Source organism: Indicator indicator, chromosome Z, assembly GCF_027791375.1.
Source record: "Indicator indicator isolate 239-I01 chromosome Z, UM_Iind_1.1, whole genome shotgun sequence".
NCBI classification, from domain to species: Eukaryota; Metazoa; Chordata; class Aves; order Piciformes; family Indicatoridae; genus Indicator; species Indicator indicator.
The window spans coordinates 20,867,209-21,011,387 of NC_072053.1; the positions used below are offsets into that span (position 1 = coordinate 20,867,209).

The following is a 144,179-nucleotide window of genomic DNA, read 5'->3' on the forward strand; positions in this document are numbered from 1 at the left end:
CTGTCTCAGCATCAATGCAGGCAGTCCCCTGAGGATAGACACTCCCTAATCCACCTTCAGGAGGCCAGAAGGATTAAATAATAGATGTAAGATTTATTTACAGGTAATTGGGATGTTGCAGTGTTACATTTCTGTGCCAAGTGGTTCAAAAGGTCTTACAAAACACCAGATGATAAGCCTGGTAATGAAAGGAGGTAATTTAAGTAATTTATCTAAAAAGGAAGAGATCTGGGGGGGGGGGGGGCGGGGGGTGGTGTGAGGGGCTAGTCACAGTTTCTGCAAAATCGGAGACCAGCTATTCACTCTGGTAAGGTAACTTTGGTTGTTTGTCAAGGTAGTTCTAGCGTGCCTTTACAGATTAAGCAAGTACAATTTCAGTTCGTATTTTATTACTTAGAATTTTCACCCTGCTTTGGTGAATGAATACACACACTATTTCTTTAGACCACAAGTCTTGCTTTGCCCACTAAGGACGTTTTTGAGGAAAAGAAAGAGTTCATTTTATGAACAGAATTCTTACACACAAATATTTCTCTTCAACTGTACTCATAACACTACAACAGGCACAGTAAGTCTCTGTGATGAAAAGAACTGAGTAGTGTCTTTCATTTATGACCACTGCTGGAGACAAGAGTTTGATGGATACTTTTAATGTGGCACAGAATGGTCATTCTCATATACTGAGATCCTGTTCAGGATCAAAGAAGGATGTGATAAGGTGCAGTTCAGCAGATGTAAACTGGATTGCAATACACTAATCTTAGATTTGGCTCAAGGCAGTTGATGATAAATAACACTACTCTTAAGTTCTGGCCTACAAAAATGTAGCTTATATACTTGGGAGACTGAAATACGTTCATGACATTATAAAAAAAAAGAGGTTCAACTAGCAGATGCTTCTACTGTAATTCCATCTGTCAAACCTAACTTGCTTTGGGAACATGAGTTTATGTCTGTCTATGTAACTCAGAACTAAAAAAGTTTGTACTGTACAAAAGAGTGTTGATTTATCTTATCTGCTCTTTCCAGTGTCATTTTAACAACATACCTTTGCTGCACATCTGAGCATAAGGTAGAAAAATAGTTGTAACTGCAGAAGGAAGCATTGTAAATTAATCCTAAGTAAAAAGAGCTGAAATGTTCATGGACACATGGTTTACATACCAGCTTTTTCTTAAAGTGACTTCTGAGATACTGACGTGGTCATGGGAAAAAAAAAAATTAAATGCATCTGTAGACATACAAAGTTATCTACATTAACAAATTAAACCCTGACTGGATGTTACAGTCAGCCTCAAACTGCCACACTGGATCAGAGATAATTTTGTAAGTTTAGTAATTTTATAAATTTAATAAAAGTAAACTATAATTGCAATACTGGCAACAAGACCATCGAAAACTTTAGAAAATTTAAGTATTGTGAAAGGACTATAGTCACTAAGCTTGGGTTACTGGTGGGTTCATCTCCTCACTGGCATGCCTGAAACTTCCAGAACACAATCAGTAAGAGGAAGTGTCTGAAGAGTCCTACAACAGCACAGGTTCTCAGTCCTCGTCTGTCTTGCATCACTAGTGGGAGACTTTTGTCATTTGTTTGAATGACATATCTAATTTGGTTTGTTCCAGAACATTTCCTGACCCCAGGAGTTGACAGCTTAGTTCTCAAGGTGCTGTGTGCTTTCTTGAAAGATGTTTCTTATGTGCAGTATCGCATGTTTCTGTGGTTGCTATGGTAATGCAAGTACTTGTCTAACAAAATTGCAAAAAGTAGGGATATAACACACACAGACTAAAGAGCAGAGCTTTAAGTTAATTTCCAAAGGGGTTTTGACTAATTTGGTAATAGATACATCAGTGAATGGTATTTTCTGTTCAATATTAACAGGAAACTGGAGTAACAGAATACAGAATAACCCCTTTATCTAGACAATAGAATTTCTGCCTGTTTGCACAAAGGCATACTTGAATCTGTACATTTGTCAAAAATTGTCAATATCAATAAAGTATCTCATTATTTCTGGAGAAATGGACCTGCAGCCCATATCACATTCTTTATCCATGCCATTGAACAGCCAATTCTAGACATCCATCAATTCCCTCTGTGAACTCCATTTCACAAAACACATCAAAAAACTGCCACAGAAAGGAGATTTTCTCAATGATTGTGCTTTTTCTCTTCCCTTCTGTGGTATGGTTACATCCTCCTTCCACTTCATGTTGAAACTCCCACTTGTTGGACCCCTTGAATGGGCAATTTATTCTCCTAATGTTGCTTAAAACAAACTATATAGAAGAAGCTGTGTAGGTTTTATGCATATTGTAGTGCATTAAGGCAGCTAAGAATAGCATTATCGATGTCAAGGAAAGGAACTGGATAATGAACCTGAGGCAAGAAGGGGAAAAGGGAGGAGCAGGAAGGGAGTGAGGATAAAGAGATGACACACATGATCTGCATCTTGATTTGCTCACTCTTGTAAGAGGCTGCATCCTAAATCTCGTTTGTATCTGTCTACTTCAGCATTTTTCAGCCTCATTTCTTACCAGTTCCCTGTCCACAATGTTATGGCACGTATGTGTTCCAAACCCTACCTCCACACCTGCAATGACTTGCTAAACTGAACAAATTTCACCCAAGATTACTTTTTCAGGTGACACTTTATTTTCTACCTTTTCTCCACCTCTAACTATTTGTCCACTTATGTTTTAAGTTTTGGTCTTCAAGTTGATTTATTGTGATTATTTGAAAATTTATGGATGTAAATGAATTCTATTTGGGAAAATGTTAAGCAGTAAATTATTCTGCAGCTTTAAGAATTTTGTTCACCTGCAAGCAACGATAAATGTATTAGATGCAGTCCAAAACAGCAAAAGAAAACAAGAAAATCCCCAAATTACTGTCAAAACTTTTGTTATATTTATTACATTGGTTCTGCATAACTATGAATAAATGTATGATGAATGAAGAAAGCTAGCAAAGATCAATAGCAGCAGTCACTGTATGGCTGAACTAGACCTTTTTTTTTTTTTTTTGGTGGCAAAAAGCCAGTAACCTAAGCTAGGTCTATCTTTTTCCTGTGAAACTGACATAACTGTCACTGTGCACTACATTCCATTAAAAAAGAAATACTGTTATCCATTTTGGCCAGAGTATAAACATTGTCTGGATTCTTTTGAACTCCTATTTAAAAAAAAATAACAGCAAACCAAACACTATGGAATGAGACACTACAAATGTTGCTGGGGTTTTTGACTTTTCAAACAGTATTTATAAGATGTTTCACTTTGTTGAGTGTGGTTAAAATCAAACTACATGAAGCAATTCCTTGGTCACAGGTCCAAGATTGTCTTTCCAGACAGCTGCTAGCTTACATCACAGTACCTGTATGTGTCAACCATCCTTCTGCTCTTTAGTTACTTTAAATACATACACGTACCTTTATCCTCACCTTCTCCTTCATAGATATTGTACAAGATATAGCCAGTACCCCAAATCTCAGACAGTGATCTACAAACAACTTGGCCTTTAGATATTAAAAGGGTGTTTAGTTACCATCTTTCATCTGCTCATTAAATAGCATATATAGCAAAGCTTAGCATCACTTTAAAAAAAAAAAAACAAACAAACAAGAGAAGCTGGACTTCATATCACATGCTAGCAGCTTTTATGCTTCAGAGATTTCTGGTAAACTTTTATCTCCTAATTGGGGAAACCAGAATGGCCTTGTTTACAAATTAATCCAAACCATTCCCCAGGTTTTGGATGACGTCTCACTCTATTTTAGCCATCACTTACAAATAAATAAATGTACTTGTTTCCACATTTCAACTTAGTGAAGTCTGAAACTTCCCTAGATACACTGGCTAGGAACCATTCAACATCTAGCATAACATACTATATTTTTCACTTATCAGCTACAAGCAAAATCTCATCTGCATATGTGACTGTATTGGAAAAGACGAGAGCCACAGGAAATAGCTGACAGGACTGCGGATTCAAGGTGATCTAAGTAATTAAATTGCTTGCCCAGCAAGCACCTTGCTGTGAGACATGGACAACCACTCAGGCACAGAACATCTAGGCAAAAAATGAATGACCACTGAAACAGAAACACCAGCCTGTTTCAGACTGTTTGGGATCCAGCTGACGTTTGAGACTGAATTGACATCATGGAAACTAAATAGGATCAGATAACACAGCACGTTCAAACACAGACATGTTGTTGAATGTTAGCAAGTGCCACAGCTTGGTGGATGGAAAGTGGAACGTAAGCCAGCAATGTGTGCTTGCAGCCCAATAGATCCATCATTCCATGGGTTTCATCAAAAGAGTGTGGCCAGCAGATCAAAGGAGTTGATTCTGCCACTCTACTCCACTTTGGTGAGACCTCACTTGGAGTACTGTGCCCAGTTCTGGAGTTTTCACTACAGAAAAGACATGGACCTTTTGGAGTGGGTCCAGAGGAGGGCCACGCAAGTGATCAGGGCTGAACCACCTCTTATATGAAGAAAGGGAGAGACAGTTGAGGTTGTTCAGCATGGAGAAGGGAAAGGTCTGGGAGACCTTAGTTTGACCTTTCAGTACTGAACGAGGACCTGTAAGAAACACGGGGACAGGATTTTTAGCAAGGTCTGTTGTGACAGTACAAGGGGTAATGGTTTTCAACTTGAAGAGGGGAGATTTAGACTAGATATAAGGAAGAAATTTTTTATAGTGAGGGTGGTAAAACACAGGCACATGTTTCACCCATGGTAGATGCCCCAATATTGGCAACATTACAGATCAGCCTGGACGGGACTCAGAGAAACCTGATCTAGTTGAAGATGTCCCTGTCTACTGCAAGGGAGTTGAAGTAGGTGACCTTTACATTTCGGTTCCAACCAAACCCATTCTATGATTCTATGAACTCGTCCGTTGCAGTAGTCATAGTGCAGCCTGGGAGAGATGCCTGTATGGTCAGCATAATGGTTTCTCATATGAGAAAATTGGGCAGAATTTGATCCATAAGAAAAATCCAGACAGGCCAGTGTCGTGGTCCCAGCTGGCAAACAAAGGGGATAGGATTGCAGTGTCCCCCTGCCACTGTTAGCCCCCATGCACTCCAGGAGCCTTCAACAATCTCTGCTGAGGTGAACCACAGATGTGATAGAGAATGCCTGTTTCTGATTGGTTCAGACTCTCACATTGCCTGCTTATTGCCTGTTGCCATTCTCTTAGCCTGCCCTTTTGGAAGGTTCTCTATCTGTTGGCAAGGTCTTAGCTGAAGGGAGCCTAGTCAGAGGGGGCAATCAGAGACCGCAGGGTACTGCAGTCTGTGTGTTTTGCTCACAGGCTCCATTTAAAGAGTGTGGCCCTACTGTGATACAGAGGGTACGTTTGTGGGCTTGAGGTATCTTAGTAAATTACTACCCATTGTCAGATCCATGGTGACTGACCACTATGTTCAAGTTATTTTATAACTTATTTAGTAATATTTTCTACAATTTGAAATTAGATTTAAACCAGAATAACTGCAACATATTATAGACGAGGTGGCCTGAAATCCACCTGAACGCTCATACTGAACTTTTTTTTCCATAGTTGAGTCATATTCAACAATGCTGTTACACTTCTTAGATAATATTCAGTATTTAATATATATTACAAACACCCTTATTTTAAGCTGTAGGAACAGAGAATCTGAACTTTTTCCATGCTTTTCAATTGCTGCATTACTGTACAATGTATGAAAATCTTTCAAATCAAGCTACAAAATAACGGGGCAAAAATTGCAGTTCCTGCCATAGGAAGGTGAACAGAAAACTCTAGGACCAAAACTCAATGCCAGACACTGTACTTCCTGTCTTTTAGATCTTCTAACATGTAAATCGACCGTTACAAAGAGGATTAACTACTAGAAGTGTATGACTGAAGCCCAACATTCAGCCCTGCTCTTTATTCACCATCAGAGCAGACCAGTTGTCCAGAATCCTAATGCTCGGCTCTGCAGTTGGGGATTATATGATCTGCATACTAAGCACAAGTCACCATTGTTTTCTGGCTTTAATGTATTGGTGGCCTTAACAACTGTCTATTTTACTGCTAATTGTACTTCAAATTGCTAGTACAAAATCAAACAGCAGTTGGGACTCAAAACACGTACTTTCACAAAGTATGGTTATTTTCTTTAACCTGTTTATTTTATCGGAGAATTTGATTCACGCTCAGAGCCTTCGGGCTTTTTCACACACACACAAAAAAAAAGACCTTGTGGTATTTTAGTTATGTTAATGTCTTAAGTATATCATTATTTTCTTTGAAAAGCTTTATAGTGAGTACTAGAAATGGGGTGGTGGTGAAAGAAAATGTGAAAACTTGCAATAATTTAATCACAGTTATATCTCTGTCTTTGCCAAATGACACCTAGAGCATTTGATAATTTCCTCTCTTAGCACCTCTTGCAGAAACAAATCCAAGTACTCCAAGAAATTCCATTTTGTAAAACCATTATTATTTACCAAAAGTTATTTACCAGCTTCAATTTGTAGCGTGAAGTATATTTTGTCCTGGAAGCTGGGATCAGAGCTGAGGGCTGGCAGAGAACACGGAGTCCACTATGCCTGACTGCAGACCTGAATGTTATTCTGGTACAATCTAGTCCTTATCTTCTAAGAAGTAATTTCCACGGCTTGCCAAATATTTCAGGATCCATGTTACTGAAAGCCACTATGAAATAATAATAGCTAGCTTCTCTTCATGGAGCCCAGAACAATTTACTGATCTAGAAAGCCCTTTTTTCTAGATTAAAAAGCCCTCAGGTTTAAAGATTGTAACTCATCCTGGTTCACACTAAGAACTCCTTGCAAAGCTAGAGGTGGACACTCAATCTCTCATTTTTATCCTGTGCTCAAAGACAAAGACCATCATTTTTCAGTAAAACCTGAGGATCACCTTGACCTACACAAAATATTTGGGTTGGCACATAACTCAGAAAAGATCCACTTTACAGAGTACAAGACTGCATGCCTACTCTTCCATGGCTGATCTCCGCCTTTCCACTTCAAAATACTGTCCAGGCTGAGTTGTTGAGGGGTTTCTATTTTTCTATGTTTACCAGACATGCAGTTGCCCATGATAAATTTGTAATTTCTAATGTTATGAGACAGAAAAACAAAGAAAGAATTATGGCAGCCATAGAGTTAACTCTTGGCTATGTGTGAGTCGTTACTTGGGTTGCTCTGTGCTCAATCTGGCCAAGCAAGCTTAAGTCCTTCCCCCTATTAGAACATCAAACAGTTGTGTTTCCATCCTGTGAAATACAGTCCTCATGTTGCCAGTCACAGAATAGCCTGCAATGCTTCTAGCAGCAATAAAGTAGTTTAAAGTGCTTGGAATAAAAGAATGAAGAAAATAAAAATGCAAGCATAAAAATACAGGCACCAGTACAGGTTAGGAGCTGCCCTGCTGGGAAGCAGCTCCGCAGAGAAAGACCTTGGAGTGCTGGTGGAGAGCAAGTTCTCCATGGAACAACAATGTGCTCTTGTGACTAATGGGATCCTGGGATGCATCAAGAAAGGTGTGTCCAGCAGGTCTGGGGAAGTTCTTCTACCTCTCTACTCTGCCCTGGTGAGGCCACACCTGGAACACTGTGTCCAGTTTTGGGCTCCCCAGTTCAAGAGAGACAGAGACCTGCTGGAGAGAATCCAATGGAGAACCACAAGAATGATTATGAGCATCTCCCCTACAAAGAGAGACTGAGATCCCTGGGGCTATTTAGTCTTGAGAAGAGAAGACTGAGAGGGGATGTGATCAATGTCTATAAATATCTGAGGGGTGGGTGTCAAGTGGAGAGGGCCAGGCTCTTTTCAGTGGTTCACAGTGATGAGACAAGGAACAATGGGTTCAAATTTGAATATAGAAGATTTCACCTCAACATGAGGAGAAACTTCTTCACAGTGAGGGTGACAGAGCACTGGAACAGGCTCCCCAGGGGGATTGTGGAGTCTCCTTCTCTGGAGTCTTTCAAAACCCACCTGGATGCATTCCTGTGTGGACTACCCTAAGTGATCCTGCTCTGGCGGGGGGGTTGGACCTGATGATCTGTTGAGGTGCCTTTCCAACCTCTGATATACTGTGATACTGTGAAATTTCTGCTGAGAAAAAAAAATTCTAAACCAAAAATGCATCTCAAACTAACATCACAAAAGTAAAATGCTGGTTGCTTGTGCCACTTGTAGGACTATAAATGCTTTACAAAAGACTTTAGAAGGATATTTTAATTACATTCTTGAAAACATTAAGAGGTAGGTGATTCTCCTGTCCAGCTTCACTCTGGAGAGACCCCAGTTGGAATACTGTGACCAGTACTGCAATCCTCAGGATATGGACAAGCTTGAGAGAGTTGGTGTTGTTCTGCCTGGAAAAGAAAATGTTCCAGGGAGACCTTATTGTATCCTTTCATTACTGAACAGGGACAATTTTTCATCAGGGCCTGTTATGACAAGGAAAGAGATAATGGTTTCAAACTAAAAGAAGTATGATTTAGACTGGATATAAGGAAGAAATCTTTTTACAATGAGGGTGGTAAAACACTGGTACAAGTTGCCCAGAGAGGTGGTAGATGCCCCATTCCTGGAAACATTACAGGTCAGGTTGGATGGGGCTCTGAGCACAGAATTACAGAATGTTAGGGATTGGAAGGGACCTCAAAAGATCACCTAGGATCTTCCAGAGTAGGTCACACAGAAATGCATCCAGGTGGGTTTTGAATGTCTTCAGAGAAAGAGACTCCACCTCTCTGGGCAGCCCGTTCCAGTGTTCTGTCATCCTCAAAGTGAAAATTTTTGCCTTATGTTTACCTGAAACTTCCTATGCTCCAGCCTGCGTCCACTGCCCCCTGTTCTATCATTGCACGTCACTGAGGAGAGCCTGGCTTCATCCTCCTGACATTTTCCATATGCACATTTATAAACATTAATGAGATCACCCCTCAGTCTCCTGCTCTCCAAGCTAAAAAGACCAACTTCCCCCAGCCTTTCCTCAAAAGGAAGGTGTTCTACTCCTTGAATCGTCTTTGTGGCTCTACACTAGACTTTCTTACACAGCGACCTGATCCAGTTTACTGCAAGGGAATCGGAGTGTGTGACCTTTAAAGGTCTGTTCCAACCCAAACCATTTGATGATTCTATGATTAAACTTGGGTTGAAATCTGTAAATCTTCAATGTGCTTTAATATGTAATAAATAGTAAATTTAAAATTCTCTCAGGAACATATAAACTCAATATACTCTGCTTTTTACCTCCCAGAACTGAAATCCTTTCCAACTACATTGGAATCTCTGTAATTTACTTGAATGAAAGAACCTGCTGCTGCAGTGCAGGCCTTCTCCCTCAGCATCCTCACCCTGTGAAGAGATAGGCAGAAGTTCCTTTATGCTATGCAGGAACTCAGTGAAGAGAGAGAAGGAATTGTAGTGTTCCTTGAACAGAGAATAACCAGGCTGGATCATCTTCTCCTTTTCTCCTTTTAACCTTGGAGAAGACACCAAGGTAAATAACCCTACTTTTAAGAATAGCGCTCAATTCAGATGAGGACAACAAGTGTTTTGCACTTCATTCAAGTGGTATAGCAGCAGCTATTGTACTGTAACATTGCAGAGACAGTAAGATAATACCTAGTACCAAGAAAATACTATGCTGAAACGGTAAAGTGGTAGCAACAGCAGCAACACTTACTCCAGGCTGTGACATCCAAATAAGGAACTCATCAGTTCTTACTTCTGAACAAGTTGAGTGAAGGGACTTTTCATGAAGAGCTGTTTAGTTTAAGTCAAACTAACAGAAAGTATATTTTTTTGAAACTATAAGTGAAGGTCTACTTCTTACCAGAATTTTGCTAAAGGATAATCTTTCAGATCTCCTTTTTCAAGCCCAGTAACAAAGCGGAGTCTATGAGTATGATAAATTTAACAACACTTGAAAGGTCTGAAACAACTTTAACAACAAAGCATCTGGCTCCTATTTATGTTAGCAAGACCCATGTGCATGCAGCTTCAGTCAAAATATGTCCCAGGTGATTTATGTGGTTGGGGTTGCCCCCTATCTCTTGGGAAGAAATTTTTTTAAATTCCCTCTGAGTAAAATAATTTACAATGGAAAGTTTACTTTCTAGTTTACCCAGCAAACACTAATAGGTTTCAGTGGAAATCACAGGTTCATCCAGACACAGAAGAGGAAGTAATAGAGAAAAAACACCAGAAAAATTGCAAGAATTATATTAGATCCATCTAAATAGAACTCTAGAGAGAGACTACTGAGATGAAATCTATGTTTATTAGAGTCATTTTGGATACTAAGCTATATAATTATTTGCCTTCTAGATATCACTTCTATTTCAGAACAAACTAAGCTGCTTATAGGCATGCAAGCACATTACAGACACGCAAGAATTTATCCTTTTAAAACTACGAAATACTCCGTTTCTCCTACTGAAAATCCTGTATGGGTGTCTTTACTCAGGGGAGGGACATCCATTCCAAAAGGTCCACCAGGTTCTAGTTTACAACAGCTGCAGGGGCTAAAAACACCAGGGATATCTAGTCCCTTCTGTATCTAGGTGGTTCTGTGAGTGTTTTGTTTAAATGGCTGCACCTCAAGCAAAGCAGCTTTATTCAATAGAAATTTAAAATTTAATTTTAGTTAGGCAACATATTCAAAATCTTTGCTGTCATGGAATACGTTCATTATTAGTCCAGAGATCCCCAAAATGTCTGCAGTACAACTCAAATAAGTACAATTTACAAGGACACTGACTTAGCAGTGACTTTCTTAACAAGTTTTAAGCAGCTGGCTTACTGTGAAGGTATGCTGCCTCAGGATCCCATCTGAAACCAAAATATAAATCAACATATTGTAATTCATTCACTAGGTTTCTTCAGTAATATCTCTTTAAAGATGTCAAAACTATTACCCTTGCTTTAAGCATTTTTTGGTACCATTCTAGATATTTGTTGAACATACTTTTGTCTGAATGTGCATAAACTGTTCTTTGCAAATTAAATGAGAAACTATAAACAACTTATACCTCATCCCAGATTCAGGTTTAATTGCAGATTCGGATTGCAGTTAAATTTAGATTTATTTCATTGAATGCTTTTGATTAATGTAACAGTTCATGATTTTCTCTTTCTGAAGAACAGAACAAATTCCTTCCCTTTGAAAATCCTAGAAGAAAAAAACCCTCATAATGCAATTCAAATGTTCCCTGCTAAGAATTAGCTGTAAATGATAAGTTATTCACAGATTTGTTTGTTTTATATTTGTATGTTTTATATTAGGTGATCCATTATTCATAAAACTACGGATTCTAAAATTATTTTTTACATGCTTCTGCTATTTCTTCGCTGGAAAGCGTTCGGTTATTGGTTGGTATCACACTGAATACTTGATGGATAGATACCTGTTCTGTGCTATTCTTTTAGCACACTTTGTTAATATTATGGAGATATATTGGGGAAAAGTTAAACTGATACAAATCTTCTCATCAGTGTGTTTTTAAAAGAAATTTTCTAATGAATAAAGTAAAAATATGTTTCATGTGCCTGTCCAAGTAAGTAATATTTCATGACAGATACAACAAACTACCCTGAATGTATAGTCTTCTGCATAGTATATGTTTCATGCTAAGCTTCACAGAAACACAGCACTTCCTTGCCATCTAGTTTAGTAGTAGACTATACTAGCAAAATTCTGGAAACAAACCTAAACAGAGCACAGCAACCCACTGTCCAAAGCTGCCCTGTGGCAGACCAACAGATATTTACCTAACTACTGCAGGAGTTCAACAAATGCAGTGGGCTTGCCTGCAGCTTCTAAACACGACTGAAAAACCATAAAAGGTAGACAGAATTAAAGAGGAAAATTAGGCAGGTATGCAACTTTCTTAGGTTCTCTGAAGTAAAAATACCAGCAGAAGGGTCGGGATAATGTCTTCCTTTAAACTTTGCTGCACTAACATTTAAGTAAATGCACAATAGTGACAAGTCCATCTAATCAGTAATTTACACCTGTTGGCTATTGGTTATCCAAGTAGTCAAGAGTTTCTACTTTTATGAGTTATATTAAATGTAAATAAATAGCACATGTGGGTGTTTTGGACACATCTGTGTTGGGAGAGGTCTAAATCATTTCATATTCTTGTAGGAGACCTTGAAATCATGGATATAAATGGATGCAAAAAAGGGAAAGCAGGAGATATACATAGATGATAGATAGATAGAGAGATAGATAGATAGATAGATAGATACACACAGACACATATATATATATATATCACAGCACCACAATATATTAGAGGTTTGAAGGAACCTCAAGAATTCACCAGGTCCAACCCCCCCCGCCAAAGCAGGCTCACTTAGGGTATTCCGCACAGGAATGCATCCAGGTGGGTCTGGGAAAGTCTCCAGAGAAGGAGACTCCACAACCTCCCTGGGCAGCCCGTTCCAGTGCTCCATCACCCTCACTGTAAAGAAGTTTCTCCTACATATATACCTATATATGTGTGTGTGGAAATGGATCCTTATTAGACTAACTGATAAAGTCAGTAAAAAACAGACAAAAGTTATCTTTTGTCACTTTGTGTTTAGAAATACTGAATTTTATTACATTCCTCTTGCAGTTTCTCTTTTAAATAATCCCGCTTTCTTCTGAGATATTTTCAAAATTATGTTCACAGGACAAGATTCCATATGGATGAATTAATGTGTCTAGTTTACACATCTCTTGAATGTCTATCCAAACAGAGCATCTAAAAAGCTCTTCCAGCCCCAGAAAGTCAGGAAGATGAGGGAGGAAGCATTGTGCCTGAGTATTTTCAGATGCAGTAGTAATCCCTTGCAGTGGATTTGGCTTTTTATCAGATTCTACCAAGCTTTCCTTGTTTCATACTGAAGGCTATTACACCACACTGCATCTTTGATATAATAAAAGTCTGGGTGTGAAATGCAGTTACATTACCAATAAAATTCAAGGCCTGTTTAGTTATTGCATTGTTAAAAATTGTAACTTCTGAATAAAATGTTGAAGCAGGCTCTAATAACTATTATTTTTTATCTGAGCATTGGTACATTACGAACAGGCTTGAACAGTAATTTCAGGGATATACAATAGCCTAAAAGAGTGACTGTTTTGTACAATGACTGAAGCTTTGACTATACTGCATACAGTGAAACTTATCACCTCTAACTGAATCCCGTTAAAAACAATGTCCCAGGGAACCTCTTGTCATTTTTATGTGCCCCTAAAGGATGGTGAATGCTCCATTTTTTAAAATAATACTTCCTTCACTCTCCAGTAGTGACAGGAGCTGCCCACAGGGCTGCTCTTTGTGTGCTCCACCACTTCCAACTTTCAATCACAGAAGTTGTTTGTTTACAATTACTATGGTAATGATGGCTGCTATGACAACTCTTAAAAATAGGAAAGGAAATGAGGAAGGAAAGGCAAAAAAGGAAAAAGGAAAGGAGAAAGGAAAGGCAAAAGGGAAGAAGGGAAGGGAAGGGAAGGGAAGGGAAGGGAAGGGAAGGGAAGGGAAGGGAAGGGAAGGGAAGGGAAGGGAAGGGAAGGGAAGGGAAGGGAAGGGAAGGGAAGGGAAGGGAAGGGAAGGGAAGGGAAGGGAAGGGAAGGGAAGGGAAGGGAAGGGAAAGGAAGGGAAGGGAAGGGAAGGGAAGGGAAGGGAAGGGAAGGGAAGGGAAGGGAAGGGAAGGGAAGGGAAGGGAAGGGAAGGGAAGGGAAGGGAAGGGAAGGGAAGGGAAGGGTTAATGCATTAATTAAATGCATTAATTTAGAGTCCAGAAATGCTGTATAAGAGGCATCATGGTATCTTGAATCCTAAGCTAAAAGCCATGGAATTAAAATCTATTACAGGAATACTTCATCATAACTGTCCCAGAAGGCTTAAAACAACCTGTGTTGTAAACCCTCACAAAAAGGGTCAACAACATTATTACCTTATGTTCACAGAAATCCCAAGAAAAGGATGCAGATTAAGTTTGAGTAAAAAGGCAGCTTGAAGACAAGATAATACATGCTTATGAGCTTTGAAAACTGGAAGGCTGGACCATTCTGAGAATACCCAGTATCTCAGTTAAAATCTCAACAGTGCCCAGGGGATAACAGGATACTCCAGCTACTTGCATGAACAAGTCTGGAGGCAGCAATATTTGAAAGGGAGATCTTTAGGTGAGTAGACTAGATGTTCTTTAACATCAGTGTTACAGCATACAAAGTACCTAAACTCTGAAAGTCTACCCAGGGTATTTGAGATGTAGGATCTTTCTTGGGTACAAAACCGGTGATGTTTTTAATCTGAGAGCCAGAAAACCAAGAGATGGACACTCTTTTATTATCTCATAACCATTTTCAAGACATCTTTATCGGGCTCTCAGTACAAGCAGCACAGGAGTATCACACAAGCCTATTTCTAGAAGTAGCATATGCAATTATTAAGTGTTTCGTTATGGCATTATTTAGTGGGTCTTAGTCATCAATCTTGGAAAGAAGATACAATTATAAACTGAAGAAAGAAAGCAATTTTGCAGCTCACAACCACAATTAACAATAATCATCATAGAACTGCAAAATACAAGGAGTCACAGATGTGCCTGCAAATGCAGTACTCTGAGTTACTCAGTATTTTTCCAGGATGTGAAATCACACTGCCCAAACAGACATTTGTTGATTATTTACTGTATGTAGAGGAGTTTGTTTGAGCAAGAATACGACCATACAGAAGTCGAAAGGGAAAATCCATCTGTTTATACACACATTTTCGTAGTGATTCATTCACATACAATACAGGTGCAAGTTAATTAATTACATAAAATTAACTTCTCTCTTTTTTTTTCTTGAAACATCATGATTAAAAGAGTAATTTGTATCTTTGTAAACAGAAGTCTGAACTTTTATGTGCAACCATTTTCACATAAAATGGTCAGGGAAACCATTTATTCCACATACATTTATAATACGCTGTTAGCAAACAAGAGAGAAAGTAATGTATTCACTAAGGAAAATCAGACGTGTAGTTTTACATTATATATAATTATTTAGTATATCAGATGCTACATACTGGTATCATTTAGCATTGTTCCCAAACAGATTTATTTCAAAAACTATTCTCTGAAAATAATTTTTAAGTGACATCAGATCCAAGTTGGCACGATACAAACTACTTGAACTTCTTTACAGACAGAAGTAAGAAGTAATAACACAGAAATATTCCATTCCTTTTCCCCAGGTTCCTACTCCTACAAAATGAATCACCAAAGCGTTAATATTTTCTGAGCTGTCCTCTAATCTTATTCATTGGATGAGATCCAAAAAAATAAGTTTGGTATTGAGCTAAAAGTATAAATCCAAGTTGCTGGTAAATTCCAAATACAGTGACTGGAAGGGAGTTCTACATTTAGACAGCAGCCAGTGTGAAGAGAAGGCAATGCCTAATCCAGATGGTCTGGAATGTTGTCCCTTGACTGTCTGAAAGCTGCAGTTGCGAAACTTCAGAGCTCAGAGCCCTTGGACACGTGTTACTGCCAACACTTATTCATCTACCCTGGGACTCACTTCCAAATCAAGGAGATGACTGAGCTGAAAACTTGCAATTTTATTATTGATGTCACAAAGTTAATTGTCAGCCAGATCAGTCCCAAATGTGGCCAAAAGTTTAGGTTGGCCAGAACTCATTCTCTCACTTAAGACTTTGGGCACCGGCTTCGGCAAAGGTTTAAAGAAGTGAAAAAAATATGCAATTTAAGAATACGGTGTAATGAGATAGCTAAGTGCATCTAATAGCTGAATACTGCTAAATGGTAGAACAGCTCTTCCTGTGGTTCTTGGAGGTATGTTTCTACTCCTTCCCTTGCATTAGTGTGGTGGTTCTTTGAGGAGGAAAGTTAAACTGACTTAAACTAACATTGATGGGCGATGTTGCATTCCCATCAGATCTCACCACTGTTCTCCACATCCACTTAGATAATATGCAAAACACTGAAGAGTGTGATGGGGATCAGAGAAATGAAATGAGGGCAGGACACACAGAGAACAAAACAGAGACAGCTTGGACTAACTGCTAGAGCTGTCAGAACTGTTTGGTGTAGATTTTGGATCACTCCAGATGTTAACAGCAAAAAAGGAGCCACGTGTTTCAGTTTCAGTTCAGTTCAGTTTTCTTTTAACAAAGTAAAAGCATGTAGTTTTACCTTTACCATTGCATCAGTGATTTGACCATTTTCCTTGTAATTAGAAAATACTTAATGACTGAGATTTTCAGTGATTGCAGAGTTTTTTTATTTTGTTCTTACATCGCATGAAAGACCAAAGTGAAACAAGAGCCCATAAAATGTTTATTTTGGAGTATCTTGATCAGTAAAAATCTGACTAAAGTAGTCTACTATTCATCAGAAGGTAAATGAGGTAGCTATAGAGCCATGTGGGAACCTGAAATGAGATTCTTTTAAATGTATATGCAATTAATGTTTGGGTTTTTTTCTGTCTAAAAGTACAGTTTATATCAATACAAGTAAAGATACATTTAAACAGGTTTGTTTTTCTTTTCATGCAGTACAACTATGACCTTATCTTCCTGTTGTTTGGTCTCTTGCTTTAGTATGAATACACCTATCCCTGAATAGTGGGTACAAAATAGCTTTTTTTTTCCATTTTCCCTCAATTTTGCAACTTAATATGCAATGTTAGTTAAAAAAAAAAGGTTTAGACAGGTTTTAAGGCATTTAGTCCATTGCTTGCTCATTGTTAGGAGTCTTTATAGACATCCAATTGCAAACAAATACAAAATAAAAGAATCTGGTTTTCATGTTGCCAGAGGAAAACTTCAGTCCAAAGGAAAAGATGGAAAAGAAATATTTATTCAAGATTCTCTAAACTTCATTGAGAACTTGAGTTATAGTAGTTGAGTTGTAGTAATGGAATTTTCTGTATTTTCACATGCATCACTCAAGTGAAAACATTTATGACCAAGTAAAACTATAGTGTGTAGTCTATACTAATGCTTGAGTGATTTTATCCAGATACCAATGTCACAGTTTCAATTATTTCTCACTTTAGCCCTTTGGAAGAAGAGGCAGAGTAGGATTATATGTCAAACATTCATTAAATAAACCTGGTTTTCTTTTTTGCATTTCTCATTTCTTTAAGTGTGGTTGCAGGAGAATTACAGCCTTAACAATGTTGGAGAGAGCTATATAAATATATTTAAACCTTGTCCCATTTTAGTTTCCATCTTCTGCAAAATCAAAAATGTAATTTAGACACCCAAAATGTAATTTGTGCAGAATTTAAATCTTGTATTTGTGACAAAAACATCTGCAGTCTGCAGTATCAGATGTTTTAAGACTAAACTGTTACCCATCTAAACTTGACATACTTTGCATTCCAGGTGCACTGTCAGCTATCCAGCTCTTACCTGAGGCCACCTGGATCCCACAGCAAGACATCCCTGTGTCTGTGTCCTCAGAAAGAAAAAAAATAAGAAAGAAAGGAAAAAAATGTGCTCTGCAGTAGAGAGAATGATGCTAATATTTGCTCTGAGATGGAAATTCTGAGTGAAGGGAAGAATTTGTCCTTAGGGTTTATGCAGCACAGAAGTAGGTGTAAATTATCTCATTCTTATCTTCTCAAAATTTGCCCTAGTAATCTGAATTCCTTCTAGACTACTGAATTAAGATATCTTAGCACTAAATTACTTCTGTAGCTGGCATAACTAGTTTCCTAGCCTTTTTTACTCACAAGATCAACCTTTTCTTAAGGTATTCCGTGATAAAATACATTTACAAAAATATGAAGACAGAACATTCTCTCTAATTCCATCTCCTAAAGATCTTCCAGAAACTTTAAAGGAAATACAGTGGCAAAAGTTTTCTAATTAAACGCTGTTAAAACTTCACATGTTCGTATCATCAGTTTGGTACACATTTCGATCTCTCTCTGTACAAGCTTTTAAATTTAGTTTCTATAAATTATGCAATCACAGTACTGATGTTTATGAATTATGTGTACTACTCCAAACCTTCGTGATCAAATGGCTGAAAAGACCCCATTCACCTAGCATGTTGTTCTTCAGATTAATTTTGTAGAAGCTTTCATTGAGTAAAACTTTTCCTGGCCAGATTAAATCTATGCAACTGGGATAAACAGTAGAGGCAGGTTTTACTGGATATATTATATCTCTAAGTATTTTTTGTCGTCTTGAACTAAACTGAATCCCTTTTTTATCTTCATCACATACTTGCATTGGTTTAAGTGTATTAGCACTGTGAAGAGATAGAGTGAATAGAGATACAGATATATTGATGGAGAAAATAACATCTGGAATGCGAGAAGAGAAACAACAGAACTGCAAGATCTGAGTAATTTTTTGTCCCTGTGTTAATAATGAAGGCTTTGTTTTGTGTATTTCTTTTAAGTCACTCTTTATGTTTTACAAAAAGACTGTGGCAATCCAGCACAAATTCATCCCTTGTGGGCTACACCCTGATGCCTCAGTCTGCCCCACTGGAATTCAGGAACAAGGCAATGTAAGGAAACTTTGAGCCTGTAATGCCAGTGCACATCCTGGGCCAAGTTTAAATAAGATTACATTAACTTCAGTAAAATATACATAAAGTCAGTACCTCAAAGCAGTTTAGATTCCTGTTACTCTTTTGAGTTGGCTTGTGGTCTTTATCTGTAGTATGCTGCTGCCCAAATTACATCTTACCATTTCTTCCAGGCTAATGCCTTCAACATAATGACACTGTACAAGGTCAATAATACACCAACAGAATGACAGACTTTTGTGCTTTAAAGCCCCACTACTCAGGGCCCTATCCAGCTGGATTTTGAATATCTCCACTGAAGGAGAGTCCACAACCTCTCTGGTACCCTGTTCCAAAGCCTTTTACCTTTGTGGTATAAAAACGAGGAAAAAAATATGAAGGAAAAAAACCCCACACAAACGGAACCCCACCAAAAAATCTCATATGAAGTCAGAATTCACCTTGTTTCAGCTTGTGTCCATATGCCCGTTTTGCCTTCCACTGTGCCCCTCTGAGAAGAGTCTGCATCCATCTTCTTTATAAACATTCCATATTCTAAATATTTGAAGACAGCAGTAGCAACTGACTCCTTTTTAGTTCTATTTTAAAGGCAAAACCAATCTCAGTTCTCTCCTATCATATGCTCCAACCCCATTACAAGCTTCACAGCTCTCTGCTGAACCTGCTCCAGTGTGTTAACTTCCTGGTACTGGGAAGTCCAAGATGTGATGCAGTAGCCTGAGTGAGGTATCACTAGTCACAAGTAAAGGGGAAAAAAGGTTTTCCTTGACCTACCAACTAGAACCTGAAAGTCATCTTGCTAAAGTGGTTGGCCTTCTCCAAGGGTACACTAACATATCCATGAAAACATGTTACAAACTTACCTACTTACAGTTTTGTGTCACCAGCAAACTTGCTGAGAATATGCTCTATCCCTTCATCCATTAATATGCACTGATTAACATACTGAGTATTCCATTGATAAATATATTGAACAGGACTGGGCCTAGCACTGTCGCCTTGGGGACACCACTTGTTACAGACCTTCACCTAGATTCATCCAGTTACATCCTCGTATCAGATGAGTCAGATATGATTTCTCTTTGGTGAAACCATGCTGACTACTTCTGATAATCCTCTTTTCCTCCACATGCTTTGAGATAATGCCCAGAGTAAGATGGTCCTCCAGGAATGGAGGTAAGGCTGACTGGCCTGTAGTTTTCTGAATCTTCCTTCTTGCCCCTTTTGATGATTGGAGTGATGCTGGCTTCCCTCCAGTCCCAGACACCTTGGCTGTTCTCCAGGGCCTTTCAAAGATGATGAAGTGTAGCCCAGCAATGAGATCTGCCAGCTCCCTCAACCAAAACAAAGTCTTCCTTGCTCCTGGCTTTTTCTGTTTCCTCCAAAGTCTGGGACACCTAAGCCCGGCCTGAGAAGTACAGACTGAAGCAAAGGTGGCATTCAGTAATTCTCCCTTCTCTACATCCTCCATCACCACAGCACTCTCCTTATTTAACAGCAGGCCTACATTCCCTCTAGTTTTCCTTTTGCCTCTAACATACTTGAAGAAACCTTTCCTGCTGACCTTGAGATCCCTTTCCAGGTTTAATTCCAAGAAGGCCTTGGCTTTCCACTTTTCATCTCTTTGTACTCTGGCAGCATTCTTGTATTCTTCCCAATCCCTTTCTCCACAAACTGTAAATTTTCTTCTTCCACTTCAGGATTTTAGAACCTCTCTGTTCAACCATGAAGGTCTCCTGCTTTCCTTGTCTGACTTCTTCTCTTAGGGATACACTAATCCTGAGCTTGAATGAAGTAGTACTTGAATATCAACCAACGCTCTTGAGCCCTAATCCATGGGATTTCTCTAAGCAGTTTCTTGAAGGGGTCAAAGTTAGACCTCCTGAAATCCAAGGTTACAATCCTACTTGTTTTGTGCCTGCTATCCATGATCCTAATCTTCTCATGATCACTACAGCCAAGGCTGCCCCATCCTGATCAGAAGGTCAATAATAAATACACATAGTGTCTCTCATGTTGACCTGCCCCTTAATCCTTACCCACAAGCGTGCAACTCTTCATCCACACCCAGGGAGAGCTTGATACATTCCAGTTACAAGGCCAGTAAAAACAAAGGTTCTGTTTTGATTGTACTCTTACATGTATCACTAGGGCTTTCTTATTCAAATTTCAAACAAAACAGTTATGCATCTCTTATACTTCACTGTCTCTCTTAGAAGACATTCTACATTCCAAATGACAACTTACTCCTTATCCCCTGAGGGAAAAATAATACATATGGTATTTGATCCCAGTGACTAAAGAGTGCAATAGGAAGAAATGGTTCAAAGGGAGAGATGTAATGAGAAGCAGCAAGGAGGAGTAATGGCACGGGAAGAAAGGAAGAGGGACTAATGAAAGGGTAAAATGGGAAAAGGTAAGGGAAAGCGCAAGAGAATTATTGTAGAGGTAAAAGGTAAGAAATAGTCTTTACAAGCATCTAGAAAGTCTTACAATGCTAGGAAAGGCCTCTTCTCAAGCACTACAGCCTACTGCAAAAACAAACCCTGCTGACCTCCTCTTTCAGTCTCTTTTAAAGTTTTAACCACTATAAAATCTCTCCTAGTGTTTCACATAAACTCAGTGACTGCTTTCAGCGTGTGAATCTTTGATCAGTCTTTTGGCTCTGCATAATCAACTTTCCACAGTACACTGAGACTCTGGCATGGCTTCTCAGCAGCCAGTGCCAGCAGCAACCTGAGTTTCAACCATTTTGAATTTGGAAGGATTAAGAATTTAAAACTAAATCCAGTGACTTGTTTGGCCTAAAAGTTTATTTTATATTTCAATTTCATTTTTCAATGAAAGCAAGTCAACAAGTCCAGTGGTTGTCCCTAGACCAGAGATTTTCTGTCAATTTCACTTTTCAGCTTTCAAACTTTGTGTTCACACTAGCCCTCCTATTTTTTAGCCATTTGCCCCAACAGGATCAAACAGGGCATTTTTGTGTAATGAACTCCTTTCTCCATGACCACAGCTTTCACTGTGGACAGCAAGAACGTTGCAAATAGGGCTTTATTTATTTATTATATTTGTTATATAACACCCATCCCCATGTATCTGGCTGCCCTACAAAAGTTAAAGACAAGTCTAAATAAAATAAGGCTATACCCAGTGGCCAGAGAGAAGCAGCTGTTCTGCCAAGAGAAGAGTCAAGAAAAAAACAGCTCAGAGAAAGAGACCTGTTGAAAAAAAAACAAGATAAAATGATCAAATATGCACTGCCTAGAAAGATCACCAGAGTTTATTATCAAGGCTTTTTGCATGCCCTATCTAGCAGATTGCCATATATAAGCATTTTACATCCAGTCCTGGAGGAGTCCTGTGAAAATCTATCAATGGAACCAAAAAGTGTTCCTCTACTCTCTGAGAGTCATGGCTGTGTGAAAAAGGAAGGAATTGTGACACTCGGTAGTAACCTTTTAACAAAGATGAGGGTGGTTTACATTGATTTTTTAGAGCCACCACCATAAACTGTCATGCAAACGTTGCTGTCATTGTACAGCAGTAACCAAACAAAAGAAAACTGTGTTATTTTTACCACTAAAAACAGAAGGCATTAGCAAAAATACTGCAGAAAGACAAGTGTTCCATAATACAAAAAAGACATCTAGAGAATTCTAGAAAATTTAAAAAATATTAACACTCCATTTATCTTTGACTCTGTTAAGTCTCTTATATAGACATTATTAAACTGTGTTTGAAATACATTACTCCACAAAACGGTGGGGAACGTTCATTATTATATTTATTTAACATCAGAATCCAAAAATCAGATTAACTTTGAAATCCAGCAGTACAGCAACACAATCGTAAGTTCTTGGACAGCACAAGCGCCAGCCAGATTCTTCTAGATTTTTACTCAGTATGACTATTTGAAAATGTTAAGCCCCTTCTGGAAGGTGTACAGACAGGGTCAGTTTGAGAATAATTATGTCATTCATACTACTGGGCAGGCAATGAGACTGTATTGGTCTTTCACTGTTCCTTTTTCCTCATATTCCTTGCTGACTTGGCACTTGCCAGCAGAGATACCTACTCATACAGCAGCAGTATATGAATATTCTAGGGCATATTTAAGGTATGCATCTTTTCTGGCTGTGACTGTGTCAGCTCAGCTACAACTGCTGTTCCTTCCTGGCTACTCACTCACTGGTGCACCTCTTAACAGTGTTTACCACGTTTTCTGTCTTGCCAGTAGAGTTTCTCTGCAAGCACCTCCCACTCCCTTTCAGTCAAACTGATTCAAATTCACAGGATTCAGTGTGACTCTGACATGTATGTCTAGTTCCTAAATAAATCCTACCAGTTCAAAGCAGCATTAGTCTAGGCTAATGTATAGAAAGTAAAATACACAAAGTCATGACACTGTAAATAATACCAGTTTTTGTAAAGATATTACACTCTCTTCTTTTTCCTTTTTGTCACCAAAATCCTAAGCAAGATTAAAATTTCTTCTGTCATGATATCATGGTTTGGAAAAACTTCCTCTTAAAATTCCCACAAATAATTGGAAATTACTTTATCTTCCACCAAATCCCTCTGTAAGGCCTCAAGCTCCTGGCAAATTTCCAGATGTAAGGATTTTGTGGCTGTTTTCCATCTTTATATTCCTTTTAATGCTACTTCCTCCTCAGTTTCAAGACTCAGAAAGAAAGCAAAAGAAATAGAGGGCATTCCATGCAACTCTTGACAGCAGGGCCAATTCCCCAACAAACTGATTTATTTGATACAATCTACCTTAATTCAGTGTCTCCAGACAGAAAGCCCTTCAGGGCACAGACTGTCTCTTTTCTGTGCTTCAAGGACACAAAAGACCCAACCCTCTGTGGGAACCTGGATGCTATCTGGATTTTAACAGATGCTTTGATCTCTCTCCATTATCAGACCATTCCTACAAGACGTTGGGATCAGACTGCTGATATCCTTCTACTTTTGTGACCAGACATTAAATCCATATACAAATGAAAGTAGATTTCTTTTTCTTTTAAAAAGACTCCTTCTCCCTTATTCTCCCTGTATGCCAGCCTAAGCACAACGAATCCATCCCTTACCATTTACTGCACTCAAGACCCAGTAGCTGCATGCAACTTAATATGAACTGGCCCAATATTCAGAAACCAAACCTCCTAATACACATAATCAAGTATGGATTTTTGAACACTCAAAAATTTCAGATACAATAGTAATAGTTCTAAGTACATGGAACACAAATCCCTGTAAGCTTTTTGACTCCACTATCCATATGGAATTACAAAATTACTATGCAAATATAGAGGGTGTTTTCTAAAATGCTCATGATACTAGGCCCAAACTGAACAAGTGCAGAGACTGACTTCTTCATGAGGAAAATATTGGTTTGATCACAGGGTTGAGATTTGTGACAGGGTAGTAGGGAGCTCCCAATGTGGCTGCTTGTATCACACAAAAGGGTATATGTCTACAGGGCAAACATGAGATCCCCACTGTGCCAATATATCAACCTTTGTAAGTGAAAATATGGAATGAGAAATAAGAAGCAGCAAGATTGTATCATGCCAGTGGTACAGGCTGTATTTATTATTCTAGTGCATATGTTTTGAATAAAAAGATCTTTCCTGGGGTTCCACTGCCATTCTGTTTCAAAATTAGACGTTCCTAAATTCACAACAGCCGATAAGAATAGTTTTCAAGTTAAAAAGGATCTTATGTGGAAAAATCTAGTTTACAAATGTCTGTTTTTCTTACTGCCTTTTTGGTTTGTTTGGTTTTGTTGTTGTGGTTTGGTTTGGGTTTTTTGGTTGGGTGATTGTTTGGGTGGTTGTTTTTGGGGTTTTTTGTTTGTTTGTTTTTTTCACTATGCTGTATCACAAGTCACTGTCAGTTGTTCAAGTGTATACAAAAGCTACCCTTGTAATGCAGGGTAAGAGCAACAGGTCTCCCAGACTTTTCAGTCACCAATTCCCTGCTGTTTAGTGGGTTATGGATAAGGTACATACCATAGGAATAGAATTTCACATTAACCATCTGTGACAAAATAAATTTTCATTATTTCTATTGCTTTTTTTTCATAGTTAAAATTTAATTAAAAAATTAATTTGAAAGAGATCTGTGGGAAAGAAACAGTTGTCTAAAGTTGCTTTCATTGTTCATTTAAAAAATGTTGACAGAAGATATAATGATGGGAAATAAGGGGATAACCCTTTCAATCTAGTTTCGGTCTTTCAGTTAACTTCCATCTAATTTCTACAAGAAATTTCTTCACAGTATCCCTGTGAAGGAGTTCATAGCTCTTACTGTAAGCTATGTTAAATGTCTTTTTTTATATTATCCTGAGTTTGCCCATAGAGTGCATGTTTTTATGAAAACAAAACAGTAAATGTCTATAGTTCATCTGACTCACAACTCTCTCATTCTCACGTGTTTCGAGACTTTACTTTTTGCTCTTCATTCACAAAGAATGCACAGGCACCACTAAAACAAGAGCTGTGCAGGGATAAGGCAGCTTCAAGATCAAAGTGCAGACTTATCAAGAAAACAATGAAGAACAGGAAATCAAAACACGTTAACTATACAAAATCAGTGTACATGGTACAAGTTGTACCAAGAGGATTTCTGTCATTACCACACTTGTGAACAAAAACGAAAGGCAGTCATGAAGGAAAAACGAGAATGACATTAATGAGGTTCAAAAAGGTTTGGGAGATTTGGCCCTCAAGTTTCGTATGTGTGTAGTATAATCAGTGATGGATTAACATGTTTAAATTAAGAGGTTTGGAAGCTCTTCTAAACCCAGAAGAATGTCTGTTTTAAAAGTAGTGCTGTAGCTATTTGTAGCAGTTTCTCCTGATATTTTGTGACAAAAATACTGCATTATTAAACTCCAGGTTCTTCACCAGCTTTGTTGCCCTCCTCCACACTCACTCCAGCACCTCAATTTCTCTCTTGTACTGAGGTGCCTCAAAGTGAACACAATACTTGAAGTGTGGCCTCACCAGAGCTGAGTACAAGGGGACAACCACCTCCCTACTCACAGAATCACAGAATTAACCAGGTAGAAAAGATCTTTGAGATCATCTAGTCCAACCTATTACCTAATACCTAACACCTCATGACAACTAAACCATGGCTTCAAGTGCCACATCCAAACTTTTTTGAACACCTCCAGGGACAGTGACTCCACCACTTCCCTGGGCAGCCAATTCCAATGGCAAATTACTCTATCTGTGAAGAACTTTCTCCTCACCTTGAGCCTAAACTTCCCCTGGAGCAGCTTGAGACTGTGTCCTCTTATTCTGTCACTAGTTGTCTGGGAGAAGAGACCAACCCCCACCTGGATACATCCTCCTTTCAGGCAGTTGTAGAGAGCAATAAGGTCTTCTTTAAGCCTCCTCTTCTCCAGGCCAAACAACCCCAGCTTCCTCAACCTCTCACAGGGCTTGTGCTCCAGACCTCCCACCAGCCTCATTGCCCTTCTCTGGACACGTTCAAGTATCTCAATGTCCTTCTTAAATTGAGGGGCCCAGAACTGGATACAGTACTCAAGGTGTGGTCTAACCAGCGCTGAGTCCAGGGGCACAATGACTTCCCAGCTCCTGCTGGCACTTGGACTTGTTGAATGCCATCATGTTGGACTCTGCCCATCTGTCCAGCCTCCTACCTTCTAACAGATTGACACTTGCCCCCAACTTGGTGTCATCTGCAAACTTACTAATGGTGATCATCAATAAATATATTAAACAGGATGGGGCCCAATACTAGTGACTGGCTGCCAGCTGGCAGTGGCACCATTCACCACCACTCTCTGGGCACTGCCCTCCAGCCAGTTCCTAACCCAGCACAGAGTGCTCCTGTCCAAGCCGTGGGCTGCCAGCTTGGCCAGGAGCTTGCCATGGGGGTCCCTGTCAAAGGCCTTGCTGAAGTCCAGGTAGACTACATCCACAGCCTGCCCCACATCCAACAGGCAGGTCACCTGGTCATAGAAGGAGATCACGTTGGTCAGGCAGGACCTGCCCCTCTGAAATCCATGTTGGCTGGGCCTGATTCCTTGGCCATCCTGTAGGTGCACTGTGATTGTACTCAAAATGATCTGCTCCATAATCTTGCCTGGCACTGAGGTCAGGCTGACAGGTCTGTAGTTTCCAGGTTCATCCATCCAGCCCTTCTTGTGGATGGGCATCACACTGGCCAGCTTCCAGTCATCTGGGACCTCACCAGTGAGCCAGGACTTGTGGTAAATGATGGAGAGAGGCTTGGTGAGCTCATCTGTCAGTTCTCTCAGTACCCTAGGATGGATCCCATCTGGTCCCATGGACTTGTGAGTATCCAAGTGGCTCAGCAAGTCTCTAACTGCTTCCTTATGGATTACAGGGGGACTATACTGCTTCCTGACCCCATCTGCCGGTTCAGGAGGCCGGATGTCCTGAAGCCTTCCTATCTTACTTTTGAAAATTGAGGCGAAGAAGGCATTTAGTACCTCTACCTTTTCCTCATCTTTAGTTACAATATTGCCCTCCAAGTCCAAAAAAAGAGTGGAGGTTCTTCTTGCCACTCTTTTTAGCATTAATATATTTATAAAAATGCTTTTTATTGTCTTTCACAGAAGTGGCCAGTTTAAGTCCTAACTGGGCTTTTGCCTCTCCAATTTTCCTCCTACATGATCTAACGACATCCTTAAATGTATCTCAGGTTACCTCCCCCCTTTCCAAAGGTGATATACTCTCTTTTTTTCCCTTAATTCCTTCAGAAGATGCTTGCCCATCCAGGCCAGTCACCTTCCCCATCAGCTCATCTTTTGGCACATTGCACAGCTTGTTCCTGTGCCTGCAAGAGTTCTTGTTTGTAGGGCCAGCCATCCTGGACCCATTTGTTCTTAAGGGCTCCTTTCCAAGGTACTCTCTGGGTTAGTTGCTTAAATAAGCTGAAGTCTGCCCTCTGGAAGTCCAAAGTAAGGGTTGTTGTTGTTGTTGCTTCTCCTTGTTTTCCTGCATATTGAAAACTCCACTATCTCATGGCTGCTGCACCCTAGTCAGCCTCCTACCATCACATCCCTCACCAGCCCTTCTTTGTTTGAGAACAGCAGGTCAAGCAGGGCCTCACCCCTGGTAGGCTCACATAACAGCTGTGTCAAGAAGCCATCCTCCATACACTCTAGGAACCTTCTGAACTGCTCCTCTCTGCCATGTTAAGTTGGGTTGTTGTGACCCATGTGCAGAACCTGATACTTGGCCTGGCTCATTGATGCAACCTATCCATGTCCCTCTGTAGAGCCTCCCCACCCTCGTGTAGATCAGCACTTCCACCTAACTTGGTGTCATGTGCAAACTTACTGGTGATACGCTCTATGTCTTCATCAAGATCATCAATAAAGATGTAAAACAGAAGTGTTCCCAACACTGAGCCCTGAGGAACACCACTTGTGACTGAGTACCAGCTGGATTTAACTCCATTGCCCAGCTCTCTTTGGGTCTGTTTGCACAGCCAGTGCTTTATCCAGCAGAGTGTGTGCTCATCCAAGCCATGAGCAGACAGTTTGTTCACAAGAATTCTGTGGAGAGCAGTGTCAAAGGCTTTTTGAAAATCTAGGTAGACAATGTCCACAGCCTTTCTCTCATCCAAAAGTCGGGTCATCCTGTCATAGAAGGAGGTCAGGTTGGTCAGGCAGGACCTGCCCTTCATAACCCATACTGACTGGGCCTGATGGTTATTTCCAAGGCATGTAATGGCGCTTGAGATGATCTGATACATGACCTTCCCTGGTACTGAGGTCAGACTGACAAGGCTATAGTTTCCTGGATCTTCCTTTCTTCATTTCTTGTAGATGGGTGTTATATCTGCTGCCATTTGCTAATCCATTGGAATAGCAAGGTAGGCAGGATGCAAGCTGCTTGGGTCTGGCTGGCCTCATTAACTCCAAGTAAAACCATGTCTACATTCTCTACACTGTGATAGATCTAACATTCCTGTCTAGATGCATGAGAATCATTTTATATTAAGTCACATAGCTTATTTAAATGTTCAAGCCTAGTTTTAGAATCATGCTTGTACTCTGTGGCAGCATCTGCATTTCAGTGAGGGTTTCTCTAACGTGAGCTCTGTGATCTGTTGATAAAGAAGGGCAAGTTGATACATTAATCTAACAATGTACTTACTGATTCCTACACTACGCTGTCACTTATGAGGATTTAAGGCCAGGCTGGATGAGGCTCTGGCCAGCCTGATGTAGTGTGAGGTGTCCCTGCCCATGGCAAGGGGGTTGGAACTAGATGATCCTTGAGGTCCCTTCCAACCCTGACTGATTCTATGATTCTATGATTCTATGATTCTATGATTTGAGATCATCTTACTAAACATATCTATTCCTAATGTAATCCAAGGAAAGTTCTGTGGTAGGCAGAGTTGCTCTTGATAGTTCACTGCTCCCACACCTTACAGAGCAGTGAATCATTTCTAGAAGGCGGGTCTTTTGTTAGGGGTGGTTCCTGGGATTTCTAGTAATGGAAATGGAATATATTAAGAATTATGCTTTCCAAATATTTAAAGAATAATTTTGTAGTACCTTGTGAATGTGTAAAAACCCAGCCTCATATCAAAATATTTACAGAATAAAACTATAAGCACTCTCATCAGTGGAATTACTGGAAAGTGAAGTTAGTAGCATTTTATGTTCATTTGCACTGCATTTAGAGAACCTTCAGCTGTCAGAGGAAAAAAAGGAAAAATATGCTCACACTAGTAAAATGGAGGAAATACAAAATAAATTATTAATCTTATGAGGCAAAACATATTTCATTTTCACATCAAATCAAAATATATTTTCTACAGTTCAAACAATATTTCAACTTTTCTAATTACATACTGTATGCAAACAGGAATTTTGAGTGTCATTTGTTACTGAATCATTGTAGGCTTCAATACCTTATGATTGTATGAAGTTTCTTTACCTCATTTTAAGCTGTTTGAAACAGCAGGATAAAAGCAGCTGAGTGTGATGATCTCGTTTCATTAATCTCTCATTTTATTCTCTTCTTTTGAGTCACTAAATCACTGGAATTCTATCTGTAATAACTTATCAGGAATCTGATCAAAGACTTAAATGCTTTCATATTCCTGGTCTCAAGAATAGCAAACAGTTTTCAAGAAGTGTTCAGATCTCAGAGAAAATACTGCTTTAGAAAGTACAGACACATTCTCATAGATGATGTGGTTTTAATGTTTAGGCTAAAGCAAATTTTTTGTCTAATTCTAAAAAGAATTTGGTACTGATTTTACAGAATTAATGAATCATCAGGAAATTAATATCAAAACACAGCTGACTGGGTTCCTATTCATCACTTCTGAATAAAACTGCTCATTGAGCAAAGCAATCATTTGACAATGAGGGTTTAGCCTGAGCAAAATGTGAGTCAGGAGACCTGGACTGCCATTGTCTTCACTGGAGTTTTGCCTGCATATGAAGTGAGATGGGACTTCTAGTGAATGGGAGCCATTCACAAAGCAGCTAAGTAAAACACCCAATACATTACCATTTTGCAGTTAACACTAGGTGGTAGACATAACTGGAAGAAATACAGACATTTTTTGGAGCCATGTGAAAGACTTGCATAAAGCAGTTCTTCAAAAGCATTGTCTGTTATTCCCCTTCTGTTTTGAAAGGTTCTCTTCAACATTCCCCTTGAATTAACAAATTAATTAAAATATTGTCCTTTTCTGAATGCAGTCTGAAGCCAGAAATGATATCCCTGTTTGGAGGGGAAGAGTTGACATGCTTGCAGATGAAAACGGAGATCTGTTCCATACCATTTTTATTGTTTCATGTTTTTTCATGGAGGAGAGAGATCTAACTAACCAGTTTTCAGCATGCTGCTATGTAAGTCCATACCCACTCACCCATACAGACACCCTCAGTCATACATTTGTGATACAAACTCTTCCACAAACATGTCAGTATGAATGAGACCTTCAATCCCACTTTCCAACCCAACTGAGAGATGAAATAAGCAGAAATGAGGGAAAAGCTTAAAGCAAAAAAGGATATAAAGTAAAGGAAATGGACAAAACAGCAGGACAAGAAATGCTACAGAAAAAAAAGAGAACAAGAGGAACAAAGAAAAATATTACCAACTACACACAGAAGGAGCAAAAAATAAGGAATCTTTCGGAAGAGATGTCTAAGAACTAACTAAGGTGAAGATCTAAGCTTGCCTTAAAACTTGGATTCACTGATTCGGGTGAAAACAAGACCTGACATTAAACATTTTTCTCTTACTCAAAGGAAAGCAGCAGTGGCTTAAGGACTAAAAAGGGAGATAAAAACAATGGAAATTAAGGAAGAAGAGGAGCAGTAAACCTGGAAAACCAAGAGGACTAATGCTCTACCAAGAAAAAGAGGACTACTAGGAAATCCAACACTCTCTTGGGGTAGAAGTTCAAAAGGGAGCAGAAGGAATGGGTAAAGTGACTGCGTGAAAAAGCAAACCTGACACATAGTGAATCTGTAAATGAATGATAGGACACTGTACTATGACTGAAATAGTTTATTTCGCCTTTTCTTTTAATGGTTTTTGGTCTGAGTGAAAAGACTACTGCTTGTATTCTTTCTACAAATGCATTTATAGTGTATGTCAGAAAAGGTTTCATTGTATACCAAGTAAATCTAAATAGAAACAATGTACAGTGTATCAACACTTTGTTTCATTACAGAGAAGACGCTTTTAAAATGAGGACTCAACATGCTTTTTAAATTTACCTTTCTTAATATTTAATTACAGATTTCTGAATTTCTTTTGTATACCAGTAATATTTATACACTCAGATACTGACTGAAGAACTTATCCCTTCTGCATAACACAAACTGGGCTAATACATCACATCAGTGACATACTTTCTTTCCTTTGAAACATATTTGTTCATCCTGCTATCTAATGATTCATTTTTCCATAGATCTAATGACAGACAATTGATTACACTTCAAGAAAAACAGTGAGTAATAAATATTAAAAGACTCTTCCCACTTTATTTTAAGTAAATTGCAGATTACCGATGAGTCCTGCGGGCTCTGGATCTCAACAAATAATGGAATTTTAGAACAAAAATTAAACAAAACAAAACACCCAACAAAACAAACAAAAAAACCCCGAACAAACAAAACAAACCACCACAACAACAGAAAGCAAACACAACGAATAAGTGAATGCTGACCACCACAGAGCCTGGGTGTCTGGATGCCAGCAGCATTATGATATTTAGAGATCTTCCATGGAGTATTAGACAGAGGTCAACCAGAAGCATCTAATGACTGTATCTCAGTTTATATGGACGAGACAGATAGAAGTAGAGATGACTTTTTACCATTCTGTTTTCCAAACCTGATGCTGCTTTTTCCTTTGCTGAAAATTTGCATATTTTCTCAGAGCCTGTTTCTTTCTCACAATAAACAATGCAAAGCCCTCCTGCCAAAAAAATGTCCCAATGCTAAACAGTTGCTATTATAGTCATTATTCTAACAGCAACTTTGAGTTGTGCCCTTTTAAATTACAATTTTTACAAAAGATTTTTATGTGTCTTGATTGCAGTAGCTATGATCCCATAGCAGGAAATTTGTATTTAAAAAGTCATGTTAGTTTACTGCTAAGCTTAAATGGACTTCATACAAACGAGTGGTTTTCTCTGTATTTATCTTTCTTGTTACACGAAAAACACACTAGGATCTATTAAGCAGACAATAAATCACTCTTTCCTTATAACTACTGACAAAGACATCAAATGAAAAACATTTTATATGAAATATTTCATGCAGATAATAACAGATTATACTGCAGAAATGCACATTTCTGTTTAGTCTTGTTTCCCACCTATCTGCCATTGCTATTTTTAAGGAGATTATGTCAGGAAAATAATGTGAGGGGGAAAGGGCATGTAAGACTACGTCTGTACAGGCAGACACATGTAGTAGCAATAGATCTGTACCCTGTGTAAAGAACATCCAGTATAAGAGTATCAGAGGATCCAAGAAATGGTCTTCTTCAAAAACCAGTCTGGTAGGGAACAAAGATAGAAAACAATTCAGCCAGAGGAACACCCACATATGGTGCTATTATCCCAAAAAAGGGGATCTTTGCTCTGTTGCTACTGTGGCTAGCAGGGATTGGAACTCACAATCGAGTACCCATGACAGTCTGTACTTCCAGCATGGGCTTTCCAGGGGACTTTCAATAGCTCAGCCAATTCACAAGCTACTGAAATTTACAGCTGATCAGAGGAAATGTTTAAAAGAAACAGAAGTCAGGAAGGGGAAATAGAGAAGGACCTGTGAGAAACAGGGTAGGAAGTAGGATGTTTCTGGGTCCAGTGCCACACTAATTTGCAAATAACCACAATGCTCTATGAACTTGTCAAATGAGCCTGTCTTTCCTTCAGCATCCGAGTGGCAACCACTAGCTGTGGGAAAGCCGATGAAACCATGCTATACAGAAGTTTGGGTCTGAAATGCTATCAGCTATAGCTATAGATATGATTTCATTAGATTTCTTACAGTAAAATCCCGTCCTATCTTCCATCCTTCCAAGATGACATTGCCTATTCTTTGGCTAGACTTGCTCCACTGTAAATACAGACATTCACATTCTTGGTAAAACAGTGAGGGGAAAAGTTCATGAGCCACATCCTCTACTGTTATAACTTCATCTCCTTTCCCCCTCCTCCCAAGATCGAGTGGGTGATCTGACTCCCTGTGTTGAAAGGAAACAAGATTGTCTATTCAGCTGTAGTCAGACATACAGAATGTGTTAAGGCCCAGACAGCCCATGATGCTGAATGGAGATACTAGAGGTTCATGTTTCTCTGCTGGGAATTTTCACAGAGCAGAAATGCCGTGTTTTTGTTGTGCAACTTCGGACTGACAATTGACAGAGCTTGAAGCATACAATCACAATTATTCTCGTGGCATAAGACCTCAAAATGTAGGCAAAAAAAAAAGAAAAGAAAAGAAAAAAAAAAAGTCCAGAAGGATTTCTTGGCCAGCTGGAGTAACCAGTGTTAAGATGAGATTGGAACAGTAAATAGAAATGAAGAAATGGATCACCGAAAATCTGAGTCCTGATAATTATATTGGACATTGTCACTTACTGTTCTGCCTAATCTCAGGCAAAACACTTCACTTTTAAAATGATCTATAATGGTGGAATCATAGTATTTTGTAACAGCCATCCAATCTTGCCAATCAAGAGAGTATTTTACAATATGATTTTTATTGATAGCTGATCTTGATCAGCAATTTTGAATGTAATAAAGATAAATTCAGCACAATCAGCAGAGGAAGTTTCATAATAAAAATTGACTACCTGCTTCGATTCATATCTTGGAGTAGTCTTAGAAGGTGTGAACTAGATTCCCTAAAGAGAAATAAAACCAGATCATTCAGTCCAAGCACTAATGGGTGTTTGGACCACATCGAGGTTAGGACTAATCCAAAATAACCCTCCTGTACTGCATACACTGTAAATATCATGTCCTCAATGGATCCACAGATCTTCTACTGCAGCTTTGCATATTTGCTAAAAGAACTTAGTTATTTTGTATGTGTTGAGCACATGGAAATATATATATGTAAGTATAGGTATGTGTAAATACACATTACAGCACACTACCTCTTCTTCCTGTCTTCAATAAAGTAACATGATGACTTCCATTGCATCAGATCTGAATAAAAATAGAGTATATTTTTTTCACATTTGCCTGAACAAAATTGAGGTAATTGTCAAATCCCACTCTGATAAACCAATCTGAAAAGAAACAAACATGAAACCTCAATTTCTCATACTAATTTTAGCATACTCTAGGAAGTAAGAGCCAACACGTACTGTGGTCCTGTGGAAATATTCAGGAGCCTAAGGACATATCTTAGTTGTGGCAACTATTTAGTAAACTATGTATTAAATCTGACCTCTTAAAGATTCCATTTCTTCATTGGTATAACATGGTATAACATTGGTATAACATGGTATAACATTGGTATAACATGGTATAATGGTAATTCACAGTTCTATCCCTGACTGGAACTAGCAAGGGAGTCATATATATATATTCATATTTGCCCAACTTAATTGAAGACTGGCATACAGTTTACCATGAATAGACACTTAATTTCAAAAGAATTTTATTCCATTTTTTATTCCATTTCCAGTTTTGCCATTGTAGTTTTCAGCAATACTTTACTGAGCTTCTCCTTAAAACTCTAAAACTTCAATGATTCCATCAGTATTAATTTATAAAGCTGATTTATTAAAGTGAAGACTGGGGTACTTTGCATGTTGAAAATATTACTTCAACTGGGATTCATGCACTCTCATATGAGATTTATTACTACCTGGGAAGTGAAAGGGTTGTATAGTTCATTGCTTCATTTCCATTTCTTGTATTTGCTACAACTGACTTCCCTGGTTTGTATTTGATAGGTTTAGTCAGCTGAAAATAACACTACTTCATATTTGATCATCAGCTTCCACCCTAATGCCTTTCCTGACACCAATATGTAAAGTACATTTAATAACTGATTTTGTTAGCCACAACCAAACAGGGCATGAGTTTACCACAACATGTGATTTTGACTGGCTGAATCTATGCTGCCTGTGAGGATAAGGTTCAAGTTAAAGCCAGTCCTTACCCTATGCTTCCACTTTCCTGCTTTGCAAGCTACCTCGTGCACTGTCAAGGAAGGCTGAAACTGAAGCCCAAAGCACAAATTAGAGTGCTAAACCAATCAGACAACACAGACAGGCTCTTCAAGTCATTAGGTCATTCCTTGTGAGGTTTTCTTGTGTGTTTTGTGGGGGGGTTGTGTGGTGGTGGTGGTGGCTGGTTGTTTTGGGGTTTTTGTTTGTTTTGTGGGGTTTGGTTTTGGTTTTGTTTAAACCTGAAGAATGTAAAGCTTATTTTGTTCATGTAACATTGATAGTAACACTAATGACTGATGTTCTCTGCTACTCTACAAAACATACCAAAAATATTTCTACTAACTGTTCTAAATTATTCTTCCTACAAAATTTATGTTACTGAAAATTACAGATAGAAGCACTTATCTAGTAACATTTCAGTATTAAACACTACTACTAAATCTGTTAAATCTATTGTATATGTAAAAATAATTTCCACTCCATTGTAATTTCACATCTTTCAGACTAACACCATATTATGAACTACGATTTATTTATTGTTATCCAGGATATCTAAAATGCATGTTTATTGTAATATAAAGCATAAACCTCTTTAAATAAAATATCTTCCTTATTTTACTATCAGAGTTAAAATCAGTGAAAGAAATGGGTGTCAGGAAATTTGGGAAAGGGGAAAAAAGACGGAAAGAAAAATTTGAACAATGACATTTTGCCAAAAAGCTATTAATATTCCATTTTTCTAAGCATTGTGTAATAATATCTGTTGCTCACTGATAGCTAATAAAAGTATCACTGCTTTAGTTAAGCGAAGCTATATGACTGCCTATTGTCTGTTTTCTTTCTACCTTTTTTGTTTGCTTGTTTTCACTGAATAACTAATTCTCTCACAGGATAAGCCTAATTTCTCATAGACTCCATCATTATGAAAGCATTAAATGATGACATACTTTTGGATCACCTCATTTAGGGGCCTGACCCCTGTCCCATTAAGGCAACTGAAGCATTACTATTCATATGAACAGAGGGCAGAATGAAGTCCTTATCTGGGAGATTTTACAGAAAGCATGCCATACTCCAAAAAAGAAAGATCAAACAAGCAGATCACTAATGGCCAAAGGTCAGTGAAGGGGTCAGTTTCCATCTCCAGGCAAAATGATGAAAATATTTTAAAACTGCACCATGAAAAGTCAGAATAAGAGATACTTAAGCTGCTAGGTATAAGAAAATAGAGAATGTCCTTCTAGCTTTACAACACAAGCTGATGACCTTTTTTTCTTACTTTTAAAGTCAATTATTAATTTTTATGCTTATTTTCGTTCTGTATATACCTAAAAAATAAGATTCCATGGTACACGCTTCAATCTCAAACCTACATTAATCATAAGCAAATGTGCATTACACTATTTTTTTTTCTTTACATCATTATTTCAAACACATTTAAATTAGAAAACACTTTAGCAAAACCATTACTGCGATTTTGTGGAAGCAACATTTCTCTTTTACTTCGTACCTAACTTTTTTTTGCATGTGCCTAGTACATAAGATAGTTTCTCTATACTTAAAATTACTTTCCAGGGAAAACAAAACCAAACCAAACTATAATAATAATAATATAAAAACAACAACAAAACAAAAAACCCTAACAAAAAAAAACCACACAAAAAAAAACAAACAAAAAAACCCCACACACCCCCCCCAAGAAAAAACCCAACCAAACATTAAAAGACACATTGTCTATAAATAAACTTAAACACAGTGTTTGTTCAGCTTAGAAGCAATACACCTAAAAAATTCATGAAAGAGGGACTGAAATATAATTATTGAATATTTTAAACTGACTACCAATATTTAAAATGAAAATGTTCCTATGTTCCTTTTAAAAATGAAAGATCTTTGGGACTTCCCCTGATTCTCCTCTCCAGATACCTTTTTAATAGTACAAACTTTTAAAGGCTAAAAAACATGAAGGTGCACTATTCCTGGGATTTCTTTTTTTTTCTTCTTTTCAATTGAAACAGGCTGAATAGGGCTTAGTACCAGTGAGTTTAAATTGCTAAACCGGAGGTAAGTCTCACCATATGTTTTGAATATCTACATGAAACATACCAAAAAAATATAGTTGATGGTGGGTTTTTCTATTCTTGATAATGCTCCAGTTGCTTCTGAAAGATATGTCTGGTTTCCCCACCCTGGAAAGAGCAGGCCATGAATAACTGTCTTCAGAAATTAGAAAGTATGTGATAGTCTCACACCATGTCCCTTTTTAGAACAAACTAGCTTGTTCACATATTCTACCATGTATATAAAAAAGCACAGGAACACTGTTATGTAATTATGTTTAGGCTTTTCAGATTTCCAGTCTGGAATATCTAGCTAAGAAGTATTCAGCTCCTCCTGCCCCCACCCCCTCCCCACTCTGCGTGTGTGTGTGTGTGTGATCCTTCAGTTCTTCCTGGTTCTGATTTTGTGTTTCTAACGAAGCTGAACTGACAAAGCGTGAAAGTGGTCTAAAAGGAAAAACAAAGTGACCCTGCACTCACTGTGCCAAGACTAATCAATATGCCAGAAGCTCAGCTTTCCTCTCCCTTGTGATGTGTTTTTATTTTTTTTTTCAGCCGGACTAACAGTCTCCTCCCCTTTCCTTAAGTTACAGTGATAGTAAATTGCTGTATTCCAAAGCACATGCAGATTGTCAGTTCTCTCTGTCTCCTGCTCGCTCAGCTCTGCCGCTCTGTTGTATTTGCTGGGAAATCCCTATCTTACCTGCCACCACCCTGTTCTTACAGTACTGAGGATCTGAAAACGTGAGTCGACCATTTAATTTTCTGGGGTTTGAGTAAAAAGTCTTAATTTTTGACTCTGCTTTTGTATGCTACTTAATGTAATGATCATTCAGGCTGTATCCACGTGCTTTCTTGATCTTAATGTACGTTAGCTGCATTAATAATCATGGAATGAAGTAACAATGTGAATGAAACTTTTTTTTTTTTTTAATACAACAGTTCATTTGTTATGGAAAAAAATCTGCTTGCATATATTAATCGTGTCCAAGTAATATTTACTAAATTAAATATTTAGCTCAGCCTCAGAATGTTTCCTCTCTCTTAAAGAAGCAAAACCTGCAAGCAATCTGTTAAAATTTGGAGAAGATACTGCACTAAAGTGCCAATCTCAAAACATATGTTAGTCGTAAGGTGGTATTTGCTCTGAAGCATGCTCTTTGAAAACCCTGTGTATTTACATTCAAAATCCTTTCCAAAAAAAGGTATTTAGGCACCACGTTTATTGAAAGTACAATGCTTAGAGCTGAATTGTGCACAAATGGAGATATATTTCAGAGGAAGCAACTATTTATCAATTTCTAATTTCTTAATAAAAACTTGTCTGCATCAACTAAGATTTAGCTATGAAAATTAGACTCTTAGTCTTGAAATGTACCTTTTTTCAGCCTCCATTATTAAATAAATTAATGCAAATCAGCTAGAAAATATTAATTTTAAAATGCAAAATGATGTCCAAGTGAAGGACTTTTAATATTAAAAGGCTTTAAGGGTAATTCAACATGTGGTTTTTAAAAATCAGCATATATATATATACCCATAATGGCTGTCAGGGAAAGCTAAGAATTAGTTTGTAGTGTGAACTTGTGTTACAGTCTGAAGCAACAAGCTAAGTGAGATATAAATTCTGATGTTTTACAGATGTGCTCTGAATAGTTTATACACATGAAAGATGAATGTTATCAACATATAAAACTGTCAAAGGCATATCTTCTGAATAATGGTTGAGGGATAAATAAACTATTTCTGCTGCCTTTTGCCATGTGAAAAGGAGGAATTCAGATAATGCATTCAACCGTTTAAAAACAGCTGAAATGCAGGGCATTTTAAACGTACCAGTTCAAGCAAAATATTTCTCTCCAATAGTTAATGTGAAGGTGAGCTAGAATGTTTATCAGATAATACGGGCTTGCTAAACACATGAAAAGCAGTCCTGCCAGATAGTTTTAAACTTTTTTAGCACCTTATGTTTCTAAGCTTTATACTAATTTTACATTAGCATACTGCTAGTAACTTCAAAAATGCACTCCTGAGTGGGTTTTACAGCATGACATCAATTCAGATTAATTTTTGAAGGCACAGAACATGTATATATATATCAGTCTATAAAATCCCTTCAAAGAGTTTTCTAACAACCATTGTGGCTATGTATCCACAAATAAGATATTACAAATAGTATAAATTATACTGAAACGTGGAGAATAGTTGCTGTCCTGTAAACACGTGACTAATCATCCCTCTAAAACCTTACTGCAATACTTGATAATTTCTTTTCCTGTCAGTTTTTCCAGCACCCCAAACGGAGAAGAGCCTTCCACTTTTCTGAAGGGATATTGACAGAAGTTAATTATAAAGAAAACTTGCTGCAAGATAGATGACTAAAGGTAACGGAGAAGATCCAAAACCTGGAAGTAGGATGGAACGCATTCAACAAGGAGTCCGGAAACGTACACTTTTGGCAAAAAAAAAAGTGCAGAGCATAACAAAGGATGATGTTAAAAGTTATTTATTGAGGAATGCCTTTGTGCTCTTCACCATTGTTGCTGTGATTCTTGGTGAGTAATTTGTTCAATAGGAATATTCTGTTCGCCAGTGCATTTGACAATGATGATCTGCCTGGGTGGTTTGCATTACAGATGAGATCTCGAATTCTTCTGCACTGATAAGAATGTTGGGCTTGGAGAGTTTGGGCTTTGACAGCTAAGTGTTGAAGTTTAGGGAAGAGTCATTTTAATTTCTCTAGTGTTGATAAGGAGAATTTTGTTTAAAAGAAATCACCTAGTGTTTTGTTTCTTCTTGTAACAAATCAGATACAATAATTGGATTGAACATTTTCTACCAAAGCTAGCTGCAGCAAAATGCTGAGGATGTAACTTTTATTTACCATATCTATCAAAAAGTAACACTTTGCAATGGTAAACAGTCATCAATGAAAGAAATTAAATCATATTTCTAAGGAAAGGTATTTAATAGAGCCTAAATCTTTCCACTTTTCCCTTGATAGATTCAAAATAATGCTCTCTGAGTCACTCGCAATCTTACACATGCATCTTTTGAGTGCAATTGGGGCAACAATGGTGTCATTACTTACTCTAAGGACTGCAAGACTGAACCTGATGAAATGCCTCTTCAGAGCATATGGAGAGGAATCCAGAAGATCAACCAGCATTTAGATTTGGAATACACCAAAATGTAAATTTGAAATATTCCTACACATTTTGAATTTACACTAGAAGGAGAATCTATTCAGAAAAACATACCCATTTTAAAAGAGATTTTCCTCTACATAAGTATGTGATAACTTCTGGTAGTTTTCTCTTAACTATGGACATTCTAAATGACACCATATGTTTCATGAAGTACCATTCTCTATAGTGTGAGCAAGAATATTATGGCATTATGTACTGTTGGCATTATGTACTGTTCTCTTTCTTATTTTATAATTAGTTTAAAATAGAAATCTGTGAATCTGTTAGCATTTAATGATAAAGGTACATACCCTACACTTGCATAGTCTTTGATAATACTGCTCCATATAAATCTGCTTGCTACATTTCTACAACTTTTTTTAGGAGTTAATATTTTAGGTTTTTGTAATTCTGCAGGTTTATTTTAAATTTCATGTTTGATGGTCTTTTTCTTGAAGACAATTATATTACTTTGGATATTGGTAAAATAAAGTACTTTGTTACTATAATAGTTATGTTAGTCTCTCACATTTATCAACAGTATTTGATCATATGTGCTTTTAGTTCCTGCATAAGAATTTGTTCTGTGCAAAAATCCCGTTAATATCAGGGTTAAAAAAATTTAGGCGTTTCATCTAGAGTGGTCAGGAACGGAAAAAAAAAAAAAAAAGAATATTTTTTAGCACTGTCCAGCCTCAAATGAATGTAGTTTCTGATTGTCATCTGTCTACACCACGCAAGACCAGTGCATGCTTGTGAATTTTTCACTGTCTAGTTCCAGCTTGACTCCCATAAATTTGGCAATGTGGGAACATAAATGTAGGCTGGGCAAGAATTTTTGCTGTTATAGTTGCTGTTATAGTATGTTCCAATTACTTTTAGATGACTACTGACAAATGTCTGCCCACAGCTCCAATACCACCTACAGCAATGGCAGAGCAACAGTAAAGCAGAAACATGTTGGAAAACTAATGAAAATGTGCAGCCTAGGGTAGGCATACTGCTCCAATTCTTCCTGTGAACCTATAGACAGAAAAAAGTCTTCTAATTGGTATGACAGCACACTCTGAAATTTTCTCAGATTTTATATTTATGTTGTAATTTTACAGTATGTATGAATAGTAAGTTCAAACTTGGTAGCTCAAAAAAGGTAAGGTTTGTATTTGGGAGTTTTTTGCTGTTGTAGAAAAATTCAGAAGTAGGCAACTGTTGGCTAAAGAGTTTGGAGTTCATCAGTTCAGTGGTTAAACTCATATAGTAAGAACTAAATCTCTCAGTTTGGTGATCTGTGGAAAAATAGGGTGGTGGGCTTGATCCCTTTCCTAATAGACAGCAACCAAGACAGTAAAATTTACCCACCAATTCATAGCACTGTCTCATCAAATATGTGTGCACCAAATTATAGTTGGGCCAGGACTGAATAATTTAAAAGAAATTCTTATGCTCTCTGTAATCTAAACAGACAGATGACATCTGTTTTCAGGGCTGTCAATCCAGCAATTTTCACAAAGACTAAACTTAAGCAAAGCAAAGTTTAACTTTGAAAAGAGCACCATTGCTTTAGAAACATTTCTTTCAGGCCTCTTTTGTCAAGGGAAAAGCCTATTATTAGAGCATTTCCAGTTCCTTTCCTGAGCAGGATTGCTGCTGGTAGAGGTTAAGTGGATAGGATTGCATGTCTTAGCCCAGTTTCTGGACTGGCACTTGAATTTGTGTCTGGAAACATGCACTTTGTTAAGAAATTTGTAGTGTGCAACATGTTTGTGTGGCATACTGATATTTTGCATGCAGAGCAAGGATTTTCTGGCATTAACATGATAAGGAGAGCCATTTAGCCTAACTGCTGTTACTCTGATTCTGGAATGAATTCTGACCTGAGTTCACTAGGAGCTACACTGCAAAACCAATAGAACTTAAAAAAATTGAATGATGAGGACACTTGAAGTTGTAATTCATGTTTAGAATTACTTAGCACTATTCTTCATTTCCCAAAAACCTCATGAAAGGTCCTATTATTTCACGTTCTGCATAGGTAAAGTCGGTCTAGCACATCATCACTGCCATAGTTGTTGCTATTTTTAGTGAAATTTAAACTACTTTCAGGTCCTTTGAGAAACTGAGAAAATCATGTCCAGTAAGTGAATAATGATGCCTTTTTTCAGATTCTTCTGGTACTCCTAGAAGTATTAAATTAGTTTTCTGCAGTGGATCTTGGCAAGAGCCAATAGATGAGAGCAATTATGAGAGGCACATTAGGGAAACTGACCATTGGTAAATTCAGTGTTACGATGACCAGGAGCAATTTAAGGTAGGCTGGGGTCATGGCGGCTCATGGAAAATCTGCAGGAAGTCTTACAAACTTTGAAGTGGTAGCCAAATTACTGGCAAAATCTCAGGCAGTGCCCTCTCTCCCACGCTACTTAGGTCCATCATCCTGTCCTCAAAATGCCTTCCTTTCAGATACCCTTCCTTCAGCAGACTGTCTTGATTGTCTGCTACCTACCTCCCATTTCCCAAAAATGCCACAGTAGTACAGACTTTACTCTGGCAGGATTCCTAAATGCCAAAGAATCTCCTGTGGATTCTGAACTTGTACTGGAGGAAAGATCGAGACACTCAGAGCTACTGAGCAGAGATCCTCAGAAGCCATTCAGAGAGAAATATGGTTTTATTGAGAGCTTAGTGAAGTAGAGGGAAGCTGTGGAGCAAGTCCTATTACAAGTAGTTTCCACATAGATATGAAGCAGTTACAGCTCCAAATTGCTAGCTAAAATCCTCTTTAAATTGCCCAAGTTCTATATTGCAGTTGTCCACAAGAACATTCAAGCGGACAGAGATGGATCCAGTTCTGTCAGCAGGACAGGCTGTATCACTTGAACCCACTGTAATTGCAGGCAATCTCACAACAGATGTGAAACATAGATGGGCCTCTACAACATCTGTTCTACAACAGCAAACACCATACATAAGATCCCAAACTTTCCAGTATCTTCCTAAAAACACCTGGTTAAAAGTGCAGGAAGAAGACAGGACAGATGAAAGTATCGTCGATGTGCCCGTGTCGCTGAAAAATGAAGTGCTAAATAAAGCTTGCAGATGATAATTCATAATAGAGAAGGCAAAAATCCCACAAACTCCTTAAAATATCTGAAGAGTGAAAAGCTGTGCAGGGAAGCAGATTGTCTTCACTCAACACACTCCTGGCTTGAGCTGTAATTTAAAATGAGTCCTACAAAGTACAAGTCTACAATAAGCTAGTAGGCAGACTCCTGGGTAATGCCCGCAAAAAATGACAGTCTCTTGTGTCTTAAAGCAACATCTTTTCTGCTCCTGATAAATCCTTCATATCCACTGAAGACTGAGGCTGACATCCTGTGATATTCATAGAAAGGTATTTGAACCCATTGCATGCTGGCAATTAATATGATGACAGTATGTAAGGCAGCTGTGGGAAAATTTGCATGAGAACAAAGCAAAGATCCATGCCTATAGGAGAAACGACTGTGGGAGTAAAGGCCTAGGTGAGAAAATCAGTTAAAACATGGAGAAATGTGATATCAGACAAAAGACTAAGATATACACAAGAAAAGCAAGATAGTTTGGAGACACCTAAGGAAAAATTAATTCTAATTACCCTGGACTCAAAGGCTACCTCTGTCCCAGTGCTTTCCTAATGAACCTGACCTGCACAATTGCTTTCTCACCGAGAGACAAAACTGTCCTAAGTGATATTCTGAAAAAATTGCTAGGCAAACCCTTAGTTACTTTAAATGGTTTGGGGAAAAATAGAGAAACATTCACTACACTCTTCATACAGCTTGTGAAAAGGAAGTTGAAAATTTCAAAGTTCTCTCTAGACATTAAATTGATTTTTTTTCCAGTAATGCCACTTCTTACAATGCAGATGTCAGGGTCATCCTGGGAGGAATGCATGACAGTAACCACATGAGACATGGTTTCACAGAGATTTTACCAAAAACTTTCCTGAATGTCAGCAGAAGGTGGAAATTGTTCTGTCAAAAGCTATGCTACAACAGGAACTGTAGCCATCTCAAAGACTGAAAAAAAATAATTCTGCTGAGCATCAGAGAGGACTAAAATTATATTTCAGCATTGAATTAACTGTGTGGGCTTGCCAGTCCTTTCTGCTTTTCAGTAGACATGTGCTGTGGTCACCATGGTGACTGCAAAGCAGTATAAAATCACAAGCAAAGTGCCAGTGATTTGTATGCTGAATAAATGTTTAAGTTTTTAGATCCTTACTAGCAGCCTAGCTATTGTAAAGGTAGAATAAGTTGTCATGTGTGCTGGAATGCTTTTGAGTTGGCCTCAGTGAAGGTGTAGCTCAAGACAGTTTTTATGAATTCCTGAAACTTCCATTCATGTTACTGAAATTTCTCACATAATCTTTTGAAATAGCTAGACATCTGGGAGTTTCCAGGAATTTTAGGATACCAAAATGCCCACATTTTTATAAAATACTTATTTTTTTTTTAGGTGAATCAAGATAAACTTCATTTGAAATACTATACAAAAAACATCCAATATTAAGGAGAGGTAAATAAGTAAAGTCTAATAGACCTTTTGGATTTTAATAAGGTTGTAAAAAAAGTATCATAAATGCAGGCATTGTGATTATTTATACTGTAGCATTGACTTCCAGATCAGCAGTTAAGACAGAACCTTTTATTTTCTCATGTCTTGTTACAAAGGTCACACAGTCACAGTAGTGTATATGATGTGCTCCTAGTTCCTTTTGTTTACTCTGCATTCCCTTCAGATTTTGTACTTCATTTAGTTTCAGATTACAGCTCTGTAATCCCCTCACCACAAGCAGGACGTTGAGGTGCTGGAGCACATCTAAAGAAGCCCAGCAAAGCCAATGAAAGATCTAGGCCACAAATCTTAAAGGACCAGCTGAGGGAATGGAGTTGTTTAGTTTGGAGAAAAGAAGGCTCAGGGGAGATCTTGCCGCTCTCTACAACTGCCCGAAAGGAGGTTGTAGCAAGGTGGGTGCCAGTCTCTTCTCCCATGTAACAAGTGATTGGGGAAGAAAAAACAGCCTCAGGTTGTGCCAAAGGAGGTTTAGGCTGAATATCAGCAAAATTTCTTCACTAAACAGTCTGTAAAATACTGTAGAGGCTGCCCAGAGAAGTGGTAGAGTCACGATCCCTACAGATATTTAAAAGACGTGTAGACGTGCGTTTAGTAACATGGTTTAGTGGTGGATTTAGTACTGAGAGCTTAATGATTGAACTGAATAATCTGAAAGGCTTTTCCAACCTAAATGATTCTATAATTCCTTGGGATTTAGCATATTTCATCTTTTATAGCTCAATTCAACCTGGAGCTTTGGAATAGTAAGACAGTACAAATGCCTTGAGTAAGGAGCTAAAACATTACTTTCTCCCATATTAATTTCTTCAGCTCTGTTGTTCATAGAAAACAAGCAGGATCCTGGCCAAGGAGTTTAAAATTAGTCATTGACACATCAAAAATACACAGTATGGAATAGGGAATAAGCTATGGGAAATAGGGAAAGAAAAATGTAAATTATTCCACAGCAGTTATATTCAGCTTTTAATTTCTTGTTCACTTATATGACATTCACTTATTTTCTTACTTGAAATTTGATATACCTATTTATTTTCTATTAGCATGGATAGAAGATCACAAATGGAAAACAGCCTGACAGTTAAAAAGTGTGCGCTTTGTTTTCACCATTTACTGTAACTTGGCATGATAATTAATTTATTCAAAAAAGTCTATAAAAGATGGAGCTTAAATATTAAGTGTTGTTTCCACTGAAACATAAGCCTTAAACTAACTCAACAACTACTGCATCTATTTTAATGTCTTATAAGATAACTGTGATTTGGGAATACGTATGTTAAACAAACATAGATGTGCAATCTAGTCCTTCAAAGCCTAACACATAAGCAAAGAAAGCTGCATACGGAATCCAAACCTCAGAGCTGAGTGCCTTTTTAATGCATGAACAAGAGCTAGGACACTCAAAAGGATAATCCCCCTAGTCCACAAGCTGAGTATATAACTGCCTAAAAGTTGCCAGGAGAAAACCAAACAACAGGTTTGTATTCCTACTCCCACTCCTTTCTGAGTGAGTCAAGATCCTGCCAGGTATTTTCAGCCAGTCGAATCCACAAACCCAGGAGCACTCACCTTGGGAATGGTGTTAGCAATGCTTGAGACACTGGTTTACACTTTTCTTTTCAATAGGCAAATTAGAGAATATAATTCCACCATTCCTTTCAATGTTTTGTCGTCAGACAGAAAGAAATCTAAGACTTTTAAAGGCAAATACTTCTGCCAGGAGAGGTATAATATCACTTGATGTTTTAACGTAATGGCTAAACCACTCATTTACAACAAGGGATTCCCAGGCTGTGAAGTAAGTCTTTGGTTAAGAACAGGAATACAAGGCCTTCCAAATCTAGGTGTATCTTTGTATGTGTGTCAGCTGCTTTCAGTTTCTGGATCTCCAGGATTTATCCTGGAGTTAAGCAAAGAGATAGTAATTAATATAATTTCTGAGGAAAACACAAGCAGAAGGATGAGAAATAAGGGGTCTTCAAAAACAAAGAACAAAGTGCCCATTAACTTGACAGATTTCCAGAACTAAGTTTTCTTATCTAGAGGGACCTTGAAGGTCACAATTTTGACTCAAGTACTTACTATATAATTAAGTGTTCTTCCAGGTGTCAGTTTCCCTTTACCCTTTTGTGACCTTTAAGATAAGGAAATTCTGTCAGGACATAACACCTAACAGAAAAAAGGTATCATAACTATATGGAGGCTACATCTAAGTTAATCCTCTATGCTACAACGTATGCTTCAGATGAGTTAACTCACAAGAAGTTAGGCAGGAGACCTCTTTTTAATAATCTGAAATAACATGTTTTTGGAAAAGAATGTGTTGTAAGAGGCTGTTGAAAAGTAAATAAATGGCAGGTTCTATTTATGAGTAGTTTCATAGCTATATTGTGTTTTTCAGTGACGAAGTGGCTCGAGTAACAATTAAACAGCCAGGAGCTGAAAGCGTCCTAGGTATCTTTATAAAAATAAAGTAATATGATTCCATTAATTTCATCCATTCACCAAACGATAAATCAAATATAAGTGAAGGATTCCAGTAATGCTTACACCTGATATGGCAAAAGTCTTGTATTCTACAACAGGAAACACTTTCTGTCAGTCTGTCTAGATTGTCTCTGTGTGTCAGTAAAATACTAGAAAAAAAAGATTCCTTAAAATCTTTTAACAGTCTGCCACATTAGTTATGTTCCATGACCCAAGATGTTCTGGCATAAGCATATCTTGATTCAACAAATCCCTAGTGGAAGATTTAATCTATCTGCACCAAGCTAAATAACAGGTGGTTTTGTAGGAATGGAAAATTGGGTAGCTCCACAGAGATAAGAATACATAATTTGAATATCCCAAAAATGATGGTGTAAAACTGCCTATCAAGAAAACCAAGCCCAACATGAACTGCTTCGTAGTGTATGTCTAAGGTAATTAAGGTCTAACTTCAGGCTTCCTGTTGAACTACACTAGAAGTTCTTCAAAGTAGAACTCCCTTTTTTGAGAACATTTGCACAAACCTCTTCTTACTGACAGTTCTCAGTCTCCTTGACCACAATTCCTCAATGTTGCTATACTATAAAACAGACAAAACAGTACAGGTGAGCAGCTGAAACCGTAATGGAGAGAACCAGAATTGGTGTTGCTAGAAACTAGCTCAGCTTCCAATTGAGGAAAAACAGGAAGGAAAAAAATGTAAAGGCTAAAAAGAAACTATGTAAACTTTAAGAGAGCAGGTTTCTTATCTGTGGGAACTATGATTTATGGAAGTAAAAACATTAACATTAATCTAGAAGGATAAGTAGCAAAGTAAACTCAGACACAGTTACTTCATAAAACTGTTACTTGGTCATTGCATAATTCTGAAAAATGCATCACAAAATATAATCTGGCCTACATTGAGAATGCTTGCTCTTCTATATATATAGTAACAGATAATTCCTCCATTTTGATGGAATTGTTTGCTGATTTTTGAATCAGCAGTAATTTTTTGATAGCTCAGAGGCTAGTAAAAGTACATAAATCAAGAAGTTTTTCCTTTAATTAAGTCTTTCATCTGAGGATGAAATTAGGAATAGTGTCTGCTTCAGAATAAACTGCTGCAGTCCCAGTAGCGAAAACTTTCCTTCATTCTAATTCCTCTAAATGCCCTGGAATTGTCTTACATATAACAACAAAAGAGGAATCAAAGATGATATATAAACAGAGAAATAATTCAAGGGGGAAAAAACAAGGAGGAGGGAGGAGGGGGGAAATAAAGATAGGCAAAGAGAAAAGTGCAAGATGGATAAAAAAGAGAACAATCTCTTGGATGTCCACCAAATGCATGAATGTTACAAAACGCCTCTAGATCTTTACAAATTGTAACTGAATAGTGATGTTAGAAGCCTAGTCGGAGTTCTTTGGAAGGTACTATCCTTCCAAATGAATGAAGGATGAAGCAGATCTTCAGGGTCAGGTTTGGAATAAGGTGTTCCTGAAGCACAGTTACTGCAGCAATTCAGCTCTGTCTTTCTTCACAATTGCTGAGAGCGCTGTGAGCAAAGCTAACACATTGATTTATCTTCTGATGCATGGAATAAGCTTTGACATCAGTGTAACTTTTCCTTCACTATACATTTGCTTTTTTCTGCATCTCTCTTCACAGCATTAGAAATCCATCCAGATGGAATCTGAGGCCTGTCACAGCTTAACTGAGCCAGGCATTTCAGATTAATTTCTTGATTCCTGGAATTCTCAGAGCCCCATGGTTCGTGTATGCATGCACAGTAGACTCTGTAGCACGTAGGTAATACCATTAGCACTTTCAGCTAGTGCTGGGCCTGCCTCAAATCAGTGTGTGCCATGGAGAACTACCATGGGTAGTCTGCTTGTGCACAGTTAAGTATAGTGCATCCTGGAATAAAGTAGATTTCTGTTTTATGTGCAGATAAATCAGGTAGTTAATTCTGTCCAACAGAATTGTCAACAGGTTGTAGGCTATCACTTTGCTGCCAGAACCTTCCCATACCAGCATAAATAATACCATTGAGATCTTCTGGATCCCAATAACATCTTAGGTGTCTAGCTCGTCTACAGTACTTCTCCCACAACTCCCTTTGAGATGTCTGTATTTATGTCCAAATTAGCCCATACTGGACTTCAATACAACCACCTATAAGAACTCATTGGAATACAGGTCCTTAAGATGTCTATTGCATTGGCCTCTTCCAGATAAAAGACAAGGAACATTTCACCAAAAAAAATATAGTTCATTAAGACGATTGATAATTGGTCTTCTTCAGGTCTGAATCAGAGAAACACGTTTCTGTGAAAAACATTTGCTTTAAATTCAGCCTCAGAAGATGAAAGTTAAAGGAATTTTAAACTGCCATAGGAAGAGTAATTGATAAGATTACTTAAGGTTATGTTTCTGTGATTGATTAAGCCAGTCTCACCTCTGTCCCTGGCTGTGTATTTCCATCCTCAGTATCTAACCAGTAAACTTGCAGTGAAGTAAGGACTTTAAGTTTGTCTAGTTTGGAGAAGAAAAGGAGGTTGAGGGGAAACCTCATTGCTCTCTACAGCTTCCTCAAAAGAGGAAGTGGAGAGGTAGGTGCTGGTCTCTTCTCCCTATCACTGACAGGATACATGGGAATGGTTCAAAGCCATGACATAATTTTACACTGGATGTTAGGAAGCATTTCTTTGCTGAAAAGGTTGCTAAACGCTGTAACATGCTTCCTAGTGATATGGTTGATGCCCCAGGCCTGTCAGTGTTTTGGAGGCATTTGGGCAATGCCTTTAGAACACGCTTTAACTTTTCCTCAGCCATGCAGTGGTCAAGATGATGCACTAGATGATTATTATGAAATCTTTCAAACTGAAATATTCTTCTCTTCTCTTCTCTTCTCTTCTCTTCTCTTCTCTTCTCTTCTCTTCTCTTCTCTTCTCTTCTCTTCTCTTCTCTTCTCTTCTCTTCTCTTCTCTTCTCTTCTCTTCTCTTCTCTTCTCTTCTCTTCTCTTCTCTTCTCTTCTCTTCTCTTCTCTTCTCTTCTCTTCTCTTCTCTTCTCTTCTTTTTCAGCTTAAACCATACTCTCCTCCTGGCTGTGGCAAGCTGGTGCTCTCTACAGCATTATTGCGCTTAGTTTGATGCCTTATATGCCCTTTCTAATATTAGTTATTTACATACTGGAGGACCTGGGTGAAAAAGCCTTCAACTATCTCTCCCGAACCAAGTGCATTTCTTCTTTTTTTTTTTTTTTTTTTTTTTTTTAAATAAGGACTCATAAAGCACCTTTGTGTTATTCCATTAAATGTACTTTGCGTGAAGGAGCTTTAAAGAGGGTCATAATATTACACCTGTAAGATAAAAGGATAAAAAAGGTGAAAGAGAGGCAGTAAGGCATCATTGATGATTGTGTGGCATAATAAAAAGTAGTACTCAAATGATTAAGAGCAGTAACCCTGCTATCATGCTAAATTAATTGGAGTAAAAATAGTAACTAGTTAGCTACTAAAAAACAGTTAGCATAATAAGAGCTAATATTAAAGATAAAATTAGTAAAAGTAACCAAAAATACACCACGACCCCCCAGACTGCTGCAATATTTAGGAACTGAGTACCTAAATTAGATACCTAGTATTTAGGTTCAACAAAACGGTTTCAAAGGGAAAATGCTTCCCTACCCAACCTAAGGAAAATCTTCAAAGGGAAAATGCTTCCCTACCCAACCTAAGGAAAATCAGAAAGGAGTGGGTGATATACAACGGATTGGGAGGGATGTTTAAATATAAAACTGGGGGGGGGGGGGGTGGGGAGGTGGAAAAAAAAAGGTTAAAAATCCTGCAAGTTGAGCTTGTGTTTCTTGTGGTAAGCAAAGAAAAACATTAAGAATTATTGTGATTTTGTCGGCAAGTTGAATTATTTCTTATCACTAGGGAAGTTATTTACCTGTCTGTCTCAAGTAAATACAGTTGCAGCCTTATCTGAAACTGGTTGTTAGAAGAAAAGGTGTCAGAACAAAATGGTAAATTAAGCAGAAACAAATGACCCAAAGAACAAACGCATTCATTCCAGAGCTCTGCAGGAACATAAGAAATAAATGGCTGTGGAGCTAACAAAAACACACAATATCCTATTAAACTGGTAGGAGCCTGATTCTCTTACTGGCTTTGCCCCAGTTTTAGTTATAGAACAAAATGTTATTTTCTTGCTGGTTACAAGGTCTTGGTTCAATCAAGTAAAAGTAAAAAAGTAAAACTGATCTATTTCATACTTTCTACATGAAAATACAGTAAACAGCATAGGAATTGCAAAAATCAGAAAAACAAAACAAAACAAAAACCCCAAATAAAACCAAAGCAACACAAAACAAAACCGCTCCACTTAAAAGTATGGTTTTAACTCCTGTGTATTTGTGAAATAACATGGAGACAAGAAGCTCCTAAGGATTCTTTTAAAATGCTGCTTGACTTATTTAACATGGCTGCTTTTGCTCACTTAAAAACATTATGCCAATTAAAAGCTTCCTTATTCTCTTAAAATCACATATTAAGTAGTGAAAAAAAAAACAAAACACAATCCTCTCCATCAATTCTTTTTTTTAATGTAATCCTAAATCAGCCATGCAGGAGGTCAGATGCAAGCTTCCCTAAAGTTCTTGAATTAGTATTTAGGTCTGGGTAAAGAGATACTTGTCATCTTCTAATAGTTATGGCTTTTGTTTCTCTGTTTGCTTTTTACTCAAGTGGTATTTTAAGTCCTTGTGTAAGTGTGCAACCTGTTTTATGTACACAACACAAAAAATAGTGTGAAAGAGATTTCTGCCATTGTGAGACCAAGGCGTTTTGCAACACAATTAAGAAGTTCAGTTTTTTTGAGGAGGATTTTAAAGTTAATTTTCAAATTCAGTTTAAGAAATTATCTATAAATTAATGATACTCTGGTAGATCACTACAACAATTTTTAAAATATTTTTGTAAAAAAGTAAAAAAATGAAACAAACAAAAATCTCTGTTACTAACCTATTAACAATTGAGCATTACAAAAGTATAACTTCTTTTGTTGCTGCTTGAGACCCTGATTTTCATGCTTTCTTCATTGCACTTTTATTTTGATTAATTTAAGAAATTTTATGTAGTAGTTTTCTTGTTTCTTAGCAATTACAAGCATAATTTTTAAAGGTAGTTTTTAAAGCCTGATGTGAATACTTTAGTGTTTCCCTTCTAGCACTGCAGCATCTAGAAGTGAAAACCCTAGGTTACTCATCAATATCTTCCTAATTTTGGAATAAGTAAACACAAATCATAGGCGCCATTGAACTCTTTCCACCTTCTGCTCCTTTCAGGTTTTAAATCCTCTCTTAACTTCATTAATATAGGCTGAATTTTCTTGTGAACATCTGCATTGGGATAAAAATACAATTAAATTGTTTAGGTCAAGAATTTTTTCTGATAAATTTTATAAATTCCATAAATTTTCCAGTAATTTTCCATACATTTCACTGACAAGAACATGCCAAAAATCTTTTTGTAACTCTAATCTGATTTGCTTCTTCATTATGAATGACATAAGATATTCAGCAATATGGTTCTGTCATACAACTATATTGATGCATATAACTTAAGCAAGAGCTGCTGATTTTTGCCCAGAAAAAGCCTAACAGGCTTTCTGTCAAGAAATCTACTTTTCCTGCAGAGCAGAAATTATACACCATTTAGATAGGCTCTGATTAGCGCCGATTAGCTGTTCTTTTCTGTTACAAAGGGTAGACAGAAACCTGCACAACAGGTTGTGGGAGCTTGTTTCAAGGCTTTGTTTCATTACAATTTTCAGAATTAATCAGAAACTTGAAACGTCTACTGAGAAAAGCCAGCTCCACTATTTAATTTTCTCAGTCTTGACGTGGAGGGTGCTAAGCACTGCAGATCTCACCACACACAAAGATGTGAATGGTTGCTTAAATACGGCACACCTTCCAAAGGTTTAGCACCTCCTACTCGCTCTTACTTTCTGATTTTGATGCTTTGTCATTGTGAAGATCTTTGTCAACATTGTGTGCTGTTATCTTTCTACTTAAAACCTGTGAATGTTGGTCATGAGAAGTGAATTCAAAGAAGCCAAAGCTGCCTTTATGAAGTTTGACTTTTCTGTTTCAAGTTCATAATTTTTGTATAAACCTTGTAGGACAGGATGTAATACCCAGTATCTAATAGAGTTTCATCTCCATACAGTCTAAAATCAAGACTGGTGAAATCATGCTACTACTACTTGCTACAATGAGAAAATAATTTGCTTACATGCCCTCTTGCATTGCTAAGAACACAAATAATTTTCAGAAATATCTGTGAAGCATTACTACTTTGCCTATTTTACAAGTAGAAGAACTGAGTCAATACAAAGGTTCTTATGGCTTAGGCATGACTGCCTATAAATTAAACAGCAGAGGCAAGAGTAAGGCTGAATAATTAGCAATTGTTGGGTGTTGACCCAGTTCTCCAGAATACACTACCAGGAGACATTTTTTCCACATCGCAGAAATTCTTTTTGTAAATTGCAGTGCTGTAATTATGCACAGAGCCCTTTAGGACAAACAAGGGGGGGGAAAAAAAAGAAAAAAGGAAAAAAAAAACAAGCAATAATTTTTGGCTCAGCAGGTTGCATGGAACTTCAGAAAGTTACACTCACTAACCAATAAAATTCATTCAAACATTCATACTCTTAGGCCACTTTGTACTGCTCCCACAGTAGTGGACTAGATAATCAAGCACTTACAGTATAGCATAAGGACTAGTTCTTATAGCAACCTCAGAAACCCTTACTAACTTCAGTGAGGCTTTGTCTAGTGCAGAGATTAATTCATGTGGAACTAATAACAAGACTGTGGCCTAAGTAAAACACTGGTCTAGCTCTATTTGCTTGTTATCCAGTTGTCAAAATGTAGTGCTCATTAAGTGCAGAAACAAAGCATCCAGATGGATTCTTTATATCTGAGAAGTGTGTTTCCCATATAAAAAGAAAATAATGAATAGAACTGCAGCAGACTCTAAAACCTTATTGAAAAGAAGGGAAACTCCTAGCCAGGTCTTTTAATTAAGAAAAAATCAGAAGCTCTTCTTCTATGTGTTTTATGAACTACTTTTACCTAAGAAAGTCATTTATGTAAAAAATGCAGTTTCACTGCCTGAGTCTATAGAACATGAATGAAACTTAAACAAATGCCTCCTATTCCCACCACTCCCATGTGAACCTTATGCTTCCTCAAAATTGTGCACTAATCACTCCTCTTCCATCCTGTAACACTGAGATTTTCTATCCCACACAAAACTGCTTCTGGACTCCTCCAACTTAACCAACCTGTGAAGTCCCTAACAGCACAATCAGACAGAGACACCTCACTAAAATGAGAGCTATAACTTTTTCCTTACATCAGCAGATGGCAATGAGCTAGTGTAGGAGGCATAACAGTGTATTATCACTAGTAAAAAAAATGACATGAAGATACTGTCTGCTGCATGGATGTAGCAATGTAAAATCTCAGTAATAAAACAAAAATTAAAACAACAACAAAACCCCCAAACAAACAAACAAACAAAACCACAAAACCCAAGCAACAAAACCACAAAGAAATTAAGAAATTAAATGATCCCTTTCCCGAAATCTTCAATGTTAATGCTTTTCCAGGACGTACCCGAGTTCTAACACAATCTAGAAGTGAGGTTGACTACTCTCTTGCAACATCACCGAGAACACAGTTTCATTGAAAGTTTTAGGAAACCTAACTCTGCCTATCTGTCAAGAAAAGCAGCCTCACTCTTCTCAAAGGCACATTTCTACCTATTCCTTTGTAATGGTACAAACACTTGGGGAGCCATGCAAACAAATTACCTCAGGGAATTGACCCCGCTGAAAATTCACCCAGTAAAATTAATTTCTTCTGGAGCCGGATCAGTTCTCTGATCCAACTTACTACACAGCCATAAATAGCAGAAATATCAGTACTAGGGTAGGGGAGAACATGGAGGCAGGAATGGGAAGGAGGGATAGTTGACTTTCACCATCTGTATGGATAAGGTATTTAGATAAAGCCATGTATTGCCTGGCTGGATATAGCAGACCTACACTGGACAGGCACCAAACCATTATACCTAGTCAATTGACCAAATGGTTAACCAACTAAGGAGATAAAGCAGTTGGTGCTAAGTACAGCAGAAAAGTTAAGGTCCTCACATGTCAGCCTGTGGCTTGCATTTGTAAATATATCTCAAACACCATTTATCTGTTCCCAGGGAGATAAACGCATCCAGACACTCCCTTACTCCACTCACTCAGGCATTTGACATCCACAACTTCATCACCTAGTAAGGCCTTCCAGCCCTGACTAGCTGCTGTTTTGCAAGTGCATGTGTTTCTGAAGGCAGGGGCCTGTAAAGCTATTTACCTCCTGATGCTATTTTGCTGTGTAAAGCCCTAACCACAAGGGGATTCTCAAATACATCTGTTCTCATCCAATCTGAAGCACATCTATAGGGATAGGGACCACAAAGTAAATAGGCATGGCTTCTGAAGGCTGGTAGCTAGTATGTATATGCATTCCATGTATGATTACATTCAAACTCCTGAAATTCAAAGCTGGCTGCAGTAGCAGGGATTGGTTTTTTGTTTTTTTTTTTTTTTTCTTTTCACTAATGCTCAAGAGTTACTTTGTACATTAATCCAGATTTTTAAAAATAGCAGTACAAGTAACTTCTGAATCTGTTACAGTGAGAAACAGGATTGCTTGTTATAGTAGCTGATCTTTGAGAGAGCAAATCAGGAGTGTAATCTACATGTTACAATCAGATATGTGAATTACCATATAGACATTCATGTTCTGATGTTGTTACTACTTTTTAAGAGTAAGCTGTGATATCTTTTCCCTCTCTCCAGGTGTAATCCTTGGATTTTCTCTTCGATCATATAAGATGAGCTACCGGGAAGTCAAGTATTTTTCATTTCCAGGAGAACTACTCATGAGAATGCTGCAAATGCTTGTCCTGCCACTAATTGTATCCAGTTTAGTCACAGGTAAAAAATGAAATAGATCTTCATTTTTTAAAAATTATTTTATAAAGAAGCACACACTAAATAATTTTTAAAAACTAACATTCCAGAAATGGTATAACCTGCAGACAGATACCTTTGCTATTGCTCTTTCAGAGATGATGTAACAAGAGGTTGGAATTTACATACTAAGAGACTAAAGGATACTTTTCCTAATTTCAGCACTATCTATATAAGTTACTATATATAACTACTAATACAGGTATTGTTGCATGAGCTAAGGATACAGTGATTAATGATTAATGATTAGTGTTTGATGATGATGTATGCCTTGTCATTCCATGTAAGTTTCATGGAAGAGAATGTTTTGGGATGTACCCATGAGGTATTTTTCTGTTACTTATCTGAAGAAAAGGATGGACCTTGGTCTATCAGCAAATCAGTGGCAGAGCTTGAAAAACTTAATGAAAATCACTCACTCTGCAGTCCTAGGATCTAAACACCTAATACACTACCTCAATTGTCAGGGCATCTTGAGATGATAGCTGTTCTTTAGTTCATCAATTTTCAAATAATTTAAAATTCAAATCTCCTCATATAAAAGCAAACAAGCATAGATTCCATTTTCACAGACATCAAAGACGTGTAGAGGTAAGATGTTAATACAACAGCAGAAGACTATGGTGTTCACAGTTACAAAATAATTTGCCTTCACTTTTATGTACTGAAAGCTTCATGAACATTAAAACTAGAGAGAAATGTATAGATCTTGTAGGGGAAACAATGACAAGTTTAATTCCCAACCATTGTATAGTTCTGTTACATGCCATATCTCCTTGTTGTTTTCTTATCCTTCTCACCTGCAGAACTCCCCAGGTTGGCTGGACACTGATAGAAGAACCATTAAAAGTAGAAAAGGAGAGAGATTTACCCTTTTTTTGTTAGCTGAGACTGGCACTGCTGCTCCATTTTGTAGAATGAGTTACTACTAGAGAATTCACCTGCTCAGTGCCTTGTAAATCTGTATCCGTACTGATTGTTTGAGAGAGTTTCAGGTTAAACAGGAAATTAGGAAGATCATCCTATGCAAGGATTCAAATACACTTGGAAAATTTTAAGTGGAAATATTTTGATTAGGTAAAGACCATCAAATACACATCAGAGAGTCACAAGTATTACAAGGATCTAGTCTTGTGATAAAACAAGCTTTTTTGCTGGAACAATGGGTTTCCAACTAATTCTATTCTAAAAAGAATCTTCAGTCTCTGGATTCAAACAATACCCTTCTATTTGATGGCTTTTTTTTTCCCCTCCACTTGAAGTTCTTTGGAGCACTTTATCCTTTTTTTTGTGACCTTTTTTCATGACAATTACTTCCTTTATTATATAAAGACTTTTGGTACAGAGAAATCTTATTTATCTGCAAGATTTGTCTTATTAACATACAAGTGCCTTGTGTTATTAAGTGGATTATTCCTAGAATTTCCCTGTGAAGTAGAGACAGTAGTTTTCAGAGTGAAAAACAACATATTAATCTTCTTTAGTTAGGCAGGGAACTCAATGAAATTAAAAAATGTCAGATTCTATTATTTAATTTTTTTTTAATCAGTAAGTACAAAAGGGATACATCTTCTCTCATGATTAAAAGACATTTCCCAGTTTAGTGCTAAAAAACATTTTCTATGCTGAATAATACCTCATTTAGTATACAAATTATTTTCTTATATGTTCTATATGTTCTTACATATTTGCTGCAAGACTCTCATATTGACATAAATATGTAAGTATTATTGACTATCTAAATAATAATGAACTATGGCCTTTACAGGTGTACTACTGCACAATTGTATAAATGCTATTGGTTTCTCTTTTTTTTTACACATTATAGGAAAATTCACTGGATAAAAGTCTGATGGTTTTCAAGTCAGCATTAAGACCACTGTTAGCACTGATGAGCTAAATCTATTATTTGAGCTAAATCTGTTATTTCTTGTATTTTCTTTGCCAAAGCAAAGTGGATGCTTCTTAACTAACCTGCAAAAGATTCCTCCAGGGTCTTAGATGCTGGTAATTGTTTCTTCTGACTGTAAGTGAGCTGAATAAATACTTCTGCTGTTTGCAGCATGGCAGTGTCTCCCACATAAGGAGTTCTGGGTTTCTCTTTGTATTTATGTAAGTGTGCTCAATATATCTGGTTATGACAATATCAGAACACATGATCTTTGAGGTGTTAGAACTAGGCTAAGGGTTATTAAACTCCTTCACAAAATCTGTGAATGCCAAAGGAATTGCAACAATAAAAACAAGGTAATAATTACAGAAGCTATGCAGTGTTACATACATTAACAATAAGCTGAGAAACTGAAGACTTCTGCTATATAGATAAACAGTTCTGACAATTATTCACAGACTCTTGGGAAAATAAACTATGAAATGTGAAATCAACCCAAATACATTTCTTTATAGATGTTTTGGTACTTTGATGAAATAAAGACCCAGAATTGTATTCCAAAGTTGTTACTCATGTTTACCTTAGTGCTTACCATTATTACATTTGTCTCAAGCAGATGTACAATTTTGTCCACAGGAGTCTATCTTTTGATGTGTATGTTATCAAGCATGTAATAACATCTGCATGAGAGAAAATAGAAGCTTTGCATACTTTTCACCATCTTTTACTGTTTATAGGAAAATATAAATTTACAAATATCTGTGCTGTTTATCTTTTGTGGCTTAGACACAAACCTAGCTGCGTAGTCTATACTAGTCTGTATTCTCTACCAGCCTTTCAAATAGAAGAACTCCTAAGTCAGCAGTCCCAATCAGTATCTTTTACAAAGTTGAAGGAAAGATCAAAGCACAGTATGTGGGAAGCAGTATAAATAACCAAAGAAAAAGATGCAATTCCTATTCAGATTATTTTAAGGCCTAATAAAACCTGAAAACACAGGACTAACAATTCTACTCCAGTTCTGTTTTGAATTCACTGTATCTGTAGTAGTTCAGAATTTTTTATACCTTCTTGTATCATTATAACTTCAATTTTACATAAACAAATTACTTGGCATAGTTATTTTTAAATACGCATTGTCCCTAAAAGGTATATAAAATACACATACGTAAGATAGCAATTAAACTTGTCGTGAAATAGCAAGGACTGCATGATTTGTGCCAGCATTTAAAGCACTATGCATTAACATTTTCTGAGCTACTACAACAATATCATCATGAAATTGAAAATCCAGCCCTTAAAAGTGGTTTAGAATTTTATCTGTTTCATTTATTCACTGAACAGAAATGCAGAAGAAGGTGCCTTTTCCTAACCAATCTATATGTCCCACAATTTTCTGATTTTCGTATGTTCTAAAGAAATTATTTTAGAAGTCAAAATAATCAAAATCCGTCAAATTTATGAAAACCTTTATACTGATCTCAGCTGACTCTAGGTACAGGCAAAAGCAGGGAACTGATAGATTCTCTGAGACTGAAACACCTTTTGGATTGCAAATGTATTTGAGCTGCCTGTGTTTGTATTGGAAGTTTGTAGATGTCTCCTACAGTAGTAACCCTCACGTGAGTAACCAATCCATGACCATCCTTGGAGTGTATTATTTTTTCACTTACAACTTACTTTTAATACATAAAATGTTAGTTTTTTAAAAAAAGTATCTTATCCTCTTTTTCAGGCAACTCTTTCCTTTTTCTCCCCAGCCAATAATTTATAAGCATGTCAATGTTGTAAAAGCTGCATCACATGGCAGCTTTAACTTTAGGCACTTGTGCATTTCAGGCACACATCAGCGTATGCGTTCATACAGATATTTACATATGCAATTTCCATAACTGGACCACAAAACTATTTAATTTGAACATCCAATACTAGTTTTTTCCGTTAATAAAGTAAAGCTCATGCTTTGATTTGTGTATAGCCAAACCAACACTGGCTAAAAATGTGGGCAAGTTACTAAGTCTGTAAAGATCCAATCATGTTGTAAATGGGATGAAACTTTATAGATATAATTATTTCAAGCACCTGCCCTTCAGTACTTGTATTGCTGTATAAAACAGATGTCCATCAACTCTGACATAGCCTCTAAAGACCGTTATTTAGACAAGCACTAACAGATGAAAAAAACTAAACCTTCTTATGCTGGTCCCTTCCACAGTCTTCAAGGGAATGTGGGCAGGACACATTTAATAATTATGTCTTGCAATTCCAAAGTATTTTGGACAAAGCTTTTAAAAGTTAACAAAATGAGTTTAAGTAGCAGGCAGTTACACTTTGAAAAATAAGAAAGAACAAAAACAAAGGTGGGTTGGAAACTAGCAACATCAATTTCCAAGTCTAAACAAAGAATAAATATGTGCAGACTCAGTGTGTATCAGCAATCAGTTTTACCGTAATTTCCTGACTGTTTCCTGAACAAGTTCTTGCACAGAAGGTGCTGCAGTAGGAAACAAACTATGCCCTGGTGTAAGTCAGAAAGCATTGTGTGAGGCAAGGATGTTAGAAAATCATAATGAAGTGTCATATGCATTTGTCCAAAAAACACAGCTTTAGGTGGAACTTATTTCTCAGAAAATGGTTAAGAAAGTATCTTAATCTATGCAAATACTATAAGCAAGGAGCTACAGAAAGGATTATAAAATGAAAATAAGCTCACTACTGAACTGTTTCTGACACAATCTTACAATAGGGTGCACACAGAAATCTGTCCTCTCAAGAGCCTGAGAGAACAATTCTAAGTGAATACAGAACCCATTAAAAGTTAAAACACAGTAAGAGCAGAGATGAAATTCCTAAATATAATAAGGTATAATAAAATTTGATTATACCTTAAAAGAGAAAACCTAAGCATGATATGCAGCATTCCAAAGCAGAAAGTACACACCAGTGTAGTTTTTGAAGTCTTAGTCTCCTCAACCAGTATTGCACAAACAGCAAGAATGTTCAAGATCAAAATCTGCAAGAATTAAAGACAGCTAAAACTAAAATAACCCTAGAAAACAACTCAAGTCTGTTTGAAGCCCTTAATTAAAGGCTGATCTAAATTTAATTGGGAAATTTTGTTATTGGACAACTACTGTTTTTTTTTTTTACAAAGTATTAATAACAGATTGTTCCACACTTTGCATTCTGCATGCAATTCCAACATAGCTGATAATAGGTAACAATCTCCCATCCACAAACAGTTTTGATTCTTTATCTCAGTTCAAGTTTATATCATCAAGGCTTTACTTGCTGAGAGACAAGTAACTGGCAAGACAAAATCAAACAACTGTTTGGAAGAACACGTAAGAATTTATGCATTTTTGGTCTCCAAACTGGTGACTCATGGGTTTGATGGGTGGACCACTAGATGGATAAAGAACTGGCTTGATGGCTGCACCCAAAGAGTGGCTGTCAATGGCTCCATGTCCCAGTGGAGGCCAGTGACAAGTGGAGTCCCTCAGGGATCAGTGCTGGGACCAGTCTTGTTCAACATCTTTGTTGGTGCCATGGACAGTGGCATTGAGTGCACCCTCAGCAGGTTTGCTGATGACACCAAGCTGTGTGGTGCAGCAGACACACTGGAGGAAGGGATGGCATCCAGAGGGACCTGGACAGGCTGCAGAGGTGGGCACAAGCCAACCTCATGAGGTTCAACAAGACCAAGTGCAGGGTCCTGAATCTGGGTCGAGGTAATCCCAAGCACAAATCCAGGCTGGGCACTAACTCGCTGGAAAGCAGCCCTGAGGAGAGGGACTTGGGAGTGCTGGTGGATGAGAAGCTCAACATGAGAAGCTGTCAATGTGCACTTGCAGCCCAGAAAGCCAACCAGATCCTGGGCTGCATCAAGAGAAGTGTGGCCAGCAGGTCAAGGGAGGTGATTCTCCCCCTCTACTCAGCTCTGGTGAGACCCCACCTGGAGTACTGCATCCAGTTCTGGAGCCCCTATTACAAGAGGGATATGGACATGCTGGAAGGTGTCCAGAGAAGGGCCACCAGGATGATCAGAGGGCTGGAGCACCTCTGCTATGAGGAGAGACTGAAAGAGTTGGGGCTGTTCAGTCTGGAGAAGAAAAGGCTCTGAGGTGACCTTATTGTGGCCTTCCAGTATCTGAAGGGAGCTACAAGAAAGCTGGGGAGGGACTTTTTAGGCTATCAGGTAGTGACAGGACTAGGGGGAATGGAATAAAGCTGGAAGTGGGGTGATTCAGACTGGACATGAGGAAGAAGTTCTTCCCCATGAGAGTGATGAGAGCCTGGAATGGGTTGTGCAGGGAGGTGGTTGAGGCCCCATCCCTGGAGGTGTTTGCAGCCAGGCTGGATGAGGCTCTTGCCAGCCTGCTGTAGTGTGAGGTGTCCCTGCCCATGGCAGTGGGTTTGGAACTAGATGATCCTTGTGGTCCCTTCCAACCCTGACTGATTCTATGATTTTGCCTGAGCACTGACAAACCACCGTAAATTCACACTGACACTTTGTTAACAATTTTGTTTGATTCAAAGGCAGAAGGACCAAAAATATCTTAGGAACAAACTAAAACATTTATTTTTTTAAAGTTTAATACAACCAAATATGAATCAGTTAGAGTAAAACAGCATAGCTGAAAATTAAAAAACTCAACAGTACTACGAAATGTAAAATCAGATACAGTACATTGTAAATGGAAAATATTTGGGTTTGTATTTTGTACAGCAAAATGTTCAAAATGCAAAACCAAGACTCCTGAATGTGTTTTGTAATTGGAACTCTGGGAGCAAAGATTTTATTCAGGATATTGTTATGATGTTACGATGAACTAGAATGGTGCCAGTTTGAAAGTAATACACCTGGGAAAGGGAAATATGTTACCCTGTTACTCTACCTAATCACAGGAGAGCTCTCAGATGATGGCCATTAGTACACAGGCAAGAGTTCTCAAACTCACTGCAAAGAGTTCGGAGAGCGTGATAAGGCTAATTAGTGGAATGGAGTTACAGAATCACAGAAAACATCCAACTGAAAAAGACCTCAAAGATGTCCAACCCTTGACCCAACACTGGAGGGTCAGTACTAAACTATGTCCCTAAGTGCCAGTTCCATACACTGTTTGAACACCTGCAGGGATGGTGACTCCACCACAGCCCTGGGCAGACCATTCCAATGTTTGATAACCCTCCGTGTGAAGCAATATTTCCTAATACCCAGCCTGAACCTCCCCTGGCACAGCTTGAAACCATTTCCTCTAGTTCTGTCACTTGACACCATGGAAAAGAGGCTGGCCCCCTCCTCACGCCAACCTCCCTTCAGGTAGTTTTGAGAGAGGTGAGATCTCCCCTCAGTCTCTTTTTCTCCATACTGAAAATCCCAGCTCCCTCAGATGCTCCTCATAGGTCATGTGCTCAAGCCCTTCACGAGCCTCATTGCTGTTCTCTGAACACATTCCAGCACCTCCAGGTCCCTCTTGTAGTGAGGGGCCCTCACTAGGTGAGGTGTGGCCTCACCAGTGCTGAGTACAGGAGGATGATCACCTCCCTGTTCCTGCTGGCCACCTTGTTTCTGATACAATCCAGGGTGCCACTGGCTTTCGTGGCAGGCTGCTGACTCATATTTAGTAAACTGTCAATCAATATCCCCAGGTCCTTCTCCGAGTTGCAGCCTTCCAACCACACATCCTCAAGTCTGGAGCTTACCATGGGTTTGTTGTGACCAGAGCGCCAGACCTGGCACTTGACCTTGTTGAACTTTATACAATTAGCCTTGGCCCATTGGTCTAACTTGTCCAGACCCTGCTGTAAAGCTTCCCTACCTTCTCTAGCAGATCAACACAGCCACCCAGCTTGGTGTCATATGCAAACTTACTGAAGGTACACTCAATCCTCTCATCCAGATCATTGATAAAGATATTAAAGAGGAGAGACCCCAGTACTGAGCTCTGGGGGAAACCAGCAGTGACTGGGCACCAACCAGATTTAACTCCACTCACTACGACTCTTTGGACCTCGCCATCCAGCCAGTTTTTTTATCCATTTCAGAGTGGACTTCTCCAAGCCTTGTGCCATGAGTTCCTGGAGGAGAATGCTGTGGGAGACAGTGTCAAAATCTTTACTAAACTCCAGGTAGAAAATGTCAACGGCGGTTCCCTCATCCACTAGGCAAGTCACTTTGTTGTAGAAGGAGATCAGGTCAGTCAGACAGGACCTGCCTTTAATAAACCCATGCTGACTGGGCCTGGTCACCTGGTTGTCTTGTAAGTGTGGTGTGACAGCACTTAGGATCGTAATCTTTCCTGGCACCAAGGTCAGCCTGACAGGCCTGCAGTCCCCTGGATCACCCTTCTGGCCCATCGTGTAGATGGGTGTCACATTTGCTAGCCCCAGTCAACTGGGACCTCCCTGGTTAGCCAGGGCTGTTGACAAATAATGGTGAGTGGCTTGGTGAGCACTTCTGCCAACTCATTAAGTACACTTGGGTGGATTCCTTCTGGTCCCACAGCCTTGTGCATATCTAAGTGGCACAATAGGTTGTGGATCATTTCCTCTTGGATTGCGGGGGCTGCTTTCTGCTTCCAGTTCCAGGGGCTGAGCCCCCATGGAGCAGCTGCCGTCACTGACAAATACTGAAGCAACTTAGTCATTCAGCAGCTCAAATTTTTTCCTTGTTTTGGGGTTCTAGTGAAATGCAAGGAGATAAAAAACAGTCTTTTTGGCTTGAAAAAGATGTAACTGTAGACAATCACCACAGACAGAAATCATTAACCAGTTGTAGAGGGTTAGATAGAGTAACTATTTATTATTATATCTCATAAGTATTTTTCATAATAAAGGAAATATGGTGTGCAAAATTAAATAATTAGGGAGAGAATTTATGATGAAGAGAAGTACATTTTAACACAGCACACAACTGTACAGTGTTTTAGAGTCAGAAGTTAATAGTTTCAAAATGAAACTAGAGTTCACAGATACAGTCATTATTGTGTAATGTACAGTAAACCTGGGGAACTAGCAGTTTAGGAAAGCCCTAGTCCCCACTGCTGGCTAGAGGCAGGAGGGCAAGAAAGAGCCCAAACACTACCTTTTTCTGATTCTTTCAGTAAGAATCAGTTGTCAGGTAGAACTGGAGACAAGGAAATGTGTTTGCTGACCATCAGACTGATTTCTCCGAGATTTAAATTGTTGCACCGCACAAAATTTTGTCAGATTGAAGGAGTCTCTATTTTCACCTGTTAAGATTTCACCTAGCAATTGCTGTAAGTAATGATCACTGACAACTGTTTCAGCTTTTTAAAACACAGTTCTTTAAAGAGCCATTCCAAAACCAAGAAAAAAAACCTATTCCAGGATCTGACAACCATCTCACCTTCAACAAATGTAAACCTACTCCATGAACATGAAATTAGACCTGCAAATAAAAGATATATGGCAAACTATACATCAAGAAAGAAAGAGCTATGCACAGCATAGTAGCTCTTAATTATGTCAGTCTTGGGGATCTGACAAGTAACAACAGTGTGTAAGAGCCATTCTCAAAGTATGATGAAAAAAAAAAGACTGAAAACTTGAGAAGTTTTTTCCTTCACAAGGTAGTTAGGTACACAGATGCATCATCAGGCCTTCACTTTCCTACTCCTTTCACCACTTGCACACCAGCAGAAGTAACACATATCATTGTTTCATCAATGCTGTAAAATCTGACAGGCACAAAGTGCTTCCTGAATCACTGTATCAGCTACACAGATCATTGCAGAAGGACCAACTGCAGAAAGTTGTCATCTTTCAGACAGGAGACTGTAAGTCTACCATTAGGTCCTCTACCCTTATTTTCAACCCTGATTTTTTTTTTATGTTTTGGTAGTGGGCAGTTGTTGACCTATAATATATTCTTTCCATTTAATTCTCAAAACTTGGGAGTGCTTAGGATGGTAAACTTCTGTAAGGCAGATCCATCATTATCATTGTTACTGGAGGAAGAGATGTTGAATACTTGTGTCTTGATAGCTCTGCTGGACACCCCACTGACATTATGAGCAATGTAGGAAAGTCAGTGTGCAACACAAGAGCTACTGGACTCAAGCCTTGGATCTGGATTCGATTAAGATGTTGTACTGCAGAATCTCAGAATTAACCAGGTTGGAAAAGACCTTTGAGATCATCAAGTCCAACCTATTGCCCAACACCATCTAATCAACTAAACCATGGCACTCAGTGCCTCATCCAGTCCTATTTTAAACACTTCCAAGGATGGTGACTCCACCACTTCCCTGGGCAGCCCATTCCAATGGCCAATCACTCTGAGAAGAATTTCTTCCTAACATCTGGCCCAAATCTTCCCTGGTGCAGCTTGAGACTGTGTCCTCTTGTTCTGGTGCTGGTTCCCTGGGAGAAGAGACCAGCTCCCAACTGGCTACAACCTTCCTTCAGGTAGTTGTAGATGGCAATAAGGTCTCCCCTGAGCCTCCTCTTCTCCAGGCTAAACAACCCCAGCTCCCTCAGCCTCTCCTCACAGGGCTTGTGCACCAGACCCCTCACCAGCTTTGTTGCCCTTCTCTGAATATGTTCGAGCAACTCAACATCTTTCTTAAACTGAGGGGCCCAGAACTGGAGACAGGACTCAAGGAGTGGAAGAGCAGGAGTCCTGTCCAGTTAATTGCTCATCCTGGTATCTGTCTGTATGACATAGTTCTCCCTGGTGATGGAAAATGGGAAGGAGAAAGTACAAGACAAGTCAAGATAAAAGTCTCTAATGATTTGTTGATACTATGGTATAATTAAGGATCTGCAATGTCTGGGATTTCAGCTGCATGTTGGAGAGTCACAAAGCAGATCCTGCATCAGCTACAATACCTTTTATCCAGACACTGTACATCAATGCCTGATGCAGTCATGAACACAGCAAAATGTTTGCTGAAACCTAGAATTTCCTTACAGAATTACCAGGAATTTTTTAGTTGAATGGAATGTCTCTCATTGTGAACTTTTTCAGGCTTACACAGACATGGTTGTCTTCAGGTGAGCCCAGGATACTGTTTTAGTGCTGAAGTTTGATGCAAAACTCTTGTAGCATATCTCCTATTCCAGAAATGACTGGGATTTCTGGTGATGGCTTATTCTAGGATGCATCAGTTTTGTCTAGGTCTGGGCATACTCTGCAAGTTCTATACATAGTCTGAGATATTTCAGTGGGGCCACCCTGATGACACTTTTCCTCATTTACATAAGGCCTTTCCCCTTTGGTTCTTCCTAGGACTTGATCTTCCTAGGTGTGACTGCATGATTGCACTGTTATATACCCCTAAAAGTCCATCTGTGTGTCACTGGGAGATACCAAGTGCCATGTGAATTCCAGAAATGGGGGAAAAGAAATTACTACAGGCCCCTACTTGTTCCCAAAGTTGGCCCTTCTCGAGTCACCTGTCTCAATGTTTATCAGGTCACCAAAATTTGTATATTTACAAGCATTTATTATTGTAAAGCATCCACCAGAAAGAAGCACAAGTGCAAATATTACAAATACAGATTCTTCAGCAAAACAGAGCAGTTTAGTACAAAACAAAGTTTCAGTTACTACTACTGTGAAGACAGTTATATCTATCAAAATGGTTCTTCAGCTCACCAAGCACAAAAGCTCCATGTATGCCTTCAGTTAATAGTATCTGGAAAAGATCTTTTTCTCTGCAGGGATTTATCAAAAACAGATATACCAATGCTGATCTACAGAGAGAAGTAACAACTCTTAGGATATAGAAATAATTGTTAAAAAAAAAAGTCATATTATATTTGGGACCTTATCACCTGAAAATGAAAAGATAAAATGCTTTACAGTTTCACATAACTGGATAGCAATCCAGTTCTAACACTGAGTAAGAGACACTCAGAGAAAACATCCAAGTGCTCAACACTTGAGCCAACAGAAGTTTAAGATCTTAATGTTATTCTTAAATGACCCATCATCTCTGGAATTCAAGTGTCAAAGCAAATTAAATTCCTGCCCCCCTGGTTGTGAAGAGAAGCTCCAAAATAGATCCTGAGTATATTCTGAAAACAAAAGAGTCACAGAACAAAGAGCACTTATTTGAAAACATGTTGGAGTTCAGGCTATTCCATTATCTGGACAGCATGACTAGTTCCTGAGTAGTTAGAATTATCAGATCTGGTACTAATCATTAAGCAATATTCATATTCTCCACAGAAGAGTCTGAAGGGCTTCAAGCTTTTCAGAAGTCGCGAAGAGGTTTTTGGATTAAATAAACTAACACGTTTATTTCACTGTCCCAGTTAAGCATGCTTTCAGGATCAGACTTTGGTTTATAACAATTATATAAGTAAATTGAATTGATTTTTTTTTTTTTGGGTTTGTTGCACTTTTTCATACATCAGCAACTATACCACTAGCTCCTTACTGGTGGTATAAAGGAAAAAGAAAAGTACAGCATAGGACTAGAAGTGCACTAAAATTAACATACTGATGCTGATTCTTTCCTCCACAAACAGCTCTCTTATTTTCTCTCTGCTTGTATGAAAAGCTAAATACTCACATTATTCTGACATTTCACCACCCACTTCTAACTTAGATTGGAATACTTAGATAATATCAGAGATTCTCCAGTGAATATAGTTTCTTTCAGAGACAGAGGAAACATAGTTTTTGGTCAAGAGTTCACCTAATGAATGGCAATGTCATTAGTGAATACATTCCTGCACTGAAAATTAGCTTTGTCCAGTATTTGCAATTTTAGTATGTCTTTATTGCTCAAACACTGAAAGCTTTAGCTTACTAAGCCTGGTTAATACCCATCTCAAAGCTAATGAAGCTGTGCAAAGGGCCCACGTTCATAAGGAAAATAAAGCTTTCAAATTCAAGTAAGGATGTTTGGTAGTTCATTTAAAAGTAAACAGGCTTCTCCTCTGTTCTCCAGATCATCACTGTCCAATAATAACAGTGATTTTAAAGACCCTTTTCTCTTTCATCCTTTTAGTTTAAAATCAGCTGATATTTTCTTTAGTACCTCAGACCTCTCAAAGAAATTAATATCCTCAATCCCGCCAGCAAGCAGATGATGCCCAGGTGACCACTGCATAACACGTGAATTATGAAAGTTAAAACCTGTTTTTCAGCTGTTCATAGTGCTGCAATATCATGGAAAAGAGTGGAATATTATTATTTAAAAGCACTGATTTAGTTCTAGAGGAAGACTTAACTTCTTTCCATTGCCTGCTAGAAATCTGAAAGGTGGGGAAGGACAAAGCAAAAATGTATGGCTTTGATGTTGCAAGGCTGTAACTGAATCAGCGACCCAAAGTTCAAGAGGTCACTGAAACAAAGGAGAGAAAAGAAGAAAAACAAAAGCCTGTTCACATGAAACTCCTGTTCCACACTTTCGTAATGAGTTCTCAGAACAGCCTTAACATCATTACTGAGTTGTGAAAAAAACCAATTATAATAACAGTTTAAACCATAATAGACTAATTGCAGCTAAAGTAATAACTCCTTAGTATTCATATGGCATATTACCAAGGGACCTTAAATTCACAAATAGGAAGTACTTTTTTCCTCTAAGCTGATCTGATTGTAACTCATTAAATTCTAGGGGTGGTTTTAGAGTGTAATTAAGCCACAATTTATTCCTGTGGTCCAAGAAAAAAAAATGAAAATTAGTGATGATATTATGCATTAGGATGTTCTTATTTATTATAACGTATTAACCTATGGATTATAAATAGCATTTTATACTGTTGCTAATTCATAAATTTTAAAATGTCTATACACATGTTTTCAGATTATATCTGCATCAGATCCTGTACTCCTTAGAAAGCCTTTGCTACACTTGACAAAGGAAGTCTTAGATTGTTTCTAGGTTCTTTGTCAAAACTAGATTAGTATTTTGATATGATATAAAACTTTATGCACAAATTTTTTATCAATTCTGAGTGAATGTATTTCTTTCTAAAAGTACTCTGTGTTGTCAAAATTCTGCTCTGAAACTTCTAATGGAAATAATAACTTAGAGACATGAAAGAGCTCCATGTATTTCCTTTTGACATGGATAGAGCTCCATGTATTTCCTTTTGACGTATAATGGTGCATCTTATTTGTACTTGAGCTGGGGCCCTACTATGCTATAAGTCATTGCAGTATTTGATGTAATATTTTTCAGGACAGGGGCTGAGAAGATGTTAAGTCAACGCTGCAGATGTCACTGTCATAGACTGAAATCTGAGCAAATTTTATATCAATATTGGGAGCAGTATAGAGACAGTAGCATGGAACTACATTCAAAGTCATTTATGCTGCATCACATGAATGCAGATAGCACTACAGCTTGGTGGAAATTATGATCAGTCTTGAAATATGAGGGGAGGAAAGCCAACAAATAAGTGTGAATCCATCAAGAACAGCCCATGGAAGCATACATACTGTTGCAAAATAGTACAAACTGGAAAAAAAAAAGGCATGAGGCATGGGAAGGAATGTAATAAACTAAAAGGATTACAGGAAAATGTAAACATCAGCAGGATGTGTATAACCCAGACAAATAGGAAAAGGACAGCTCCATGAGTAGATCAGATAAGTTCTCTGGAAGGTCAGTAGTCAGAAGAGCAGCAGATGAATGACTGCTATCTTGAACGCAGTATGGAAATATATCACTTCTAAGTTGGACACATGCACCAGTTAGTGTTGAATCACTGACAAGTTTTCTAGTTAAAAAAAATGCTGTTTAGGGAGTGGGCAGGTACTAGAGTAACTTCAGATTACTGCAAAAAATCAAATCTTATTGAACATATCTACATATGTAAAGGTAATGTCACACCTCTCTTTTTCAAATTACCTTCATATTGCTGACTTAGAAAAGCAGGATGATCTCAGGGTTTTAAAAAGTGTCCTAAAATAAAAATTCAAAGCAGAAATGTAAAGGTCAGATTGTTAAAAAAGTCATTAGTGACACACTACTGTTACTTGAAGTCTTAGTTGAGTCATATCCAGCTGGGCACAGCATCTTTCTAAATGATCGTTCCTGCATGAATATAAAATTAACTTCAGATCCCACCTGGAGCACTGCATCCAGGTTTGAAATACAGGAAAGACATAACCCTGTTGGAGCAGGTCCAGAGAAGGGTCACAAAGATGACAAAGATGATCAGAGGTCTGCCCAGGCTGAGAGAGCTACAGTTGTTCAGCCTGGAGAAAAGAAGGCTCTGGGGAGATGCTATTGCTGCCTTTCAATACTTCAAGCCTTCCCAGACTGTGCTTGTCATTGTGAAATAATTTATAGTCACCAAAGTATTACACCTCCAAGTAAAATTAAACATGTATACATGCTATAATTAGATGCTGTGTTTATTGTATGTCAGTAATATTTTTGTTACTAAAGGAAACCTTTATCAGGAATATGGTCTACTCTTCTGAAAAGTATAATTGATGTACTTTTCTGGTTCGCAATATAAAAGAATGCGTTTGGAAAACATTTCCTGAAACTCACATCTGCCTGAGAAGGACCCTGCTGTGGGGCTGTTTAGATACCCATTTAACTCTTTGCATTATTCCATCTTTTGCTCACAGTATTGGAATGTGCCAAACAATATGCTTTTTGAAGGGAAACTGGGGAGTAATTTATCTTCTTTATGTGTGCTAAGCAGAGCAGGAGGGAGAGGCAAACTGGGATTCACAGCAAGCCATGGAGCAGTGATTAGTAACAGCTGACAGTCTCAAACCAAGACTCTCTTTCTTTGGTTACCTCATTGTAATAACAGAGTACAAAGGACTGACTGTCTTCAAGCCAAGAATCAGAGTCCCAGGAACACAGAAAATAGCAGCTCACAGTTTTTTCGGTAACAAAACGCTGCTGCTACCTGCACAGTGCAATTCTAAAAAGACATCCTTTTATGTCCAGACATTTGGACTAAGCTTTCCTGCAAATGAGATTCTTCTGTTGGGCATAAAGCTGCTTATTTTCTGTATCAGAAATTGGGGGGGGGGGGGGAGGGGGGAAGACCACACTTGATTAAGAAATAACATAATGTAACATGGTAAACTCCTTCAGTTTAATTAGGAATTATGTTAATTGTGGTAGCTGACACGTAGCTGATAAGGCAAAGCACATTAAGTTAGCTTGAATCCTACAGGACATGTTACAAGATTGAAATAAATATGCTAGTAGTTGTAAGACTTCTCGCCTGTTCCCCAAGGATAGACATATAAATTTTCAGTTATTCTAGAGATATGGCCAAAAATATCTATTTCAAAAATGAAATGCATTACATAGTACAGGATACCACTGATAAATATACTCATTTCCTTTCTGGATGGTGTTAGGCACATAAATTAGTGTCTACAAAAGTTCATAATGCAATTTCTTGAAATACATATGGAAGCTTTTAATCTGCTAAAACTCTGGTCTGAGTTTTGGCAGGCTGAGGCTGGAGTCCTTCACAGACACGTTTCTGTAAGGGCAGCACTTATTAAACATTCCACAACGTACAGTGCTTCTGTTATCTGACTAGCAGTATACTATGTGATGAAGCTGTAAACTACTTACTATGCTAAATAACTCTGAATCTACTTTAGCTGCTACTGGAAAAATAATACAACATACTTGACATGTGAGATCAGAAGTATCTGTCAAGAAACAGTAGTAGGGCAATCTAATGTAGAAATGCATCTGCTTTTACATCTTCAATAGATAATACGTCTGAAAAGAAGTTTTTTTGAATTGCTAGAAAAGTTAAGTGAACAGCTGTAGTCATAGAGGTGCCAGATCTGAAGAACAGATATTAATGTTTCATTCAAGGATGTCTCTGTGCAAAATGGTATGTGATTTGGAGCATGGGATTGTACCCATATGTAACTTGTGACAGCTTTATACTGGAGGCATCACCTTCTCAGTCAAAATGTGATCCACTAGTGCTGGCCAGCCGCTTACAATCATAGAATCATAGAGTCAGTCAGGGTTGGAAGGGACCACAAGGATCATCTAGTTCCAAACCCACTGCCATGGGCAGGGACACCTCACACTACAGCAGGCTGGCAAGAGCCTCATCCAGCCTGGCTGCAAACACCTCCAGGGATGGGGCCTCAACCACCTCCCTGGACAATCCATTCCAGGCTCTCACCACTCTCATGGGGAAGAACTTCTTCCTCACGTCCAGCCTGAATCTCCCCACTTCCAGCTTTATTCTGTTCCCCCTAGTCCTGTCACTACCTGATAGCCTAAAAATATAACCCAGCTTTCTTGTAGGCCCTCTTCAGATACTGGAAAGCCACAATAAGGTCCCCTCAGAGCCTTCTCTTCTCCAGACTGAACAGCCCCAACTCTTTCAGTCTCTCCTCATAGCAGAGGTGCTCCAGCCCTCTGATCATCCTGGTGGCCCTTCTCTGGACACGTTCCAACATGTCCATATCCCTCTTGTAATAGGGGCTCCAGAATTGGACACAGTACTCCAGGTGGGGTCTTATCAGAGCAGAGCAGAGGGGGAGAATCACCTCCCTCGACCTGCTGGCCACACTTCTCTTGATGCAGCCCAGGATCTGGTTGGCTTTCTGGGCTGGGAGTGCACATTGACAGCTTCTCATGTTGAGCTTCTCGTCCACCAGCACCCCCAAGTCCCTCTCCTCAGGGCTGCTTTCCAGCCAGTCACTGCCCAGCCTGGATTTGTGCTTGGGATTGCCTCGACCCAGATGCAGGACCCTGTACTTGGTCTTGTTGAACCTCATGAGGTTGGCTTGTGCCCACCTCTCCAGCCTGTCCAGGTCCCTCTGGATGCCATCCTTTCCTCCAGCGTGTCTGCTGCACCACACAGCTTGGTGTCATCAGCAAACTTGCTGAGGGTGCACTCAGTGCCACTGTCCATGGCACCAACAAAGATGTTGAACAAGACTGGTCCCAGCACTGATCCCTGAGGGACTCCACTTGTCACTGGCCTCCACTGGGACATGGAGCCATTGACATCCAGTCTTTGGGTGCGGCCATCAAGCCAGTTCTTTATCCATCTTGTAGTCCATCCATCAAACCCATGTGTCACCAGTTTGGAGTCCAGGATGTGGTGCAGGACAGTGTTGAAGGCTTTGCTCAGGTCCAGGTAAATGACATCAGTTGCTCTCCCCTCATCTATTAATGTTGTGACCTTGTCATAGAAGGCCACCAGGTTTGTCAGGCAGGATTTGCCCTTGGTGAAGCCATGCTGGCTGTACCAAATCACCTCTTCACTATTCTTCTGTCTCAGTAGTGCCTCCAGGAGAATCTGCTCCATGATCTTACCAGGCACAGAGGTGAGACTGACTGGCACATCTTGGCTTCTTCACCAAAACTCCAAATAATAGACTCTATTGCTGTCACCGTGTCTTTTATTTGGATGATTGTCCACTAGGGTCTGATCCTACTTAATTTAGAATCATAGAATCGAAAAACAGTTTTGTCTTGGAAGGTATCTTTAAGGGTCATCTAGGCCAGCCTCCCACGTGCAGTGAGCTAGGACATTTTTAGTTAGATCAGGGTGCTCGGAGCTGCATCCAACCTGACCTTGAATGTTTCCAACCATGGGGTATCTACTGCCTTTCTTGTCAACCTGTGCCAGTATTTAGCCACCCTTGTAAAACATTTCTTCCTTATATCTAGTCTGAATCTCCCCTCTTTAGATTAAAACCATTACCTCTTGTCCTATTGCAACAGGCCCTGTTAAAAAAATCTTCCCAATCTTTCTTATAGGCTCCCTTTAACTATTGAAAGGCTGCAATAAGGTTTCCCTAGAGCCTTCTCTTCTCTAAGGTTAACAACCCTGAGTCTCTCAGACATTTTTCATAGTGGAGGTGTTCCTCCTCTCTGATCATTTTTGTGGACCTCTTCTGGCACCTGCTCCAACAGGCTCATGTCTTTCCTGAGCTAAAGACTCCAGATTTGAACACAGTGTTCCAGGTGCAGTCTCACTAGAGTGGAGCAGAGGGATAGAATCACACCTCCCTTGACCTACTGGCCATGCTTCTTATGGTGCAGCCCATGGTACAGTTGGTGTTTCGTGCTGCAAGCAGGCATTACCCACTCATGTCCAGTTTTTCACCCAGCAGCACTCTCAAGCCATTCTCCACAGGGGTGCTCTCAATCCCTTCATCCTCCAGCCTGTATTAATACTGGGGATTGCCATGACCTAGATGCAGGACCCTGCACCTGGCCTTGTTGAACTTCATGAGGTTCACACAAGCCCACTTCTCAAGCTTGTCCAGTTCACTCTGAACTGTATTCCATCCCTCTGGCATGTCAACCACAGCACTCAGATTGGTGTCATCTGCAATCCCACTATGTCGTTGGTGAAAATATTAAGCAGCACTGATCCCAATATGGGCCCCTGGGGGACACCACTTGTCACTGATCTCCATCTGGACATTGATGAATGAAGTTATTTGTGTATGGAATATTTAGGATAAAAATAGCAGCTAATTTGATCCTCAAGCAGTATCAGAATGCTATACTCGATAGCCTTGGAAATACTTTCCAGCATAGATTACTGTTCTTTTTTCTAAATAAGATAACAACTAATCTTGATACACTGAAACCAGATAGAGTTTCATACAGTGAAGTTATTTCACTGGCAGACTAGTATCGGTGCTGAATAACAACAAACTGGTCTTTCATTATTCATGTTTAATTGCAAGGTACAAATCACTGTGAAGCCACTAGAAATTATTTGGACCATCCGAAAGAGTACAAAGTTCAGTTTGCACTACTTTTCCATGTGTAAAGCTTTCAGATTCATTGAGAGGTATCCAGAATCTACATTCAGGTTTGCTTCAAAGCAATCACTCTGTTCAGGTTTATTTCAAAACAATAACTACATATTGCAGGGCTAGGCTAGCATCCTCCAGAAGATGTCTTTTTTTCATCAAATACCATCTTTTTTCTTACTGTGATAGTGGAGAATCTTTGAAGAAAGGCACATTGCTTTCTTTAAGTGCTTAGATGTTAAGTTCCACATTTCTGTGATTTCTCTGTTTTGCTCATGCGGTGAGATTTTTTTTTTACATACTACAGGAACACATGTATCTTCATAAAGATATATATTTTTACACTGATTGATTTTTGTTAAAGGCCATGCTGATTTGAGCAGCACTGGCCCTCCAGAGCTCCCCTGAGCCCAGGTGCTCTTTAACCCCAACCTCATTCTCTCTTTGTCATCAAATGGTGGATGGTGTTTGCTCAGCTACCTGGTGAGAAGAGAGCCAGCTTTAAGACAACCAGGAGGAAGCAAGGAATGCTTAACTCACTTTAGCAGCACTGCCACCAAAGGGCAAAGGATGCAGTTTAACAATTCAGCAAATGTGAAGTAATGGAAATATCCTGTGGGGCAGATCAGGTCCTTTAGGAGCCACTCTTGGCCATTTAATTGGCTTATTGAATTGCATTAGTATGCCCCAGACATGGGTTTCATTAGTCAGCTTGGCTTAATCATGGTGGCTTAATTTTGGATCAAATACAGCTGCTAATTTTCCTGTGAGATATTTGCCTAGTGTTCTTAGTGGACATGGAAAAATTAATAAAATACCTAATTTCACTATTTAAATTTCCACATTCATAAGATTATATATTAAACTGAAATTTGTGGGCAGCTTGTCCCATAATTTCATGCAAAAAGGCATACAGAGCTGTATTTCAGACATTTATTTTATGTAGCTTCACAAAGTCATCAGCTATATTGTTTTAATATTAATTAACTTTGCCAATGCATTGTCTTTGAAAACGTTATTTAGCTTTTTTGTTTTACTGCTACTGTTATTGAAAATAACAATCTAGAATTTGGACTAATTTTGGACCCATCTTGTGAAGGACTCAACTGTCAAAGCTTTAAATTTTATTTTATTTTTGTCTTCTGGGAATGCTCAGCATCACACATGACATGCTCAGCAGCTATCATAATTAAGCTTTAGCACTTAATCATTTTAATTAAACTTGGGCAATACTTCCACTGTCTTTACCTAACTACTGCTTTTCCTTACAATTTTTCTGTCAGCATGTTTTACCATGACCTTGCACAGTGTTACTCATTTCCACAAATCTCCATCAACATACACAAAAGGGATTGTTCTCACGGTCTCACACTGAGAGTTTACTCATCACACAGTGCTTAGTAGATGTAGGGGGTTGGGAGTAGCCCATTTAAAACTACTTCATTAGAAGAGTGAAAGACAACCTTAAAGAAACAACATTAGGGCAACACTCCCAAGTCAACAGTTGCCTTTATTGGTACTCCACCACAGGATTCCTTAACAAGCAACTGCAATTTCCTATTGAAGAGACAGTAGAAAATAAACAGGAAAATAATTAGCAATAAAAAGATGTTCTGTTCATAATGCTTCACTTTTAAAGACTGAAGATAAAACATTTGAAGGAAATTTATATAAAAATCTACATTAACAAGTAAGGATCATCAATCCAGTTCTAATATGTAGAATAAGGAAAGAAATAATGATCACAGCAGTCCTCTCTTTTTGATTTCCAGTTGTCAACATGCAAAAGGACCAGAATGCAGAGTTTGGTTTATGCGTTTATTCAGAACTGTTTCATTATTTTCCCATATTTGCATATTTATATACTTTATTAATGGATATTTGCATATTTATATACTTTATGTATGGCTGCATGCTGGCAGGATTCTGGCTCAGAGTCATTAAGTTATACCATTGATACTTCACAAAATCACAGAATGTTAGGGGTTGGAAGGACCTTGAAAGATCATCTAGTTCAGTCCCTCTTCCAGAGCAGGATCACCTGGAGTAGGTCACACAGGAAAATGCCCAAGCATGTTTTGAAAGTCTCCAGAGGAGGAGACTCCACAACCTCTCTAGGCATTCTGTTTCAGGGCTCTGTCACTCCCACAGTGAAATTTTTTTTCCTTATATTTACATGGCTTTGTCCTCCTGACACCCTTCGCCTGTTTATAAACGTTGATGAGGTCATCCCACAGTCTTCTCCAAGATAAAAAGACCCAGCTCCCTCAGCCTTTCCTCATAATGGAGATATTCCACTCCTTTCATCATCTTTGTGACTCTGTGCTGGACTATTTCAAGTAATTCCTTGTCCTTTTTGAACTGTGGGGCCCAGAACTGAAAACAATATTCCAGACATGGCCTCACCAGGGCAGAATAGAGGCGGAGGACAACCTCCCTTGACCACTAGCCACATCCCTTCTAATACAGCCCAGGATGCCATTTGCTACAATGGCACTTTGCTGGCTCATGGCCATCCTTCTGTCCACCAGAACCCCCAGGTCCCTTTTCCCTATGCTACTTTCCAACAGGTCAGCCGTCAAACTATCCTGGTACATCAGGTTGTCCTTTCTGTGATGTAAGACTCTACGCTGGCCCTTGTTGTATTTCATTAAATTATTTCATGGTTGCCTCAGACTAGTGGCTCCTCAGTCAAGTGCCCATGCCAAGGCTCTGAAACTATGGTTCTTCTCATACTGAGCAGGATTGCTACTACACAGTGATGAGAGGAAGGGAACACTGGGTTCATGTAATTTAGAAAAACTGAGGCTGAGGGATGACTTCATTGCCCTTCACAGCTTCCTCTGCAGAGGAAGTGTAAAGGGGCATGCTGATCTTTCTGACTTTTAAAATTATTCCCCGGAATTTATTTTTGAACAAGTGGGTACAAATCTGCTGTTGGCTTCAATGTTATCTAAAGAAACATCCTCAGAATATTTTGACTTTGATCTTCTCGAGAAGTAAAATACCATCCCTCTTCATTACTGTAATCTAATATTACATGTAAACTACATGCAGTATGTTTTCAACATCAAGAAAATTAAAAACAATATAAACAACTCTGGATTTTAATTAAAAACAAACAAACAAACCAAACCTGACACCAAAACAGTGACAATATAGCAGCTATTCAGGAGAGATGCTGCATGGTCAGTTCAAGCTAATTTTCAGACCCATGATCAAGTCAGAGGAACAATCAGAACTCACCACTTAACAATTTAGAAATTCTAGCAAGTTACTCTAACTACATTTTTACTCCTTTTTCCTTCATCCTTTTGCACTTTCTCCTTCTTGTGCAATCACGTATTTACTTGCTTGCTGCTTTTCCTACATCCTGAATATTTTAATTTCTTCTCTAAGAGAACAACATAGTGCTTTGCTTTTTGCCCTGACACTCTGGAGAAGTTCTTGTCATATCTTTATTTCATCCACAGTGTGACTGATTCCTCAGTTCTTGAGAGAAAGAGTAGGTGAAGGGAGAGGACAGGGGTAAGGGCTTGGTTTTGTTTGTAGTTTTACAAAATTATGCCTGCCTCCTTCTTTCTTCTCTTCCGTTCCCTGACTCCCTCCCCATCAGTGCTTAAAAAACAATTCCCATTCATGGTGTGTGCATGCACACGCTAGGAGAAATTACAGGAGCTCTGCTCCAGGTTGCCTTGACAACTTCAAGTCATCCCTGTGCGTGGGCACCGGTGGTACAGCAAAGTTTCCCAGGCCCCCTGGGGAAGGGGAGGGGGAGAGAAGAGGCAGAGGTGCTGTATCCAGCAGCCATGAGTAGGAGACAGCAAGAGCAGAATGAAACGGGCACATACATCTCCCACGGGACAATGGGAGTTCTGCTGGCTGGCTATGAAAGGGCATGCTGAAGACACAATGGTCTGTGGCACATGAAAGCTTTGGAGTGAACTTTATTACTTCTCTATTAAGGACCCTTCCAAAGTCCTATTCAGCTCTAAGTGATCTTGTCAACATCTTAAAAATGTAAAGAAAAACAAATCCTTCTTGTTTAAAAAAAAAAACACAACTTTTTTTTTTTTTTTTTTTTTTTTTTTTTTTTTTTTTTTTTAGATAATTCTTGTTGTTGATATGCTGGAAGCTTTTGCAATTTCTCCTCTGTACAGTACCAAGTGTCTCTCTTGTGGGTTACCTGAGCTCCCTTTAACTTCAATGGGAGGGGAGGCTGCCTGGTAGCTCCCCAGTAAGGGCTTCTGAGGTGAGAACTTGCTTCTTCCTCACATAGCATTTGTTCTTACTTAGGCCTGTCAGCCATTTGCTTTGCATACTTGCTGCTACATGTGCCACGAGCAGTTAGAGCTCAAGAAGAGGGAAGTTGCTGTCCCCTGCTTTGAAGGTGAGAAATCATTTACATGACAGCAAGAGCAGGGGAGGCACTGAACAACCTAAAATAAGGGACTGCATAGTCACAGGCAGAGCACACAACAGGAAACCAAACTGAAAAGAAGCTTACAAAGAAAAGAGCGTGACTCTTGCTCGCTCACTTGCACACAGTTAACCACTCAACCCCAGAATCATTCCAAGAAAGAAACAGGATCACACACTCCAACCCTTCAACACATCAGTCTTTAGTGGTAAAATAATCCTTATGCCCTTCACTGACTCCTAGTGATTTTTGGAACACAGGAGGCTCAACCTAGTACCATGTGAGGAGTACAAAGAAAGACTGGGCTTGATTAAAGAGGTAAGCACTTGTGCCTGTGAAACTTCTACACTGACAGTGCTCAGCACCTAGTGCTGAATCTATTACCTGGCTGGTTAGTTTAGGGTCAACTGAACTGTCTGCTCCTCCCTGCAGGTGCTTTTTATTTACTCCTCACTCCCAACACAGTACACAAGATTTCACAGTGCCATTCGCCTGCATATTAAATCTTATGTACTGATTAGAAACATTGAGCATTGTCACTACTAGGCGAAGACACTGTGAAAATATGGCATTAACTGCAGAAGGTGCAGTAACTCAAAAGAGATTGAGCTGACACATAAATTCACTGAGCAGAATTTGCTCTGTTCTAACTCAAACCAGGACACCTTCCTGGTCTCCTTCTATGGTGACTGAAGGCTACCTGGACTTCAGCAAGACCTCTGACAGGGTCCCCCATGGCAAACTCCTGGCCAAGCAGGCAGCCCATGGCTTGGACAGGAGCACTCTGTGCTGGGTTAGGAACTGGCTGGTGGGCAGTGCCCAGAGAGTGGTGGTGAATGGTGCCACTGCCAGCTGGCAGCCTGTCACTAGTGGTGTCCCCCAGGGATCAGTTCTAGGCCCCATCCTGTTCAGTATCTTTATTGATGATCTGGACGAGGGGATTGAGTCCATCATCAGTAAGTTTGCAGATGAGACCAAGCTGGGGCAGGTGTTGATCTGTTAGAGGGCAGGAGGGCTCTGCAGAGGGACCTTGACATGCTGAACAGATGGGCAGAGTCCAACAGCATGAGATTTAACACATCTAAGTGCCAGGTTCTACACATTGGCCACAACAACTCCAAGCAGCACTGCAGGCTGGGGAGAGTGGCTGGAGAGTGGCCAGGCAGGAAGGGACCTGGGGGTACTGATTGACAGTAGGCTGAACATGAGCCAGCAGTGTGCCCAGGTGGCCAAGAAGGCCAATGCCATCCTGGCCTGCATCAGGAATAGTGTGGCCAGCAGGAGAAGGGAAGTCATTGTGCCCCTGGACTCAGCACTGGTTAGGCCACACCTTGACTACTGTACTGTGTCCACTTCTGGGCCCCTCAGTTTAAGAAAGATGTTCAGATGCTTGAATGTGTCCAGAGAAGGGCAACAAAGCTGGTGAGGGGTCTGGAGCACAAGCCCTGCGAGGAGTGGTTGAGGGAGCTGGGGCTGATTAGCCTGGAGAAGAGGAGGCTCAGGGGAGACATTACTGTCATCTACAACTACCTGAAGGGAGGCTGTAGCCAGGTGGGGGTTGGTCTCTTCTCCCAGGCACCAGAACAAGAGGACACAGTCTCAAGCTGTGCAAGGGGAGGTTTAGGTTTGATCTTAGAAAGAAGTTCTTCACAGAGAGAGTGATTGCCCATTGGAATGGGCTGCCAAGGGATGTGGTGGGGTCAGTCTATCTGGAGGTGTTTAAGAAAAGACTGGATGAGGCACTTAGTGCCATGGTCTAGTTGATTAGATAGGGTCAGGTGATGAATTGGACTTGATGGTCTTGGAGGTCTCTTCCAACATGGATGGCTGATTCTCTTCTATTGTTAATTCTATATAGGTTAGCATTTTAATGCTCAGTATGTAACCTGAGTTTAAAGCTGACTGTAGCTTAAATGAATAAATACATGACCCACTGACACTTCTTTAGAGTGGCAACATAAAACAGCAATTAAAGTATACAAATATAAAATTGTCTGGACTAGTGTGCATACATTCATTTTTCACTTTTTAAATTGCAATTAGTTTTATGCTACATGCTAATGCTTTAAAAATAAAATGCACAAAAAATGCTGTCTGATACAAACATTGTGCAACTCAATAGCAGATCTGACATTCTCCAGAATTTTTATGCACCATTTAATTATATTTACGTTATTTTGAGCACTCTAGAGAAATAATTGATCTTCCATCCACAGGACTTACTTTCTGTTTGTAAAGATAAGGAAAATATTTATTACTTGGCAACATTTACCATTTTTCTCACAGAATTTGAAAGCATAAGTGTAAATTTACCACAAGCGTTATTGTCCAGTTTTACAGACAGATGAGCAAAAACCCCAAAGGGTCAATGTTGGATTTGCATTTTCAGGTTTTTACTTTAACACTCTGCTCTTCCACTGCGATGGCACATGTAAATCAAGGAACTCAGGGTGCAGATCTAGTGGTGTCCTTTTGCAATTAATATTGAGGTTACAAATCTTACTGTCTCTAATGGCTTTTGACAAAAAGGACAGGCAAACACTAGCTGAAATGTAAGGGTAAGTATGAAGTATATGATTGGTTTTATACTTCAAGGATTTGATCAGAGCCTGAAATGCAGCCTTGATCTCAGTTACATCAGTGACAAGAGTATTTTCACTGTAACTCCAGCAGTACATATTTCCTCCTTTAGAAGATGTACTTTTTTCACATCATAATTCTAGTTTCATTGTCTCATTGTTATTTACATTCATGCAGCCCCATTGTTTTATTTTATATGCTTTCTCCCCTGAGACAGGTACCCTGAGCAGAAGGCGGTGAACTTTCATTTTATTTGGTATGTTCAAAGATGGCATCTAGATAAATGTGCAGACAGACCACAGAAGTTTAATTTAGAAGTGTCATTCAGGGGTCCACAGGAAAAGATAGTAAATCAAAAATATCTTTTCCTGATCTCTTTTTTTTCATTCTGCACTTTAAAAGCTTGGTTCCAAGAAGAAATAGCAGCACTGTTCTGAGCCAGAGGGTGAAGCCTCCAGATGAAGTATGGGGAAGTTACTGACTGCTTGAAATTTTAAGGAGAAAGACCAAAGTTGCATTTTAAGCAGACTAACCTCACCTGCTGGGAAAGTGAAAGAGCATTTCCGTTTCTGACAGACCTCATGAAACACTCCTCAAAGATCCAGAGCTCTTCCTCTGGCAGAGCTGCACCTTCACTTAAAAACCACAGTGCAGCCCTGTTGTTGCAATCTGATGAACAAACACTTTGGAGAATGCCATAGCGAGCACCTGAGTATTCCCTTCAGATCAGATGCACTAAGACGAGCCAAGAATTACGATTAATGTGGCAAGTTTTGCAAAGCTTATAAAGACTCTGAGTGTTTATTATTACACAGTAGTGGGATTTTCTGAAACAAGGTAAAAACATTTAATCTGTTTTAAACTTCCATGGCTTTGGACAGAGGTAAACTGAGGTAATTCCATTAGGAATTGAAGAAAACTCTTCATATACATTAGTCGAAACAAACATTACCAGCATTACTGAAAAGGACTCTGTTTTCTTCATTGTTACTACAAATTCTGTGCAGCACATTTCTAAGGCACTTTTTTTTTCAGACTAAGGGAACTATGCTCATCAAAAAACATCAGTTGAGGTCCTGGAATACGGGGAGTGCCACACTGCATCAGCATAATAATCTTTAACAAAGTGCTGAGAAAGCACAGAAGGTTGTAGTTTTTGTAATAGAAAATTACGTAATAGCAAGCATTAGGGGTGGAATAGGAAGACAGTGACAGTATGAATGGCAAAAGAGAGCCATCTTACCTTGGGTAGATTTAAATATGCTGGTCATCAAAACTCTTCCCACAAAACCTTTTTCATCATGCTGAGTTTATGCTCTTTACTTACAACTTTATGAGGTGAATGTCCTTGTGCTTAAATTTACTAGGAATTGCTGCCCTGGATAGTAAAGCATCAGGGAAGATGGGAGTCCGAGCAGTAGTCTACTACATGAGTACTACAATCATTGCTGTACTGATTGGTATAATCATTGTGGTCATCATCCACCCTGGGAAAGGTACTAAAGAAAACATGCACAGAGAAGGCAAAATTGTGCAAGTGACAGCAGCAGATGCCTTTCTTGATTTAATCAGGTATGTACCAATAACAATGACAGCAATATTTATATTCACACAAGAACAAATGTAGACAATTTTAGACAGTGACTGCATAAATTAGTCAAATATTTTTCAACTATGTGATGTCAATATCTCTAACTCCTACAATGCTATAAAAGAATACACTGGTTTATTTTCAAATCCAGCTATTGCAAGGGAAGAAATTGCTTCTAATATTCAAAGAAAGATTGTTTCTTTCACTGACAAAAGAAAGAATTCTCTTCTGCTATCTGCATGGGTCTTTCCCCCTACTTCCATAGCACAATCCTTATTACCAAATTCTTCTGCTTTTCTTTATTTCCAACTTTTTACATTTTTCTCATTTCACTTGAATCCCTGATTTAGCTATTCATCTTAATTTTGAATTGTAGCCTCCAACCTGGGTGCATCTACTCAACTTGTTAAATTGTATGGATGGGAAATAAATTCCAGGAACAGGCAAGTAAAATGCTTGAAATAGAGGGGCACAGATATAAAATCTTGTTTTCTCCTTGCTCAGAGACTTTGCAATGCCTCTTTTATAGAGCTAATTTGTCACAGATGTATTCCAGGGAGTAGGGAAGCTGAGGTTGTGAACTCGGGAGCTTTTCCACAGGTAAAGCCACCAAAATTTTGTGTTCCACTAACCCATTTGGAGAAGCCAGAGACATGGAGAAAGGCCTCCAAGATTCATGCTGCCAGGAAGGGGGACTTCAGAAAGACCCATGAAGAGGTTTGCACTCAGATTCCTCAAGATTTATTCAGTTAGGCTGCTTCTAATTCCCTCAGAAATGTCACCATTCTGGAAAAAAATAAACAAACAAGTATACACATACATATGTAATTATATGTGCATGTGTTAATATTAAAGAATACACAAATTTCAGGATTAATTTTTTTCTTGATCATGACAATCTAAATCAAGTGATAAACGTCATGATGTACTAGGCCACATGACTGCAAAAAAGTGTTTGAGAAGTTGAAATGCATTAAATATTAATAACTTCTTTATTAATCCAGACTCAGAATGCATTAATTAATATAAAACTCAAAGTCAGCAATGACCCACAGAGCTTTGTTCATTGGATCGTTTAGCTAATATGCTGCTCCATAACCAAACCTGCTATGTAATATTGGATACAAAGATTTCAATTGCCAGGATCTATCCAACCCTACTGCAATTTTTCCTGATAAAGCTAACCAGGCCAATTCTATATGCAAAGCTCTACTCACTGTATACTTAACTACGTGTTTGCCTTAGGATTCTTTTGAAAATTATCTGGCCACGTCTTTTATTAGGTGTGCCCCTACTTAAGACATTAAAAGAGTCTTATTACTTCTCATGTTATTTTCTTTCTTTTTCACAGAAATATGTTCCCTCCAAACCTAGTGGAAGCTTGCTTTAAACAGGTAAAATTGTTTCCTTATTTCCAATTAAAACATAACAAAGTAACAAACTGATATGTAACAGTGTTTTCTTCAGGAATATCTCACATTTGCACTTAAAACAGAAACAAATATTTTGTATGCTGCCAGTTGTCTAAAAAACCCCAAATGAAACCAACCAAACCCATGCTTTCCTTCCAATTATACTATCTCAAGTGTTGCTTTGAGAAGAAAACACAGCTGGTGAAACACATAAAAAAGTAAATTTTTTCAAAAAATCAAATTTGAAAGCCTACAGTGAGCTTCAGCAAAGTCAATACAGCAGTTGCTTTTCAAAACCAGGGTGATATTCAATTGGTTGATACTGGGATATGAATCATCTGTACAAAGACTGGAAAAAATTCAAGAGGCATCAGTAACAAAATCAAATCAGGGAGCACATAGGAATGCTTTTTCTGTGTCATTTTCCTCCATCATCAGCCTGGTCTTAACCCTAACTGTTTTACAGATTAAAAAAAAAGTCACTAGTTACATTCCCTTTTTTTGAAAGGACATTATAGATTGAGTGAAACCTATTATGTGTTTATTTATAATCAAATTGCTTCACGCTGACCCCACAGACAATCTTGAACTGATACTATTTACCAGTTATTGCTGCAGCAATAAAAGAAGCTGAAATGCAGAGGTTAAGAAGCAAGAGGATAAAGTAGAAACTTTTCAAAGTCCAGCTGAGTTACATCTTGCAGAAGAATAGAAAAGACACAGTAACATTTTCTTTACTTATATAAACAGAAACCAATAAAAAACAGTGACTTTCTGGATTAAAGATCTGGTCAAGATTAAAGAAGAACTAGATCCAGGTCCAAAACCAACAAATGCTGTGCCTTCATTTTCAGCAAGGATGCTGATGATGAACTCAGGACAGAGATGCAGAAGAGCAGCATGGAAATACAGAAGTCTGTATCTAACCTATGAATTAAGTTCAAATAATTTAATGTAATAAAGTCAGGGAATGATATAATTTTTATCTCAATGAAAGAATTAGGGAATAAAGTTACAGATCTAGCAGCAAGTATTTTTAATAAATTTAATAAGTTGGGAAGTTATTATCTCTAACTGATAAAGAAATCACTGCCTTTCAAATTGCAATTGCAAAAGTATTTGGGAATTTATTTAAGCAGTTAATAATCCATTAGCTTGATCTTGGTTGTGCTGAAGGATATAAGTACTTTGAAGGAAACACTAAAGACTTCATAGTGAATGAAAATGAAAAATACATTTTAAAAAATTTAAATATAAACACAATTTTCAGGAATATAGATTGTACCATAATAACCTTCCATCTTTCATCCATAGGTTTGCTCTTTTTGTTGGGTTTTGGTTTGTTTTATTTTTTCGTGGTGGATGTTCTTTTTGTTATTTTTTGGGGGTGGGTTGTTTTGTTTGTTTTAATTGGTTTTTTATATTGTAAAACAAAGCTTTTAATATGAGAGAATATTTGAGCAGGGAATAAGATTATTGTAAGAACTGTAATTTGCAAAGCAAAAGAAGTTGCTGAAGGACTGAGAATATCTCAGTTGATATTTTTATGAATTATGTTGCTGTAAGATGCAGACAATGACATTTATGGATGGCAAGAAAAGTCAAGCACTTTGTGTCAAGATAGGTAACAAATGCCAAAGAAGGTGATATGTCCTTGGCACACTGTAGTACCAGTACACAACAAGAAAGTGAATTGGCTCTTGCAGACACTGGCATGCTTGGCTGTCTCCTTCATCACTTATCAAACCAATATCTAGAGATTAACAGCAGTTTCTACTTTGAGACAGAATGTTATCATCAGAAAGAAAAATAAATTAATTTAACCCCCTCTAATTCAGCTCTAGAATATATTAGGTGACAAAACTCCCAAGAGAGGAAATAAAGTCTGTCCAGGGCCTGACCAGGTCACAGTATCACAGTATCACAGTATATCAGAGGTTGGAAGGGACCTCAAGAGATCATCAGGTCCAACCCCCCTGCCAGAGCAGGATCACTTAGGGTAGTCCACACAGGAATGCATCCAGGTGGGTTTTGAAAGTCTCCAGAGAAGGAGACTCCACAACCCCCCTGGAGAACCTGGTCTAGTGCTCTGTCACCCTCACTGTTTCTCCTCATGTTGAGGTGAAATCTTCTATGTTGTAGTTTGAACCCATTGTTCTTGTCTTATCACTGTGAACCACTGAAAAGAGCCTGGCCCCCTCTGGAGAGCTTTCCTACCCTCCAACAGATCAACACTCCCACCCAATTTGGTGTCTTGGGCAAACTTAGTGAGGGTGCTTTCAACTGGTACTCAAACCTAGGTTTTTTTGGTACAAACTATATTGTTGTGGCAGATTTGTTAAATTAAAAATATTTTACAGAAGAAACAAGTATGTGTAAGATTCATAGGTATCCAGGTGATTTTTTACACCTGACATAATAACTTCCTTTTCAAAAGTTTGTCAGGTTTTTCATGTTTCTTAGAAGATTTATGAAGAAGGGTTATCAAACATCTGGCACCAATCTGGTTCTGAAACATCCGAGAGCAGTGTTTGCTGGCCCAAGCTCTCCTGTCACAGTTGTCGATATTCCAAGATGTAATACTGATCCACAGCTTTGCACACCTGGAAACCAACACTGGTGCATGCACTCCACATTCAAGTCACATCATCTGATATATTAGATGCTTGTTTTCTGTCTTTTAGCATCCTTAGGCAGGTTTCTTTGCTGACAAGAGATGTGTACTAGAACCCACTGGAAGGTTTTTCTTTCCTTGTCGCCATTTCCAGCAAATGGGTCCTCTAATGTTAGTACTCACAGCAAGTTTTGAACCTCTGACATTCTGCATCGATAGCAAGCACTTCCCAAAGTAGTTCCACTAAGGCACAGGGCCAAAGTTTTTAACCTCAGTGACCACTGTTAATCAGATTTTCTAACACGAAGACAAGGAAAATCTTACTTTCCTTCACACAATTAATTTTCATGAAATAAAGTTACTTCTCTGGATGTGGAATTGCTCTCCTGCAAAGTGAAATGGGACTTATGTGGAGAAGTGTGCAGGGATTCTAGATGGAGATGGGAAAGCATTTGTAGAATTGCTGGTGGGAGAAGAGTCATGAAGGAAGACTGGGACCTTAGGATTTATTTAGGAAGGATCTGCCTAAATTTGCTTCTGTTCCTCATTCAGTTTTCTGGTCCTTTGGATTCCATTTCTTGTTTTTTCCCAGCAAGTCTGAGGCAAACAAAGCTGTTTACTCTTGCTGCTCCTTCTCCTCCTTTGAACACTTTCTTCCCAAAACCCAAGAGAAGTGGTGAAATGAAACACCCTTTCCCTCCAAAAAAGGACCCCCTTTGTGGTTACTAGCAGCCAGAAGTAGGCCCTGTAGAAAAGAAAGAGAAATCACAGAAAAGCTGAGGAGATCCTTTCATTCAAACTTTTCATCTGAGAACTTACAGAACAACTTCAGGCTTAGTTGGTGGCATTCAGCCCCATGCCCCAGGAAAGTCTATGGGGGCAAGTTAAGATCAAGTGAAGAAGAGTAATCCAGACAATGCTGCGCTTTAGCTTTACTCTGTTCTTCTCTAGTTACTCCCTCTCTTCCTGTAAAAGACTGCAGTCCTTTGGCATTTTATCCTCTGTCAGTACCTTCTTCAATTAAAAACACAGGGCTCACTGGAAATGGCTGGCTGTTATCCCAAACAGCATGCTTTTCAATGCTAGTTATTTCTCTATGACATGCGCTGCTACCTTCACTAGGCACTTAAGGAGGCTTTTATAATTTTTATCAGTAAGAGGAGAATCTGAAAAGCCTGACTGTAGATAAATACTTCTAAAAATAGATTGTTTTACTCAAAACTTTCTCTATAACACTATATTCACCCCCAGTTTAGGAATATCTGAAGAAATCTTTGAATTTTCTTTCAGCTCTGGCCTTATCTAGCCAGGGGCTAAGCAGTCACACGCAGTCTGCTTCTTAGGCAAGTACTGCTTTTTAGCTGCTTATTCTTTGTTCTGTGCTCCCAGGATGTATTAAAAGACCAAAGAAACACAAGAGAACAGAATCAGTTTAGCAATTTGAGGAGGGTCATTCTCTTGAGAATAGGTGGAATTTGATGCCAGCTGAAGCTTAAAGAACTGGAAAAGTGCATCTGACAACTAAATTTCTTCTGAGTTATTTTTAATTAAATAGTCTCTCCTGAATTCATCCTTATCAAGGGTATTGGAAGTGCTAATCACACACCCAGCTATACTAACCAATATATTGTGTCTATTTCTTATAATAGTTTTGACTAGCTAAGATATTTCTGTGTCATCAGCTCTTCTGCAGACAGTTTAGAATGCTGCCACATGTATCCATATTGAAAGGAGAGAAAAAATTAGGAAGATGGAATATCACCACCTCGATTTAACTTATTTTCATCTTTTAGGCTTGCATTTAACTTAAAGTTTTTGCTAAAAGCAGCATTCACTAGAATGTACATCACCACACAGACACAGACAACCTTAGTTATAATATCTCATTGTACTGACAGCAAATTATGAGTTTTCAGAGCAGTTACCCATACAATCACCTTGTCTGCAAGTTAACCAATAGATTGTTCTACTGCCATGTTATAATGTTGCTTCTTAAAATGTCATGCAATATGTTCCAGGCAAATGGCTGTGGGTGTCTGACACTACTAATGTAACTAAAATAATTTTAAAATTAAACTAAAATAATTTTAAATATAAACAATTCATTATATTATGCAATAATTATATAGCATATTTCATAGATACATTAATTAAAATTAAAGTTGTTTATTTGAATCACACCTTTTTAAAAAGTCAAGAAATGCCACTATTTTTATATTTTACTTTCAGATAGGGTTGTTCCCAGAAAGCTGTTACTATTAGCATGTTCCAAATAATATTTCCCTTGCTTATAATTTGTTCTCTGTACATGAACTTAAAGAAAAATTATTAATATATTGCAACTAAAATTTACTAAGAAAGATAACCTGGAGGTAAAGTGCACCAAATATCCGCAGTAATAACAGGACTCTAGCAATGTTGTCTAGACCATCACACTCCTAAAGAGACTTAACTACTTAAAAATTAAAGGTGTCTTCCTGCTGAGATGGAATTCCAGAATCAGGAAAAAAAGTAGTAATAAGAAGAAATATGCTTATTACAACCTAAAATTATTTCTGACTGTGTTTTTGAAAAATACAGAAAATTCATGTGATGGTGCTTTCTTCCCTGTAGCTGCCAAACTTCTCAGACCCTTGTCAGAACATTTGAGCCAATGGACAGTTCCAACCTAACTAGACATGGGGAGGCAATTCTCAGACAAATCAAAACTGTGCTGGCACTGAAACAAAAGCAATTTATCACTTAGCTTGCAGCCTGTTTCAACAGGCAGCAGCCAGCCTGCCAGGGAGAGCACATCTAGCAATGAGAGCCATGTCATGTGTTGGTTTTGATCGAGTCAGACAAGCAGGAATGAGAGCAGTACCTGAGGGTAATAGAGGAGAATCACAACAAAATCGTTTATGATCTGTCTAGGGAAAATAGGAAATTAATAGGAATTTCAGTAGGAAATCAGGCTTTAAATTTAATCCACATTGAACAACTTTCTTTTTTATGTCTAATCTGTATGCCCACAAGTACAGCATATTTTTTCCAATTGAAAAACAGTAATAAAAACACATACAAAGCACAATTGTCATACCTGTACCTAGTAAAAACAGAAATTAGAAGTGTTTGATGTATAGCAGTAGGCAGTATTTTAACATTTCTGTCAGGATTGAATTAAAAACTCTTTAGTGAGAACTTCTAGAAAACATCTGTTTCCACTCTAACACCTTTCTATTACTTAAAGAGGCAATCCTATCCCTCCCTCCCTGGCTGTGTAGTTCCAGTCTTAAGTGAGTTTTGCCTTTTCTGACATAATCAGTTGGTGAGCTGATTCACCTCCAAAGCCTTTAACCACAAATTAACACCTTTTCTTTTTTTTTTTTTCTTGGTAAGTTTTCTGCAAATTTAAAAAGTAGCATTGGCATACTGAAAGATCAAACTAGAACTGATATAGGGGAGAAATTATCACAGGTTGGATGTGAGTGGGGTGTGAAACAGGCCTTTTCTGTGTAAGCCAGCAGAACAACTCAGCTGTCTCCTCTAACTACATCCCAAGTTTTAAGAAGTTCATTTTATTCAAGAATATGTCTTTCATGGAGATTTTCTCTGCTACATGTATTCAGAAACTTCCTATAAAACTCTTTTAAGCAAATTCTATTAGAAATTCTGAAAGGCTTACTGCTTTCAGGAAAATATGTGGAAGGAGTGCATGAACCTCTTCAAGTGTAGAAAGTAATGGAAAATTAGGTCAGTGCGGATAGATGCTGATACTCATTCACCTTAGGAAGTTCAACAAGGACAAGTGTAAGGTCTTTCATCTGGAAAAACGTAATTGAGGAGTTCAGCACAGGCTAGGAAGTACATGGCTGGGGTGTAACTCATCTCAACCTGGAGATCCTGGTGGACAACAAGCTCCATAGAAGTGTACAGTGTGTATTGCAGCAAAGAAAGACAGCAGGATGCTGTGTTACGTCTGCAAGGGCATCACCAGCAGGGATAAAGTAATTACTCTGTTCTGCTCAGTGTGTGTCAGGCCACAGCTAGAATACTGTGTTCGGTTTCAGCACCCACCATACAAAAAAGATGTGAATAGAGTCCAGAGGTGATGAGAGGATCATCACAAAGATGATCAGAGGACTGGGAAGCTGACATATGAGAAAAGGCTGAAAGAAATGTGTTTGTTCAGCATTGAGAAAAGAAGGCTTAGATAAACCCCATCACCTTTATTTGAAAGGTGGCTACAAAGAAGATGGGCACTCCCTTTTTACAAGGAGTGAAGGGGGGAAGAGGAAGGTGGGAAATGGGTACACATTACTCCTGAGGAGATTTTGATTAGATACAAGTGGAAATTTTTTCACAAGAACAATCAGCCATTAAAATAACCTCCCAGGGAAGTGGTGGAGTCCCCAGCAGTGGACCCTTTAATGATTCATCTGGACAGAGTTCTGGGCCATCTTGTCTAGACTGTGGTTTTGCCAAGAAAGGTTGGACCAGGTGATACTAAGGTCCTTTCCAACCTAGTATTGTATTTCTTAATTAAGAAATGTGGTGATTTGTTCCTTCAAAGCACAGAAAACTAATGGCTTTGCCATAGCGGGGTGAAAAAGTATATTATATTTAAGCTATTTTCAGTCTAATTTTTTCTAATTTGAAACACAGGAAAATATTTTCATTAGCCAAAACCTGATCTACTCACTTAACTATTGAAAGTACGTTGTTGAGAAAAATTAAAATAAATTGCAAATTAATAAACAACAATTTTTATCACAAAACTCATGAGCATGACAGATCTTCACTTTTAATGTTGACATCTATGAGAAAATGAGTTCTGGAATATAAAGATGATTTAGTACTTGCAGTTAATATGGACTTCTGTTGCTTTCAGGAAATTTAGGTTTTCAAAACAGTGTATTTTATCAACAAGTATTGCATATACAGTAATAATCAATAATTTGATGTATGGTTTTTACCTTTGTTTGCTGTTATTACAGAATTTCTGTACTCTTTTATTTTTGTTTCAACAGTTCAAAACTAACTATGAAAAGAGAATGTTTAAAGTAGACATTCCATCCAATGGCACATCCACAGTGGCTTCCATAATAAGCAATGTGTCTGAAGCAATGGAAACCCTCACTCGAATGAAAGAGGAACTAGTTCCTGTTCCAGGTTCTGTAAATGGAGTGAATGCCCTTGGCTTGGTGGTTTTCTCAATAAGCTTTGGCCTGGTGATTGGAAGCATGAAGGAGCAAGGTCAGGCATTAAAAGACTTCTTTGATAGCCTTAATGAGGCTATCATGAGATTGGTAGCTCTAATCATGTGGTAAGTGCCTCTTTGATAACTTCCATTTTAAATTGCTAACATTATTTTTTCATCTCAGTCAGGCCCTGGACAGCAGGAGTGTGTTTGGCAGGAAGCTGAACAATAAGCTTTTTTCATGAGTGAACCCAAGAACTGTGATTCTGTGTGTCAACAACTTGTACAAACACACCTGCTCTTCCCATGTGTTTAGCTTTTTGCACGAGGAAAACCAGCGTCTGTGGCAGAACTGAGTTTTACAAAGCCATCCTACATCTTCATGCTATCAGTTTCCTTATATCCTAATCTGACTTCTATAGAGGAAACTGAAAATCTCTCCCACAAGCTTAATTCTACATAGCAAGACCTTGTTGCTGGTTTCCAGCACAAGCTGGTTCCTGCAGTTGCATAGTGTATGTGTGTGTCCTCATATTTTCACTGCACCGCATTCACATACATATAATTTTCCTATTTTGTTTATTGTGTTAAACAGGTAAACAAAATCAATACCTTTTTCCTCAAACTTTAGGTATGAAGTCTCTTCCAACAATGAAGGTTCATTATTTGTCAGGTGGAAGGTTAATTATGAAAAAGAAATTATGTCTTTTTGCCTTCTACACTACGGAAGACAGGCAAATCAACTCCAAAATCCTGTGTAAGAGCACACACACATTGGAGTCCTGCATACAAAACTAAAAAGTATATATTTTTCCTGGAATAAAATTCTGGTTTACCAGGAAACATCTATGCAAAGCAAAAATATTTTTTCTGTCTTTACAAGGACACTTAAGATGATAGAGCAGCGGATGAGAACCATTTTCTGAAATTTTTCGTATTAATTTGATGGCTTAACATGTAGTTGAGATATGCTGGATACATTTCGTTCTGTGGTGGGTTTATGTGAAAAGACAAGTGGATGTTTATAGAAATAAGGCTTTTATGCTCAGCATTAGTTCTTTGTTAATCTGTAGCTGTGCTTACCGATAGGAAAAAGCAGATCATGCCAGCCTTGTTCCTGCGCCACAGGGCAACTGACCTTATCATACTGATGGATTCGTGCCCCACTGGATAAGTGCCATGGCAGCTTGAAATTACAAAAAATTATCAACCTTCTGTGTGGATTCCTGCCCAACAGCATAGGACACAACACAAGCAAGATAATAGAACTGGGCATTTGTCATATTCTACAATAATGTCAGTTGAGCCTTCATTCATCCAGACAGAATTACAGTCGAATTGGCTAAACAAGCTTTTAGATGACACCTGGATTCCTAAAAGGAGCTCATCTCCCTTCATGTCTGAAAGGCGTGCTGTGCATCTTGAAATCCTTACAAGATCCTGAATCCAACTGAGCCTTTTAGAAACATTCACTGTGGTTTAATCCAGGTTGAACTGTTGAGAATTAAACTCTTGAACTACTTCTGAATAATGACAGTCATTTTAACAATGAAATCTTACATTCATGCATGCATATAAACACAAAAGGCATGGATAGGAAAGTGGATTTCTGCTTTGAACAGTACAATACTGATTTTTTTTTTATTGTTATTATTATTATAGGTATGCTCCTCTTGGAATCCTGTTCTTAATTGCTGGGAAAATTGTTGAGATGGAAGATATGGGTGTGATTGGTGGTCAGCTTGCCATGTATACTGTAACGGTTATCATCGGTTTGCTAATTCATGCTGTTATTGTCCTACCTCTTCTCTACTTCCTGCTCACTCGTAAAAACCCTTGGGTATTTATTGGAGGCTTAATCCAGGCATTAGTCACAGCTTTGGGAACATCTTCCAGGTATTATAACAGTATCTTAAACCATATTTTTTTATAATATTATTGGTCCGAGAAATTATTTTGCCTACTGTAACTGGTTAATTCTATATTCAGATATCATTTGAGTACTTTGTTTCTATTCCTGAAATGTTGCTACTCTTCAATAGGGATAATTATTATAATCATCTCAAGTAACTAGTAATAGGACAAGAGAAAATGGCCTGAAGTTATGCCAGAGGAGGTTTAGATTGGAAAATAGGGAAAAAAAGTTACTGAAAGAGTGGTCAGATGTTGGAGCAAGTTGCCCAGAGAGATGATGGAGTCACCCTTCTTGGAGATGTTCAGAAAATGTGTAGATGTGGTACTTCAGGGCATGGTTTAGTGGTCATGTGAGTGTGGAGTGGAGGGTTGAACTTAATGACCTTAGAGGTCTTTCCCAACCTTAATGATTCTGTGATTATATTGACTGGAACTCTATTTTCTATAAGAATCCCCAAAAGGGATTGAATTAGTTTGTTTGATGATGCAGACTGTATGGCTGGAACCCTTACGACTTTGATTAGCCTTGGTGTTTGTGATTTTTAAGTATTTTGTAACAGTTTGCTGGTAAAGGATGCAGCTGGCAAAGAACATGCATGGCAAAATTGGGCAGCACAAAGGAATCATAGAATGGTTTGGGTTAGAAAGGACCTTAAAGATCATCTAGTTACAACCCTTCCACCATGGGCAGGGACACCTTCCACTAGACTAGGTCACTTAAGACCCAGTCCAACCTGGCTTTGAACACTTCCAGGGAGGAAGCATCCACAGCTTCCCTGGGCACCCTTACTGTGAAGAGTCTCTTACTAATATCCAGTCTAATTCTACTCTCTTCCATCTTGAAGACATTCCCCCTCATCCTAGCACTACAAGCCCTTGTAAAAAGTCCCTTCCTGGCTTTCTTGTAGGCCTCTTTTAGGTACTGGACAGCCTCCTCAAGACTGCTTTCTGTCCATTCTCTACCCAGCCTATATTTGTACTTAGGATTGTCCTGACCTAGGTGCTGGACTCTACACTTGGCTGTGTTGAACTTCATGAGGTTGGCATGGGCCCATCACTCCAGCCCGTCCAGTCACCTCTGGATGGCATCCCTTCCCTCCAGCATGTCTGCTGCACCACAAAGCTTGGTGTCATCTACAAACTTGAGGAAGGTGAATTCAATTCCACAGTCCATATTGCTGACAAAGATGTTAAAGATCACTGGTCCCATGACTTGTCTCCAGCTGGACATTGAGCCATTGACCAAAACTCTCTGAGTGTGATCACCCAACCAGTTCCTTATCCAGCAAGTGGTCCATCCCTCTAGTCCATGTTTTTCTGATTTAATGTCCAGGATGTCATGTAGGACAATGTCAAATGCCATATGCAAGTCCAGGTAGATAACATCAGTTGCTCTTATCCACTGATGCTGTAACTCCATCATAAAAGGCCAGCAAATTCATCAGGTATGATTTGCCCTGAGGTCAGAGGGGGTTCTGAGAGAGCTTGAGAGAGAGCTTTCATTGGCAGCTGATGTTCTGTGCTCAAAGCCCTTGACAGACAGTGATAAATATAAAAATCCTCCTTGCGTCTATGATTAAAGGCACCATTGTTGTAATCAAATATACAGTTCTAAACCATGTGACTTTTCATAAAGGACCTTTCATTCTGTATTACTAAATTCAAGCCTTTGGGCTTTGGGATTATTTGGAGGATCTGGAAGAGAAGCTGCTATGACCATTAGTGTAGAATCTGATTAATCTTCTGTATCACCAAGAAAGCTTGAAGGCTTAAGATATATGATAGTGTATTAGTGAGTAGAGAGAGACAATTAGTAATCTTGTATTTGACATTTTGTTGTCAATCTTTGCAAATCTGTGGAATGCCTAAAAGGGAATTTGAATTTTAAAAGGAGATCATAGAACTAACACCAGTCAACAGTGTTTAAGAGAAGATAAAACGAAACTGCAATTTTGGCAGGTATCACTAAAAGTGTTAAAAGTATAAATTCCAGTTTCTATGAGACATTCCAGATTCTCAGTAAGAACATAGACTGATGCAAGAGAGCATACTATACTGTGAGCTTGAAAGTTTTTTAAAATCTAACTCTAAGTTGACAGTCATCAAAGAGATTTTGCTAGCACAATCTTCCATGGCCCTTCTTTATATTCTATCAGTATTTTATTTTATCAGTATTGATATACTTTTCAAAGCCATGAAGGTCTGTTAAGTAGGTAGCAATGAAGAGGTCACTGAGACAGTGCAATCTGAATTGCTTGGTATTAGAAATCTGTCAAAAGATCAGATGTAGTCATCAATCTCTAAAAACAAATAGCCCAGGCTGCTCCTGGGCTATTATATCTGAATGTAGCAACACAAGATTAAGTGGTCTACAGGGTCTGGATGGGACAGAGTTAACTTCCTTTAATAGTGTATAGGGTGTCATGTTTTAGATTTGTAACCAAGACAACACTGATCAACTGGCTGGGTATTGGTTTATCTGCAGAGGAGTGCAAAGTGATCACCTTTGCATCTCTTGTTCTGTTTTCTTCCTCTCTTCTTCCACTTGTCCTTCACTCATTAAACTTCTTTATTGCAATCTTAACCCATGTATTTCCTTGATTTGACTATTTCTTTCCTCTTTGTCTGTCCCAGTAATATCATCGGGGTAAGTAAGCAATTATCTATGTGGTGCTTAGCTGCCTCCTGGTGTCAAACCACAAATGGTAAAATACTGTCCATCCAAATGTCCTTTCCAGAGCAAACATAACATAAATAAGAGAAAGCATACTGTTTACCAAAGGCTTGAGTAGCTTCTCTTGTACAACTTCAGGAAAGCAATGATTACGGATGACTCAGTCATAAGTCCATGACATATAAAGTGAGAAGTAGGAATTTTAAAACATTCTTCTGCTTTGTCTTCATGACAAAATACTGAAGTTAGACACACTCAGAATAAGGACAACATTGAGCAAAACAGTAATTAACCATTGGAAAAAGATGCCAAGAGCATTAGAAGAACCTGCATCCTTAGAACTGTTTAAATTCATCACTTGCATTTTTTAAAAGGTCTCCCGGTAGATATTAAGACAGAACAATCTCTCATGTCATCGTAATGGAGGACATTTCCTCTTTGTAAAATTTATGTCGTATGTTACCTTCTTTCTTTTTGTCACAGTTCTGCAACACTACCTGTGACCTTTAAGTGTCTAGAAGAAATAAACGGTGTGGACAAACGAGTTACAAGATTCGTGCTCCCAGTTGGTGCTACAATCAATATGGATGGAACTGCTTTATATGAGGCTTTGGCTGCCATTTTCATTGCACAGGTTAACAACTTTGATCTGAACTTTGGGCAGATTATCACCATCAGGTACAGAAGTCATTATTACTTACATCTAATATAAGCATCTTTGTGGTGACCATTTCTTGCTGTTATGTGTGGGATCAAACAAAAGCATTTAGAGCTAAAAACAAGAGTTGCTACAACAGCTGAAAAACTGTAATGATTTACATCTTCTGCATAGAAGAGACCACCCCTGCACATGTCCTCCATTAGAGAGACCTTTAAAAAACTGCAACATGACACACCTATCATGGCATTTAATGCAGTTTTTCATGATTTTTAAATTTTCTTTTTTAAGAATTCGTGTATGAGTTAGGACCTATAGACTTACAATCAGTACTAGGAAGTTTATAATGTGTGTACCAAAAGTAGCACCATAAAAGTGTGAAAGAGTTAATGGTAGCAGAGATTGTGTTTTCCTTGGCCAGATGGTCTTAGTGTACAAGTAGAGCAAGTTGTGTAAGGAACAGTAGTACCTCTTAGTACACCAGATGCTGGAGGTGGAGAACATAGGCATGTGTCCAATCAAGCAAGCCATCCTGTTTGAAATAGAACAGCAAAAGACTCATTAAGCATCTCTCAATGATAATTGATTTACATTAAATTAATTATATCACTCAATCAGTTTGAGATAAAAAAGTGATGGGTACATTTGCAGAAGCAAAAGATGTCAGCAAGAGGAGAGGGGGACACTGTAGGACAGGATATTTGTCACACAGGAACACTGAAAGTGCAAATATGGTGAACTGTGGACAGTTCTATGCTCTATGACTTTCAGGAAGAATTGACTCTCTTGATAAAAAACACCAGCTTAATTCTGTATCAACAGAAGTCAAAACTTCATCCTCATGCTCCAAGGCAATAGTTTCACATTCATTAGTACAAAACAAATTCTTTCTAAACCAGGTGTGAATAAGCATAGTTCTTTCAAGTTACTAGAGTGTATGATTCAGGGCTTCTGGCATATTTCTGTTTTCTGATGGCAGAACGCCAACTGCTGGAGGACAGATATTTCACCTTGCATGAAGATGTAGTGAGATGGACAGAGAACAAAAGTTCTTGCATTAAATCTGTCAGTACAAAATTACCTCCTCAGCTTTTCTTTTAGCATGTTTGAGCTTGTGGAGTGAGTTTGTTCAATGAGTGGGGGCACATAGCTGTAATATTCTTGTCTGGCTAATAAAATTGTGTTTCAAGAGTTCTGGGTATAGGTTTTAGATTAAGATCCATATCCCCTGCATCTATGGAGTGGTTAGATGAGGAACTGAGCTCATCCTTTTGTTTACTACTAAACAAATGCCATCTTACCTTTTATCTGTTTTTAATATTTGCCAGATGAGAAGGAGAGCTTATTATGGAGGAAAATTAATTGCTTTTTATCATGTCTTTGCACAGCATCACGGCTACAGCTGCCAGTATTGGGGCTGCAGGCATTCCTCAAGCTGGACTGGTCACTATGGTCATTGTGCTTACATCAGTAGGTTTGCCTACAGATGATATCACTCTTATCATTGCAGTGGACTGGTTCTTGTAAGTATTTTTTATGGAGTCACTAAGAGCTTAGGCCATATTTAGAAGTGCAATAGTCAGGGAAAGTTTTGTAATGCTGCAGTGAGTAGTGTAATTCTTTTGCTGTGGAAGGCAGTGGGAAAGAAGTGTTGAAAAGAGTTACAGTTTTTTGTGATTAAGGTGTTTTCTCAGAGCAGATGATGAGGTGTTTTACTTAACGATGGTTCTTGCATGAGAAAGAGTTACTTAAAACCCTGGATCCCCAGGGTACTAAGGTAACTTTCAGACAAACTGTCATTAACTTAGCAAATAATTGCTTAAATCTTTCTTTCTTTTTTTTTTCTTTTTTGTTTTTTTCTTGGTAGGATGATATGAAAACCTTTCCATTAATCACTCAATCACACTTGGAGTTGGTTCACACCCAACACAGTTCATTGTAGCCCCACTGGCTATATAATCTAGGAAAGTTTAATGAGTTTACCCTATGGACACTGAAATGAAAAACAGTTGTGTAACTCCTATCCAGCCACCACAATGTATTGCCCCACAGTATTTCTCTTCCTCTGTAGAAGACTAGCTAGGTCCAGGATCTAAATCAAAGGCAGATTTCCTCTGACCTCTATTTTGCTAATGTCTGTTAATTATAGTTTCCAGAGGCTTTTACACTTCAGTCTTCTCAAATGATCTCTGCGAGAAGAGATTATCCAACCATATGCCCACAGCCTTATGCAGGTGAACACTTGCCAAGTAGCACTACCAGTCACTGCTCATCAAGCTGCCTCCTAAGTCTTTTGGACAGAGCCCTCCAAGGATGAATTGTTGCAGATTAATTTTAATTATTTCACTACAGTTCTGCCCTGAATTACAGAACATAGTTTATGACAAATGACCTTAACAAGGTAGATGCTCATTGGCTTACGTGGTGAGAGAGTATAACCATAAACCACCGGAGGATAGAAATACCTCTGAGAAACATTTCCCATGCAGTCCCTTTGCTGTCCTCATCACACAGTTCTTTATTGCCATGAAGTTGTCAAGAGTATTGCAACATTTTGTGACTCCAAATATTAATTTACTTGTCAGTTACTGTAGAAGAAATCATGGCATTAGCAGTTCAAATATATAAATATATATTAAAGAACGGAATCATCTAGTAGCTCTTTAAAGGCCACTTCAACAGCTAGTTGCAATGCTTCTCTGAACAAGTGGTGAAATCAAGGCTAATTTGTGATTTCTCCTTAGGGATCGTCTCCGTACCACAACTAATGTCTTGGGAGACTCTATTGGAGCAGGAATTGTTGAACATTTATCACGGCATGAGCTGAAGAACAGGGATGCTGAAATGGGTAATTCTGTGATAGAGGAGAATGAAATGAAGAAACCATACCAACTGATCTCACAAGAAAATGAGAGTGAGAAACCATTAGATAGTGAAACCAAGATGTAAGGTAAAGAATGCACAAGTCCAACACTACAAGTGTGGAAAACACACACTTCTTCCAGCCATTTATATCTTGAATTGCCCAAGTTCACTTATTCATTGATTTCTTGTTTTATGCCAACACAGAAAAGGATAAATGAAAATTTGAATTTCCCTATTAGCAGTGATCGTGGTATATGTTGGCATCCCACTTAAAATAAATTAACAGGCAACAACATTGGTCCTGCTAGACATGTGTTAACTGAGGATAAAAATAGAGATTGCTCAGTCCTGTGAACTTAGTCTTTTTTTTTCCCTCTTCTTTTCTTTTTTTTGTTTTGTTTTAATGAACTGGAAAGTAAAACCAGATAACAGCTTGAGAATGGTTTTATTATTTTAAATACTGGTTGCAAAATTCATAAAATCTACAAACACAGAATCAATAGTTCTAACTTGCTAACTGCATCTAACTAAATAAATTAACATGAATTTTACTTTTTTTTATCTGAAGTTTTGTTTTTTTTTCCTCTAGTGTAATATCACTGCTCAAATACTAGCAGGACAATATAAAAGACATTAACTGAAAGGATAAAATGGGGGGAAATACATAAATAAAGCAAAAAAAATACTGAAAATCAGCACTTTTATCAGCTGAATTAAAATATTTGCAAGGAAGTTTTTATTTAGACACAGTTTTTTGCATTAGCCTCAGCTGATCTTGACAAAAACTTAGCCTAGTCAGCTCTCACTTGTCGCAAACATTTGCATATGTACGATTTGCCCCCTAAATTTCAACATCATAACCCAAATGAACAATCTGTGTGTCTATTTTTGTAGGAGCAAGGCCCTAGGCTGTATTGACTCTGACAGAAAATGTGTCTTTATCTCTGGAAAAAAAGTAGATAGCATGTTCTGGGTATGCCAATTATCTACTTAATAAGCAATAATAAGAATAAAAAGCAGTGCCAGCCTCTTCTGAGAAGGTGCAGAAGAGTGAGATGCCTAGATCAGATCCTAAAGGGACTGGATTCTGAATCTCTGCGAACAACCAGGAGGTTTTCTGAATGGAAACTTCCTAAATGCTTGGTTATTATGCCCACAGAGCTATTAGCTGGTTTTACATTTTTCCATATGCAGAAGTAGCTCATATCAAAGTATGAAATTTTGAAATCCCTGTGTGTTTTTCAGTAGCATCTCAAAAATAATTAATAATAATAAAATGACACTTCAGATGCTTTTTTATTTTTTACTAGGAAAAACAGATATATTGCAAAATAGTAAATGCTATAATAAAAGTTGAAGTTTTAATTAGTAATGACTTTAAAATACAATATTGTGAGATTCTTTCAGGGAATAGATATGGAAAGAATGAAAAAAAGGAGACAATGCACTTTGAATCCTGTGTCTTTTTTTTTTTTTTGTTCATTTCAAGATCATTCCCTGATTAAGCCCTTTTCTAGAAATATAAATTATGTATTTTTTCCTTTTTGCCTTATACTGTTATTGAGGTTGAACTAGAAAAAAAATTATTATACAGTTACAGTTGGGGGAATGAAAAAAATATAAATCAGCAGGCAAACTAATGTTGAGAGATCTTTTTTGTAAAAAAATGTTCAGTTGCCTTCTTTCTCCCTTACCCTACCAAAAAATTCTGATGACAGATATGAAGGATTCCCTTGCAATGTCCCAGTTGCCACCCTAAAAATATTCAACGTGTTGCTTCTGTCACTAAAAGAACAAATACAGTGTACAAGTAACTGTAGTGAAAATTTCAGCATGCTGGTTGGAGTCAAATCTTTTCCCAGGTAAGACTGGGTTTTTTAAGGACTGAAAATTCCTGCCCGTCTTCTCCAGCTGAGTAATGCAGACAACATGACCAAGAACTCTTCAATGAATGAAGTGAGCAGGGTTTAATACAGAGTGTTGAGCAGTCAAACCAACAAAGCTATAAATGAATCTCTGAAAGAAATTCATTGACTGAAAGAAAACAATTATAGGGGGATATTTTTGCTAACAGAATGCAAATCTAGGATACAGACAGGCATTTTATGATATGTAATTAGAGACATTTTTATATAGGTACTGTATTCAGAATGTGTGTATAAACATTAACTGTAGGATGTATGGCATAACAGTTTAATTTTTTGTTAAGATTTTGTTTGGAAATACATTGCAAAGACAATGTAAATGGCTGTCTTTCTATGACATCAGCTGAGAAAAATGAGTTGTGTCACAAAGAATGTGATCTTTTTTTATACTAACTTTGTTTGTTATGGAAATCAGGTATTATAGAAAGATTCTCTTCCCTCACCGGTTCTGCATTGATGTGCACCCAGAGTGGATTGAGAAGCATTACTTTGTAGATGTATTTTCAATAAAAATAGTTTTACATTACTGCTTTTGTTGTGAATTAGAATTTCTTTCAAAGGCTCTGTAGTAGAAGCTTTGCACAAAACACACAATATGGGATTTCAGGAACTACAGGCTATTTTATACAGCAGGGCTTTGATACAGCAAGGTTTCTGCACCTCAAAAACCTGCTTATAGTTTCATGGTAAAAACTAAATAAGCAGGGTGGGAAAGGAGGAACATTATAATTTTAAAGAACCAATGTTTCTCTTACTTAATTAAAATACAAATATATAAATGCATATTGATACAAGCAAAAAAATCTTAGAAGTGTTTGCTTTTTCATTAATTCAGCTAATCTACAAGTTCAGCTGGTCCACACACCCTCCACCTCCTGGGGTACTACAACATTGTAACATTACAGCCATCCTAGACAATCCACTGCTTTTATCATAGAAGTGGTTTGAAATGGTGTCAGGGTTCATTCAGCACCAACTTCAGCCAGTAGTTATCATCCAGTGTAAGTGAATGTCTTGTCAGAAAGACCAGGGAAATATAAAAAGCATGAGCTGAATTAATTTCATATGGAAAATTATGTTGGTTGGAACAGGTGGAGGGAGCAAAGACAAATGCTGCCTTCCTGAACAAACACCAACAAATCAGCTGGATAATGACTTCTTAGAATTTTTTTCTGTGCTTTCTTGGTTGAAAACATTATCTACTGCAACTAGTTTTTGTGGGGGAAAAAAATCAGAGAAGACATGATGTTTCATAGTGTATGAGCACAATATTTCTCTTTTTTTTCTACTTACCTACACATTCATTCTCTCGATCCAGATAAGTATTTTTGTTACTCTCATGACTGGGAACAGCTAAAGAAGGACTGTTAGTTTTATCACTTGGAGACATTACTGCGCAGTGGCCTTGCTTGCTCTTCTGTGCCTCCATGCAGAATAATGATCTCTGGTATTCCATTATTTTTCAGCCATGCCATTCTTAGGCAAAAAAATTTACATCTCCGTAACAATGTGTGGCCAGAATAAAGCAAAGTGATCATGCATGTGGAAAATCAACTACTGGCACAGGAAAGTATTACTGTCTTCCCTTCTGAAGGACTGAATTCACACAAGTGACATTTGTCTTCCAATGCAGACACAACTGATAATAAATTTAGGGCTTTTTTTTTTTTTCCAACTAACTGTGTAACACATGCTTCACTTCATAAAGTTGCAATGGAAATCGTACAGAGGACTGTGACTTGCTTCTAGTGCAATTAACAGTGTGCTAGTTGTGCTAGGTGTGATCAACTTGCTTCTAGTGTGATCACCCATTTCCCAGAACAGGAAAAAAACATGTAAGATGAACTGATATATCACTCCCTGCCTGGATTCCTGTGTCATCTTTCTAAAGAGAGCAGCCTAAATGGAAGCATGGAGTAAGATGAAGACTTGTACATGTCCAAGCCAAATCGAAAACTCAGAATTGCAGTGCCAGGGAAGAAGCAAGATTCCTTTTGAAGACAAAGAATGCTATAGTCAGATGATACAATCCTGCATGGTGAGCCCTTTACTTTCCCCTCTTTCCCCACCTAGACCCTCAAATATCTCTAAGATACCCAGCAGTATCTAAAATACCAAAAGCAGAGAAGCACTTGCATCTCTAACCAAAGCTTTCCTCCAACATGCCTCATTACACAACTAGGGCTGCACAAATAATTGATTTTTCACTTCATTGAGACAACTGAAAAACTGAGGATAATAATGCTTCAAGGGCATCGTGAATAATTTTTTTATTATCGTTACTTCAGGTACAATGAAATGTTTACTCTCCATTCCTTGAAAAATCTTATCTTGCTTCTACACCACTTTTACTCTATTTTAAATTAAAACAAACTCAGCTGTAAAATGAACTGTAACTCAGAAATAAAACAAACATTTTACTAGGAGAATATCAGCTTTTAAAAAGTCCTGATGTTTGATAAAAGTTATAATAAAACAATGCTTTCCTGATATTTTTCTCTTAATAGTATTACTCTTGCTCCAAGACTTGTCATTTCTTGCATCATGTTTTTGTTTGCTTGTTTGTTTGTTTGTTTGCTTGTTTGTTTGTTTTCAATGTCTCAACCTGTTTCCTGGTTTCTACTGTACCATGTTCCTCTCTCTTGGACTTATTCTTCATTTTTGTAGCTTCTCCTCCCAAGAGCTCCATTGCAGCAGGTCTTCCTAAAACCTGATTCATGTCTCAGTTGTGTTCTTGGTCTTCTTCCTGAGCCTAGACACAACTGAGCCTTTCTGTGTTTTTGATTCATATACAATAAAATGGGGACAATAGCATTGCCCTAGCACTAGAGTCGTTTCTAGAGTAATCAAGATTGTGCAGAGCCCATACAAGAGAGTTGTCAGCCACTCCTGGGCCATGTCTCATGCACCATGCAAACCTGTAGGATTTGCTCCTGATGCATAACACCTTTGTACTGTTTATCTCCTGTGCCTTAGATACTGAAGGCATATTTAAGAATTTATACTACCTTCTCCTCAAAACAAAACTTAAATTAATTTCTTCATTGTAATTGCAAATAAAAACAGGCCAAATCCTGTGGTGCTTGCTGGTTCCTTTCACTGACAAGACTCTCATGAATAGCAATAGGGAAAAGGATAAAATAAAAATCTAACTTGGATTTCACGCACAGACAATAAAGTACAGTGCAAATATATTCCATTAAAATTAGTACTTATGAGAGGCTATTATTTGGTCTGAGCAAGTGCTGCATAAACTTCCTTTCACAGGTCTGCTGGTTCACCTTGCTCATGACCTGCAGTTCCTCTCCTCTTTGAATCATGCTTCTCTCCAAGGCAGCAACTCCTGGCCATGCCAAATTGCCTGGTGTTTTTGTGATATGCACAAATGGGGACTGGGACAGGACCACCCAACTTGCTTTCATTTACAGGCTAAGCCAGGATGTAAGGCCGAGTTTCCAGAAAAAAAAAAGGACCACGGTACTAACCCACTGTGCCACTTAGCCTCCACAGTGCAAAAGAGTTATTCAGATGCTGCCAACACTTCATTTTCAGATGTACTGTGGCTCTGTAACAATCAGCTTCCTAAAAACTGCAGTGTTTCCCAGCAATGACAGCCAAGATTTTTATCTCATTGGATTATGCTGCCATCATGTGGCAAATGTTTTTTACAAGTAACATTTTCCCTCCAATTAAAAAAATTAAGTTACATCCTCTGATGAACAGATGAGCACAACTGTACTCTGTTCATCTGTTATCATCATCATTCTTATATTGATTCTTCCACATTCGTCTGTGCTTCATCTGAGCATCTCTGAGGCAAGATAAAGGTGAAGTATTGTTTTAGATACTAAGGAAGTGGTGGTGTATGGGCTAATTTGTTAATGCTAATTGTGGAATTTCACACAGTTATTAGTCTTTCTTCCAGTCTCAATTGTTTCTCTTTGAAGAGAATCCTTCTTGGTAATCTGATGTCCCCAAAAGTGATATGAAAATACTAGATTTGCACACTTGGAATCTATACCTGTCAAACCTTTTCTCTGCTGATGCATACAGACTTTTCACTGACATACTGCCTTTTCAAAGGGCTAGAAAGTCAGGCCAAATGTTAGTCTTTTCTACAGAAACCCCTGATTAACACCAAGCTGCAGAAGTCAGGCTGTCAGCTCTGATCAAAGCGCATCTTGTACATTTGATGAAGAGAACACATGACACTTTCAAGTTTCCTTTCTCCAAAGGCCAGAGTATGGGCCAGCTCAACTGCTCCAACCTGCAAACAAGTTACAGAGCCTCTCGGAGTATAACTAACACATGACACTTCATTTTAATTCATTCTAGTGTTTCCTCCTAGTGGGATGATGATTTTCCTCATAATCTCTGAACTGATTAGAATTCAGGTGAGTCAGGTGAGATCTTTCAGGTTCACATCCAAAAGCTACACAGGTGATCTCTGCTTGCATTAAGCAAGTGCCATGTGGCATCTGGCCCAGGCTCAAGCTTTTCCTTTGCAAAGCAGCAGTGCTGCCAACTCCTGTAGTACTAAGCATTATATTGCAGAATTCTAGAGTCAGAATTACAAGTATTTTGCTTACATAGTCTTAAAATACATTTCCAGCCCTTATTCCTCTCTACAAAGATGATGTACATAAAGCATCAGAAAGAAAAAAAGAAGTGTTACAGATAATTAAATCAGTATTAAAAGGGTCCAACTCATGACTCCAAACATTTGATATTTGTAATGCTTAATCCTACTGAAATAACATCTCTTGAAAGGGGATGTTGCAGATATTTGCCATCTTGTCAATTGACATCTTTGTCAAACTGCACTAGGACTTTCACAGTTTAACAGCAACCAAATCACCATAAAACTCCACCTCTATCCAAAAAGCACATAACCTGCTAAAAATATAGAGAAGAGTTTCAGAATTGTGAAAATAATTCCAGGTGCATGGGAGCAGGACTTTGGTTACTGCCAGTCCTATTTGAGAGCCATAATCAATAAACTACAAGGTCAAACTTTGCTTGTTCCTTCTTTTCTTTCAATTCATGACTTTTCACAGTATACTTTAGTCTGGCCAGATATAAGCTCAGCTGTAAACACAAAACAGGCAGTATTGGAAGGGTGAAAGGGTGTTAGGAAAGATACTGGGAACTACACAGCAGCAATTCTGACCTCCTGCTATGCAAAGATAATAGAATAAACCACTCAGCACATGAATAAACACAGGGTATTGTGAATGAGCTGACACAGTTTCTGTAAGGGAAAATCTGCCTCACGCTCCTACTGGACTTCTGCAAGTACACAAGTAAGAAAACCAGTGGAAGCAGTTTATTTGGCTTTCCAAAAAACTGTTGACAAAGTCCTATACAAGAGGTTAATACAAAAAAAAACCAAGTTGCCACAGTCTGGAGGCTAAGTATTTTATGGATTTAAAGTTTGCTAAAAGATAAGAAAAAAATGGTAGGACACTGCTCAAGATGAAGAAATGCCCAAAGTGAGGCCTCCTAGAACCTAGTGTTAAGACTAGTTTTGTTGAATGCCTTTATCAATCCCCTGAAGAAGAAAGTTTGTATGGAAATCTCTGTAAGTGTTCAGAGGACATTATTCTCTTTCAAGCAGTTAACTTCCTTGTGAATACTGCCAAATTCCAGAAGGAATTCACAAAACTCAGTGGGTGAAAGGCTGCCAGGTTACCAGGTTTACTTTAGAAAAATACAATGCAGTTCATCTTTGGAAAAAAAAACATCTAAAACGTGTCTACATGATGTTGAACTCAAAAGTATCACTTAGGAGCCAAGAAAAGGGTCTTAGAGTTGCTACTGACAGCTTATTGAAACCACTGGATCAATGCATTGACCAAAAAAAGACAAGAAGATCCTGGGCGTCATCAGTAAAGATGATACAAGAACAAAGACATCATTTTGCTGTTATGTAAAGGCCTTGGTGCATACACAGAACAAGCCTTGTAGGTAGTCCAGGTCTGTGCATTTCAAGAGGATGTACAGTAACTAACAGAGACACAGAGAAATGAATGTGAAATAAACCGGCTGCCTTATGAGGAGATGCAAAAAAGGCTGGGACTCATTACCTACAGAGGTTATGTGGTGAATAAAAATAAAATCAAGAAAGCAATGGATAAGGTAACTGTAGAAATGCTATTTACCATGTCCAACACTGCTAGACTCAGGGGAGCACTTGACACTACTGGAAGAGTATTTTAAAACAGAAACCTTAAGCTAGTAAAATGAGAATACAGCTTTAGAAAGTGGGCAGTGAACTTTGGAACTTGGCTGTCACAGGATATGCAGTCAAACAGCGTAACAGTGGGGGCAAGAGTAACAACAGGTTCAAAAAAGGATTGCACACATTCGCTAACAGAAAGAAAAAAGATAGTTTTTAAAATAAAAAACTAAACAAAACACATAAACAAACCAAACCACAACATAAACCCTAACAACTAAAAGCAGACACCAAATCAAATAAGAAGGGGCAAATCCTCCAGCATCCTTAATACAACTTTGGGTGGTAAGGAAGTCAACTACAGAAGTGGCTAGCTCACATGCTTTCACTAACCAATGTCACTACGGCAGGACAGTGAGAAAATACTGGGTTTAGCAGAACATTGGTCTGAACTATCAGGATATTAATAATTTGTTTACTTTTTTCCACCTCTCTTACAACAGCAGGCATTGGAGCAACACAACAGAGCCCATTCTGTTATCCCCTGATAAGTATCCTATAGCACCAGTATTTCCTCCTGTGGCTTTCCATTTCACTGACTTGAAGTTCTGCATCTTGCATAAAGTAGTCATCCTGGAGCTGCAGACCTATGGCTAGTATCATTCTCCTGTCACACTTGTAATGCTGTGTGTGCTTCTGTGTATGATATGTTATCTTCCTTTGCAGCATGCTACAAAGTTCTTTTGTTAAACTTTTTACAAAACTGATGTGACTTCCTAGGTACAGATCTATCTTTTAGGCATGGAGCAACAAGACCCACTTCCTAGAGCTTCTAGTAAATGCCATTCTGCATTTTGGACAAAGCAAGAAAGGCCCAAAGAAAATTCTGCATATTCTCATCTCCTGTTTTTCTGTTCCTTAATCACCTTCAGCAAATCCAGCATCACTTCAGAGCAGCCTCCCAAGTGTGGATACAAAGCTGTACAGCTACATTCTGCTGTTTTCCATCCAATCCACTTATTGCAGAGAAATCTTAAAGTCTGAAACTTAGAGACTTCACCTCATCTACATACACTTACTTGAAACAGTGGGGGGTTTTATTCTGATGTTTCTGTCACTTCATGCAATATTCTTTTAAAGAAATTGTGGAAATACTGTAACTGTGAAAACAAAACCTCCAGAAAACAAACTACTTTCCAGATTTGTCTCATACTTGTGATTGGAGAGAGCTGCAATGAATAAAGAAAGACAGTAACCTGCTCCAGTAATTAATCACCTGTTAATGAAAGTGCTGTTTGTATCAATCACCACAGAGCTTGGTTTAAAATTTCTTGAACACTAATTGTTTTTATTTTAATAAATTAAATTATTATGGATTGGTTAACTCTCATTAATTTTTCATGTTCTTTAGTTAGCAAATCTAAGAATGCATTTTCATTTTTATCCCAGAATAAGGATATTTATAAGTGACACCTCATAAAGCTGCCAAGCTTTCTCTGTCTTGCAAGATTCTGAGCCTTAGAAGTTTCAATTGTGTTTGAAAGCAGTTTAACACAATAAAAAATTAGAGGTTTGTACCATATAGCAAATCATACTTACCAATTGATTTTGAACCCCTCTAATGCAATTATTTGATTGAATTCATGACAGACCTAAATATCATTAGTGGTAAAATCCTAGGGCTCCAAATAGGTGATATCTCTATTCTGATTAGTCTGACAAGCATGATGGAATAAGAGACTTGTGTTCCTTCCTGTAACAGGTCGGGCTGGTAAACAGTTATAACCCAATCACAGAGCCATCATTCATTGGCCTGATTAGCTGCTTTTGCCAAGATTAATCATTCCTTCAGCTGACATCACAGAACAAAGTAGAAATAGATAGCAAACTCTAAAGTATAGCATCTCTGTTTATTTAAATTTTACCTCTTTTCATCTCTCTGCTTCTTTCTTCATTCTTCTTTCCTGCCACTTGCTCTCTGGAGCTAGGACTGGCATTTTTTGTGCATATAAGTACATTTCCTGTTAAGGACAGGAAGAGATCTCAATGAAGAGCTTCTCAGAGGCTGAGCACTGGCCATCTACCCTCATGTTATGAAACTGACTGAGTCAAGAAGAAACAGAGAATTTGTTCCCACTCCCACACCAGATATTTTAGCTGCACTAAATCAAGAGGTTTATGGCCCTTTCAGAAGTGTGCTGTGGTCCAGGATATAGAATCATAGAATCAAGAAGGCTGTCACCCTAAACCTCATGCCTATCTAAACCATGGCACCAAGTGCCATGTCCAATCCTCTCTTGAACACCTCCAGGGATGGTGACTCCACCACCTCCCTGGGCAGCACATTCCAATGGCCAACCACTCTCTCTGTGAAGAACTTTCTCCTCACCTCCAGCCTAAACCTCCCCTTGCACAGCTTGAGACTGTGTCCTCTTGTTCTGGTGCTGGTTGCCTGGGAGAAGAGACCAACCCCCTCCTGGCTACAACCTCCCTTCAGGTAGTTGTAGACAGCAATGAGGTCTCCCCTGAGCCTCTTCTTCTCCAGGCTAAACAGTCCCAGCTTCCTCAGCCTCTCCTCATAGGGCTTGTGCTCAAGGCCTCTCACCAGCCTCGTTGCCCTTCTCTGGACATGCTCCAGCAATTCAACATCTTTCCTAAATTGAGGGGCCCAGAAGTGGACACAGGACTCAAGGTGTGGCCTAACCAGTGCTGTGTACAGGGGTACAATGACCTCCCTGCTCCTGCTGGCCAAACTATGCCTGATGCAGGCCAGGATGCCATTGGCTCTCTTAGCCACCTGGGCACACTGCTGGCTCATGCTCAGGTGGCTGTCAACCAGTACCCCCAGGTCCCTTTCCACCTGGCTGCTCTCCAGCCACTCTGACCCCAGCCTGTAGCTCTGCATGGGGTTGTTGTGGCCAAAGTGCAGCACCTGGCACTTGGACTTGTTGAATGCCATCATGTTGGACTCTGCCCATCTGTCCAGCCTGTCAAGGTCCCTCTGCAGAGCCCTTCTACCTTCTAACAGATCAACACCTGCTCCCAGGTTGGTGTCATCTGCAAATTTACTGATGATGGACTCAATCCCCTCATCCAGATCATCAATAAAGATATTGAACAGGATGGGGCCCAGCACTGATCCCTGGGGGACACCACTAGTGACAGGCTGCCAGCTGGATGTGGCACCATTCACCACCACTCTCTGGGCTCGGCCCTCCAGCCAGTTCCTGACCCAGCACAGAGTGCTGCTGTCCAAGCCACAGGCTGACAGCTTGGCCAGGAGTTTGCTGTGGGGGACAGTGTCAAAGGCCTTGCTGAAGTCCAAGTAGACTACATCCACAGCCTTTCCCACGTCCACCAGGCTGGTCACCTGATCATAGAAGGAGATCAGGTTGGTGAGGCAGGACCTGCCCTTCCTAAATCCATGTTGGCTGGGCCTGATTCCTTGGCCATCCTTCAGGTGCGCAGTGATTGCCCCCAAGACAATCTGCTCCATGATTTTCCCTGGCACTGAGGTCAGGCTGACAGGCCTGTAGTTCCCAGGTTCTTCTGTCCGTCCCTTCTTGTGGATGGGTGTCACATTGGCCAGTTTCCAGTCTTCTGGAACCTCTCCAGTGAGCCAGGACTGGTGGAAAATGATGGAGAGAGGCTTGGCCAGCTCATCTGCCAGCTCTTTCAGCACCCTAGGATGAATCCCATCAGGTCCCATGGACTTGTGAATATCCAAGTGACTCAACAATTCCTGAATTCCACATGGATTTCAGGAGTACAACACTGCTCCTTGACCCCATCGACCAGTTCAGGAGGCCAGTTATCCTGAAGTCCTCCTGCCTTACTGTTGAAAATGGAGGCAAAGAAGGTATTTAGAATCTCAGCCTTACGCAGCTTTCCTTCCACAACTATTTTCAACCTTTGTAGGGGCAGAGCTCACTATATAAAAAAGTGCAGAGGAAGCTTGAACTATTCACATAGCCTACAGTCCTGCAGAAAAATATAGTTCAGGGACTGTGAGCTTGTTTCATCCTCCCTTCATGGGTTTGCAGTAATCTCCAATACTGGGACGAAACACACCCGAACTGTCTGAACAGGGTGAATTCTTTGGTCTGCCTGACATCTAGTGGTCCTAAACAGAAACCTATTTATCAACTTGGAATGTTTTTTTTCCAGTTTCCCGTTTGAGCAGTACACACTTGGTCTGAACATCATGTGAAATTTTACTGTTCAAATAGAGGGCCTGTGGCATTTACTACAATGATTCAAATTAGCATTTTTATATCAAGTGAAGCAAAAAAAGTTAAATAGATATATAGAGCTGTCAATCAGTATTCAAGACAGTCACTTGTTTGTTTGTTTGTTTTCCCCATATGCACAAGCATATTGTGGAAGAGCACATGACAAATAACCAGTATAATAATTGCACTATGCCACACAATTGTCCTTTATTTTTTTTTTTAAGTGTCAAAATGCAGATTTTTCTGGAATAATTATTTTACCTTTAGACATGGCACTCAGTACAACTGGTACATGGTTTATCTTGGATTTTATGTACATTACTTGTCACTTTCATCATTCTGACTTAAGGATTTCTTATCTCTTTCAGCAACAATTTTCAAAAAGATACGCATGAAACACTGGTATGAAATGCACTGCCAAAAAAAAAAAAAAAAGTCCACCGCCAGAAAAGAAGGACAAAAGGAGAAAATAGTTGTGGGGGTTTTTTTGCAAATGGCTGAATAGAAGCTCCTCAGCATTCATCTTTAGCCACATCATTTCAAAGCCTAGGCAACAGCAAAAGGCCAAGAAAAGGAAGAGAAATGATACTGGAGGAATGGAAAACCTTCCAACTGAAAAGAGCACAGAAAGAGTAGAACTAGTTGGAGTGCAAACAAAGAAGACATTAAGTGACCAGGATCTCCATTGAGTGCAAAGATGTGCCATTTATGCTGCTTTAATGGAGAAGCAAAGTGGCAGTCCGTGAAAGAAGAAGCTGAAAATTCACACATTATAGTTACTTCAGATTATATTGCGGTGAAGACTTCAACAGAATCCAAAAGAGTTTCCATGGTGTGTGGTGTCTCTGCCCATGGTAAGGGGTTTTGGAACTGCATGCTCTTTGAGGTCCCTTCCAACCCTGACAATTCTATGATTCTTTGATTCTACTTATAAAGACAATAAGAGCATCCATATTTACTTCATATAAATTCATATACAAACTTTTAAATGGGACAGAATTTCTCACGCTCCTAGACACCCACAAGTCTCTGTGTGCCAAGCGCAAGGAAAATCCCCCAGGGCTATGCTGGATCACATGCCCTGTTCAGCAGTTTTGAGCTTTCTCTGAAGCTTTGGCTTGGTATTCTTGCCAAAATCAAATTAGCAAATGAAATTTAATGGAGGTCTGATCCAGAATAGCAGTTCCCATGAATCAAATTACCACAGCAGTATATGAAAGCAAAGGACATACACATCTATTACTGGAGGACAGGAAGGCTTAAGAAAGCAAGAGCGTGTGAGACAGATGCCCTCTTATCACTGATGCCAAAATCATGCATATCCTGCCATGATTTTACCAAGCTCCATTTTGAAAGCAATTAGGATTTGGATTTTTACTTCTATCATTACAAATGGGAACCTGTTTATTAACCTATCCAATGACTAGGATCATCCTTCTAAATGTCTGTTTCATAAACTATTTTATATCCATTTGTTCTTATTCTAGATACTTTCTAGCACACAGGCAGCTCTTATTGGCATATTGTTTCAGTATTCCCTCTGAACTTTCCTTTGGCTGGACTAAAAGTAATATTTTTCAAGTCCACTCCTATGTACCTCTGCTCTCCTGACTCTGATAGCACAGTCCTGTTCTACACTTGAGCATTTACCCTTCTCACACATAAGTGACCAGAACTGTTAATTAAATTTCAGGTGATTTTAAGTTAGGGATGCATCAAAAGATTAACTCTTACTAAAGGCTACCAAATACTTCTCTGACACATCCCAATATCTCCTTTACTGCTTTATTACCATCTCATTCTTTCTATGTGCATTCATCCTTTAAATATATTCTCTGATTCTCTCCCAGTTTATAGCAAAATTCTTAGTAGTCTCTAAGTGAAATGACTTTGGACAAATGAAAGTCATTGCATTCAATCAATACCTGACTTCTTTTTATATGAACATTATTAATAGAATTATTAAGACTTATGTCAAGGGGAGAACTTTGCTAGAAACCCCTTCAATATTACTCTTCTCTTTTTCCCTTTTAACTAGTATTTTGAAGTTCTATACAACCCAGTTTTCTTCAATTCAGTTAATTTTTTTTAAGGTATTGTACCAAACATTATGTTGAATACCAAATAAATGAGGCCTAAGAAATTGTTTTTGTCAACTAAATTAGTAATCTTTAGAAAGAAAATTATATGCCTTGTTTGGCTTAATCTATATCTTGTGAATTCACATGGCCTTTTATCCTGTTCTGTTTAGAGCCCAAATCTTACCTCCTTGTGATTTTTGTGAAGTCTTTACAATCTGCTACCTTCAGGCTTAACTGGTATCACACCAACGGGGGCTTCAGAGAGATCCATACGGTGTAAGTGCCTTTGCAGAGACAAGATTAGGCACAACCAACATTATCTTTGACAGATGTTTATCCCATCTACTTTCAAAAACTAATGTGGCTGTGAAAATATCCAATTAAACACACATAGTGCTATACCCTAGTTAGAAGTATCTCTTACTGTTCATGCCTTCTTTGCAACAACATACTACCTTTCTTTCTTGCTCTTTCCCCATTTAGAACATAAAAATGTATTTAAAGTTTCAATAATAATCTTGCTATATGGATAGACTGGGTGTTCCATTGTCTTCTTTCTTGCAGTTTAAACAAATCCTGCTTTCTCCATCTCTCTTTATAACATTTTTCAGAACCCTTTTACAATTTATTCACATTTTGTCTGGGAGTTTCTCCAGTTTATCTAATAGTATTTCAACTATTATATATTCTAATTTATTCATTATAATTTATAATATAGTTTCCCTGCAATCCTGTAATTCCTGTTTCAAGCTAGAATGAATCTTGGTAACCAGTATAGTGAGTATTTGTTTTGCAACATGTACACAGGGATTTGTGCAAACATATATGCACAATATCTGCCTGAGTCTGCTAACCAGTGAAGCAAATGTTTGATGGTGTATCAGGCAAATTCATGAAGTATTTTATTTTTTCCTTTCCTCTACAGTCTTAAAAACTTGTCAAATCATTCTACAGAGTTCATGTATACTGGTTTTAATTGCTACTTCAATATAATAATTATTAAGACATAAATACCTACCTTTTGTAAATACAGCTTTCATTTGCTTCCAGACTGAGCTAGCCTGGTTATTGTCGGTGGGGAGGATTTCAGCTCTCACACTGTGACAATACAGACAGATAATTAAACTCATTACCTCTATGAACAGCACAAAATTTCTATTGGTTTCCACAATATTCCAAATTATTCAAAGAACATTCAACTGGAATGTCAGTCTCCAGTCTTCCTGCAAGAACTCCTCATAGGGTAATCCAGCAGTGACTGCAGGCCTAGTCCTGCACTCTCTGAAAGAGATAGATCTTTGTGAACAGCTGTTGCTCCACTACACTCATGTTGCCAGCAAAAGGGTGCTCTCCTTTCAGCTGATTCTTGGTTAAAACAAAAGGAAAGTGCCTTTCATTGCACAGTTGCAGTGAGTGTACCTGTCCCAGAGGTAAGAAATAGCCCGGTAAAAAAGCTCTCAGGATGGAGGTGAAAGGAGACAGTAGGGCCTGTGTTAGCTTGAAGTTGTATCACTACATGGAAAAGAATTTAAAATGCTGAGCTAGAAGTATTATTTTACTGTGGTTTGGTGATTTGGATATGCAGCTGTGTTCTGCCCTCTACTCCAATGCACAATTTAAATATTTATGTTAAATTGTTAATTAATACAAATATGTAAACACAGCTTGAAACAGGATGTGAAATCCAGAGATTTTCTCTTTTAAGCAGATGAATAGCCTTGCAACTTTACTTGCCCATAAATTCATGAAATTCTCTTTAAAAGAAAGTAGGTATTTTGATCCCATGATTCCACATGCAATACAATAAGAGATACTCGAGATAGAACACAGGGATGCAGACATTCAAAATCATTAGAACATAAACTCTTGGAGACTTATCTTTGCAATCTGAGCCTTGCCATGCTTTAAGAGCTCCCACCCTGTGCTGCAAGGGATTCCTAAGGCTTTTCACATAGAGCCTTTCTCCATGTAGAAGCCTTAGTAAAGTCCTAACACTTTCTAGATTTTATCCTTCTTTTTAAAGACCAATTTACCAGTTTGGCAGCAGATATAATTTCATCTATCTCATAGGTTTTTTTATGCAGAACTATTCTATTTTTTTAGTTCCTCCCTGTATCCTAATTCAGAGCCTAAATGATCAACTTAGGAGTTTTTCTTTCACTTCTTTCCATCACAGGAGTAACTAATCATTTGCTGTCAGATCTGTAAACACTGTTGCATCCATTTACAGGCTTGAATTTCAATCTTTGTGTCAAGGCAGCCATGATGAAAGTGTTTGAAATCTGATGCAAGAGCACAATCCCAAGGTGACAGCTATACCTCATTGATTACATCTTAACATGAACCCCTCTCTTTACCTGTCTCAGAGAATGCTACAGTTCCCATCACTGGTCTCATCAGCTCCTGTGTTGCTCACTATGCTTATTTTGGCAGTGGGACTTTCAGAGACATGCTCTCATCTCACCTTCTGCTCCCCTGTGCTTAAATGAAATGAGATAGACAGGATGCTGTCCTGAAGTAATCACAGGTTTTATAACGAGGGTGTGTTCCAGTCCCAGGTAGCTTTACAAGTTTCCTGCTTTCTGATGCTCTGTGCTAAACAGTGACGCAATGCCTCAGGCCCAGAAACCTGGGATGGCATGAAAACTTAGAGGGGAAACTTCTGTCTTCTGCAGCAATGGAAACTCTTTTGCTTAGGTGATTTCATAATCAGTCCTACTTGAAAGCCTCTTCTTGTAAAACGCCAACAGAGCTTTCAGCTGCTTTCATCCACTTATTTTCAGAGTCGAGTTTCTGATTTTGATATCTCTGTGGGTCACACTGCCCTTACCCACTTACACAACCACTTAATTAAGCAGTAATGAAAAGCAGAATGTAGAATTTATTCAGACTTTCTTTCCCCCCCCCCCCCCTTTCATCACCGCCATTATATCCTTTCTCTCTCCTCTCCCACTTCCCTTCCCTCGCAAAAAGAATAGGAAAGGTGAATGTAGGTCAGAAAGGTGTCATGTTGGGATGGAAATCATACTGTAAAGGTCAGGTCTAGTATTCCTCTTACTGCACCAACCATAGGGACTGCAGCGTATTTTCTTCCTGGAGCCTTGTGCACCGGTTTCCCACTGGTCATGCTGTAAGGCATTCCTTTGGAATGGAAATGCCCTTTAATAGTCATTCCCTTTAATGAAAGGAGATGACCCTGTCCCAGATTAAAATATTATGTTGGTATATGTCACTTCAGTTACTTTCCTATGCTAAGAATATGCCTTGTCCCTGTTTGTAAGATGTCTTGAAATAGCTAGATTGTCTTGTGGAATTGATTTCTGCCAGAAATAGCAAATCTGCCTCAGTCCCAGTCTTTCAAGCTCACTTGAGTAAATATCTCACTATATTCATAGGTTATTCTGTCCAAGTAATGTTTGCAGCCACAGTTCCCCCACAGTGAAGGTCTTTCACTGCACTTCTAAGCAGTCTGAGAAAAACCAGTTTCTGGCACAAACTTGTTTATTAGTTTCTTATCATCTGATATGGGAATTGGATACCACAAGGCAACCCCACCCCTCCCTTTCCAGTCTATACAGGATTCATGCATGCAACGTTCAACATTAATTTGAAGTAAGAAATCTCAGCCATACATAGGTTGTAGACATTTTAATTTCACAGAGTTATTATTCAGCCAGCATAAAAATGCATGAGTCAGATGTAAAAAAGGGATGGTTCAGTAAGCAGTCCCAGCAGGGCAGCAGCACTCTGAACTGCCACCTGGGAAACTGAGAGTTAGTGGGGGTGCCCTCAAACAGGGAGGTGCTGATTATATCATTCATGACAGAGATGGAAGATGCATTTTTACAACAGGAAGGACAGTCATATGTTGGTATCTGTGAAATACAGTCTGTGTTTCATTAAGTATTAATTCTACCCTCTGTGAAATCCAAAAATGTGTGAAGCAAAAACAAACAGGGCAACAAAACCAAAGTGTGAGGCAGAGGCAGAGACAGAGTTACTACAATGCAAAGCTCCTCATCATTACAAAAAAAAGATCTCTAGCACCACCTTAACACATTCGCGGCCTGTGGGATATATAAGGGTATGAGGGTCTCAGGAGCAAAAGAATCAGACATGTCATTTTGACATTCCTCCCTGTAGCCCTGGTGAAGTCTAAGGTTTCAGTAGCACTTACTCTCACCCTAGGGGGACAGGAAACCTATTAATGGCTTCAAAATGAAATGCTAAGAAACTATGCAATGATGTATCCATGGGAATCAGCCTCACCCCAAACATTCAACTGTTTTGTGTCCTACTGATCTATAACTGTCCTACTGATCTATAACTATTGATCTCCCATAGTCTTAATTGTGCACAAAGCTTGATAAAACTCTGATGGTGCCTCTAATATTTACTGGGGGGGAAGGTTGGAGAAAAAAAGAAAAGGTGAGTGGAAACACAAGACAATGATGGGCTGACACAATTACTTCTACTTGGAGCCAACAGGGTAGTTGCTGGGGCAAAGGTTAGGGACAGCCATAGGACAGAAGCACTGCCTCTCAGGAGCATTATCAGCTGGGTGGAGCCATTCCTCATCCAGGCCCAGAAATAACAAGTCCTGGAAGCAGAGTAAAAGCAGCATCATGCTGCTCAGTGGAAGGGTAGACAGCAGGGAGGTGGGAGACAGCAGGGAGGCAATGCTAATGGCTGGAAATGTGGGGAGCAGCAATTGCTTGGGAACAAAGATAAATAAGTTTGGGTAAGACATTGTGAACAATTCATATGAGAGTAAGGGAAGAAAGGAGTGGATGAAAGGAGGGTGGACCAGCAGAGCTCAGGTTTGTCTGTGGTCTGTTGATACAAAGACAGAATCCGCAGGCATACCATGAGCAGAGATCTTCAGAAACTGAAGTGATGGAGCTAAGAATACCTTGATAATTAAGAGATTAGAATGCTGCAAAATGTAAAGCACCAAGTTCACCTACAGTCTAGCTCACTCCCAACCTTTATTGATTTTCTTGGGATTATAGTATATATTCTGCCCCAAGAGGTATTTAATCAGCTCTTCAGTGCAAATAATGATTTAAATATTACTCTTTCCCTACTCACCAACCTCTATACAGGACAGATCCTGTACTCTCCTTCAAATCAGAAAGAATCTTGGGGACACAAACTACACAGACAATCGTCTTGGGGGTCTGATTTTCTTATTAGAAACCATGAACAACAAACTAAAATTCATGCTGGACACAGTATAAATCTATAGTTACCGCTGTGCAGCTCCATGCCCAGGTACAGTTATGTCTGACTGCCATGTTACAGTTGTATGTCTGACCTCCTAGAAAAATTCTTAGTGCACATTTTGTACAGGAAAACATAATGAATAGTTGGCATCTAGATCAGTATTAGATATCTGTGGCCAAAAGCAGACATGTTTTTTCACATCAAGTGAACTGCAGGAAACTGCTGCCTTAGTTCTCTGGGTACAGAGCACTTGTGAGGCTATGCAACTTAGCTTAACTTTCTCTGCAGACTGAGCTTTTACAGGCATTATGAGGTTCATAGACTGGAAACCCAAGGTTTATGAAGTTCACAAATAACACAATCTGAACTAGCATAAAAGAAGGCTGCTAAAGCCATATTACTAGAAAGGCATATCCATAGAGCCATAAAGTGGTTTTTAAAAAATGGTCGCTCACTACATTACGCAACAGAATAATTACTTCTTGAAATGACTACAAGAAAATGTTGCAACTTGCAAATCTGTTTCAACACAGCAGAGAATAAGGCATTTGGCAGCAACTAGAGATGGCAAAGTTTGAATTTATTTTACACAAATTGGGAAACTCCAGTATAACTCCAGCTTCTCTGCATGGGTCACTGTCTACTGTCTCTTCTTATTGTAGGTCCTTTCTAAAAGAAATAGTCTTTCTAGTCTAGTCTAGTCTAGTCTAGTCTAGTCCAGTCCAGTCCATTCTATTCTACTCTATTCCTCTGTGGTGTGATGTGCTATGCTGTGCTATGCTATGTGATTCTATTCTGCATCATTAATTCCATAACAATAGACAAAACAAAAAGAAAAGTTACTTGGCAGTCTGTCAAAAACCATGTAAAATTGCTTTGCAATTTCTTTCCAACACTTCATATACCTCCCAGGAAAAGCATAATGTAGACAAGTCCAAGGAATACTACAGAGATGGTGGCTTTCAATCAGCAGGAACAGATATTTGTGGAATGTTTGAGCACAATGTTGTCCAGCATGAGTAGGAGTGAGTTTTAGCTCCTTTACCCAAATATGTAGCTACCCATGCTACATATTGACATGACATCAATTGCAACTGCTGTGAACTCAGAACAGTCTCCCCCTTTTCTTCCTGAGCTCTCACTTCATTCTTCACATTTTTGATGCAGGACTCTCTTACTCTCCTATCTAGTAACCTGACTCTCCAATGACTCTCCTTTCTGATTGCTCTATTTGCAGCATAGGCATTAATTCAGCAAAGTGAAAACACAGTCTGTCATGAGTAGGTTGAAGTACCTGGAGTCAAATATGAACATGGTTTCCAATGAAGCAGATAGACCTTCCAGTATTCTGTCAATAATCATGACTTTACTGCATAGATATTTGCATTCCTCTCCAAAATTGAAATGTACAGTTTGTACATAACTGTTCTTCCAAAAATCTGACCCTAATCAAAAATGCATATTTCAGAGACCAGCTTATCAAATTACCATAACAGAATGTGGTACTTATTACTGGTAATGTCATTCTCAGGTATTTTCATTCTCATGAATCTGTAGTTCTCAATTTTGCACTGCAGTATTTCAAAGAGATGAGCTAAGATGTGAAAATCACTTTCTTTGTTAGGAATTCTTATAACCATCAGATCAAAAAAAAAATAACAGATGTTTCCTGCTTCTTTTACCATATTGTTTTGTTAACTATATAGTCTGACAACTGTATGTCTGACAAATGCATTCAACTGTCTAAAATCCATATTCTGTTCAGACTTTGACTGAATCACAATATTTTTATTATGCTAGTAAAGAATGAGAAGTTTTAATTACAACTAATGTCAGTTTTACATGTTACTAATTCTTTATTAAAATAGATCAAATAATGAGACAGTTCCAGGATAACACTGAGAGTTAATCTGTTAAACACAGTTCACGGTGTTTAACACTGAGTCTGCATGGTTCACACAGTTTAAGGAGGAGAAATGTGCAAGCATCCTCCCAGTTTGTGCAACTCACTGCATTAATGGTGTCTTCTGTGGAAAATTGATGGTTCTCTCCTTGTGCATCTGCTAAAAGAAATTAAATGCACTTCCTTGGTGCCAAAATACAGTAGTTGGATTAAATGTCAGTAGAAAAAGCTCTTCTTACTCAAATCTAATGCAAGCAACACACAAACCCACAAGAGTATAGGAAAACCAGCAGTACAGATCTTGTATTATTGGTCATGCCACTTGCCTCAGATCTGTATAACTAGAGCCCCTCTGCACGCAGGCAAGATTAATCACACACTGTGGTAAATCTTGGGACATTTGGACTGAGACAAGACACACAGTAATAAGCTAATGGGGTCAGAAGGAAGTCAGCTGGCATTAGCAGCCTTTTAGGAACTGTTATCTCTCAGACTAGAGCTTGGTCAGGTTCTACTGAAGCTCTGAGCACTCAGCATGCCAAGCAAGGCTCATTAAATATAAGGAAGAGTGTGAGGAGGAAAGTGGAGACACATGAGAGGAAGTGAGAAGAACATAGCCACCTGTGGTACAATGGAAATCTGCTGGCTTTAAGCCTGATGGCAGCCACAGTCCTAGTGTTCAGGAGAGACAACAGGGGACAGAGGTAGCAGGAGACAAATGTTAAGAAAAAAAGAATGGCTGGCATTGAGAGGATTGTCTGGTTTTGTCTACTTGTTGCACTTATTACTTCAAATAAGTAATATTTACTTGAGTTCTTGTATAATGATCTAAGTCAGTTACTGGATTTTTTTTTTTTTTCAGTAAGTTTAAATTCTTCCTGCTTGCAAGGTGCTGGAGGGTCAAGACTTGGTCTTACAATGCTCAAGAAATGCCAGGAGCAAGAAAGGTGGGAAACATATTATGTAACGCTAACATGATGATGCTATACATATTTCTTTAAAAATCCATTGTCTGATGATGTGACTTAACTAACATTTTATGCAAACTTTCAGCTGTCTGTGAGTCCATGCCAAGAAAAATCTTAAGGCTAATTTTAGTTTTTCCTGTCTTTTGCTTAGCTTTTCCACTTTATAGTTAGTGACCAAGTTACATTTCTTCTCTCTTGGTCAGACATTGCTTGTAGCAGATCTTAGAGAGCACAGCTCTGGCACCCCAAGCTCACAAACTAGGGCACAGAATGTCATGTAATGGATGCAGCTTTGTCTGACCTCAACCAAGCTGCATGGATGTGGTGGAAAAGGAGGAAGAAAGCATACCATACCACCTGGGCACTGCCTGTCCCCTGTCCCCTGTCCCACAGTTCACATCCCTGCCAGAAGTAGGAGGGCAGAGAAGACCAGTGCACAAGAGTCAAGTAACAGACACAAGAGATAAGTTCAGAGACACTAAACTGCATCTCTACAATCAGAGCAGTAGGCTGACAGGATCATCTGTCTCTGCTGGGAGAATCTCTGCACAGCAGCTGAAAATGACTATCACCTTTCATAGGTTAAGCAAGATAGAAATAATGGGTGTCAATACATGGTCTATTATTGCTTAATATCTCTACCCATTAAAATCCAAAATTACTCCACTGACTGCCTGGCTTGGACAGACATGATATGATATGTTGGGTAAAAAAATGACTGGATGGCCAAGCCCAGAGAGTTGTGGTGAATCCATCTGGCAGACAGTTACAAGTGATGATCCCCATGGCTCACTACTGGGACCTGTTCCATTTAACATATTTATCAATGATTTGGATGAGATGATTGAGTGTCTCCTCAGTAAGTCTGCAGATGACACCAAGCTGGGTGTGTGTTTCAATCTGCTGCAGAGGGCAGGGAGGCTCTGCAGAGAGATCTGGACAGACAGGTTAGATGGGCCTAGGCCAACAGTGTGAGATTCAGTAAAGTCAGGTGTCGAGGGCTGAAATCAGGTCACAACAATGCCATCCAACATTACATCAACATTACACACTTGGGGAAGAGTGGCTGGAGAGCAGCTCAGAGGAAAAGAACCTGGGGGTGTTGGCTGACAGACAGCTGAATATGAGCCAGCAGCATGCTTAGGCAGCCAAGAAGGCCAGCAGCCTTCTGGTCTGCATCAAGAATAATGTGGCCAGCAGGTCTAGGGATGTGACTGTCCAGCTCTACTCAGCACTGGTGAGGCCATACCTTGAATAATGTGTTCAGTTTTTGGGCCTCTCACTACACAAAGGATGTTGAGGTGCTGGAGCATGTCCAAAGAAGAGCAACTAAGCCAGTGAAAGTCCTTGAATACAAGTCTTATGAGAAACAACTGAGGGAACTGGGGTTGTTTAGTCTTTGGAAGAGGAGGCTGAGGGGAGACCTCATCACCCTCTAAAGGAGGCTGGAATGAGGTGAGGGCTGGTCTCTTCCCACATGAAACAAGTGACAGGACAAAAGGAAACAGCCTCAAGTTCTGCCAGGGAGGGTTCAGGCTGATACTATGAAAAAATTCTCCACAAGAGTTATGAGGCATTGGAACAGGCTACCCAGGGAGGTGGTGGAGTCATCCCTGGAGGTGTATAAAAGACACCTGGATGTGATGCATAGGAATGTGATTTAGTGGTGGTAGTACTTAGCAGTAGTGGTGTGAGTGTGAGCTGGACCTGGTGATCTCAAAGGTCTCTTCCATCCTCAACAGTTCCAGTCATACATAATCATATGGTTACCCTAACACATGACAGCAAGCATGACCTGCACTGGATGCTTTGTCTGTACTCTATGAAATCACTTTTTCTGGTGGGGTGCACAGAGGAGAGAAGCAGAGATACCTCAGCTGCAGGCTGTGGGCATGCTATGCAAGAGAAGAAAACTGCACAAAGTATTTTCTCTAAAAGAAAAAATTGACAGAAAATTCCACTTTATTTTCTTATAGAAAGTAATGTAGGCTATCTCCTTAAGGCAAGGATACATGTTCCTTTACGGTCCTTTACATTATGACCTATTGTATTTCAGGAGCTTCGTGACATGATATGAAACTAATTTGGTGAGGAATGTGACACATTATTGTTGTTGTTCATTATTTATTGAATCGTACATTCTAGAAAGAAAGCTATACAAGACACCAGGCCTGTTGGCAACAGATGGGGGATACCTATCTCAAAACTGGAAAAAGATCCTGGGGCAAGAGCTAGCTGGTCTCGTTGAAAGGTTGTTAAACTAGACTCAGAGAGGAAAGGGGATGAAACCAGGCTTGCTAGAGAGGAGTGTGGGAGCAACATGACAGTACCTCTGGGGCAGTGTGGTAGTAAGGTCTTGAAGTCAGCGGAGGTGGGTGGTGATGATCCATGCATCAGTAAAGAGAATTGGTAGGATGGTGACTATTGAAGCATCAGAGAACTGTCTAGAGGGAATTGGGGCTTTTCCTTCCCAGAAGGTTGCAGCATCATTAGCCCAGCTGAAGCATATCTATACCAATGTATGCACCATGGACAACAAGCAGGAGGAACTGGAGGCCATTGTGCATCAACTATGACATAGCTGCCATCATGGATATGTGATGGGATGACTCACGTTACCGGAGTGCTGCAATTCGTGGCTACCAACTTTTCAGAAAAGCCAGGCAGGGAAGGTGAGGTGGTGGGATGGTCCTGTATGCCTGGCAGGGTTATGGATGTCTACAACTTAATGATGGTGATGACAGGGTTGAGTGTTTATAGGTAAGAGCAAGGCCAACAAGGCAGACATGGTGATGGGAGCTTGTTACAGACTGCCCAATCAGGATGATGAGACTAATGAAGTACTCCATAAGCAGCTGGGAGACATTTCACTTATTGATACTTATTCTGATGATGGACTTCAAGTTCCCAGATGTGTGCTGGGAATATAATGCAGCAGAGAGGTTGGGGAAGTTCAGTCTGAAGAAAAGGAGGCAGATGGGATACTTTATTGCTCTCTACAACTACCTGAAAGGAGGCTGTAGTGAGGTGGGTGTCGGTCTCTTCTCACAAGTCATAACTGATAGGACAATAGGAAATGGCATGAAGTTATTCCAGGGGAGGTTCAGGTTAGACATTAGGAAAAACATCTATACTGAAAGGCTTATCAAAAGCTGGATATATTTAATAGCCATCTAGATATGGTGCTGAAGGATACGGTGTAGTAGTGGTCCTTAGACAGTGGTAGGTCTTGATGATCTTGAAGGTCTTTTCCAACCATAGTGATACTGTGATTCTTTACATACGGGCAAAATGGGTTCTGGGCAAAATAAAAGAACTTGGAATAATTTCCCTTTAGTCATAATCTACAATGACTTTTGCAACAGATAGTTTCCAGGCCTTTATACAAAGAACATCAAATTCTTCTTGTGATGTCTATTATCTGTTATTGCAAGCATGTTGTTTGCTCTTATCAGCAAGGATGAATAGTCTTATTACTTTGGCCTTTAAAACTAAAGTCTCTCTTTTAAAGTATTATATTGGAGAATAGGACAAATGGCCATACTGGAGTTCTCTAGGACAGTAAAATTACTACAGCTTATTTCAAACTTACTTTTACCATTGTTCCAACCAAAATAATCTCTATCAGTTGAATGATGGTGTATTAAATCAGAGCACAAAAGCCTGTTTAATTTCATACTGATATTGAAATGTAATATTATTGCTGCATTAATCGTATTTCCCGCATTTAATTCCTCAAGGCAGTGTTTCCCTCCCAATATAAAAAAACATTTTAACCTACCAATTCATACCACCAGAAGGCAATATGATATGCCTGATTTTACAAGGTGCTTTAGGACTAAAGAGTGAGCTCTAAATGACTCTTTCATATTAAAACCCCTTTTTACAAAAATCAAGATACGTTATCTCATTTATTCAACATTTTCATGATTTGGCTTTTCATAAAAAAGCCAGAAGCTGTACAAAATATCAATACACCGAGGAGTCACCAGACTATTTGAAAGAAGGCATTCTGGAGAAAATTATAAAAAGAGAATAGAGCATCAGTAACAATTCCTGTTGATTCTGACCCACTGAATTTGTACTCTGAGGTAGTGTGGGATGCTGAGGGCCTGGAAGGAGAAAGAGCTATGACATTTCGGTGTGTTTTCAGGCAGGAAATAAAAAGGTGTTCAACTAACTGTAAAAAAAAAAAAAAAAAAAAAAAGGTAAACCTCAGTTAATTCTGAACATCTGTTGATGTACAACAGTTGGATATAATAGCCCATGATGCCTTTACTATTGCTGGCAAGAAGTCTGTGTACAAAATCTCTTCTGACCTTGTATATGCAAACACTGCCTTGCAGAAGAAACCCGAAACTGTGTTTATTATAGAGCTGACCATTCTGTTAAATCTAACAAAGCTGATATGTAACTGACTAAAATGTTGATCAGAACTGGGGACGAAAGAACTACAGGGAAATCAGTAGATAAAATGAGTAGACAGTTTCAGAGATTATGCTTATTCTTACAAAACTCCTACTGGACTCTTAAATTAATGTCATTTGTCTGCAGAGTAAATAGCTTTCCAATTTAGGTTTTAAATAAAACTCAATCTTGGGTTATAAAGAAATGTCATTTGGAGGCGGGCTTGTAAGAAGACTCTTCTAAAAAAGGCAGAACTACCATAATCCAGAAAACAGGATTTTGTGCAGAATCATTATCTAGATAGTTTTGATGTCCATTTGAGATCATTCAGGTCAGCTGAGAAAAGGAAGACATTTACTGAAGAGCAGGGAAAACAGTAGGAAGTTCTAGTCTTCTCACATTGAAACTACAGGGGTATCTGTGTATGAACAAAAGCCCTACTTAGAGTCCTTCAAATTGCATGACTGCTCCAAAAGGGACTGACTGTTTTCCCACATAGGAAAATTATTACAGAGATTAGCTCTCCCCAGTTTCAGTATGATAACATTTATAGTAATATAATTGATATGGCCTAAAGACCTGGCTGGGATCTCTTATTGAAACTTAAGAAACTTTAATTTGTGGGTATGAAGTATAAAATTAATAAGATAAGTCACAGGAATGGCATGCTGTTGATGAGGATGGAAATGACATTCCGTTCACAGGGTTGCAGGATTTCCAAAGCCTAGTAAAATCTGCTAGATTTTATAAACATCAGGTATACTAAGTGCTTATTTTTCTACAGACAGACAGGAGTTTCTGGAATATGACTTGTCAGTCAAGAGGAAGACAGATAATGAGAATGGCTGCAAGTTTTGTACAATAAAAGTGTGCTCATCAGAGAAAATTAGAAGAGAAGAGCTCAGAAAGGAACAGAATTTCAGTAGTGCTGGTGCTTTGCTTTTAAATGTTATCTCATGAAAGCATTTTCCAAAAGGTGAGAATACATCTGAGAAATTATAAGCATAGAATCTGACTTAGCCAAAGCCGTGGTTCTTTGATACCATGAATCAAAGAACAGCAACAGAAATCTACCCCCACAATCACCTGATCTGCTCCCCAAATGATGTTTACTATTTACCTTGTTAAAAGTACTGTTTTCACATGAGACTTTTCCTGTCACTGAGAGAGCTTGCTAAGCCTGTATTTGCACTGAGAGGTAAGTGTTTAGGATGTTGCTGTATTATGTTTGGTGTGTTGTACTCTGTGATCTGAAACTGTCTTTTGTGCAAGCTGAATTTACATACATCAGGAAGTTCTGCTTAGCTAGTAGTTGCAATATGTGCACACCATATATTCCTATCGTGTGTGTGTGTGTATGGCACAGGTGTATCCAGTTTCTAGAAGGGTCATCTGACACTCAGAATCGACACAGGCTTCAGTAGATTTGCACAAAGCTTGCACACACTGGTACCATATTCAAGCAAGTCTGTAATGCCATGCCTGGAGAACACATCTGTCACTGAGTGATTAAGGCCAGCACAGCAAAGAAAATTTGCTGCAACTCAAAGGTGAATCTGACCTATATTCTGGGCTGCAGGCTTCTTTTCAGTTTAATTCAGCAAAATTTGGTCTCCGAGAAAGCATATGTGATGACGACAGGACAAAAGAGGAAAGCAATTCACAACCATGCAGTCTAGCTGTAATTCTCCACCATTTGATGTTTTAAGTCAAAATACAGCATCTTCAGGACACACTGCAATGAGAAGGTGCTGACAGATCCAACTACTTACTCACTTTTAATCTTCAGGCACTAGCCTGAAGATGGTTTCATTAACAGAGCAGTGGCACTTGCAGCAACTAAGTCCTTTGACCTGGACAAAGCACACTACTTGAAGTAATTCTCAAATACAAAGCCAAGGCGTTGAATGGCAATACACCGAGTGGTTATGAAACATCAGAATTGTCCCAGGTGGTGTTTAAAATGAGCACTGAAGGCTAAAACCGTACTGAAGCATCATGCTGTTTTCCTTCATGATTGAAAGTTGTCTTACCTTTAGCTCTCTTACCTCTAGAGTGCGGTATTGGACAGTTAAAGTGGAGTCGAATCCTTTTGCAACACAACAGAGTAATGTGCCCCCAAATGTGGGTGATTTTGCCTTAGTCAAGTTTGACAGAAGCTGCTTTTTATTATTTTCTAAGTCCGTTTAGATGAGAAAGCTCTAATACTATTTACAATGTCCTAGAAAACTGTAATTCTATTTATGGTTTCCTAACATGAAGCACCCAATTTTCCTGAAGTATGTGTTAGGTTTCCTACAACCTGGATTTACTAGTCACAAATATTAACGTGATTCTGTCACGTGTAAGAACAGTTCTTTCCAAACATCCTTGCAGAGTTAGAGTCATACCAATCGTATGAACAGAGGAGGGTGCCATAGATTAAATTTTAGTAATGGAAAGATTGTGGGGACTATAGGAAAGGAAAGTTAGTCAACGCTTAGAGTGATGAACAAATATAGTGTTTTTATGGCTCCACTTTTAGAAATTTTGATGTACATGAGCTATGCATGTTCCAGAGCAGTTAGTACAACTGCTACAGTAGGTCAGGTATGAGTTTATGTACCTCTCTGGATTACACTTCAAAACAGAGAACAATTCAGAAAAACTACAAGAAATGTAGCAGGAGTATGGATAGCAGGGTCAGGAATATATAGGATCTCAGAAACTTTTTAGCTTCTGATCCTAACTCTTAAAAAGACACATCTGGAAATTCTGGGTTTAAAATTAATAAATAAATCCCAAACCCAGGCACCCTTCCTAGGTTATTCTCTTCAAAACAAATATTTTAAATCTAAATAAAAACCTCTCTACCTGTAGGCCTAAGGAGGAGTTAACTCATAGTCTAACCACTTTGATTGAAGTACCAGTTGATGTTTAAGTTTCTTAATATTGTTTATCATTCCCAGTCTCTTCTTGTAATCTTGGCAGAATCACCACTTCTCTCAGAGGACTGACTTTGAAGGCTATTTGACTAAGAGTTTAAGAACTCAACAGTCTCCCAAGCTGTGAATTTAGCTCAGTTAAACTCAGACAACTTGATTGTATCTATGTTTTCTTCTCAGATTTCTCTTCCAGTCCTGGTCTTAGAACTTCATGATGAGAGCTCTGTTGTAATCATGAATGATTTGACTGAAAAAGGAACTTGGAAAAGATGATACTCTGTGACCTTTAAGCAAAGACATTTTTGTACAGAACCTGTCACACAGATCTGCTCTTTATGTCTCTGGTCAGAATTTTACATAAAGAAAAGAAAGAAGGAATGGTAAATCTGTCCAGCCCACTGTTCCTTCTTAAGCTGCACATTCTCTAGCAAGACCTGTCTGACATAACAGCTTTGAACTCTGCACTGTAACAAGATATCTGTTACTTTTCACTAACATGCAACACCAGCAACCTTCAGCATCTGTCATTTCAAGTAGTATTGCTCTCTATACATCTGCAACCTCAGGAGCTTTTCTTAAAAATGTTTCCAGCACATGTACGTTGCTGTAATAAAGTACAAAAAGTTAGATTCCTCTTCTCCAAAACAGTTTTGTAAACATTCTCATATTTAATATTTTTTAAAAAGAAATTGCTGAGCTAAATGGAATCTCACATTATGGATTTCATAAAATCTAGTATCATAAAATCTAGCAGAGTGTTTAAAAGATATTTTTCATTCCAGATGGAATACCACTGTGTTAAAGAAGACAATTCCTGAAGGGTTTGCACCAGAATGCACTGGATTTTTTTTTAACCGCATCTCTTCTGAGAAGTTAAGACTTATCCAAAACAAAACAAAACTAGATTTTTAAAAAATTCTTTCTCTCTTTCTTTCTAAAAATTCTTTCTAAGTAAAAAGGCTAAAGAAATGTTTTATACCCTCCAGTTTTAGAATTTCATCTGTGCCTAAAATAAATCTGCAGTCAGTCAGTGACAATAAAGTTGAAAACTAGGAGTCTATCTGCTAATATAACAGATCCTTTTGCTGGCCTGGAATAAGGTGGACAAGAAATGCCAGGCACCTAGTCAGCATTCTTGCTTCATTCTCCTTGTCTTAGTGTTTTCTCAGCTTAGCCCTTAATATGTCCTTAGACAAACTCATCTGGAATATGGGCCTCAGACTGGAACGCAGACACAAACATAAGGAGCTTATAAGGAGCTTTTTTGTTAACCTCTCTAGGTGAGGAACAAGGCGCTTCAGCTTCCTCTCATGGAAAGGTGATAGAAAATCTTTGGTGCCACAGCAAATATTTGTGACTTGACAACTAAATTCTGAATATCTGAATTGTGCTTGTAAACTGTATGAGGTTCGAGGCTGTCTGAGCAGAAATCTAGAGCACCATCTTGGAGAACTGCTGTGGTCTTGCTACAGAACTGCTTTCATTAAGGAACATTATAGAGAAACCTGTTAGTATTAAAGAACTATTTATCTCTTTTACTTATCACTGAAAGTGCACACCCTAGCAGCCTCTTTAAAGGTTAAATATTCAGGTCATCATTCTAAGAACCACTGGAAGAACTTCCTAGCAACACTTCCTGTCCTCACTACGGTAATGTGTTGCAGGAACCCTGTGTGGAGACCTGCCACTATGTAACAGGAGAGGGTTGTTGGTTTTGGTTTTGGTTTTGTGGGATTGTTTGCTTGTGTTTGGCTTGGGTTTGGTTTGGTTTGGTTTGGTTGGCTTGGTTTGGGTTGGGTTTTCTTAGTTGCCAGAGATTTCCTCTCTATAGTCTAAAGGAGATGTGTAGCTCTAACTAGAAAAAAGGCTTCTGGAAAACGTGACAGAAAAGGATATAGAGTGTGTATGAGTGAGAAAACGGGGAAAAGTATGGCAGAGATTTGCGTGAGGTCCCAGAATTTCTAAGGTCAGCACTGCTTGAAGACTCGCTCGATGTGTGGCAGCCCCCAGCTGGCTTTTTAATATATTTTGAATTTAGAACCCAGAAGAAAGAGATGTTGAGCTTTAGTCAGGTTGAGCCACATGGCCAAGTCTACTTGCAGCATATGCTAATTTAACTGCTTGAATTTCATACAGATAGTCTCTCATTCAAATGAATGATATTTTCACAGAATCACAGAATCAACCAGGTTGGAAAAGACCTCAGAGATCATCAAGTCCAACCTATTGCCTAATTACCTAACACCTCACAACAACTAAACCATGGCTCCAAGTGCCACATCCAAACCTTTTTTTAACACCGCCTGGGACGGTGACTCCACCACCTCCCCGGGCAGCCAGTTCCAATGGCAAATTACTCTTTCTGTCAGGAACTTTCTCCTCACCTTGAGCCTAAACTTCTCCTGATGCAGATTGAGACTGTGTCCTCTTGTTCTGTTGCCTGGGAGAAGAGACCAAGCCCCACCTGGCTACAACCTCCCTTCAGGTAGCTGTAGAGAGCAATAAGGTCTCCCCTGAGCCTCCTCTTCTCCAGGCTAAACAACCCCAGCTCCCTCAGCCTCTCCTCACAGGGCTTGTGCTCCAGGCCTCTCACCAGCCTCGCTGCTCTTCTCTGGACACATTGAAGTATCTCAACGTCTCCTTCTTAAACTGAGGGGCCCAGAAATGGACACAGTACTCAAGGTGTGGTCTAACCAGTGCTGAGTCCAGGGCCAGAATGACTTCTTCCCTGCTCCTGCTGGCCACATCATTTCTGATGCAGGCCAGGATGGCATTGGCCTTCTTGGCCACCTGGACACACTGCTGGCTCATGTTCAGCCTACTGTCAACCAGCACCCCCAGGTCCCTTTCTGCCTTTTGAATCTATTACAAAGATGTTGTAAACACTCCAGCTGCCCAACCAGCACATATTTTCTCAGTTTTTGTACACTTATGAACATTTTAATGACTATTTTTCTACAGCACCAGCAAAAGCCATATGCCTTTTTCATTTGTAAATGACACCCTTAATTTTCACCTTTCTTAAATTCCACAGTGAAGATGAAAAGATGGAGAGGGAATAGAAATATTTCTTCTAGAAATGCTAAGTAACAAAAAGTGACAACCAGATGTAGACTACAGTTAGCACTCAGATGTCTTGACAACAACCACTGCACAAATGAAAGTATGTGCTGGAGTCTACAAGTTAACACAGTTTAGAAGCAGCTTAAATACCAAACAGAATGAATTTGCACCTGAAGTTCAAAGTGCAGCCATGCTATGAATGTGTATTACAGAAAGAATCTTCCTAGGCAAAGAAAGGCAGATAAATTCCACTAACTTCACCTTCTTCTTGCTCGCAGGTAAATCTGATAGGTGTTGTATAGCAAAGCTTGTTTTTCCCTTGTTGGGTTTTGGTTTATCAGTTACAGATGAACCACACATCATGAATGTGATGTCTAGTACTCTGAAGCAGTATTACGTTAAAATTCTGCAATGTTAATTACACCTACTGGAGGTATATTAGCATTATCCTGACCCATCAAAGACATTCTGGTTGGAAACCTATCAAGCCTGGATTTCAACACAGTGAAAGTGCCAGGATATTATACTATTTCCAAAAGTTTTAGCAAAGAAGCACTCCACAAACTGGAGTTCCTATATCCTCTAGTACTTACCAACTTCTACACTTTCCCCACCCAGACACAACTTTTGGCTGTGTAATGTGATTGGAACTAGCCAGCATTCACTGTTTAAATGGCACTTCTTCCTCAAAGAAGGACCTTTTCTCTGGAAAGCGCCTGGTTCCTGGGATTTCCTATCTCACTTTGATCCTATCAGGTCTGCAGCCTTCTCTGTGGCTGACTTATATAAATTAATAAGCATATAAAATTACACTATCAAAGTAAAAGAAAACCTGAAATTGACAGAAAAAAATCTTATTTAGAGGCATGTGAAAGGTATTTCTCCAAGGCACGGATGTGAATTCAGTTGTCTGGACTAGTATTTTAAAGTAACAATCAAGTTATTCAGCTGCACAGAAACACTGTTAAAGACTGGCTATAATTACTCAGCTGAAACTGTGTGTGTGAATGAGCAAGCACAACAGGAATGAAGTACACATGGAAGATTATAGCAATGCCATTAGTTTGCAGAAGAATATCCTACATTAGACAGGCACTACTTTCTGCTTCTGTGAATGACTGATTGAGCAGCTCTTAGACATAAGCAATTTCTCAAATCACAACTGTCATTAATTGCTTCCACACCTTTTGGCACCTCTTGTAGGCTTTTCTTCTCATTACACATTTCCCTCAGCTCCTCCCCCCTCTGACGTCTGGTCTGAATCGCTTCAGGTAATAATGCACTGAATGCATTTTGAGACACTAAAGGGATAAATCCATAAAGGAGATTATTGAATGTTTACTACATGGGATTTTCTAAGGAACAGAAGAAACATCAAATTTTCAGCTGATTTTGCCTGCTACAGTGATTACCTCTTTGCTTCCACATTGAGATTCTGCTCTATACCATCTTAGGGATAGTCTAAAGTGATCACCTATCTGTCACTGACCTACGTGACCACTGAGGTCAGATAGTACCTTAAGATACTTTATTTCCTATTCAGACACAAAAGGATACTGTTGTTTATTTAGCTTCCACAAAAGACCTTCATTTACAATACAAACTTCGAAACTGACTTACAAGTTTTGCTATTTAAACTCAGTGAAAGATCGTTCTTCTGTTCCTTGAGTTATCTTTCACTGATACTGGGGCAGGAATTAGTTTGGGGAAGACCAATCATTTTTTCTGACCTTAGAAAAAGTCAAATGTATGTGTGGTTTATTTAAATTTCTGCACCCTTTCCTGGAAAAAAAGAAAAAAAAAAAAAAAGCCAAATATATTTTAAAATCAGAGTCTGAAAACATTTTTTTAATGTAGTGGAAATTACTTGAATTACATATCCTTTAGAATCTCTTGGAACTACTAAGTTTCAATTCCATCAGACTGCACGTTGCTTTTATCACTCTTCATGACATTCCTTTGCAGACTGCTAGTATCAGTTCTAGATACCTACTGTTTAATTAAAATAATGACTTTTAAAAAGGCTCCTCTGCTTTTTCAGTACTGAGCAGAAAGTCAAACAGGAAAAGAGGGACATCTGCACACAGAAAACCACCTGTTTCCATGAGCATATCTGACAACTTCATTCCAGGAGCACCTGGGAAACCAGAACTATCCCTGTTAGACATAAAGCAGCTTGAACAAATTTTGGGTGATGCCTGCTAACTGTCACATAGAGCAGCATGGATCTCCTCTGTCAAAATGAGCAAAGTAATAGTAAAAGACTCCTAATGGGGAGCACTTGCATATAAATTACTGTCTGAAGGACAGGGTAACATCAGGACTTGCTTTTTAAAATGCACACTATTTACTCTGTGCAATATGCATGTATATATGGAAAACAGCAACGTTCTGATTCAGTTGTCATTGACTTGTTACAGAGGATTTTGTGAAGTCAGTGATGCAATCACCTTTGTCACAACAGATAAAAACATCTACTGTTTAGTTATTATAACCTATCAGTAAACAATACTTCTATTGATCCACTGACTGCATCAGATTCTGAGCAGTAATAGTCTTCGAAGTTATTGATCTACAAACCAAATGTTGTGAGTGGACTTTCCCACAGCTGACAAGTAGCAAGGGCAGCTTGTTAGCTTCAGAATTTTCAGTTCACCAAGTAGGTATTCTGGCCTCACCTATGTCAGTCAGAAGTCCTCGACATGCCATTAACTTCTGTTAGAGTAGCTGGCCTATTAAAATTTGTCAAGGGCTTGAGAGAGTGTTCCATGTTGTGGTGGTTTGGCCCTGAACTAGGGGTCAAACGCTCACCAAAGCTGCTCTATCACTCCCCTTGTTAAATGGACAGGGGTAGAGGGGAAAATACAATAAAAGCTGGTAATAAAACAATTTAATAACAATAATAAGCAAAAGCAATAGACTGTGCAGAAGCAAAAGCAGAGAGAGAGATGTTAGTCTCTACTTCCCACCAGCAGGACAATGGTCGGTCTCGGGAAGCAGGGCTCTCTAAGCTTGGTGGTTCCTTAGGAGGATAGATGCCATGGACAAATCCCTCCACTTCCTTCTTTCATTTCATTCTTGTATCTGAGCTGATGTCATATGGCATGGAATACCCCTCTGGCCAGTCTGGGTCAGATGGCTCAGCCATGTCCCCTCCCAGGATCTTGCCCAGCCCTCAGCATACTGCTGATGGGGGGAAATGTTGGAAGAGCACAGCCTGGATACTCATTCAACAGTAACCAAAACACTGCTGTGTAATAAACTATTGATGTGTTATCAACTACTGCTGCAAAACACAGCACTAGAAGGATGCTCTGAGGAGAATTAACTCCAGCTCAGCCAAACATCCAGTTGGGGGGGAATTTCAGCTCACACCGACACAGGGAGGTTTGTCTGATTGAGGCCTGGTGCTGGGGGGAGTTTTGTCTGATTGAGGCGTGGTGCTGGGGGAGGTTTGTCTGACTGAGGCCTGGTGCTGGGGGGAGATTTGTCTGACTGAGGCCTGGTGCTGGGGGGAGGTTTGTCTGACTGAGGCCTGGTGCTGAGGGGAGGTTTGTCTGATTGAGGCCTGGTGCTGGGGGGAGGTTTGTCTGATCGAGACCTGGTGGAGGCCTGGAAGGCCCAGCTGGAGAACTAGGCCTGAGCTGCTTTTGATTGTGTACACTTCTCTTGTGCCTTTGTACCTTCTGTATTTGATTTACTTTTGTAAGTAGGATGTCTGTTTCACTCCAGTTCTCTGCAAGTGTGTTTATTTGCTCCTTTGGGGTAAATTCATTCTGTCTTCAGAGCTGTGTCAGATCAAACCATGGAAATCACAAACATCATTGGAGGCAGGAAGTTCTTAGAGAATTTTTTTCAGCTTTTTACTGAGATTCCTGCATTTTTACAGCAAATTCCTCCAGCTTTCCTTCCCACCCACCGCCCCCCACCCCACCCCCCACCCCCCCACAAGAGAGACAGGAGAGAGGAGAAGAGCACAGTTTCAGCTGGAAAAGACCTCTCAAATCATAGAGTCCAACTGTCAACCTAACACTTGTTAGGCTGTTAAACTATGTCCAAACTGCATGTCCACATGTTTCTTGGACACCTCCAAGCATGGTGACTCCACCACCTCCCTGGGCAACCTATTCCAGTGCCTGACCACTCTTTTAGTAAATAAATTTTTCCTAGTTTTCAATTTAAGCTTCCCCTGGCCCAGTTTCAGGCCATTTTCTCTCATTCTACCGCCTGCTACTAGGGAGAAGAGACTGACCTCCTCCTCTTTAAAACTTCCTTTCAGGTACTTGCAGGCCTCGTATCTCCCTCTTCTTTATAATTCAGAAGTGAGAAGCAAACCTGCAATTTGGCAGCATCAGTATCACTTGTAATATTTTGTGAGGATGTCTTAGTACTCTATTCTAGGTGATAAATTGTCTTTGTGCTGTTTAAAATCAGTTGTTTAATATCTAGTGAAGTTACAGAATAATTTAACAAATTCAGAATATAATAGTACCTAAAAATTATTCCTACTAAGTAAATTAATGGAGATGTATTCGAGATTACATTACTATCGATGCAACATGAAATAGAACAAAAAAACCCAACCACACACACACATAACCCAACCCCCAAAACCCCAAACAAACAAAACAACAACCTACAAACAAGAAAAGCTACTGAAATACATGAATAAAGGCTGATAAGCTTAAACCACTCCTCATAGCCTGAGACTGATAAGGAAAGAGGATCTGAGAAATTCCAAAGAACAGCTCAAGTAATAAACACTTTAGAACTCTTTGTAAATGATTCAAATGTTTAGTCAGGTGCTGAATCCCAGTCTTTCACTTGCCTGTGCCTTCAGGCACTGGGTGGGATGTGTAGGTTCACCGATGACCACCTCGGTGGGGGGGGGGGGGGTAGGGGGGGGGAGGACTGGGGGAGAAAATGTTGTATATCAAAAGCAAATTACTTCAAACAATCAAGGAGCATTATCAGACTCTTTGGCATTAACTGTGTATGGAAGTCAAGGCTTTTGTACAATGTCATGGACATTAGTGGAACTAAGCCAGTTTATCAGAGGATTTGGTCTGATAAGGTTTTTATACAGCTAGCAAAGAAAAATTGAAAGTTTTCACTAGCCAGCTCCAGATTATCTTCCCTGGTCCCTATGGAAAAAATGAATATATATTTATTTCCTCTCTCTTTGTACTTGGAATGTCAAACATTCTGTAGAATATGGTAACAATGCCATCATTCTTGTATTTTTGTAAAATAATATGGTAAAATAACCTCACTCTAGCTATGATGGAAGAGACGACACTGATAGGGAAACCTGACACTGAGCTGTTGTCTCCAGTCAAGTTCGAGAGTATTTAGTTTGCACTGCAGCCCACTGTGCTAAGGATGTGCACTATTAAAAATTGCTCATATGGTCTATATTCCCAACTGCCTATGCCTGCAGGGACCTCCTGATCACAGCATTCTCTTTGTTTAGTATGACATCTTCAGCAACAACAATTCAGGGTGTTGTTTACAGTAAGCAATCATCAGAACCTGAACTTATTCCTATCCTTTGCATCTGTGTCTATTTTCCATGAAGGTGTCAGATCTCCTATATTCCAAACACGTTCACTCTTAGTACTGAAACAAGCTTGTAAGGCTAATGGGCATGGCAGCTTCTCAACACATAAACTAAGGAGATTGTTATCCTAAGTGTTGGTAATGAGTCTTTACACAATGAAATAAAATGTTTACATATCTCTTTAACCGTATTGTTTTAACTTGTTACACTTGCTGCTGTTTTGGTCCTTGTGTCTCTGTGCTAGGGTAGTAAAGCCAACCAAAAGATACTCTCTTCAGACCTCAGCTCAGAAATTAAATATATACACAGTGCTTCTACAGCTGAATCAATTTAATTTTTAACTACAGGTCAAAGTAACTTATTTGTATTGATTTTTTCAGAATTATTGAAGTTTTGTTCATGTTCTGATTTAAGACAGCCCATCCTCACAAGCCACACACACACACAGATCAGGAGGGAAAGTAATACAAAACCCAACAGACGGGGTTGAGATAATCAGTTTAATGAGATGATACAATGTACAATTACCATAGCCTATTTCACAGAAAAGCACAGCAGAAGCAGAAGCAGAAACAGAAGCAGAAGCAGAAGCAGAAGCCAGCGAGAAAACAAATTCCCCAGCCCCCAAGCCAGCAGCCACTGCAAAACACCAAAGCCCCAAAACCGGAAACCGATTGCAGCATTAGGAAACAGGAAGCCTCTCATGCTACAACCTGAACTCCAAGCCCCATGACACTTTGCTCCTGCCAGTACTTTCATTTTAAAACAGGCGTGTCATCAGCATAGTATTGAACACTCACCCACAATCAGCAGATTCAACTGGCTAAACACACAACAGCTAGATCCACTTTTCAGAGTTTGCTTTGGCACTTTGAAAATCAGTATCTGCTCTCATATTGCCTCAAGTGCTTGGGAAAAGTCTCACTTTCTGTGCAGAAGATTGTAAAAATACAATCTAAATCTTACTTTTCCATAGAGTGAAAGGAAAACATACATTTCTATTCTGATTTGCAAAAGGCAATTAGCTTTTAGGAGGGAATAGGTGGCCATTTCCATACAAATGTGACTCCTCAGAACAGCATTATTCTTAGTTTCACACCTTGCAGTTGGAAGGAGTCATAGTAAGGATATTAGAACTGTTGAAAATACTTCTTTGCTGCCCTATGTATTTCTTAACAAGGTGTAAAACTTTCTCTGCATAGGTTGTGAAAGTACAGGGTTGCTGCAATCACAAACACATTCATGCACACTGGTTTGTCTTAGAAGTTTTGCAGTTTCTGTTATTGTTCTTTTCATCTAGGTATATCACTTTGTCTCAAGCCTGCAGGAAACACAACACTCAACCTCATGAAAGGATTCTGTATTGCATCTCCTGATTCAAAATGGAAAGCTATAGTGGCTCTTTATTTTCAGGTCCCACAGCCAGTTTCCATCAGGGAGGCTGAGAGCATTCTCTCTGTCTGGAACCTTCAGAGTTTAGTAATTTCTGAATCTCATATTCATTTCCAATATGCTTATCTAGGTCTCAATACATATTTTTTGCTCATTTACAACAATTTTGCTTACAACAAAAAAAGCACATAAAACTTCAGTTAAGTATATTCACAATATGGCATGTGAAACACATTATACCATAAATCACAACAATCACAGATTAGAATATAGTTTTTATGTTCAGCAGGAAGAAAAAGAAGCAGAAAAAGGGAAAGAGCATTGAGTAGAAGAAAGAGGAAGAAGATGCTTTATTTATGAATGCAATACAAAAGCAGTAACACCTATAATTGAATTATTCTTACATTAACCTGTAATCTATACAGTGTTTTCTCAAACACAGCAGTTTCATTAAATGCTGCAATCTTTCTTTCTTGTTGTCTTTCTTCCAATTTTAGGTTTCTTAATATTTTCCAGTCATAATGCTTATAGCTACCCATGCTACATATTGACATGACATCAATTGCAACTGCTGTGAACTCAGAACAGTCTCCCTCTTTTCTTCCTGAGCTCTCACTTCATTCTTCACATTTTTGATGCAGGACTCTCTTACTCTCCTATCTAGTAACCTGACTCTCCAATGACTCTCCTTTCTGATTGCTCTATTTGCAGCATAGGCATTAATTCAGCAAAGTGAAAACACAGTCTGTCATGAGTAGGTTGAAGTACCTGGAGTCAAATATGAACATGGTTTCCAATGAAGCAGACAGACCCTCCAGTATTCTGTCAATAATCATGACTTTACTGCATAGATATTTGCATTCCTCTCCAAAATTGAAATGTACAGTTTGTACATAACTGTTCTTCCAAAAATCTGACCCTAATCAAAAATGCATATTTCAGAGACCAGCTTATCAAATTACCATAACAGAATGTGGTACTTACTACTGGTAATGTCATTCTCAGGTATTTTCATTCTCATGAATCTGTAGTTCTCAATTTTGCACTGCAGTATTTCAAAGAGATGAGCTAAGATGTGAAAATCACTTTCTTTGTTAGGAATTCTTATAACCATCAGATCAAAAAAAATAACAGATGTTTCCTGCTTCTTTTACCATATTGTTTTGTTAACTATATAGTCTGACAACTGTATGTCTGACAAATGCATTCAACTGTCTAAAATCCATATTCTATTCAGACTTTGACTGAATCACAATATTTTTATTATGCTAGTAAAGAATGAGAAGTTTTAATTACAACTAATGTCAGTTTTACATGTTACTAATTCTTTATTAAAATAGATCAAATATTGAGACAGTTCCAAGATAATACTGAGAGTTACTCTGTTAAACACAGTTTATGGTGCACTGGAGATCCACTGAAAAGTGCAAGAGTGCAAAGTGGCCCTTTCCACTCCCACCTAAAAAAAAGTGCAATACTACTTGGTGTTTTCATGAGCTGCCCAACGCAGGGAGAACTCTTGAGCCATTCTTTCCTCTACTTGTGTTTATAAAAGAGAACCTAGCTTCAATCATGCAGCAAGATTTGGTTCCCTAAGAAAGGTACTTTGCTTTCATTACCACTGGTATAAAGAAAGACCTTCTAGTCATCTTCTGGATCTCAAGATAATTGTTAACTAGGTCAACTTTTAAAAGAAAATCTATTGTGTCTCTGAAATGAAGTAAAAAATAGAATAAAATATTGTTAGACATTCCTTTGGAAAAAAACCCCAAGATCTTATTTTTTTCCAAAAAACAAGTGAACTAAGGCTGAAGTGAAGCTTGCAATTGTACAGATGAAGCTTTATCTACAAATACTAAGCATTACTTTTACATCTAATCCTATAGAATAGCCTAGTAGTATCAAGCAGGATGTTTAAATACTTTCCAATTTCCCTCTTAACAGGATTATCTGTCAAGATTACATTTTACTTCTTTCATTATTCACTCTGGTGATGAAACTGCCTTCCTCTCCTATCACAAATGGCCTGCAAATATCCAGGCTGGTCAGTGGGGATAAATAGTATGTCATGTCATTGCATGCA

At 38.7% G+C, this 144,179-nt stretch overlaps 1 protein-coding gene across 4 annotated transcripts; it reads left to right on the top strand.

The window, feature by feature from the left end:
* Positions 1-39,713: 39,713 nt before the first annotated feature.
* Positions 39,714-102,321, top strand: SLC1A3 (solute carrier family 1 member 3). Of its 4 annotated transcripts, XM_054398220.1 has the most exons (9): positions 39,714-39,894; positions 56,544-56,681; positions 84,698-84,902; positions 86,273-86,315; positions 93,957-94,252; positions 95,789-96,022; positions 99,198-99,392; positions 100,761-100,895; positions 102,117-102,321. In XM_054398220.1, exons 1-9 carry the CDS (start codon positions 39,714-39,716, stop codon positions 102,319-102,321), a joined length of 1,632 nt encoding a protein of 543 aa, XP_054254195.1. The 4 variants fall into 4 exon arrangements, with proteins under 4 accessions (XP_054254195.1, XP_054254197.1, XP_054254198.1 ...); XM_054398222.1 differs by lacking the exon at positions 100,761-100,895; XM_054398223.1 differs by lacking the exon at positions 56,544-56,681.
* The last annotated feature ends 41,858 nt before the right edge of the window (positions 102,322-144,179 follow it).

What these genes read in the sequence shown, in the direction of transcription:
- SLC1A3 (XM_054398220.1), top strand. Translation starts at nt 39,714, where the DNA reads ATGACTAAAGGTAACGGAGAAGATCCAAAACCTGGAAGTAGGATGGAA. An exon ending in CATTGTTGCTGTGATTCTTG is followed by an intron (nt 39,895 to 56,543) that starts GTGAGTAATTTG and finishes CCCTCTCTCCAG; the next exon opens with GTGTAATCCTTGGATTTTCT. An exon ending in TGTATCCAGTTTAGTCACAG is followed by an intron (nt 56,682 to 84,697) that starts GTAAAAAATGAA and finishes TAAATTTACTAG; the next exon opens with GAATTGCTGCCCTGGATAGT.